At 56.3% G+C, this 134,120-nt stretch overlaps 12 protein-coding genes across 23 annotated transcripts; 8 read left to right on the top strand and 4 right to left on the bottom strand.

The window, feature by feature from the left end:
- Positions 1-3,875: 3,875 nt before the first annotated feature.
- PBXIP1 (PBX homeobox interacting protein 1) lies at positions 3,876-11,468 on the bottom strand. 2 transcript variants are annotated; one of them, XM_065887436.1, is made up of 10 exons: positions 11,418-11,468; positions 9,540-9,666; positions 9,119-9,183; positions 8,880-9,045; positions 7,069-7,302; positions 6,917-6,940; positions 6,542-6,624; positions 6,326-6,457; positions 4,486-5,717; positions 3,876-3,957 (listed from the first exon to the last, which is right to left on the bottom strand). In XM_065887436.1, exons 1-10 carry the CDS (start codon positions 11,466-11,468, stop codon positions 3,876-3,878), a joined length of 2,196 nt encoding a protein of 731 aa, XP_065743508.1. The 2 variants fall into 2 exon arrangements, with proteins under 2 accessions (XP_065743508.1, XP_065743499.1); XM_065887427.1 differs by having other exon boundaries at positions 8,880-9,060.
- Positions 11,469-14,786: 3,318 nt separating this feature from the next.
- PYGO2 (pygopus family PHD finger 2) lies at positions 14,787-19,043 on the bottom strand. Its single transcript, XM_065884762.1, has 3 exons — positions 18,746-19,043; positions 18,250-18,299; positions 14,787-17,603 (listed from the first exon to the last, which is right to left on the bottom strand). Exons 1-3 carry the CDS (start codon positions 18,846-18,848, stop codon positions 16,536-16,538), a joined length of 1,221 nt encoding a protein of 406 aa, XP_065740834.1. The 5' UTR covers positions 18,849-19,043; the 3' UTR covers positions 14,787-16,535.
- A 524-nt stretch (positions 19,044-19,567) lies between these two features.
- SHC1 (SHC adaptor protein 1) lies at positions 19,568-30,132 on the bottom strand. 3 transcript variants are annotated; one of them, XM_065897413.1, is made up of 13 exons: positions 30,006-30,132; positions 26,357-26,524; positions 25,749-25,819; positions 25,159-25,222; positions 24,893-25,012; positions 24,563-24,616; positions 24,323-24,374; positions 24,035-24,161; positions 22,788-22,986; positions 22,631-22,700; positions 22,418-22,552; positions 22,035-22,273; positions 20,612-21,212 (listed from the first exon to the last, which is right to left on the bottom strand). In XM_065897413.1, the coding sequence occupies exons 2-13, from the start codon at positions 26,519-26,521 to the stop codon at positions 21,084-21,086; spliced, it is 1,425 nt and encodes a 474-aa protein (XP_065753485.1). In that variant the 5' UTR covers positions 26,522-26,524; positions 30,006-30,132; the 3' UTR covers positions 20,612-21,083. The 3 variants fall into 3 exon arrangements, with proteins under 3 accessions (XP_065753474.1, XP_065753485.1, XP_065753463.1); XM_065897402.1 differs by lacking the exon at positions 30,006-30,132 and having other exon boundaries at positions 19,568-21,212; positions 22,418-22,549; positions 26,357-27,071; XM_065897391.1 differs by lacking the exon at positions 30,006-30,132 and having other exon boundaries at positions 21,084-21,212; positions 26,357-26,851.
- A 308-nt stretch (positions 30,133-30,440) lies between these two features.
- Positions 30,441-33,844, top strand: CKS1B (CDC28 protein kinase regulatory subunit 1B). Its single transcript, XM_065890481.1, has 3 exons — positions 30,441-30,562; positions 32,586-32,713; positions 33,327-33,844. The coding sequence occupies exons 1-3, from the start codon at positions 30,504-30,506 to the stop codon at positions 33,377-33,379; spliced, it is 240 nt and encodes a 79-aa protein (XP_065746553.1). The 5' UTR covers positions 30,441-30,503; the 3' UTR covers positions 33,380-33,844.
- A 6,836-nt stretch (positions 33,845-40,680) lies between these two features.
- On the top strand, positions 40,681-46,530 carry FLAD1 (flavin adenine dinucleotide synthetase 1). 2 transcript variants are annotated; one of them, XM_065884814.1, is made up of 8 exons: positions 40,681-40,745; positions 41,202-41,426; positions 42,942-43,686; positions 44,388-44,535; positions 44,994-45,092; positions 45,170-45,359; positions 46,126-46,199; positions 46,317-46,530. In XM_065884814.1, the coding sequence occupies exons 2-8, from the start codon at positions 41,346-41,348 to the stop codon at positions 46,450-46,452; spliced, it is 1,473 nt and encodes a 490-aa protein (XP_065740886.1). In that variant the 5' UTR covers positions 40,681-40,745; positions 41,202-41,345; the 3' UTR covers positions 46,453-46,530. The 2 variants fall into 2 exon arrangements, with proteins under 2 accessions (XP_065740886.1, XP_065740878.1); XM_065884806.1 differs by lacking the exon at positions 40,681-40,745 and having other exon boundaries at positions 40,769-41,426.
- Positions 46,531-47,039: 509 nt separating this feature from the next.
- On the top strand, positions 47,040-47,225 carry LENEP (lens epithelial protein). The gene has a single exon (XM_065898183.1). It carries the CDS (start codon positions 47,040-47,042, stop codon positions 47,223-47,225), a length of 186 nt encoding a protein of 61 aa, XP_065754255.1.
- An 8,126-nt stretch (positions 47,226-55,351) lies between these two features.
- ZBTB7B (zinc finger and BTB domain containing 7B) lies at positions 55,352-69,471 on the top strand. Of its 2 annotated transcripts, none has more exons than XM_065891410.1 (3): positions 55,352-55,443; positions 67,165-68,333; positions 68,725-69,471. In XM_065891410.1, the coding sequence occupies exons 2-3, from the start codon at positions 67,171-67,173 to the stop codon at positions 69,188-69,190; spliced, it is 1,629 nt and encodes a 542-aa protein (XP_065747482.1). In that variant the 5' UTR covers positions 55,352-55,443; positions 67,165-67,170; the 3' UTR covers positions 69,191-69,471. The 2 variants fall into 2 exon arrangements, with proteins under 2 accessions (XP_065747482.1, XP_065747489.1); XM_065891417.1 differs by lacking the exon at positions 55,352-55,443 and adding an exon at positions 63,452-63,541 and having other exon boundaries at positions 68,725-69,190.
- Positions 69,472-71,048: 1,577 nt separating this feature from the next.
- DCST2 (DC-STAMP domain containing 2) lies at positions 71,049-82,875 on the bottom strand. Its single transcript, XM_065892217.1, is given in 17 exon segments — positions 71,049-71,125; positions 71,128-71,184; positions 71,187-71,263; positions 74,292-74,432; positions 74,538-74,631; positions 74,992-75,119; positions 76,449-76,579; positions 77,225-77,325; positions 77,456-77,623; positions 79,093-79,257; positions 79,996-80,153; positions 80,331-80,544; positions 81,036-81,101; positions 81,428-81,625; positions 81,866-81,967; positions 82,261-82,431; positions 82,608-82,875. Coding segments are annotated over 17 exon segments (2,316 nt in total).
- A 308-nt stretch (positions 82,876-83,183) lies between these two features.
- On the top strand, positions 83,184-98,199 carry DCST1 (DC-STAMP domain containing 1). The gene is made up of 16 exons (XM_065881868.1): positions 83,184-83,244; positions 83,605-83,730; positions 84,016-84,090; positions 88,286-88,414; positions 88,761-88,900; positions 89,641-89,857; positions 89,959-90,102; positions 90,753-90,874; positions 91,248-91,405; positions 93,478-93,577; positions 93,703-93,798; positions 93,937-94,063; positions 94,451-94,567; positions 95,052-95,194; positions 95,316-95,429; positions 97,945-98,199. The coding sequence occupies exons 1-16, from the start codon at positions 83,184-83,186 to the stop codon at positions 98,197-98,199; spliced, it is 2,124 nt and encodes a 707-aa protein (XP_065737940.1).
- A 420-nt stretch (positions 98,200-98,619) lies between these two features.
- Positions 98,620-108,900, top strand: ADAM15 (ADAM metallopeptidase domain 15). Of its 5 annotated transcripts, none has more exons than XM_065895007.1 (23): positions 98,655-98,800; positions 99,986-100,092; positions 100,730-100,806; positions 101,210-101,288; positions 101,465-101,541; positions 101,632-101,824; positions 102,600-102,665; positions 102,747-102,815; positions 102,893-103,062; positions 103,214-103,298; positions 103,749-103,897; positions 103,982-104,156; positions 104,390-104,482; positions 104,612-104,916; positions 105,004-105,205; positions 105,471-105,548; positions 106,001-106,073; positions 106,279-106,417; positions 106,823-106,892; positions 107,540-107,614; positions 108,025-108,096; positions 108,363-108,487; positions 108,577-108,900. In XM_065895007.1, exons 1-23 carry the CDS (start codon positions 98,722-98,724, stop codon positions 108,617-108,619), a joined length of 2,601 nt encoding a protein of 866 aa, XP_065751079.1. In that variant the 5' UTR covers positions 98,655-98,721; the 3' UTR covers positions 108,620-108,900. The 5 variants fall into 5 exon arrangements, with proteins under 5 accessions (XP_065751118.1, XP_065751079.1, XP_065751089.1 ...); XM_065895017.1 differs by having other exon boundaries at positions 98,722-98,800; positions 107,543-107,614; positions 108,577-108,619; XM_065895026.1 differs by lacking the exon at positions 108,025-108,096 and having other exon boundaries at positions 98,722-98,800; positions 108,577-108,619.
- Positions 108,901-110,005: 1,105 nt separating this feature from the next.
- EFNA4 (ephrin A4) lies at positions 110,006-114,176 on the top strand. Of its 3 annotated transcripts, none has more exons than XM_065876649.1 (4): positions 110,006-110,193; positions 112,300-112,595; positions 112,997-113,065; positions 113,459-114,176. In XM_065876649.1, exons 1-4 carry the CDS (start codon positions 110,081-110,083, stop codon positions 113,593-113,595), a joined length of 615 nt encoding a protein of 204 aa, XP_065732721.1. In that variant the 5' UTR covers positions 110,006-110,080; the 3' UTR covers positions 113,596-114,176. The 3 variants fall into 3 exon arrangements, with proteins under 3 accessions (XP_065732721.1, XP_065732722.1, XP_065732723.1); XM_065876650.1 differs by having other exon boundaries at positions 110,081-110,193; positions 113,602-113,714; XM_065876651.1 differs by having other exon boundaries at positions 110,081-110,193; positions 113,625-113,677.
- Positions 114,177-123,108: 8,932 nt separating this feature from the next.
- On the top strand, positions 123,109-131,779 carry EFNA3 (ephrin A3). The gene is made up of 5 exons (XM_065876645.1): positions 123,109-123,258; positions 129,322-129,635; positions 130,104-130,169; positions 130,359-130,436; positions 130,649-131,779. Exons 1-5 carry the CDS (start codon positions 123,131-123,133, stop codon positions 130,777-130,779), a joined length of 717 nt encoding a protein of 238 aa, XP_065732717.1. The 5' UTR covers positions 123,109-123,130; the 3' UTR covers positions 130,780-131,779.
- Positions 131,780-134,120: the final 2,341 nt, after the last annotated feature.

Consider the following 134,120-nt stretch of genomic DNA (forward strand, 5'->3'; position numbering starts at 1 on the left):
AACTCTGCTCGGTGTTAAACTAATCCAATTAGCCTCAAGAGCAAGGATTGTGGTCCCCCCTGGGCACCTAGCACAGTGTTGGGTCTTGAATGCTAGTTGGCGTCTTTTCCCCACCAGCTCCTACTACGCGGTTTGGGAACCAACACCCTCTGCTCCCATATCAGTAGTTCACAGAGGCCTCGGCTTCCCCTTAGAGGTTAAGTAAAATAAAAATAAAACTTTTTTGACAGTACTCTACAGTTTAAAAGTCTTTTCCTCTGTCTTTGCGTGACTCCCTCCATCATCACAACCCGCGAGGGGGGATCCACAGTCTCACTTCAGTGATGAGAAAGCCTAGCCCTAAAGCGAGGAGGCCCATAGGTGCACAGTGGTGGAGACCGGAGACGGTTTCCTGATTGAAAGCTTGCCTGGGCCACAGGTCTAGCTAGTTAGAAGAGACCTGGCCCAGGATAAAGAACGGGTGAGAGGGGAAGGGGCCTGCTTTGGTTCTATATGGGCAGGGCCTATTCTGAAAGCCAAGGGCTACCAGAGAGACGGGCAGCAACCTTAAAGGAAGGCTCACAGAAGAGGTATAGGGAACTCAGACAACTCACCAAGAATTAGTTATAAGGAGCTTCTGTGGCTCAGACGGCTGAGTGGTGAAAGCGGAGAGGAGGGACCAGATGTTGTCTGGGTTCAGGGCAACAGCCCCATACCCACACCCTGCGGTGTCCCTTCTAGACCCTCTGTGAGCATGTGAAGTGTGAAGGGACCGGGAACGTCTGTGATCCAGAACAAGATGAGAGGAGGAGACGTCCCGACACCAGGGTGGCCCTGGGAGGTTCCCATGGCAAGAGCCCACCAATCCAGCATGTCCTTGGGCCCAGCAGAGGGGGCTGGGAGTGGTTCTCAAAAGGAACACATGCCTCTGACCCTCAAGGAGCTTATGGCGTGGTGCAGGCCTGAAGGTGACCACCACCGCACTCTAGCCACCACGCCCATGCCCCCATTCACCAGATGGGTGGGAGTGAAAGGCAGGAGGGAAAAGCCAGGGCCTGGAGGACCTGGGGAGGCAGGAAGAGACGGAGAAGATCCTGGAGGGGGTAAGGGCTGGAGGGAGCAGTGGTGAGAGAAGGCTGAGCTGAGGGCAACGGGAAAGGGGGTGAGGCTGAAGAATGAAGGGCAGGGATGGGAGGGAGGAACAGCAGGTTGGGGGACAGCAGGGAAATAAGTTTAGGGAACTGGCCAAAGGAAACAGAATTTTTCCATTTGAGAGGGGAAGGCCCAAGAGGACCCACTGGGCCGCAACTCCAGTGATTCCCCGAAGGCACCCCAGAGCTGAGCTCTTAGCTGGGGAAGTTCCCAGAGGTAAGGGCAGAAGAGCCAAGTGCTTAAAATATCAAGTGCTTAAATTGGAAGGGCCCAGACCAGACCCTGGAGGCCAAGCCGGGCCGTGTGGCAGAGTCCAGGGGGTCTACACACAGGCTCTCCCCGCCCCTGCATGGCCAGGAACTGTCCCCCAGCTCCAGCCTCCCTTGGCTCATCTCCACATGCTGGGCCTATCACCAGAAAGCATCCTATGATCTGGGACTTGGGGTCCCCCACTTTACCAGTGCTGCTATGGGTGCATGGGTGTGACAGAGAGGGTGGCCTCATGGCCTGTGATGGGCATGAGGATCACCGAGACAGGGTAACCAGAATGGCCAGTGTCCCTGGTGTCCTGGCCCCTCCCCAACATACCCCTTGGGTTCATGGCTTTTTCTTCCTGATTCAGCAGTGTCAGAAACCTCCAGCTCAGCAATATCTACTTCCTGAGTGGCTAAGAAAGAGGAGGGGCTTGGGGGAACTTCCTAGCGTCCCTGAGAGTTCGTTATGCAAATGAAGGAAATGGGCCCTAGAAATGAAACTGAGAAGCCCCAAGCAGCCCACACCCTCTGGGAACCCAGGGGGCCAGTTTGTGTCCCCCTCCCCGAGCACAGCCCCCTCCCAGGACACGGAATACTAAGGCCTAGCCTGAATCCAGGCAGCATAAATTTTGAGCACCTGCAGAAGGTGAGCAACGTGAACCGAGTAAAATAGACCTCCTCACGTGGACAATGTTCCACAAAGCCAGGATGCCAAATCCAGACCTTGGCCCCGGGCCAACCTGTACTTGCTCCTCCTGACCCTCACTCCAGAAACAGAAGCCTCCTTTCCTAAAGCCCCCTTTCACTGACCCTCTGCCTTGGAGGAAGTTCTTCCTTAGGTCTAACTGCAGTCCCTCATGCTGCAGAAAGCAGGCTCCACTGGACTATAAACTCCTTAACACGCCTCTGTATTCTCAGTGCCTCACTGCCTCTGGTACACAATAGACTGCAAATGTTTGCTGAGTGAGGGGACCTCTTTACATGCCCAGCCGGCCCCGCCCCACCCCACAGCTGAATTAAATGAGCGAATACACTTAAAGCCCTTTAACAGTGAGTGGCCCATCCGTCATAGTGTTACAGAAGCAGTTGCTTTCAATTACAGCCCCCTTCTGGGCAGGCCCCCTCAGCTTTACTAACACACTCCTCTGACCTCCTCACACCATCATTCTGTCCCCTACACTCCCAAGGTGCTTTCCAGGCCAATCAAGAATCCCAGTCAGGAAGGACTTCCTAAAGAGAAGCCCAGAGGAATCTGGGTCTTCCTGGGAGAGCTAGCCAGAGAGACGGCCCAAATCAGTGGGGTGGGGGGGGTCCAAGATTTGGGGTACTAAAGTAGTGAGGAAGGTGATGTCTGGAGCAAACGTGGAGCCGAGGCACCACCTAGTGGTCCCTTCACCTCCCCAATCCTGGGGGAGGTGCGGGGGTGGGTCGGGGGTCCCCTTCTCCTCCCTCCTCCACACCCTGAAGGGAGTGAAATCACTTTTGAGTGCCAAATACAAGACAGGTATTTGGTTTACACTGCTTTATTTAATCTCTTCTCCAGCCCCTCAGTCTCCTTTTTTGAGGATTAGAAACCCAAGGCTCCCAGGGATTAACTTGCCCAAAATCACTCAAACTGGATTTGAGCCCAAGGCTCAGACTCCAAAACCCATTCACATATTTCTACATCTCCCAGGGGTGCGGCCAAGGCAGCTGTGAGCAAAATGGGGAGCTCCAGCCCAGAGGGCCTGGGGTTTGCTGCGAGGGTGAGGTGACTGGGAGAGGAGTATATGGGAGAAGGTGAGCACCAGTGCCTACAAGGCGGTGGGTGTGGATGTCCCTTGTGCTTAGAAACAGCCCCAAGTGACAGAGTCTCCACCCAATGTCACAGCTCCAACAGCATTTTATTGGGATCTGAGTCTACAGTTCACGTGTGGAGGTGAGCAGCAAGGCTTAAAAGGGGGTTTTACCCCCCTGGGGACAGCTCCTTCCAAATCTAACAAAACGCCAGGGGAAACCCTCATGCTGGGCCCCCAGCCAGCCAGGATAGTCAAATCCCAGGGGGCCCGGGTCAGCGCGTGCAGCCAAGGAGCCCACTCTCCCCCTCCCCTCCCCTCCCCGACACGCGCGCGCGCACGCGCACACGCACACGCGCACACACACACACACACACGCACACACGCACGGAGGAAAGCTCTCTGGCTTCAGAATTAGAATTGCCCCATCCCCCCTACCTCCACCCCACCCCCAAAAAAACAGGCTTCTCTCCCCTCCCCCCCCCACTGGCATGACACAATCAGGCGGCAAGGGTCACGGCCCCAGGTCCTGAACATTTGCATACATTTGCATAGATAGCAAGGCAGGTCCAGCTAAGACCTTTTTCTAGCAAAAGTGGTTTCAGTTAGGGGCTGGGTGATTTCCGCTCTCCTCGGTGAAGGATATCCAAGGACACCAAACGAGCCAAGGGAGGTGGCAGTTTAACGGTTCCCAGGGGACAGACAGCACGGGGCCTCAGCCCTGGCGCTGGTGGCTGTGTTCCTCCCTGGGCCCCACAACTCTGGGGTTCCGCCAGTGTTTGTCCTTCTTCCCAGACCTGTGGAGAGGCATGGGGCGGGGCGGGGGGGGGGCAATAAGAGGCCTTTAGACAACAATGCCACATCCACATGATGAGAAGGCACTCCCTGAGGAGAGGGGACCCTGTTCCTCTTAAGACAGGCGACACAGGCAGTCACCATCAATCATACGGCGGGGGGGAGGCGGGGGAGTGTGGCCAGACCTGGTCTCCCAGGATGAAGGCCCCAGCTGGGCAGGCGGGAAGGTGGGAAGCAATCTCTCTTGCAGGTATGGGCAGTACAGGGTAACTCGGGAGGAAAAATCCCCCCAGCGCAAAAGGGGACTCCCCAGGACCACTCTGGGGTGAGCACAGGCAGCTTCCTGACCCCAAGTGAAGACAGGAAAAGTACTGGCTGGGGGGAGGGGAGACCTAAAAGCAGAGATAAAACCTCAAACTGAAGAACACCCCGCCACCCCACCCCAGCTCAGGGCCCAGCTCCTTCACACCCCTTACCATCACCTCCTGCCTCCTGCTCCCACCGACCCAACTCCCCCACAGCTTGCCCACCTCTTCTTCAGTGCTTTGTCTCCAAAGAAGTGGCTGAAGATGAAGTCCTCAAAGTCATCCACCTCATCATCATCACCTGTCTGTCTCACTGCCACCTCCTCCAGGCTGTCCTCCAAGGCATCTACAAAGTCCCGGAAGCGGAGGCGGTCATGGCGGAAGATACCGTCCTCACCAAAGTAAGCAGGAGAAAGGGGTAGCTCCTCGGTCAGTTGCCTGGCCCAGGGCAGCCGCGCCAGGTACGTCCTCAGCAGAGAGGCCAGCTCCTGTTGCCGCACAGGGGCCAGCTCCATGCCAAAGAAGGCCAGGCCCTCCTGACGGGCACACTCGTGCACACCCGAGCAGCCCTGGGGTGCCTGGTACTTGTGCCTCAACAGCTCTGCCCAGAGTGGGAGGGGGTCATGCCTGTCTTTAGCCCCCTCCTTCCACTGAGGGTGTTTCTGCCTTTCTCTGGAGGAGTGGGGGCTCCCACTTTTCCTGGGGGGCTCCTTAGAACCCTGTTGCTTGCCGTCCTTCTTGCTGGCCCACTCCTCCACCCATGGCTTGCCCTCCTTCCACCTCCCTGCCAGCTCCCTGTCCTCCTCACCCCCCCAGCTCTTCTTCTTTTCCCGGCCAGATTCCTCCTTCTTATGTTTCCAGTGGTCAGTCTTCCGGTCCCTCTGCCCATCCCACCACTTTTCCTTTCCGCTCCACTCCCTGGAACTCTGGAAGTGAGGCTCCTGATGCCAGGCCTCTGAGGCATTGGCAGGGACCCCAGGGCGCTGGCCCCAGTTCTCCATGCCCTGCAGCTTCTGGGCCAGCCTGTGACCAACCTCAGCCAGGCCAGCATGGGCTGGGTCCCCTCGGCCCACATCCCTCAAGCTCTGCTCCAGGTCCCGCTGCACAGACCCCAGCAGCCGCCGCTGCCTCTCCAACTCTTGTCTTAATGACTGGGCCTCAGCCTCTAGCTGTTTCTTCTGCTCCAGGAAGCCAGGGCTTGGCACCTGCCCCCTAGGGCCTTGCTCCTTGGTGACCTTGCCAGCCCGCAGGCCTCTGCCCCCATAGCGACACACCCCATCTGTGCCCCGGACACAGTCAGCCTCCAGGCCCTGGAGCTGGGCCCGCAGCTGCTGCAGCTCTAACTCCAGGGCCCGCTGGGAGGCCTCGCCCTGCTGTAGGGCCCCTCGGAGCCGGGCATTCTCCTCTTCCAGCCCTTTGGGCTGATGCATCAGGCTCTGAAGCTCTTCCTTCTGGGCCTGGAATGGGAGTAGGGATGGAGAGGACAAGGAGGAGTCAAGGACGACCCCAGTGCCTTCTACCCTGATTCCATTCCATCATAGACTTTATGGCCTGGGAAACTCTGAGGATCTGGTTCTCATCCCCTGCCCCATCTTCACCCTTCACCAGACCCTGGGATCCCCAAATTCCATCACAGGCCTCAGCTTCTATGTCCTTTTTAAGCACACACTTCTCCGATTCACTGAAAGATAGCCAAGATGTGGCTGTTGTTGCCCAATTTCCACCTCCCATACCCAGAGCAGACATTACTAATTGATCCCAGCACTTCTTTCCCATTGAGCCTTGGCATGTTCTTCAAATCCTTCTCCACACAATGCTCCAGGTGGACCATGCCAATCAAGCAGAGGTGGCATGCCACGTGAAGCAGGTATGCCAGTCCTGGCCTAACCCTTAGCATGCAGGACATGAACAGAGAACTGAGAAGATGACTTCACTATAGTGGGAAAGGGAGGGGATCAAGGTGTGCAGGTGAATACAGGAAACTTCTTTTGGGGGAGGACACTAGGACAGACAGACACCTGGCCTAGGGAGGGTGTGTAGTCCACCCGCTCCTGCTTGTGCCCACCTGCAGCTGGGCCTGCAGCAGCCGGATATCCTGGTTCTCCTTGGCCAGCTTGTCCAGCAGAAGGGCCATGTTCTGCAGGCTGGGAACACTGTCAGGGGGCGCTGAGGTCTGCAGCTGCTGCTTTAGCCCATCCTAAGGGCAAAGGAGCCAGTCACCCCCGCAGCCCTGAATCTCCCCCATCAGGCCCCTCACACCAATGGAGAGTGTCACACATGCCTGCCCATCCCCCTCAGCCTCCAGCATCTCAGTATCCGAGCCGGTATCTGGGAAGACCTGCAGGTCCGCTTCCTCCATGGGCCCTGTGGGAAAGTGAAATCCTGAAACTGGCCCCAAGGCACACAGGGCCCTCTCCTCCGCCCGCCCCCCCCCAACACACACAGTCACCCTCCTGCCCTGGACCCGCCCTATGGCTGAGAGTCCAGCGAGGTAAAGGGTCAAGGGTCACCCTGAATAGCTGACAAGACCTATAACTGAGCAAAAAATATACAGCCCCCAGCATCCCTACTCCTGACCCAGAGAACTGCCCCCATCAGCCTCCCTCAGGGCTGGAAGGGGACAGACACGAACCAGTCAGGGTCCGTCCTCACTCACCACTTTCAGCCTCTGAGAGATCACCTGAAATGGAGACAGAGGAGTCTGGTCAGGCCCTCAGAGGAGGGGCTGGAATGGAGTGAAAGTGCGGCAGGAGGGCAGAAGAGGCCAGAGTGGAGGCTTAAGGCCTCATCAGGAGAGGGACCACTCACCGGAGAAGAGGAGGATCCCCAGACCCAGCAGAACCAGGGCCCCGAGGAGACACATGTTGAGGGAGATGCCCAGCTCCCTGCCCGCACCCTCACCCCCGGCCTGGTCCTCCACACCCAGGGGGGCTGCAGGCTGAGGAGTGCTGGGCTCCCGGCCCCGCCGTCTCCGCAGACCCTCCACATCCATGTCGGTGTCGTCCTCACTGCTGGAGCAGTGGGCCTCCTCCCTGATCCAAGCTGGAGGAAGGGATGGGGACAGGGCAGTAAAGCAACGGAAGCGATGGGACATACAGAGAGACGGGAAACAGAAGTGAACACGAGAGGCCCCCAGCCCTGACCACAGAGGGGGCACGTGGAGACCCTGCCCACATCTGCCAGGGCATTAGTGACCACCCCCGCCCAGTCTGGAGGCGGGAGACCAGTCCTTTAGTGTATATATGTCAATCCCAATCTCCCTATTCATCACACCACCACACCACCCCCCCACTTTGCCCCCTTGGTGTCCATACGTTTGTTCTCTATGTCTGGGGGGAGACCAGTCCTTTCAATCTGCAAACTACAAGAGCAGCTTTCACCCTAAAAGTGCACTCCTTCCTCCCACACGTGCCTCACGTGGAGCACCTTCCTGGCTCTGGGTTCTGCCCGAACCCTGGCCACTCCTTCCCAGTGCCTCCGCTCAGTCCCTGGCTCTTCCCGGTCCTAGAGGCAGAGGTCCCCCTGGCACCATTCCTGCTTTTCTGCTCTTCCCACCGTACACACAGTCACCTGCTATCTCACCCACCCCGCTGGCTTCCCCACAGAGCAGATGAGTCCCTCATCTGTAACTCCCAACCTGGCTTCCCTGGAGCTCCAGGCGCGGACGTCTGTCTGACTGCCTCCTGGCCACTCCCACCTGGGTGTCCCTGGGGACCAAACACTCAACACATTGCCCTCCAAACTGGTTCTTTCTGGTGTTCCCCCACTGCAGGGCAAGACGCCACTGCTCCCACCTAGCCAACCTCAGCCCTCCCTCTTCACCCCACACGCAGACAGTTCGACAATTTGACACCTAAACATCTCAACGTCACTCACCTTTTATCTGCCTTAGTTCAGGTCTTCCTCGGCTTTGTCAGTTGCCCCCTAAATGGCCCCAGCCCCCGGCCTCCCCCTCCACCCTGTCACCCCTCAACAGAGATGGACTCATACACTCCTCTACCACCAGCGCTGGAAACAGCCTCCTCAGCACAGGATAGGCGGCCCCATCCCTTTGTTGATGCTGCAGCCTTGGCCTAGAATGTTCTCTTCCTCCTACCCTACCGACTAAAATCCTACTCTTTGCTCAAGGCTCCACTCAAATGACACCTCCAGTGTGGCCCTTTCCCCAGCTGTCCCCGCCTCTCCCTTCCCCTCGACCTGTCCCGTGACTAACCACCCTCCCCCTCCTTTTTGCGCCCCTCATAGGTCTGACTTGCATCTTGACTTGGTCTAGTCCACCTCTTACATAGGCCATGAAGCCAACCTCTTTCCCCAGAGCTGACACACGGAAGGGACTCAGGGAATAAGAGTTGCATCTAGAGGCAAGAAAAGAGGAGGCCCCACGGCAGAGACAAAAGAGTCGACCAGAACTAGGCCCTGCCACTTACCTGCTGTGTGACTTAACCTGAGCCTCAGTGTCCCCAGGGGTGGTGGTAAGGTTTCACTGATACAATTTAAGGAGGGCACCAAGCTGCTAAGTCCTAGGGCCTGGCCCAGAGCTGTGTTCAGTAGCGATATCTACTCCCACTCCCACACCTTCTAGAAGGATAGTGACAGGGGGAGACAAGGAGAACTCTCACCTGTTTGGGGGGATGAGAGCAGGCTGTTGGGGGGACTCTGATCCTCCAGGTCCTGTGTGTCCAGTCCCAGGCCTACTGCCTCGGGGGTCTCCTCCAAGTCTCCCTGGACCTCTGTGTCTCCTGAGCCAGGGGACTCCATTCCACGATCATCACCTTCCAGGACACCCTGATGCAGACACAGCTGTGAGCAGCTCCCGGCCCTCCCCATTTCCTACCCTTCCCCCAGTGAAGGTCCTCACCTTGGCCTCAGTCTCCTCTGGCAGAATGGGCCTGGACTGGGAGCTCTCACTCTGGAACAGGGTCTCTGTGGCAGGAGAAAAGGCTAAGGAGAAACACCACTACCCCACCAACGGAATGTGCTACACGACCCTCTGGCTCCCACAGGCCCCAACCAAGTTGGAAGGGGAAGGAGAAAGCCAGGGTAGAATGAGGGAAGGTTTTTTTTTTTTAACATCTTTATTGGGGTATAATTGCTTTACAATGGTGTGCTAGTTTCTGCCTTACAACAAAGTGAATCAGCTATACATATGAGGGAAGGTTTTAAATTGAGATTAATGCCAGAAATAAGACCAAGCAGCCTCCCTCTCCCTGAGGAAACTGGGAAACACCAGAACATGGAGGAGAGGTGGTTGCACCCCACCCTCAGTACGGCCCTGTTACCTTCTCCATCCAAGGTCCCAGCTAACTCCTCAGCAGCTGCCTTGGAGGGGCTCCAAGGGGCCTGGGGAGCTCTCTCGGATTCTAGGTCCATCCTGGATTCAGGGCCCAGGGTCTCCACAGGCAGGTTCTGGGGGGAGGGGCATAAGCAGAAAGGCTGCTCCAGAGGAAGGACAGCAGGACGAAACCAAGGGGTGCTCTACTGGGGTGCCTGGGACCAGCCGCACTGCTCAGGGACCTCAACCCACATCTCACAAAAATACAATACACTCTGTAGTGGGCTGCTCCAAAGTGGGGACGGGGCGGGGGTCAGCTGGCACTGCAGCATCTCAGCTCTACGCAGTGTTCGGCCGTTCCCTAACCTCACTTGCTGCTCTGAGAACTTTCAGAGGCCAAGTTTCTGTTAAATGAAGAAGCACCACTGGACCAAGGCGGTGGACCACTCTACAAACCCGGTGCCCCCCACCTCCCCAGAGAAGCCGGCTAGAGCCTGGGTCTCCCTCCCCACAAGTGACCAACTCAGTTATTGGTTGGAAGGTGGGAGGATGGCAAGAGAACAAAGTCCCCTGGATGCCTAAGGATCACGGTCCCAACCGCCGCAGGCTTCCCCCACAGTTGCCCTCAGAACGGGCCACCCACTCTAGTTACATCTTCCAAGCTTTTCTGGCCTTTCCCCCCTCCCCACACACTCCTCTCCCAGGAGCTGACAGAAACGTGACTCACCCCAGCCACAGCCAGACTGTCTCCCAAGGTGCTCTCAGCCCGGCCGTCCAGCCACGGCCTCTCCTTTCTCCGCCTATGCCCCCTTGACAGGCCACCGCCCGCTCATCCCATCCATGGCTCCCGCTATCCTTCCAAGAATAATTCTTGACCTTAGTATGTTTCTTTACAATTTTCAAGTCACTTTTTTCTCATGGCCCCTCCTACCAGGCAAGAATCACAACTCCCCTTTTACAGGGGAGAACAGAGAGGTGAAACGACTGGCCCAAGGTACCCCAGCTGTCAGCAAAGGCACCTCAACAGGGCGCCAGGGCTCTGGCTGGGAGCATGGTGTCCGTCCCCTCTGCCGGCCAGCCCTAGTCCATGCGCCCTGCTCCAATCATCCTGAGAGCAGCTCCCTCACCCCCAACTGGTCTCCTCAAGGCCACTCAAACCCGACGCCTTTAACTCAAGCTCCTCACCTTCTTCCCTCCCTGCGGTACGAACATACCAAGCCCTTGATAAACCTTCTCCAGACACTCAGCCCCCCAATCCCGCTGGCCCCCTTCTCAGTGGCTTCAGGGCACAGCGGTCTACTGGGATCCCGCTCCACCAACTACAACCTGGACTGCAGGACCTTCAAAACGCTCTCCCCCAGTTCCCACCCAGCCCACACAGTGGCTGCACCCTCTGCCCAAGGCAGTAATGGTCCTGACTCCCTCCAACTCAGAGCCCTTCCACGATTTCCCATCAAAGAGGAGGCCCGAATGCCCGAGCCAGGCCCTTCAGGCTTCTTCTGGAGGTTCCCAGGCTCTGGCCCAACCTCACTTCAACACCGTCTGACCCATGTCTCCACCTCCTCCAACGGACCTCCTTGGTCTCCCCCAACACGGCTCTCCCACTGTTGCCTCAGAACCTTTGCTCATGCTGGTCTCCCACCAGAATATCTTCCCTGCTTCTCACAGCTTACCCCAGCAATTTCCTTCTTTCAAGGCATGGTCCAAGTCCCAACACCTGACTCCTAGGGCCTGATGGCCTTCTCCCTGCCACTAGAGTTCCTCTCACAACCAGCAGGAGGTGATGCACATGATCACCAAGACCAAGGAAGGTGACAGACGCAGCAAGCAGCCCAGCCCTGCAGGAACCCCCATTCCATGTGGCTCCCAGGCCTGCTTTTCCTACCTCTGAGCCGGCAAGCACCCAGCTATTGTCCGAGTCTGGGCAGGAGGCCATAGTTGCTGAGGTCCCCAAGGCTACTGAGGCTGCTACCTGCAGAAAAAGTCTTTCTTAAGGACCCCAGCTCCCTTCAGGGGAGGCAGGATGGAGACAGCAGCCTCGACCGGGTTCCAAGGTTTAAGGGCTGGGCAGCCACTACCACAGCCAGCCTGGTTCCAGTCTTCTGACCCCAACACCTCAGCTCTTCTGGGCAGTATTTGCCTTTCAAATCAGAACGTACCAACAGCCACAGTGAAGCCTGCCTCTGCCAGGGACCGAAAGAGCCCTTGGTAAACTGGGAAACAGAACTGACCTTGAAAGGTCAGAGAAGCATAGGGCTGGAAGGGCTTTGGGAAAAATCCAGGCCAACTCTCTCATGTTATAGTCAGGGAAAATGAAGGGAAATGAAGGCCAGAAAATTGGCTGACATGACTTGCCAACGATGAACAGCTAAAAAGAGTGAGGAACAACCCAGCCCTCCCTTCACCTCCCCAGCCTCCTCCATAATCACCACCTTCTTCCCCAGAGCCTAGAAAAGAAGACTCAATGGCCTCCTTCACCCCCAAGTCACCCACCCATCACCCACCATAAGTCCTTTCTGTGGTCTAGTTCAGGGGTCTTGTACACTGGCTGCACAATGGAATCACCTAAGATTCTGATACAACTGTGTTCAAGGGTCAGGCTCAGGGAAGGATTTTTTTTTTAATCTCCCAAATGATTCTCATTTGCAGCCAGGGTTGAGAACAGCTGGCATAGCTTAGATCCACCTCAATGTACCTTTAGTAAATCTCTTTGTCACTCTCACTCTCCATTCTAAGTTGTTTCCCTTCTTAGTAAACTCCAGAATTTCATCTTAGGGAACTTGAAGGTGACTGGCAAAAGGGATTTATGGCAGCTATCATGTATAAAGCACTTTACAGTTTGCAAAGCATGGACAAAAATCAGGGTTGTGGTCCTAACCCCTGCTAATCTGCTCTGACTTGGCCGGGTGGGCGTGGGAAGTTACTCCAGTTTCCAAAGCCTGACACAAGGCAGGATGAGAAGAGGACCTACCCCTCCATCCATGGCCTAGACTACTCCCCCAGGCTGGCAATTGGGACCCGGCATAAAGGTGGAGGGATAGAGGAGCTGACCCCCTCGAATCTGGGATTGTGATCCTTTAGAGGAGACTACATGACTGCTTGTTGATGGACTAGAAAGGTGGCAAGTGGAAAAGGACTCTGAAAGGAAACCCTGGGAAAATGGAAGTGAGGCTGGGGTAGAAGTGTGGCAGCTCTACCTTGGGAAACCACCACAATTCCCCTTTCTGTTTGAGCTAGTGTGAGTCCTACATGGTGCCCTAAAAACCTCCTGTGGCCCTTGCCAATCAAGATCCAAGCCCAGGACAGATGAAGGACCCCTCACAGCATCCCCCAATACCCATGCCTCCCAGACACATGCACCCATCCCACAAGGAGACAGGAGAATGGCTGCAGTGACTTCTCCACACCACGTCCAACAGGACACCCCTGGCCGGTTTCTACAGGCATCCACAGAACCATCACTGTGCTGCCTTCTGGTCTCAGGCCCCAACCCCGCCATTCTGTCATCATCTCCCCATCCCCAGTTGCTGCGTGTGACTCTTAACAGGTGGTGGCAGGAAGGAAGTAGCAGCAGCTTGGTCTGAAGTCCCTGTTTATCCCTGGCTGTGTACAGCCTGCTCAGGTCCTCCAGAACCAGGCACCATGGCAACCAGGGTGATGTCAGACACACTGTTTCCATGGAAACCAGCAACGGTATTTGGGTCAACAAGACAAATATTTCTGAGACCCGAACAGAAGACAGTCTGTTCCAAACCCTGGTTGGTATCTCTATCTTGGTTGGGTTCACCCAGCATTCCAAAAGATCTCCCAGTTCTCCCAAGCCAGCATCTCACTGCCTTATTAGGAAGTTCCTTCTGCTGTTTAATCCCCACCCTTCCCTGCTATTTTCAGATCTCTTTCTTCTCATCAACCTCTTGGAAGAAAACCCACCTCCACCCTCTCCTCACTACTCCCTCTCTTTTCATTCAGGCAGGATTCAACAAAAACGTCCTGTAAGGACTGTCAGGGATTTGTGCTGTTTCTAAAAGACAGCTAAAGGGGGAGCTCTCCCTCTCTGTACAAAGCTGGGAAGTCTCATCCAGCTAATTTCAACCCCTCTAAGAGTTGTTCCCCCAAACCTCTAACGCAAAGGACCTAGGACTTGTCTGGGGGACCCAGAGCAAGTTTCTGTTTTGGAAACGGCCGCCCATGATCCCCCTTCCGCCGGCCCAGAAGTAACAAACAGCTCTGCAGATCCTCGGTGGGGCCCAACCCTTCAGAGTTCTGCCCTTCCTCTCCTCCATTCTTCCTCTCTTACGGAGATCTATGGCCCCTTCCCCGCTAGGGCATTACCTGACCCAGCTCTTGCTTCAGTCTTCAGCTGAACTTGTTGCTGGCTCTCCAGCTTCACAGCCCCGAGAAAGGAAGGTCATGTGACTAAGGACTGGCCAATGGAAAGTCAAGTTCCCTGAGGGGGCGGAAACTTTTGGCCAATAACAGCTAAACTTGAGAGCCAGGGGTGGAGAGCGGGTACCTGCAGAGCCCCTAAACCTGGGTTTACCTCCCGGTGGGACACTGGACTTTCAACAAACTGAATCCTGGGTCACCTTCCCTCCTTTCCCAGTGTCTAAACAATTTCTGGAGGGAAGACCCAAAACTGAAAGGCAAGGCGTGACATCTCCAGGACCAGGAGCCAGGTTGGTTCCCGGACAGACAGAGACAGCTGCAGGATGGGGGAGGGGAGAGGGGCAAATTATGTGTTGGAAATAGCCCTCCTGCCACTCTCCTTACCCTGCTCCGGTGCGGATTAAGGATGCCGCTGTTTTTTTTAAAGGGGGATGGGGGATTGAAAAGCATCCAAAAATGAAATCTGCTAGACCAAGGCAGCCCCATCCCCCACCCCTGGAGCTACGCTCGACCCCTAAACCAAACAACTCGGGAGTGGGAGTGCGGGCGCTAACCCCAGAAGCTCTAAAGGCAGTTGTCTCCCTGAAGCCTTGGAGCCAAAGCTCCTGCTTGGCTCCAAGCCTAGCCCAGGAACATGCTCAGAAAAGAAACTTGTTTCTCGCAGCAGGGACACAGGGGGAGAGGTGGAGCCAAAAAGCCTCCCTGGGCCCTGCGGCTTGTACCAGGGTCAGCACAGGGGCCCGAGTCTTTCTGCCATTCCCACCTCCAAGGACCCTGAGGGATACATATCCTCACCCCGCAACCATCCTGACCAGCAGTGACTGCTTCATTCCAACCCTGTACACCCCAACAGCAAGGAGTCCTGGTCTGGATTTTCCAAGTCATTTTATTAACCCAACCATACAAAACTTTCCCCACCACGTCTCTGCCACCCCCACTTCCTTCCAAAAAGCAGTGGACTGAGAGGGAGAGAGGGACTGAGCTGACACGCCCACCCCCCCACCCCCCCACCCCCCGCAAGAGCCATCTTACCAAATGCAGAGATGGGGGAGACCACAAAAATAGCAACCGATAAAAGAGGGGCAAACAGAACCACAAACACAACACAAAGCTCAGCAGTGGGGGGGGGGGGGGGGCTGCCATCTCTGCTGTTCCACGGCAGGGAACACTGGAGAGAGGCCCAGAGGCCTCTCCCTTCTTTCTCACAGCCTCAGAGGCTGCATGCTGCACCTGGGCAGGCAAGAGTTCTGCAGTATACCTTTGTCTTCTCTTCACACCCTAGGGTCCCGGGAGAAGTGGGGGCAGGGGAACACCAGCTCCTCTCAGGGCCACACCCCAAGCCTGCCTTCCCCACCCCACTGAGGAATGTGTGCAGGAGCTGTAAGGAAGAGACAGCAGCTGTGAGGGGCTCCTGCTAAGGCCGCTCGCCCATCTCTGGCAGGCAGTGCTTACAAAATAAAATAAAAACAAAGCCCAGTGCAGGACCCTGGCTGAGAGGAATGAGAACAGCTAGATCACCAGGCCGGAGAAGATATAAAGAATAGCAGGGAAAGAGAGAAACAAAAAACATCCAGGCTCTGGATTGCATTTTAGTACCATGGCAATAAGGGTCCTGCCACCTCCCCACCCACAGGCAGGGACAGGGATCCTTTCATCAGGAGAAAAAATGAGGTATAAGGGCTCTGCGCCTCTTCAAGCTTTCCTTCAATCAAGCCAGGGAAGCAGGGAAGTAAGGGCGCCAAAAGTTGAAGACCAGCGCTGGGAATAATGTGCAACAGATGGGGGCGTGTACAGCCAGAGTCCAGGCTTCCAGGACAGTCCAAACATCAAATATTCTGCTCTGTCAGACCACATATCCCAATTTTTAGCAAAAATATTGTCATTAGGGAAAAAGCACAAGAGAGTCTGAGAAAGGACCAGTGACTTTGGTATGAGGAAGATATGTCCTGACAGCATCTCTTACCTACTGTCTTGAAGCCCCAAATCACCAACAAACTGCCATAGCCACGTACTCTCCTGCTTCTTCAAGCTATTTGGTTCTCTGAGGGGGGAGGAGTTGGGTAGGTCTTGGAGGAGGCAAGGGGAAGGTAAGAAAAGGGGAAAATCTCCATTTATTCTCTAAAGCTGTTTCCCAGCACCCGTGAAAGGGCTACTGCAGAGATGGGAAGAGACCCCCAACTCCTCTGGCCAGAAACCTTTAATACTGGACTCCAAAACCTAAGGCTAGGGGGCTAGATAGGAGTGTTAGGCACAGGTGTTGGGGGCATCCATCATCTGTAGAGGGGACACCCCTGCCCTTCAGATCTTCCTCCAGCCTCTTTTCTCTTGCAGTCGCACCCCTAGGCCTCCAGAGACAGCCACCAAAAATGGCTCTGCTTGGCAGGGCTTTGGTTTCCTGGACCTCTGTAGATCTCAACACGTAAGTTTCCAGAAAAGTGAGCAAGCCAGGCTCTTCTGCCTGCCCGTCTCAGTTCCTTTTCTGCCCCCAGGAGACATTGTGTTTCTGCCCCATGGGGATGGGAAGCCAGTGGAAACAAGGACCAAGAGCCAGACAGGAAAACCACCACCCTGGAAGAGCAGGGAGGAACGTATGCACTTCCTGGGCACCTCGCCAGCATCACCCATCGTTAGCAGCCACCAGCTGCCCCATGCCCTCGCGGATGTAGACAGACTGGATCTCCTTGGTCTTGAGGCAGAGATCGCAGGCCCAGACAGCAGAGGCCTCAGTGGTCAGCAACCCATAGGCGCTCTCAGTCATGCCCGTGCACTCGCGGTGGAACCACTTCTGGCAGGAAGCCTCACACAGAATGGCATCTTGGTCGTCGTTCACCTCACTCCGACAGGCACCACATGGATACACCAGGCCTGGGGGAGGCTGGGGCCCTGAGCCCGCACTTGTCTTGCCAGGGGGTGCCAGGCTATTGGCATCTGGGGTGCCCCCACCCCGCCCACTGCTGTTTGGGGGAAAACTGGGCTGATTTCCATTAACAGCAGCAGCCGGGGAGCCTGAGTGGGGCTCCTGGGGAAAAGCAGTGGGAGCAGGTGTATTTAAGGGCTTCCCCCCATCCTCACCACCAGGGCCAGGAAAGCCAGGGTCCGGACCAGGGAAGGGACTTGTGTTGGGGGGCAAGCTGGGGAGGCCCTGACCAGGTCTCTGGAGAGGAGAAGGACCAAAAGGTGCCCCTGGCTGGGCAAAGCGTTGAGGGAGAGAAGGGGGGCCCAGCTCCCCTCTGGGAGGCTGTCCCATGGTGGGTGAGATCATGGGGCCAAATCCCCCCACGGGGCCTGGCATCATCTGCCCACCAGGCGGGCTAAAGTTTTGACCCAGAGGCTGGTTGAAGGGTTGGCTGGGAAAGTTCATGTTGCCTGGGGGAGGGTAGCCAGGGCCCTGTGGGGGCATGTTGAAAGCAGGACCCATGGGGTTGGGAGGAAAAGGGGGGGGCTGTCGACGAAGAGGCTGGGGGCCTCCTCCACCCCCAGTGCCATAGCCTGGGGGTACCTGGCCTGCCATGCCCCCCTGTACACGGAAGCCCCCAAAGGGGACAGGACTGCCCAGGAATGGAGGGGCTGCGCCCCCCACCTTAGGAGCTCCGAAGTCATCCTCAAAAGGGTTGGATGCGACCAGGTGATCGACCATGGGAGTCGGGGGTGGCGCAAACTCCGTCAGATGTGAGTATGCAGGGCCCTGGGGGAAAAGAGGAGGGAAAGAGGGTCATGGAGGGAGACGGAGAGCTAAACCAAGAGAGCGTCAGAAACACAATACACATTTTTGGAGGCTGGTACTGGCCAGCTCAGATCTTAAATCAAGATGGACTTTAGAATGCAACAAAGAAACTGAGAGTGGAGAGCAGAACCAGCATAGTGCAGTAACTGTGTTTTGAAAACAGGCAGAACTACGCTGGAATCCTAGCTCTGACACTGAGTAACTTCAAGGCCCTGGTGCAGGCATTTAACTTTTTTAAGCCTCAGATTCCTCATCTGTAAAATAGTGACAATACCCATCTCCCCAAACTGCTAGTTTTAGCACAATCCCTGACACTTAGAAAACGTTCAGTAAGTGGTAGCTGTTAACATCATGTGGGAAACACGACAGCACAAACGGGGGAGAGAATGTTTCTAATCCTGACTGATAAGACCTTTGGTCAAACCATCTCATCCCCACCCCTACCCCTAAAATCTGTTATGAAGTTGAAGGAAAGGACCGGAAACAGAACAAGAAAGACAATTTTCTCTTCTCCCCGCGGCTTATGCAAAGTAGAGACATTGGAGGGGCAGAGCAGAGCACCTAAAGGAGCTACTAGGAATTACCCCCGCCACCAACCACCATTCACCTGAGTATTTGACTTCCTTCGCTTCTTTTCTGGGCTCTTCATTTGCAGACCTGGAAAAGTAGTAAAACGCAGACACAAGTTTCCCTGAAGTTTCCCCAACCTCCTCTCTGGCAGCCATGATATAAGGAACTCTTCTAACTTCATTATACTCTTGTTTATTTACTTCACAGATACTAACAATGGTACACTTTGAAAAATAAATTGGACGCTACACTCTCAGCTGCCTCTTCCTTCAAATGAGACGCCCCATCTCTTGATACCCTCAGACTCCCAAGTGGCTCCTGAACTCTAGGTGCCCCAAACTCTAGGATCCGCAATCTGTGAACCCCTGCCCGCAACCCCTGGAGGGCTTCACCCACCCATCCTTTTCACCTGAGCCTCCCCGCCCTTCAGAGTCCTCAGCCAGAGGACCACCACCTCCCCCGCCCGCCAGCCCTCCCTCCGAGCTCCCCGACTTCTCGGCCTCGCCAGCCCCAGGCCCCCTCAGCGGTCTCACCGGCCTTGCCCTGTTTCCTCCCGGTGCTGGGTGGCGCAGGGGGCGGTGCGGGGCCGCCACCTCCCTCCAGCTTGTCCGGTGGGGGCGGCGCCGAGGCGGCCATGGAGTGGGGGACCGGGGTCAGCGGCGGCGGGGGACGGACGCGCCGTGGGGTTGCACCATGGCCCGGAAGGGGAGGCTGGGGCGGCGCAGGCCCCCGCGCGGCAGCAAGCCGGAGGTGCGGCGAGGCGGGGTCGGCGAGCCCGGGGGCCAACTGCACTCTCGCCCAGCCTTACCGCCCGCCCGCGGCCGCAGCCACAGGAACCGGAACTCGGCGTGGCAGCCACCACTGCGCACGGCAAGGAGGGGGAGCGAGGCCCGGGTCACACCCTCCCCCGAGCGCCGGGCGGGCAGGGCGGTACCAAGGCACGACCCTGGGGCGGGGGGCCGTCCCAAGCCGGGGAGCACCGCGTGCCCGCTTACTAGGGCAGACGGCGGCCGTGGGCTCTGCGGCTGGGCCGTACCATCCCCCGCCGAGGGGCCGCCGCAGAGGTGCGCGATGGCGTGAGCGCGCGCCTGGGAAGCCCGAGCCGCCTGGGGTTCGGCCGGCCGCGATCCCACCCCGCCGCCGCGGCCCCAGTTGCAGACACGAACATCTCCTTGGATGATGGCCCCGCCCTCCGCACCCCGCCGCGCCCTCCCGGCGCCCCTCCTCCGCGAGGAGGCGCGACCCGAGCGAGGCCAGGTGGGCCGGGCCGCACCGCGCCCCGAGGCTGCCTCGGCCTCCCGCCGCGGGGGGCCCACAGCCAACAATAGGCAGCGACAGGGACCAGGAAGCCGAGGTAGAAGAAATATGGACTTTAATGAAGATTCTTTCCCTTTGGTATAAGTGAGACCCGTGAAAACATCCAAACAAAAAGAAAAGAGAAAAAAGGGAGGTGAGGATTTAGATAGTCCACGCTCCCTTATCCACAAGGCCTAATGACAGAGCAGGGCCGGCTCCTCTGTCGTTGCGGCAGGACCCGGCCTGGAGAAGGGATTCAATAACTGCAGGTTTTAAGTGTCCCCAAGCCCCCGCCCCCGCCCGCCCCGTGTGAAACTAACAGCCATTCAGCCAAACTTCTGCCTCCCAGCCTCGCGGTGGGAGGTCCAAGTTTCTCTAGTCCTAGCTCACACTCGGCCTCTGGTCTCTCAGAAAAGATAACGCTACCGGCAAAGGCCAGGGTGAGGAAAATGCCAATAGTTGTAAAAGGGCTTTGAAAAGTCAAAAAGGTGATGTATAAATCGATTATTATCATTTTGTGCTCAGGAATAAGCTATGGAAAACAAATTAGTAAAGTAAATCTACAGCCCTAAAATATATGCATATAAAATAAAAAACGCAGTTCCAAATCTACCGATGGTATCTGAGGATTGTCTACTGCTTTAGAGTCTCAGTGCCCCTGTTCCCACCTCCACAAAATCCACCTAGGATGACACTTCAGTCATCCCCCCACCACCCCAGCAGGGGGAGGCAGGGCAGAGGCTACAGGAGGAAGGGCTGTACTTTGGCTCTAGAGTATAACATGCATGCAACATGGGGGGGGGATGGACTTGCCAAATGTATATATAGACCCCCTGGGGTGAGGGGCCCCACCCAAGAGGCACTGAGCAAGAGGCAGGTCCATCTCCCCACTGGCTGGGAGGGGGCTTTAAGGCAATCTCTAAGGGCTGCATATCCCGGTGGAGAGGGGACAGCTGCCACTCCTGCCTCTGTTCACCCAACCTAAAGGGGAGGGGGTACTGAGCAAGGAGAGGATGGGGTCCCAGAAGCCAAGGTGTCAGCACCCCCATGCTTGACTTCAGGGGCCCAAGAACTCTTTGCATAAAATATCTTCAGACCTAGCAGATGGTCAAAGGCACAAAGTTTAAACGCTGGGAGGGAGGGTTGTTGAGAGGGGTCTGGGGTACCCTGAGCCCAGGGGTAGACTAAGGGTGTGATTCATTCCCCTTCCCTGGAAGGGTGATTGCTCCACTGGGCCTATCACCACAGGACATTTTCCATTACAAGGAGGCATACTGCCCAGGCCTCCAGCACCCACCTTGGGGAAGGGGGTATCAAGTTGGCACAGGAAAGGCCCAGGGAAGGGGGCCACTCTGTACATTAATACTTTGGTGAGGTTTGGGGAAAAGCAGGACTCTACCCCTGGCTCCTGACTCAAACCCTCTCACTCAGCTGGACGCTGAACCCAATGTCCACACTACCCCCATCCCTACACAAGGCCAAGCCCACAGAACACTCCCAAGTGAGGTCCCGAGAATTGGGCAATAGGGTGGAAGGGGTCACAGGGCATCTTCTAGGAGAGAGCACTGGGACAGATCACAGCTTCCGCTCCACAGGTTGCTGGAGACACAGTTCGCTGCCCGCAGAGATGATGGGCAAGTGATTGTCCATGTGGTAGCTGATGAGGTGACTGACACTCTCAAAGCGGTGATCCTTTGTCCGAACCTGCGAAGTGGGAAGGGAGAAGGTCAATTCAGGTGAAGAGTCAAATAAGACCTCAGTCCCCAAAGCTGAGGAAGCTGGAATGTTCAAGAGGGTCGAGGCAGGAGAAAAAGATGGCAGAAGCGGGAGGGCCGTCAGTCCTGATCATTGAGGCTTCTCTAGAAAGAGGAGCTGGAGATAGCCGTGGGAATGGGCAGGTCAGTGAACTGGGAAAAGGCAGAGGGGACATCAGCCCAGAAATCATGAAGCTGAGGGATAGCTACTCCTCCCCTGACCTGGAAGAAGGTGGTATGTCTCAGAAGAGGATACACAGTACAAAAAAGACATGCGAAGGAGGCTGAGGTTGCTATAGAAAAGAGACCAAAGTTATGAGGGGCAGAGGGACAGTGCAGACAGAAGACAGAGCACTGGTCTGAGCCCTGAGTCTGGAGAAGCTGGGGAGGCCCCTGGCTCCTCTTGAGAGAGGAGATTTGGGGTGCCTAGCCTCTAACCATCTGACATTGAGCATCACAACCTCTTAAGGATGGTTTTCTCATTTGTCAAAAGAGGGACTAAGGTGACATGTGCACCTTCCAGCACTTGTGGGCATAAAGTTTGGGGATTGGCCGGGACTGAAGGGAAAACAGCTCAAGTTCAGGGATGTGAGAAGGGAAGGAACCCTAAGCCACTAGAGGGGGAATGCCAGGCACCTTGAGAGCAGGGGAGGCTCAGGTAGAGGTGCCCAGCAGGTAAAGTCTAGGAAGCAGTGAGGCAGGAACAGGGCTGCACAGGAGGGTACTGCATCTTCCTTTCTGCCTCACCCACCCATACCCCTGCGATACTCACCACACCCTCAGGGTCCACCAGTAGCAGGTGCTTGGGCTGCCCACTCTGCAGGCCAGTGAGCACATACTGGCCAGGCGTGGTCGTGCTTTCCCGCACCAGGAAGTCCCCGTTGAGCTGTAGCAGTGCCTCGGCCTCCCGCCGGCTCAGCTTCCCGTGAAACCAGGGCTCCCCTCGGAGCTGCTCAGCCATGGCCACCAACTGGGGAGGTGGAGGCACCCGCAGGGCATCTTCAAAGGGCTCTGGGGGTACAGAGAGAGGGCTAGAAGAGGCAGCTGGCACAACACATGCTCAAGAGCCAGACCCTCAGGGAGGGGAGGCCAGGAAGAAAAGAGGAGGAACCAAGTGGGAAGACGCAGATGCAGGAAGGAGAGGGGCACACTCACTCATGTCAAAGAGGTCTCGGGGCGCGCTGCCATTGATGGCAGGATTGGGGGGCCCGGCCCCACCGCCTGCTTGCCGTGCCTTGTCTAGGTTCTGGACATTGACATAGGAGGGATCATCAAAGAGCTCTCTGCCTGCTGAGGAAAGGGAGGCTTTACAGTGATCCCCGCCCTGCTTCTCACACCCCACTCTGCCCCTCTCAGCTCCCTTCATACCTGGGCAGGGTGGCGGGGGCAGCATCTGTTTGCGGGCTTCTGGGTCTCCTCCAACAGGCTGCCCCACTGGCTGAAGGGACAAAAATAGGGTGAGACCAGAGGCCCTAACCAGACGCTGCCATCCTGGGCCCAGCCCACCTTCCTGCAAGCAACTTACCAGCGTGGCTCCCAGGTGGCTAGGGGTCTGGGCACTGGGTGGAGTGGGTCGAGCAGCCCCCTGGGGGACTCCTTCCCGAAGTCTCATGTCCACCACCCCCCCAAGAGGGGGTTCCTTCCCAGGGAAGTCATTATAGTACTGATGGTCAGGTGGCTCTTCTTCCTCCTCATCCCAAGCTGAGCCATCAAAGCCAGCCATCCTGGGAGGGACAGGAGGAAGAGAAGAGCATGGGTAAGAGGATGGAGAACAGACAGAACAGCGGTCACATACTGGGCATTCCCTGAGGGGTAGGCCTGAGGCTGGGTGTTTCATATATATAATCATTTCATCCTCCTGGCAACCCTATAAGGTAGGTATTATTCCCTTCTTCGATTTTATAGATGAGGAAAATGAGGGTCGGGGTAAAAGGATTTAGGTCTCAACTAAAAGGTGGTGGAGCTGAGATGTGAATTCGGATTTGTCTTTAAAGTCATGCCCTTGATCATTAAGCTGTCTCCCAAGAGGGAGGGGAAGCAGTAAGTACCGGGGAGGGGGGTGCTCCAGAATCATTTAACCTCCTCTAAATATTCAATACTACTGGTCTGGGCTTCCCTGGTGGCGCAGTGGTTGAGTGTCTGCCTGCCGATGCAGGGGACACGGGTTCGTGCCCCAGTCTGGGAAGATCCCACATGCCGCAGAGCGGCTAGGCCCGTGAGCCATGGCCGTTGAGCCTGTGCGTCCGGAGCCTGTGCTCCGCAACGGGAGAGGCCACAACAGTGAGAGGCCCACGTACCGAAAAAAAAAAAAAAAAAAAAAAAAAAAAAATACTACTGGTCTGAGGTGGGAAAGGTAAGGATCTCAGGAAAGAGCCATCCTCCCTCACCCAAATTCTTGACGGCTTCTAGAGGCAAGAAAATGAAGAACTAAACTAAATATAGAGAAATGCACAAAAGGACAGACCAGCAATGAGATGGCTTGGAAAAGAAAAGCCCATCTAGCCAGGGAAGAGCTGCAGCGTGGACGTCCTGGACTACAGCTCCACCACGGGCACACGACAGGAAGAGTTGGCCCTGCAGCAGGCAGGGCCTCGAAAGACCTTCCTGATGGCCACAGGAAACTTAAGAATAGCAGGAAGTGGGAAGCAGGGGCGCACAGGTTATTTCCTTCCCTGCACCTCTCTGAGCTCAAGTGTGGGAAGAGCAGACCTACTTTTCCAATTCCGGTCTGGGGCCCAAGAGCTGGCCGCCCCCCAACCCTGGCCCACTCACCTGTCATGGGGGGTGACCAGCTTGGGCGGGTTCCTGAGGTATTGTTTGAAACGCAACTCGAAGGCCTGGCCAATGGTGCTGATGACGTCCTGAGCAAGCCCTTCGGGACACTCCAGGATGTGGCAGGCTGGGGACACAGCAGAGGCCGTCAGAGAGCTCGGGGGCAGCGTGGCCAGGAGGAGGCGCAGAGGCCCTTGTCGTCTGTCCTCCACAGCCAGGAGCCGCCGGGTCCTGCTCACCTACCTCTCGGACAGCTGGCCCCACCCAGTGCTCCCCACCACGCCTCACCTCTCTGATTCACCGGGTCTTTGGCAACATAGGCGACATACTCGGCTGTGTCCTGGGGTGGACAGAGTCAGAAGAGGCCAGTTAGCTAAACTTCATAGCCCCACCTCACTCCTGACCCCTCAAACCCAGTCCTCTTCAGATATCACCTCAATCCTAGCACGCTCTATTCTCTAGCCAGTGTCTTCCCAACCCCTAGCCCCGTACTCTTCTCCCACCACCCGTGCTCATTCCCCAACTCACCGGGTCCCCGCCAGACGCAAACGAGATGGATTGCATGTGGTGGTTGGCGATGATCTGAGGGTTAGGGCAGGGGATGGAGAAGGAAGGGAATGACGTGTATCAGGCAGCCTCAGGGCCCACTGGGCGCCCCCCACCATTGGCCCAGGACCCTGGGGTCCCAGTCTCATCCTTTTGGCTTCTCAACCCATGTCCTCCTAATCTCCTCCTTCCCTACCGTCCTGATGCTCCCAAGCCTTCCCTCCGAGCTTCTTGCCCTCATAACCCTCATAACCGGGTCCTCACTTAGCCCTCCCATCAATGCTTCTGGTCCTGCCGCCCTAGTCCACCAACCTGTTTGCAGTCTGCGGCCATGAGGTTGAGGCTGCTGGTGGAGACGGTGAGAGTGATTGGCATTCCAGCAAATTTCAGGTTACTCCTCCCCAGGATGGAGCTGAGTGGACGGCTACAGGGCTAGGGAAGGGCCCGAGGATCTCAGAAGCTGGGGGCTCCCCGCACACTCCTGCCTCCTGGCCTCCTCCCCGCATGCCCCGCACCAGCCTTCTCCCTGCTCCTCCACCTCTCCCGGCAGCGCCCCTAGCCCCATCGACCCCAGCTACCTTTCTCCTCCTTGTTGCCCCCTTGGCACCCGGCACAGCGTCACACACCAGACTGATGGCCTCCCTGGGGAAAGAGGGGTACTCAGACCCACAGCCTGCCTCCCACCCGGCTGGAGCTGCCACAGGGCTGGGGGAGGGGAAGGCCAGGCCAGACTCCAGGGGCACTCCAGGCTCTTTGTCGTGGCGGATTGAATTAAGGGCCTTTAATATTTGATGACACTGAGAGGCCGCTTCCTGGCTGATTGGGTTAGAGCCTCAGTGGGTCTGGGCCCACCCCCTTCCAGCTACCAAATGTCCCATCCCCTTCCCAAAGGCAGCAGCAACCTTCCATCTACCCCCATTTTCCACTCAGGCTCCAGCTGCCAGCTGCCTCTGCCACCTCCCCCACAACCCCCCAGGCTGCATAAGCAAGAAGGAGCCAGGTCAGAGTTGCCTCTCTTCATTGAGACTTCGACTCCCTTCCCTAACTTTCTCTCAATCCCCTTCACCACCCAAAGATGAGCCATCACTAGTGCCACTGCCAAGTGACCCACTCCCCCCTCCCCTCACAAATCCCAGGACCCCCACACTCCGCCCCCCGCCCCACCAACCTGGTGACCTGCGTCCGGGTGTTGAAGTCCAGGGCACGCATTGACTGCAGGACCTCCACACAGCCCATGTACTGAGGGGAGGGACGGGAGGAGAACAGTCAGCCGCCTCCCCCCACCTCTTCACAAAGAACCCCAGGACTCTTCCCTGCTTGTTCCGTAAGGTTGCAGAAGTTCTGCCCACTGCCCGTGGATACATCCCACGACATGCAGAACAACAGGGTGAGGAGAGAAGGCAAGTTTGGGGGACCTCATGCATGTGGGAAGAGAATTCAGAGGGGAGTGACAGGCACTGGGTGGGATGGAGTGACATCTCCAGAAAGGGGGAGGAGACTGGAGGGGACAGTCAAGAGTCACTCATTCCAACACTTACTAAGGGCTTGTGCTGGGCTTTGTGCTAAGCATGGCAGGGTGGGGGTGGGGGAGTCACAAGAAGGAAGGGGCCCCAGACAGAGCTGGAAGGGAAGGGGTGAAAGAATCAGAGAAGGGGCAAGAAAGGTTTAAGAAACAGAACACAGAAACCAAGGGAGTTGCTGGGGAAGAGCAGGAAAAAAAAGACTAGTGAGCAGAGGAACTGGATGGAGGGAGTGGGAGGGAGGATGTTCACTCACCCGAACCAAGTAGGAAACCCCGGGTCCCATGACTTTGTCGTTGGGATGCAGCCAGCCCCGCGTGGGCTTATTGACAAAGCTCCCGTGGCGGGTCCACTCCTCGCCCCCCAGCTGGCCCCCTTCCACCCGAGTCCTGCGCCCGCCGCCTCCACTCAGCTTGTTCATGTCCTGGAGGAGGGGCAGGGGGCCTGAGTCCGGCATGGCTGCCCCTACGATCCCCTCCCCATCCTCGGCTGCCCTTCCTGGCTCCCCCTTCGGCCCCAGGCGCCCCCCAGCCGGGTTGGCCAGCTTCAGGTTGCTCATCCGGGGGAAGAAGGAGCACAGGGTAGTGGGACTATCGTCCCCAGGCAGAGGTGGCAGCATGGGCCCCAGAGACGAGGCTGATGGGGAAGGCAGCTCCTCCGGTGGGGTGGACCCTGAAGCTCCCTCCTCCAGCGATGACAGAGACTCATTCCGAAGTGGGTTGTACTTGGGCTTGGGGGGCAGGAGATCCATGGCTGGAGTGAGAGGAAGGCTGCTGCCCAGCCTGGCCCCCCTGCCAGTCAGGGCAAGGGGGCCAGGCAGGGGGCATCCCAGGCCCTTAGCCTGATCGGACCTCTCTGGCCCAGGGATCTCAAGGGTCCTGGGGAGGGAGAGGGACAAGTGGCTCTGGCTCCCCAGGCTCAGACCCAGAGAGTTTCAGGCCCCATCCCCGCCCAGCGTGGAGCCTCTTCTCTAGCTGTGAGGAGAACGGGCTGGACCTAGAGCTGACTGGCTCCTCCCCAGGGGCGGGAAGCTAAGGGGAGAGACCAATCCCGAGGACAGTGCTGACTCACAGGCTCTGAGGGGCTAAGCCTCCAGCACTGCCCCAACCCAGAACTCTTACAGGGCAGAGCGATCCATGCCCGCGCCCCCCCCCCACCCCGCCCCGGTACAAACAGCAAGTAATCTGAAGAGGAATAAAGAGGGAGTGGGAGGGAAGGATGGAGGAGTGAGAAGGAAAGGAGGGTGGCAAGAGGAGGTCTGCATCAATCCAAACCAGACATGGGCAGGCCAAAGGGAGCAGGAAACTAAGGGAGGGCAGCGGGGGGAATGAGGGAGGAAACAGAGGCAGCTGGGGGTGGGAAAGGGAGGGGATTCCTGAGCTCAGCAATTCCCTTCCTGTCCTAGTTGAACACTCAAACTCCCTCCTCCTCCAGGCCCGGCCACCCCCGGCGACCCCCCACCACTATCACACATGGGGTGGCAGCCCCAGGGAGCCTGGGCCATTAGCATCCTCTGCTACCACAGCTGTGGAGGGAGCTAAAGAAATGGGAAAAGGAAGGACGTGGTCCCAGTGGATGCAGGGAGGGGCCAAGAGGAAGGGCAAAGCTGGTGAAGTAAGGGGAATAAAGTCCAACCTGGGTGGTGCATCAGGGAGCCACCAGGCAGGAGCTGGAGCAGAGGACAGGCTGGTGGAGGCTTGTTCTCCATGCATGGCGCCTACCATGCCAAGGAGCAGCGGCCCATGCCAAGCACTCTTCTGTCCCCCTTTCCACAGCGAAGCAAGCTGTCAAGGGTAGAAGGGGTGGGGGCGGCCAGGGCATTGACACTAAGGTCAGCTCCCTGGACCTGCGGGTAAGCTCATACCCCTCCTCTTGCAGTAGTGACTGGGAAGGGAGCAGGTGTCCACCACAGAGCACGATGCCCCTCACGCCAGAGGCAGAGTCTGGCTGGAGGAAATGGGAGAGTGCAACAGTTCTCCAAGAGAAGTGGGGGCTACGGGCCATGAAGGGACAGAGGGGGCAGAAGACAAATCTGCTAAGGAGAAAGGGGTGCCAGGAGAAGGACTGAGGATGGACACAGGGAACAGTCCCAAACCCATTCCTTCCGCCCACAGCTTCCTTCCACAGCTCTGCTCAAGGGGGCCATAAAGGAAGTTGGAAAGTGACCCAAAAAAGTAGTTGTAAAAGATCCATATAACCCCCCAGGCTCACCGCAGAATTACCTATCCTTAAATTTACTTCAGAATATAAAAAGATGCAAATTATCATATGATTATAGCAATGAACAACACTAGCACTTAAAACATGTTAGATACTGTGCATATCACCTCCCACTTAGTCCTCCAGGGAGAGCTTTGCCACTCCATGCACCACTCCCGAGAAGAAATTCTATCACTCTGTTTCCTAAAGACTCAGCGCCCAGGCATAGAGAGAATGAGGAAAGTATTCTGCCAAAGCCTCACACCCCCATCACACACACACACACACACACACACACACACACACACACACACACACACACCAGGATGTCCTCATCTTTAGAGGTGGGCATTCTATGGGTGCCTGCAGGATCCAGAAGCAGGGAATGACCAACAGGTGTGAGCATTGTTAGAAAAGAAAGAGGAAGTAGGGATTTTTTAATTTATGTAGGAAGAAAGGAGATTGCTACTGGGAATCCGGGTGACTGGAAGAAGCTGCGTGTGGCTTCTCAGCCCAGCAGGGAGGAGGAGGCAAGAGCGGCGGAAAGTAGCAGGAAATGGCGAAAGCTCAGGAATGTTTCCAGAAGGGAAGGCTGGGCAAGCGGGACCAGGAGGAATGCCCAGACTAGAACTCCGGTTAGGGGGAGGGGAAGAGCCAGAGAAGTGGTGGGGCCTGAGGAGTCCCTTAAAAAAGAAAATCAAACAGCAAAAAGGACACTATTACCTACACCCACTCCAAGCCACCGTTTTCTGGTGGTGGAAAACTTTCTCTCCTGTCACACCCACATGTCACACACCAACAAATCCATGGCCCTACCCAGCTCCCGACGTACAGGTATGAGACAAACAGCTGTTTCTGGGGTGGAGTCGGTCCTGGGAGTGGGGCTGGGAATCTATGAGCGAGTCTCCCTCCCACTCTCGTACCAAACCCCAAGTCCAGCCCCCTTCAAGTAGGTCCACCCTTGGAAGGGGGTAAGGGAGAGGAAAAGGGCTGCCTCTAATCTCTTACTCCTCAGAGCCAGAGATGTGAACTTCTGACTTCCTACCCAGTGGAGCATGAGAGCTCAGGAAAACTGAGCCAAAGTCCCCAAAGAGAAAAAGAACAAGGAAATGTTAAGCAGGTGAAGTTTCTGGGATTGAAGACAAAGCTTCTGAGGCGATGACCCGGGTCTTACAGGGATAACGCTCCTGAGGGGGCGTGGCCCTCTCAGGACGCGAGCATCAGAGAGACTCCCAGGAAGCAAGGCTTCTGGACACTCAGACGTGGATTAAAGAGGGGGCGGGGCTTCTAGAGGGGAGGAACCCCTAGAGAGGCGTGGCTTCTTGAATTCGAATAGTTCTTTGAGGGGCAGGGCTCTGCCCTTTCGGGAGATAGGCTTTTTGATAGACAGGAGTTGGCGGAGAATCGTCGCTAGGAGGCGGAGTTTCGGGGAATTGGAAGGACTAACGTAGGGTTTCTAGTAGTAGGGCCTGGAAGCATGTCTGGGGGTGGGACTTCCAGGAAAGTCGGGCGACAGAGTGGGGTCGGGGACAATAAATAGAAAACAAGTCGGGGTTCGGGGAGCCCCCTGAAGTTGGGAGGTGGGACTTCCGGGGAGGGGGTCGCAGGGGCGGGGCTTATAAGTGAAGACCGGAAGTAGGGTCCCGGGAGAGGGGTTCCGGGGAGGAGGAGTGGGTCACCTAAGGAGAAAAAAAGTCCCAACTCACCAGGGCTTCATGGAGTCTCCGCACCGCACCGCGGGCCGATTTGGTTCCGGATCACGCCACTGCCTTCTAAGGTCGCCGCTCCAACTTTCTCCCCGGGCCCGGCCTCCCTGGAGAAACTTTATTTCACTCACTTCCGGCCTCACTAACCCCTGACCCTCTACCTCATCGTCCCTCCTTCACCCGGCCCACTTTCCCGTGTCAGCCAATGGCAGCACGAGAACGCGCACAGGAGCCGTGATAGCCAATAAGAGGCCTAGTTTTGACCTGCGTTTGTTCTTGAGCAACGTAAGCAGTGCACTCCAATAAGGACTCAAGGAGAAGCAAATCTAAGCCAATCGGAGGCTTGAAGGTGGGGTTGTCCCGCCTTCCGCCAGAATGACCAATAGAAAGCGCGGGCGGTGTGTTTGAAAGCGAGGCCAAAGAGGGTGGGAGCGCGTGCTGCTGGGAGTTGTTTGGAGGTTGGCGGTGCGGGGCTGACGGTCGTCAGGCAGGGTGATTATGTCGCACAAGCAGATTTACTATTCGGACAAATACGACGACGAGGAGTTCGAGTACCGGTTAGTGCCGGCGCGGGGGCAATAACAAGGTCGTGAGCTTTGAAAAGTGAGGGCACGAGGAGTTAGTAACGCGGACTGAAGCTACAGAATGGCGCATGCGCGGGAGATGAAGGGACTGGGTGCGAGCCATGAGAGCGTAAGGCGCATGCGCGAAGGGTAGGGGGCGATCGTAAAAGAAATGCTCAAGTGGTAGAGAATTTGGAGTAAGCTCTCCTGTTGGGAGGAGGCGTGGGTGGACGTGGTTAGAGTATTAGAGTGCCGACCACCCTCAGCTTTGCGGGTTTCTGGATCATTCTCTCACCTTCACTGAGCAAATTGAATTTGCCTTCTTGAGACTACTTGTATCATGGCAACACCGTAGAGCCTCCTGGGAGAAGGTGGCAAAGGTGGATCCCGAATTTTCCTCGAGGCTTCAAAGTGAAGGGAGAGCCTGAGTGTTGCTTATTAATTCATGGAAAGGGGGCGTGGTTGCCTGGCTTGTTTTAGGAAGTGGGCTTCGAAGAATTGGAGTGGAATAAAACTGGCCAGGAGCATTGAGAAAAGACTTAATATAGACCTAATAGATTCCCGTCAAATATTTGAAGGGCATCTACTTAGGAAACAGTTATGGAGTGCTTATAGGTTTCAGGTGTTCTACTAAAGTGCAAGGATAAGCCATGGTCTCTGCTTTCAACAAACCTAAAAATCTGTGGAAGTAATGACAGATAGCAGAAAGAAGGTGATAATTGGTATGATAGAACTATGTACAGATTGTGGTGGGAGCACGTACGACTTGCCAAGCATGGTGAAGAAAGGACTCCCTATAGTTTGCATTTGATAAACCCTAAATCCATAATTCTAGATTAGAAAATTAGGGAAGACAAAGAATTCTACAAATATTGGCATTCGACCAATCTATATGAAGTGTAATACTTAAAACAACTGGAAGCTTGCTTTCCTTGTGTTTCTTCAGCCTATTGCAGGGCTCTGGGCCTTCTGGAGAACTCAGTGTCTGCTGACAAACACACTATTTGTATTATTTTTATGCCAAATCCTTGGGAAAGGCCCCCCGGCCCTGTTTGGACCCAATTAACTTTCTTTTCCTCAGCTGTTTTCCTCTACATCTGAACTAGGCTAACTAAAATTAAGTGCTTATAATGTCTTTGCAGGGCTAGAAACATCACTAATTTCATCCCCTGGAAGATGTAAGTCTTGGCAGTGATATTTGGTTTAAGAAAAGGGTTTGTTTGTTTTTTTGGTCTAAATAGGTATGGAAGCCAATCTTTATGCCAGGGACTTGTTAAGATGTAAGCTATTTTCAGACATTTAGACTAGAATTGACTCTTTGGTGGAAAAAAATCCCTTTTACTTAGCACAGAGAGAGCATTCAGTACATTTTCATTGAAAATGATGAAGTCTGAATCACCCCAATTCATGTCAGAGTAGTAATTTCTTTGCCATGAAAGGAGACTTACCCTTGGTTAGAAAAGCATGGAGTTTCCCCCAAAGAAGTCTCATGGCACATCCCTTCAGAGTTAGGAAAATGAAGTTAGGATAGATCTTAAAGGATAAGATATATTTCACCCTTTGTTCTGACTCTTCCCTGATAGGGCTTTCCTCTCCATGAAATTACTTCTCTCCCTTCCTCCTTACAATTCTGTTCAAAATTGCCTTTACTTATTAACTGTGTGTGTGTGTGTGTGTGTGTTGTGGGGTTCCCATTATATTATTTTAGGGTCATCAACTAGAAGACTATAAGCTCCGAGAAGGCAGAGTCAATATATCAACAGTGCCTGGAATTTAGGTGCCCATTCACTGGTGTTATTCATTGATGTGTACTTTTTAATATACTTTTGTGAGAATGTACGTATCTTGGCCTTTATTTCTAGCTGCCTCTGCCCCACAATAAGATTATATAAACTCCCTGCCATTAGGAACTAGTTTGTCTTTTCTTGCCTCTCTTGGCTTTATATGCAGGCACTCGTCTGACAGACTGTACCCAGTATTGATACAGATTCCCCACCTTCCCATGTTTCTGTTACAGGCATGTGATGTTGCCCAAGGACATAGCCAAGCTGGTCCCTAAAACCCATTTGATGTCTGAATCTGAATGGAGGAATCTTGGCGTTCAGCAGAGTCAGGGATGGGTCCATTATATGATCCATGAACCAGGTCAGTGCAATGGCAGAAAGCAACCATGTAGGACTGAGGAAATGAAGGAATGATAAGGTTGCATAACCCAAAGAAATAGGGGGAAAGTGGGGATGATTTACTAGTTTCTTAACTCACCAGACATCTAGAAAAACAGGAGTGACCAAAAATAAGAAAGTATCTGGGAAGTTCATAAACAACCTGTCACTGAAAAAACCTCCTTTAATCTCTAATTTGGTCAGAGGATTTTTTTTTTTTTTTTAAGGCTACATATACACTGGTAGAGGTTATTGGCCCCTGCTTCATTCTCCATCAGAAAGTGAATTTTGGGATGTGTTCCAAATAAACCAAGGAAAGTATATTTCTTGATAAGACACCAGACACCAAACTGCCAGACAAAACTAATAAAGGACGCCCCGGGGCTGCACAAACGTAGCAAGAGAACTGATACTGACAATTCTGTACTTGGCACACAGGCCAGGCTTCGGGGTCTGCTTCTAAGGCCATATGCTTAAATCTTAATTTAGTTGTAAAGATCTGAGTGGGTGATACCTGGGAAGTGGGAGTGGGAGATACTATAGGTTGTGCATAGGATGATGTGAGCTTGTCTCTTAGATTTCACTCACTCTTTCAGAACCTCACATCTTGCTGTTCCGGCGGCCACTGCCCAAGAAGCCAAAGAAATGAAGCTGGGGAGCAACTTTTCAGCCTCATGCTTTATACAGCTGTCTTCATTTGCTAACATCTTTCTGATGACATTATTATGTTGCCTTCCTGTTTCTCACTTTGATATTTAAAGGATGTTCAGTACACTGTTTGAACGTGTTGGAGACTGCTTTGCTTCTTGAGCAGAACCAACAGGACCATGGCCCAGCCAGACAACTGCTCTTTGGGTTGCAGCCTCAGCTAAGTGTGACCCCCAAAACCAGTGTGAGCTCTGTATCCCGCAGAACACACTTGGCAGATGGAGGAAGCATCTAAGAATAAGACCGTGGCTGTTACAGGGATTGTGTAAACTTCCTGTTTTTTTTTCTGCCAGGTGTTGTATGTATGGTGATTTATGTTTCAATGTGTTGGAAACTTTCCATTTTATTCAAGAAATCTGTTCCATGTTAAAAAGCCTTGATTAAAGAGGAAGTTTTTATAATCTAATTCTCTCATTGTAAAGGTTTTTCCCCCTCTCAGGGCAAGCATCACATTCGCTATCATGGTTCTAATTATATGCCCTTCAGTGAGATAATGAAGTTCAGCTCTTTGTTAATAATGAGGTTTATTTCAACATTCAGGTAACTGGTTTTTAATCTACTTTAAGCAGACTCTGCTGTCAAACATCTACTGAAATATATTTCACTCTAACTACAGGCCTAAGAAAGAGGTTATATGGGGACAACTTCATCTCATCAAAACAAATGAATTCTTTTCTACAGTCAGGGATGCTGCCATTAACGTAGTCCTGATTTTTGAAGGGTACACAAGGGTAAAGGGAGGAGGCTGTCAGCCAGAGGCTGCCAGTGCACTCCACTTCCTGACCAGCCTAAGGCTCAGGCACACCTCTGGCCTGTTCACTCTGCACAATGGTTTGGGGGTGTTTTCAGTGGTTCTCACTTTGGCTGAACATTGGAATCACCTGGGTAGCTTTAAAAGTGCTGATGACTAAGTCATTCGCAGGGAAGTTGACTTAATTGGTCTGGGGTGTGGCCTGGATGAGGGAATATCAAGCATTCTTACACAGGTAGTTACAGCACTAACCTTTGAGAAAACAGTTGTAAACTGTGGCTATTTGAGAAAACATTTCGCCAAATAATAGCTTACCCTCTACTTTGAACAGAAGTGCTAAGTAAGGGAGATTAATCTTCCCACTTCTCTCTGTCTTCCATTCATTTTTTCCTTAGAGCAGTAGTAGTTCAAGTGTGGTCCCTGGACCAGAAGCATCAACATCACCTGGAAACTCCTTAGAAGTGTCCATTCTTGGGCTCCACCCTAGACCTACTGAATCAAACTCTGAGAGTAGAACCTAGTGACATTTTAACAAGCTCTCTAGGTGATTCTGGTGCATACTTAAGCTTGAGAACCCACTGTAAAGGATCAGACCAGAGCTGATGTTTTGGGGAGGGCGGCGGGGCTTGTCAAATATCACCATTACTAAGAAAGATGATGTAGCATATATGGCTTATGTCATTAGGAAGGCCTGACTTTGTTTTTTTAGAGCTGAGACTCTCTTAATTGGAAAAAACACGGGGCTTATTATTTGAGAAAGAAGGGTCTAGAAGCCTGGCTCTACCATTCACTGTAGTGTTTTGTGGTTGTTGTATGGCATCCCTTCACCTTTTTGAGCCTGTTGCCCATCTGTAAAAGGGGCATCATATCTATCTTAGAGGGGTTTTAGGAGAGTAGAATGAGGCCAGGTGTGGTTCAGCAGTCCTCTAAATGAATGAATTTTAGAGCTTTACTACAGAAAACAGTGGCATCAGCATGACAGGAGTGTGGTGCTCCAAGGACAATTATGCTTAAAGGACAAAGAACGACCCTGCCTGAAAAAGTTGCAGCATTACACCCCCTACCGGACTCTTAATCGCCCTCCCCACCACATTGAGATGGTTACGAAATTCCTGAGCCCACCTGGGCAACACCCACCTGGTCAATGGGACCTGTCCCAAATAAGGAAAGGCATCTGGGCTGTCCCACTCTCACCAGATAGAAGGAAGGTGTATGTGCCTCAGCCAATCAGTAAACGAAATTTTCACCCCGACCATTCTTTTATTTTCTGGCTATAAAAACTGATCAATAGCACATGTTCGGGCTTGACTCTGCCAGACTGCTAGGAAGTTGGCCCACTGTTCTGGCAGCGACCCTTCCCTCTAATAAATTCTATCTTTACATTCTGCCTGTGTCTGGAAATTCTTTTCCAACCCGCGTTCAGACCACAACATTGGTGGCCTATACGGGGATCTCCAGGGGCATCTCTTTCCCCACCTCCTCTCCTCATTCCTTGGGACCCTCTGTGAACAGGCAAGTTGCTGTGGAAGCAACGGAGGAACTCTGGCCAGGGCCACAGCCTGTGTGTTCCGAAGGCTCCACGGTTCACTTTGCCCCTGTAACTGCCTCCCAGAGCAGGTGAGGATCCCTCTGTCTTCCTTCCGACTGAGGACTAGGCCAAAGGGTATCGTGCGGGCATGGGTAAGGCATTTAAAAGCCATTAGGGTGCCTGCTGCTTGAAGACTCCCGTGAAAGGATAAGGGGGTCACGGAACGGACCAGGCTATTAGAGCGTCTGCCCCCAGCAAGACAACTTCCGTGCAACGCGAGTCACATTGTGGACAAAGCAAAACACAGCCCCCAGTCCCTTGGCCACCGCCTCCTCGGTAGGGATAGAAGGTGGAATCCTCAGTCCTCTTTTCTGTCGCTTCTGCTTCTTTCTCCTCAGCTCGGACTGACTCCAAAGGACCTCACTGCCTCTAGGTCGTCCCGGGAGCTCCTTCCCATCCCTGAGAGTCTAATAACGGTGAGTCAATTCCCGGCTGGCTTCCGGGGATTCCCCTCTCTGGTCACTGATGCCCTGGCCGCACGGTTTCTCACTGCTCTGGCCACCTCAGTCAGACGCAACAGCTGAGACAGTCAGCATTTTTGTGCCTAAGTCGCACGGAGACGTCACTGAGACAAAGAGGGCACATATGCCTGTCAGTGATTTTTTTTTTTTTTGCCTGTCAGTGATTCTCAGTACCCCCATTCTATGGCATTGGGGCTAAGAATGGGTTCAGGTACATCTGTCCCCTTAGACTCACCTCTTGTTTATATTCTCAGGAATTGTAAGGAATTTGACCCAGACAGTCTCAAAAAGAAGAGGCTCATTTTCTTTTGTAACACGGCTTGGCCCCGATACAAACTGAGGGACCAAGGACAATGGCCTCTTAATGGGACGCTAAATTACAACATGATCCTCCAACTTGATCTCTATTGTTGGAAACTAGCAAAGGATTCCGAGGTTCCATATGTCCAGGCCTTCATGGCCCTCAGTCAGAATCTGAGCCTGAGGGACTCCTGTCACATGTGTCTCTCCATTGCCGCTTTAATGCCTCGTCCTCCCCACCCTCCTTCAGCTTCACTACCTCGTCCCTCCCCACCTCCCCCTCCACCAGATATCTTGGATGACCCTTCTTGTCCCCGATCTCCCCAGCCTCCTCCTCAACCTTCTGCTCCCCAACCCCCACCCCTGTACCCAGAAGCAGACCTTCCACCCCCGCCCCACACTTGGTCACCAGTAGCCCAATGCTCTGAATCGAGTCCCGATATGCTTCCCCTACGAGAGGTCGCTAACGGAGACCTAGATGCTATCAGAGTTCATGTCCCCTTCCCCATGTCTGATCTCTCTCATATTCAAGGGAAACTGGGCTCCTTTAGCCAGGACCCCTCCATGTTCATAAGGGAATTCCAGGCCCTAACTATAGCCTTTGACTTAACTTGGCCAGATATCCACGTGGTCCTAACTACCTGCTGCATCACGAGGAAAATGCCAGGATCTGGGCTGTGGCTCAGGCCTGGGCAGATGAGGCACACGCCCGAAATCCTAATGAGAACCGAGCAGGGGCAGAGGCAGTCCCACGGGCAGATGCAAGATGGAGATACCAGGAAAATAAAAATGGGCCAGCAGGAGGGCTCACTAGGAGACATTACATGATTACCTGTCTACTAGAAGGTATGAAAAAGGCAATCATCAAACCTGTCAATTATAATAAACTCAGAGAAGTCACACAGGAACGCTCTGAGAATCTGGCCCTTTTTCAGGCCCAATTAGTAGAGGCTATGAGGAAATACACCAGCCTAGACCCTGAGATCCCTGAAGGTCAGGCTGTACTTGCAGTTCACTTTGTAAGCCAGGCATCCCCAAGCATAAGACAGAAATTACAGAAACTAGAGCAAGGGCCACAAACCCCATTTTCTGTCCTACTTGACACGGCCTTGAAGGTTTTTAACAATAGGGAGGAGGCTTCTAGGAACAGACGAGAACTAAGAGAGGAGGAAAAATTAAAACGACATGCTCACTATATGGCTCTTGCCATTACTCAGTCCCTCCCACAACAGGGACCCACGGGAGCCCCTCTCCCATCTCAGAAACCACCACGGACCTGCTACCAATGCAGTCAGCAGGGGCACACTGTCAGGAACTGCCACACCCCACCACCCGATATCCCATGCCCTTATCATCAAAAGGGCCAACTGGAAGAGGAGTTGTCCCTGCCGCCCTCAAGCGGGTAGGCCAATTCCACAACCACCCAACACTCGGGGTTTTTCGGTCCCAGCCCCCGTGGGCCGAGGTCAAAACCAATTACCCCTGTGAGGGGTAATTGACTACCAGGAGCAAGAACCGGATTGCACTGTAGATCTGGGGCTCCTGGATGTGGATGACTGAAGGTGCCCGAGGCTCAACCTACAGGACCCTATGTTCCCCATAAGACTGGAGGAGCCCCGGGTAACCCTGGATGTGGCAGGGGCTAATATAACCTTTCTAATTGACACAGGGGCTTCTTATTCAGCCCTGACTTCCTTCTCTGGTCCCACTCGCCATTGTCCCACTCGTCGTTCCTCGATCCTCCTAACGGGGATGGGAACAGGCTCAGCAGGACTCTTAAACTCTATTTTCACTGCCCAACAGCTCTCTCTTGAACTCACACAACAGATTGCCAACCTAGCAGCTCAAATTAACATGCTACAAGAACAAATAAATTCTCTAACAGGAGTGGTTTTACAAAGTAGAAGAGCTCAGGACCTCCTAACGGCTTATCAGGGAGGGACTTGTGCAGTGTTAAAGGAGGATTGCTGTCTTTTGGTTAATCAATCAGGCAAGGTCCAGACCAATTTTCGGGCCATGTATTTTTAACCTCCTTGTTAAGTTTGTCTCTTCCAGAATACAAATGGTGATGCAACAAAAACACCAGCCAGACAACACTCATACAACCCCTTGAACAAGCCGCCATCACTTTACATGGGGCCCACACTCCTCCCTAGATACACCCTGACAGAGAGCAGGCAACGGGAACCCAGGGCCCCATGATGCCCCTGCTCAGCAGGAAGCAGCCAGAGAGTTTGTCACCCCTTCTCACAAAGGGGTTCCAGAATGCCTGAGAGGGAATTAGGCAGTTAGGTAGATATGAGCAGGGTACCCAATAGGGCCAAAGAATTGGCCCTATAAATAGAAGGGGGAATGTGGTGCTCCAAGGACAATGATGCTTCAAGGACAAAGACTGACCCTGCATGAAAAAGTTGCAGCGTTACACCCCCTACCAGACTCTTAAATCGCCCTCCCCACTATATTGAGATGGTTATGAAATTCCTGAGCCCACCTGGCCAACACCCACCTGGGCAACGGGACCTGTCCCAAATAAGGAAAGGCATCTGGGCTGTCCCACTCTCACCAGATAGAAGGAAGGTGTATGTGCCTCAGCCAATCAGTAAACGAAATTTTCACCCTGGACCATTCTTTTGTTTTCTGGCTATAAAAACTGATCAATAGCACATGTTCAGGCTGACTCTCCCAGACTGCTAGGAAGTCGGCCTGCTGTTCTGGCAGCAACCCTTCCCTCTAATAAATTCTATCTTATTTCATCCTGCCTCGTGTCTGGAAATTCTTTTTCAACCCGCGTTAGGACCACAACAATGAGAGCTTGTTAAATGCAGATCTCAGGCCCCACCCAAACCGCATGAATCCTGTAGATTTAAACAGCATATTAAGAAGGCCCCCATGGGGACTTTCCTGGTTAAGAATCTGCCTGCCAATGCCGGGGACTTGGGTTTGAGCCCTGGTCTGGGAAGATCCCACACGCTGCGGGGCAACTAACCCCTTGTGCCACAACTACTGAGCCCGCGCCTAGAGCCCATGCTCCGCAACAAGAGAAGCCGCTGCAGTAAGCCCTCACACCGCGCAACTAGAGTAAAGCCTGCGCGCACCAACAAAGACCCAACGCAGCCAAATAAATAAATAATTTAAAAATAAAAAATGAAAAGGCCCCCAGATGATTCGTAGGGGCGTTAAAGTTTAAGAAGTACTTTTAGACCAGAAGCAAGTGAAGTAAGAGGAAGCTAGGATAATGTGAGAATCCAAAGTGGACACGTGGCACTCCCTAGTCGCCGCCCTCACTCGTACCTCCAAGACCAATTAACTGGGAGAGGTTGTTTAAAGCACCATCTGGAACAAGGTGGGGCAAGACATTGTTGTCAAAGAGGTTTCAGTAGGGCTTCCCTGGTGGCGCAGTGGTTGAGAGTCTGCCTGCTTAATGCACGGGACAAGGGTTCGTGCCCTGGTCCGGGTAGATCCCACATGCTGCAGAGCGGTTGGGCCCGTGAGCCGTAGCCGCTGAGCCTGCGCGTCCAGAGCCTGTGCTCCGCAACAGGAGAGGCCACGACAGTGAAAGGCCCGCGTACAGGTAATTAGCTTTGCTGTTTATAACAAGGACAAATGAAAGTTCCACACACTAAAAGGTCACCGCCAGGATCTTGCTACCTCCCAGGCAATGCTGACAATTTTTCTTGGCTGTCCCTCCAACGTCCATTTGCCACAATATAAAATCCCCTCTGCACCAGTGCCAGCCCCCAACCCCTTAGAATAAGTCATGGTTAATGAATAACAGCATATGCATACAAGAATTTTAACACAGAACAGAGGTTAGAGTCAAGCCTCTCTTTACTTCCAGCACGAGACTGGAGCACCCCAAAGTCCTTAAAGCACCTCCAACCACCACCACTCATTTCACTCCCGACTCCTCAAGCCCAGCACTGAGCGAAAAGCCCCGCCCCCAACTAAGGCCCGGCCCCCATGTTTCCGGGCGAGGGGGTGACCACGTGGTTGTCGCCAATAACAACCCAGCACTACTCCCGCCCTCTAGCTAAAGCTCGAGAGCGATAGTCAACTACACCAATTGACCCTTAAAGATTGTGTGAGCGACGGCCAAAATGACCAATTAATACGAGGTAGGTAGGAGTCTAAGGCGGGACTCTGAGTACGGAAGCTACCACGGGAGGGAAGGAGAGAGGGAAAGACCCGGTGAAGGGGCAAGAGGCAGGTGAGAACCTGGAAGAGCTCAGCAGTCTGAAGCGTGGCGGGAAGAGACAGGATTCCGGGCTAGAAAGGGTGCGGAAGCCAGCAGAAGAAGGCGGCTGAGTTTTGGTCGTGGGTGGAGGGAGGGAACGCACTTAAAGGGGCCAAGGCCCAGGATAAGGTAGACATTTAAAGGAACAGATGCCCCAAAGAGAAGGGGCATTTAAAGGTGCAGATGCCCAAGATAGAGCAGACCCTAGAGGAACCGAGCTCAACGGACAGAAGACATTTAAAGTGGTAGGTTCGGGAGAGAAGGACATTTTAAGACTAGGACCGAGCATAGAAAACATTAAAAGAGGTATGGACTAGGGTTTGAGAACACGTTTATTAAAGGGACATGGATAAAGGAGTCGATTGTCAAGGGCGTGATGAGGAAGATTGCACTCCTGCTCTCCCCCATTGTCCTTTCTGGCTCCTCCAGGTTCCCTCGACCCCGGAACCCCAGTTCCCAGGCTATGACCCCCAGTGCCCTGTAGACCTGGCGGGCTCCGCGTGCTTGCGCCCCCTATTTGGGGGTCTGGGTGGCTACTGGAGGGCCTTGCAGAGGGGCAGAGAAGGCAGGACCATGGCATCTAGGGCCTCTGAACCTCCCCCAGGGCGCAGCGTGACGGCGGGCATCATCATTGTTGGAGATGAGATCCTCAAGGTGTGTCTGGGACAGAGGAGGGGGGAGGGGCAGCGTTCTCCTGTCCTCCGGAGCTTGCTCCACGTTCTGTTGAGGGAGGGTGAACCAGGGTGGGAGCCCCCTTGCTGCAGTAGGGTCCTGGAGTGAGTCCAATATACTGGAGGAAAAGTGACCTTCATTCTTTCAATTACTGTGTTGAAAAACTTGTAGCAAAGTCCCTACAATTTGCCAAGCACTATGGTAGGGGGAGGGGTGGCTTTACAGAAATGACAATGCATGTATTATTTCAGAGTTATATCCAACCTGTTTGGAAAATGATCCAAGGCATTCCACAGAGTAGATAAGTGAGATAGAAGGAAAGTACTAGAAGGGGGAAATTACTTCTGAATAATCAGGGAAGTCTCACTAGAGGTCATGGTGGGCATCAGGTTTGTAATAGTAATACTGAGTGCTTACTAGCGCCTGGCAGTGTGCTTATTACATCACATATGTGATTTTACTAATCCTCACAACAACTCCATGATGTGAGTACTTTTTTTTTTTTCCCTGCTGAGCCGCCCGACATGTGGGATCTTAGTTCCCTGACCAGGGATCAAACCCACGCACCCTGCATTGGAAGCGCGGAGTCTTAACCACTGGACCGCCAGGGAAGTCCGATGTGGGTACTTTTATTATAAATCTCAATGAATAGATTATGAGACTGAGGCTCAGAGGGGTTGAGAAACTTGCCCACAGTTGAACAGCTAGTAAGTGGTAGGTGGGGTTCCAACCTGATTCTCACTCCAGAGCCCCCCTTAACCACTAAACTCTCTGTAGAGAAGTAGAAGGAGACGGGGCTGGAAAAGAAGAGTGGACACACACCATAGACTCACAGCCTCAAATATTCTGCAAATGAATTTGAACTTTATTCTGTATATGGTTGGAAACAACAAATGGCTTTTGAGCCAAGAGTGATGCAATCACAGTGACACGTTAGGAAAGTTGTTCAGGAGGCACAGGGCAGAGCGCTGTGGCTGGAGGCTGGGGTTCTGGCCAGGGGTCTGCCGCCACTGTCCAGGTGAAAGTTGCCAAGGACCCGTTTGGTGGCAGTAGGAACAGAGGGAAGAGAGCAAATGGAGAGACATTTCAGAAGTAGAATTGACAGCTTGAAGAACCTGACGCTGTGGACAGTGTCTGGAGATGCCATTGACCAAAGGGACAACAGCCAGGGATAGGGTGAAGATGCCCAGTAAGCACCTGGAGCCAGAGGACTAAAACTGTCAGGGTTGGTGAGGAAGTAGATGAGTTGTCCCCATACAATTGATGATTGAATCCATAAGCAGAGATGAAGGCCCAAGGGGGATCACATTACCCCTGACTCCATTCACATGGATTTTCCCACTCTTGCGCCTAGTCTGGGCTTCTGGGCAGCCCGAGGTGGTGTCCCCCAAAGAGCAGAGTGCCCCATCATCAGGCAGATGCAGCCTGATCCTTCCCCCTTTGCCCTTCATCCCTACGGCACTGACACTGTCATCTTCCCCATCTCCAATCTCGCAGGGACACACTCAGGACACCAATACCTACTTTCTGTGCCGGACACTGCGCTCCCTGGGGGTCCAGGTGTGCCGAGTCTCTGTCGTACCCGATGAGGTAGCCACCATCGCGGCTGAGGTCACGTCTTTCTCCAGCCGCTTCACCCACGTCCTTACGGCAGGGGGCATTGGCCCCACCCATGATGATGTGACCTTCGAGGCAGTAGCACAGGCCTTTGGGGACGAACTCAGGCCACACCCTGAGCTGGAAGGGGCCATCAAAGCCCTAGGGGGGGAGGGCTGGGAGAAGCTGTCACGGGTGCCCTCCTCTGCCCGCCTACATTATGGCACAGATCCTCTCACTGGCCGTCCGTTCAGATTCCCACTAGTCTCCGTCCGAAACGTCTACCTCTTCCCGGGAATTCCGGAGCTGCTGCGGCGGGTGCTGGAGGGGCTAAAGGGACTGTTTCAAAACACAGCTGTTCAGTTCCACTTGCGAGAGCTGTATGTGGCAGCTAATGAGGCCTCTATCGCCCCCATCCTGGCTGAGGCCCAGGCCCACTTTGGGCGCAGGCTTGGCCTGGGTTCCTACCCTGACTGGGGCAGCAACTACTATCAGGTGAAGCTGACACTGGACTCGGAGGAAGAAGGGCCCCTGGAGGAATGCCTGGCCTACCTAACTGCCCGTCTGCCCCAGGGATCGCTGGTCCCCTACGTACCCAACGCCGTGGAGCAGGCCAGGGATGCCGTGTACAAACTCACTGAGTCAGGTAGGGGCCTCCTGGGGGAGGGGCAGCATACACCAGACCTTTGGTGCCACCCTCAGTCTCAGGAATGCAGGGGCTGTTGGAGGCTTCCCCCAGATCCAGGAGAAGGTAGAAGATAGCTACAGCTGATTCATTCATTCTTCCAATAAATATCAATTGAGTACCTCCTTTCAGCAGCACTGTGCTGGCTGTTGGGTGTATAACTCAACAAGACAGAGGTATGCCCTATTCTGGACAAGGAGTTTAACAGGAGAGGGAGACGTTAAACAGGTAATCGTGCATGAGGCGTCAGTGATGGGGGGTCTCCATAGCAGGGAGATCAGCCTTGATGTGGGGTCCAAGAAGGCTTCTCTGGGCGAGTGACATAGAAGCTGAGTGCTAAGGAGGATTTGGTCAGACCAGGAGGTGGGCAAGAGTAAACGGTGTGAGAGAGGGTCTGAAAGGAAGCAGCATGAGGTTAGGAGAATGGAAAGAAACCAGGACCTCCAGAGGGAAGACACTGAGGTGAAGAGTGCCATGAGGTGTGGCTGAATGACAGGCTGGGGGCAGACTGCAGGGCCGAGTGGGCAGATGAAGGCATGGGGAACACTGGGAAGATATGGAAGGGTTTTAAGCAAGGGCAACTTGGCCCCCACTGCCCTTTGACCACTGCCCTTTGACAGTCATGTCTCTATCTGATGCCCTCTTCCCTGCCTGGCTGGCAGGGTCTTCTCTGAGAGAAAAGGTGGCAGGCGCCCTACAGACCATTGAGACTGCCCTGGCTCAGTACAGCCTCACCCAGCTCTGCGTGGGATTCAACGGGGGCAAGGACTGCACCGCCCTCCTGCACCTCTTCCATGCCGCTGTGCAGAAGTGAGCCAACCCCCTGGAGGCAAGACCCCAGAGATAGATCGGCCCCATTCTCTAGTTCCCCATCCTAAGAAGCAGGGAGGAAAGGGGGTGTCTGGGTGGGGTTTGGGAGGATGGTAGCCATAGTGACCTCTCAGTTCCATTCCCCCACCATATTTATTGAGCGTCTGACACCTGCCTGGCGCAGGGTATGGACGTGCAAGCCACCATCCCCGACAACAGGGTGGTCACAGTCCTGTCGGGGAGGTAAGGCTTACATACTGGAAACAGGAGTGTATGCTCCAGATTTGAGAGGTAAGAGGTCAGAGTGGGCTTCCCAGACGAAGTGGGTTCTGATGGATGGGAAGGACGAGGAAAGGAGAGAAGGGGAGGGTGTCCATCCCAGGGGCCAAAAGGCAAGCTCTTTGGAGAGCATTTCCCTGCCCATCCTGGCAAGCCAATGGATTCTGCCCCCTCCCCAGGAAATACCCTGATGCTCAAGAGCCCCTCCAGATCCTGTATATCCGCAGCATCTCCCCTTTCCCTGAGCTGGAGCAGTTTCTACAGGACACCATCAAGAGGTACTAGGGACCTGAAGGTTTGGGCTCCAAGAGGGGCTTGGCAGGGCCCACTCTTGACTCCCACTGCTCTTCCTCAGGTACAGTCTGCAGGTGCTGGAGGCTGAGGGTGACATGAAGCAGGCCCTGAGCGAGCTGCGGGCACAGCATCCCCAGCTGGAGGCCGTGCTGATGGGCACCCGCCGCACCGACCCCTACTCCTGCAGCCTCGGCCCCTTCAGTCCCACTGACCCGGGGTGGCCTTCATTCATGCGCATCAGCCCGCTGCTGGTATCAGGGGAGGGGATTTATCGCCTTCAGTCTCATGCCCCCTATCAGTCATTGCTCCCTGGCTACCTGAGCTGGGGGAGGTTAGACCCTGGGGCTTGGATGAAACAGCCCCATCATCCGGGGGAGGCTGTGCTGTTTGTTCGTTCAGCCTTTTGACCAATTTTTATCGAGCACTAATTCAACGGCAGGCATCCTGCTTTCTCCTGTGGACAGAACAATGACTTAGACCTGCTGTCTGATACGGTAGCCATGAGCCATTTATTTACACTCAAATTGTAATTAATTGAAACGAAATACAAATTGCTAAAAAAAAAAAAAACTGAATTGTATACTTTAGAAGGGTGAATTTCATGGCATGTGAATGTCTCAATTTTTAAATTAAATTACAATTCAAAATTCAGTTCTTTAGTTCTACTAACAACGTGTCAAGCGACCACCATGTTAGCACAGATAAAGAACATTTCCATCATTGCAGAAAGTTCTACTGGACAGCACAGGCTTACACAGACATAGATATCCTCTCCCTGTCCTGGAACTTAGATGCCAGTGGAGGGTGGGTTGAGAAATGGAGAGGGACAGGATAAAAGCTTTCTCTTTCTTATTGGTTGGCCTGCGCAGAGCAAGATGTACCAAAGAATTGGGTAGCAGGCCCTCCCTCAGAGGCCAAGGGAGCCGAAGAGCCCTGGATAGTCCCCTTCCCAGGTGGCAGTGGGTAGGTGTGGGAAAAGAAAGTATGTGTGACTCTTCTCTGACTCTGACCTCCCAGGACTGGACCTACAGAGACATCTGGGACTTTCTGCGTCAACTGTTTGTCCCATACTGTATCCTGTATGACCAAGGGTAAGGGATTTGGAGGAAGAGGATGGGTGTGTGGAAGATGTGAGGATGCTGGGACTGGGAGAGCCGAGCCCACCACACTCACCCATGCCCTCCATTCCCATTCCCCCGCCCCACCAGCTATACGTCACTGGGGAGCCGGGAGAACACGGTGCGGAACCCAGCCCTGAAGTGCCCGAACCCAGGAGGACAGCCCACCTACCGTCCAGCCTACCTGCTTGAGAACGAAGACGAGGAGCGGAACTCCCGCACGTGACCTCCCACTCCTGCCCTGTCCAGGAGGAAGGGAAGGGGGCCATCCTGGGGTCTAACCTGTCAATAAACCACCTCTCCTGTGCCTGTTGCTCTGGCTGTGTCTTCCTGCTTCAGGGGACGAAAGAAGCAGAAGTGGGCCAGGCCCTGGCAGCTCGGAGCCCTCAGTGCTCACTCTGGGGCGGCGGGGGAGAGAGGAGGCTGGAAAGGAGCTCTCACTGATGATTTTCAGTGCCAGCCTCAGCTGGAGCCCACCAGAGGGCAGGAGCAGGGAGCAGTGCCAACCCCTGGGGGAAGGGATAACTGGGCAGGGCAGCCAGGGCTTCGAGGCCCAGGCTGGAGGAAGGGAAGCTGAGCTGGCCTGGCTGTGGAGGATGAAAGATGGAGTGGCCAGGCCCTCCTCCTACTAACCCCACCCCACCATCCCTGGGCACAGGGGCTGACTCAGCCCATTCTCAGGCCCAGAACTTTCCCTGTGCTAGACCCTGGGGCCTTTGTCCCCACAGTCATGAGGTCTGAAGGGGGTGGGGACAATGTTGATAAAAGGCACTAGAGGCAGCTCCCACACCCTTCCTCAGAGCTGCTGCCCACATGCAGTCCCGGATACAGCCCCTAGCCCAGGCCCTGCCCTTCTCCCTTGGAGGAGTTCTGCGAGACACTGGACTCCGGGTGCCCGTCATGAAGATGGGCACAGGGTGGGAGGGCCTGCAGCGGACCCTGAAGGAAGTCGCCTACATCCTCCTCTGCTGCTGGTGTATCAAGGAGCTGCTGGATTAATGGCAGCAGGGAGCTGCCTCCTCCCCGCTGGCATCATGGCCAGCATCGCTCAGGTGGGCAGGGTAGGGCAAACAGACAGGAGGCATGGCTGCAGCTTCTGTGGCAAAGCCTGCCTCTCAGCTTCCCATTCTCTTTTTTAGCACCCAGCCCAACCCCCATCAAGACTCCTGGGGCCAGCTGTGCTTGACCAAGGATGGGCCACAAACAATGAGTGAAGTGTGATCCTGCTTTGAGTTTGTGCCATCTGTCAGACCTGCCTTATCTCTGGGCCTCTATTCCCAGGCCCCACCGCCAGTGCACAGGAGCTTGGCCTGCTGGCTAGGACCCCAGTCAGACTGCAGCAGAACCTGGCACTCCTCCAAGCCTGGTACAGTGAGCCCACCGGCCCAGATGGCTGATCTTACCATACCCTCTTAGTACCAGGAATGGGCTGCCCCCAGTATCTCTGTATGAGAATCACTGAACTGTATGTATAATAAATAAGCCTTGAGACCAAACGTTCTAAATGTCTACAGGGAAGTCAGAAAAAGTCAGCACTGGAAGAGTCTGGGAGCCAAGGAGGGAAGGAAGTTTTCCTGGATAGAACAGAATGAAAGCCAGGTTTCCTGACTCACTGGTGCCTGGGTGGGGAGGGCGTTGGGTAGAAAGGCCAGGTTCCTCCCAACTTGTAGACAGGGAGGAGTCCAGCTTGGGTGGGGTCTTCTTCTGTGAGGCCCTGTGTGTAAGGATGGGAACCCAAATAGAAGACCTGGTCTGGCCAGCTCCCTGCCCCTGAAGATCTTGGGGAAAGCACTGAGCTGGTGCTAGTTCCCAGCTTATGGAGGAAGTCCGGCCCTGCTCCTCTAGCTTACACACAAAGCTGCAAGAGAAAGCCACCTGTATGGCCACACAGGTCCCTCAGGTTTATGACAGTGCATAGGACACAAACAGCCAGAATGAGCAGAATTGACTCTTCACTTCCCCTTGGCAGCCACCAACACACGCTCTCCCTGAATCACTCCCAGTGGTAGGCACACACCAGCCATTTACATCGTCTTGCTCCTGCCTAATGACATGCCCACTCGCAGCCCCCCACGACCTCAGAGCCAGCCAAAGTGTCCCTGGGGTCTCTACCCAGCATTCCCTGGGGCCCAATTATGCCCTCCCCCCTCCATTCTGTCCTGGGACACTGGCCTGGAGATGGTGTATGTGGCCCTCCCTCACTGCCAGGGACCAGCTCTTCCTCAGACTTCTTAGTTAACTCCTTTTTCTCTGGGCTTATTTTCTTTTTCTTGCTTTCTCTCTCTCTCTTTCTTTTTTTTTTTTTTTTTTTTTTTTTGTCAAAGTAATATATGCCTAATAAACTCTGATAGTAAAAAGTATCTCCCTCCCACACCTATCCCCCAGCTCTCCTGCCTGGAGGTAACCATGGTGACCAGTATCTTGGCCAGCATTCCAGAGATAGTCTATGCATATACTGCATCGTCATTCATTCTTTTTTTTTTTTTAGTTTTTTATTTTAATTGAAGTATAGTTAATTTACAGTATTATATTAGTTTCTGGTGTACAACACAGTGATTCAAAATTTTTACAGATTATACTCCATTTAAAGTTATTATAAAATATTGGCTATATTCCCTGTGCTATACAATATATTCTTGTAACTTATTTATTTTATACACAGTAGTTTTTACCTCTTAATCCCCTACCTCTGTCTTGCCCCTCCCCCTTCATTCTCCACTAGTAACCACTAGTTTGTTCTCTACATCTGTGAGTCCATTCTGTTTTGTTATATTCATTCATTTGTTTTATTTTTTAGATTCCACATGTAAGTGATAACATACAGTATTTGTATTTCTCTGTCTGACTTATTCATTAAGCATAATACCTTCCAGGTTCATCCATGTTTTTGCAAATAGCAAAACATTTATTCTTTCATTTAACAAATATTATTGAGCATCTGCTATATGCCAATCTGGCTGATTTGAATACAGCAGTGAACAAACTAGATCCCTGTATTCATGGAGTTTACATTCTGGTGGGTAGAGACAGAAAATAAAATATAAACATTAAAAAATAAGTACATTGATGTTACTAGGTGATAGGTTCTATGGAAAAAGAGAAAGTCAAGCTAAGGATGGGAGTGGAGGCAGGCCTAGTAGGCCATGGTAAGAACTTGAGATTTTATGCTAAGTAAAATGAGGAACTGTTGCAGGCAGTTGAGCATAAACTGATTTTTTATTTAAAAGGCTCACACTGGCTGCTGGGTTGAGAATAGACTTTAGGGGACCAAGGGTATGATAGTAGAGACCTTTTAGGAGGTCATGGGCACAATCGGGGCCAGACATGTTGGTGGCTCAGAGCAGGCTTACAGCAATAGCAGTAGGGAGAAGTGGCTGCACTTACATATACTTATACTTCTAGTTAATAACATACTCTATACCCTGTTCTGTACCTTGCTATTCCCTTCACATACCTCGTACAGGATTCCTCATCAGTATATTTAGAGCCTGACCATTCTTTTGTACAGCAGTATTGTACTCTATAGTACTCCAACTCAAGGTTATTTCTTATTCCTGGCAGCCCCTCTTTAGACATCCACAAAATGCAGGTCAGTGTTCTTGCCTGGTGCCTTCAGAGCCCCAGGGCACAGCAGTGAGAAGGTCCTGAATCCAAGGAGAGAGAGGTTAGTTGTAGAGATGGACACAGAATTCAACTTCCCATCTGAATTTGGAGTTCCCTCTCCCCCTCATAGCCTGCACCCTGCTTGGCCAACCCCAACCCTTCCCTGACTCAAGCTCTAGACCTTTGCCTCCTTTTCCTTTCTTAGACCTCACTCCTACCAAGCTGGGGCAGTGCCTGGAGGTGGATCCTGAAGTCTGAGGGTTCTGACTTTGCCAGGGGAGGGGATGTCTGGCAAGTGCCACTGGGGAAGTAGTAGGGGTGGAAGGCAGGGCCTGTGATTGTGGCAGGTGGTGGGAGCTGAAGAGGGGAGAGAAGTCGTGACTGCCAGTAGCCCAAGGAGAGTGTCAGAGCTGGAAAGAGAGTGTCAGAGCCCTGAAAGTGGAAAGACTGAGGAGAGGGATAGGGAGGATAACAAAAACCTCATATACCATTCCAGAGCCCGTTTCAGCTACAGAGTGTGCGAGCGTTACACAAGTCCACTTCAAAAGTAGGCAGGACGGGGCTTCCCTGGTGGCGCAGTGGTTGAGAGTCCGCCTGCCAATGCAGGGGACATGGGTTCATGCCCCAGTCCGGGAGGATCCCACATGCCGCGGAGCGGCTGGGCCCGTGAGCCATGGCCACTGAGCCTGCGCGTTCGGAGCCTGTGCTCTGCAACGGGAGAGGCCACAACAGTGAGAGGCCCGCGTATCGCAAAAAAAAAAAAAAGTAGTTAGGACAAGGGCAATTGTCTCATCTTAACATGAAAGAACAAGCCCAGAGAGGTGTGGTGACCCCTCCAAAGTCATATGAACAGCACACTGCAGTAGGGTAGTCATTTAGTGAACCCAGATTCTCTCATCTCAAATTCAGGGCTTCTCTCCTGCCTTCCTCTTCTGAACTGGTGCTTGGGGTGGTAGCCTAAGTGGCCTGGGAGGCAGGGCCAGGCTAGCAGAAATGTGGAGGGGACTATCCACCCCTATTCTGTACCCACTCCATGCTTTCCCACTTCACCTCAACCCTAATCTCCCCTTGTTCTTGATTTCCCCCGCGCTCATTTGGGAGGCCCAGCTACGCCCTTTTCATGTAAGCCACAAAGCCAGGAGATGGTTCCCTGGACTACACCTCCCTACTGGTCTAGAAGGGAAAGTGAGATGCGGCAGCTTCCCTGCAATGTTCTCTTCCCAACTAGAGTAAGTTCAGGTTTTAAGTGTACAAACTACTGTCTCAAGAACTCACTGGAGGGGGATGAGGGGAGCAATAAAGGAAGATGTGCAGGCACCTAGACAGGGAGGGATGGGTAAGATCTCATCTACCCTTCGGCGCCCCGGGGCCCTCTAGTGGCCACAAGGGGTAGGGGACTGGGCGGGGTAAAACAGGGAAGGAGACCAGGCAGAACTGGAAGTGACCCCCAAGTACGACAGCATGCGGAGGAGCGGCCTGATATCCAGGATTCCCAGCTGACTACGTCGAATATAAGACCGTCAGTGGTGTGCAGAAGCTGGAGGAGAGGGGTCAAGAGAAATGGTCTGAGGAGCCGTGCGCAATAAACTGGATATTATAGTAATAATCTTGGGCGGGTCCCACGTTTTCCCAGCTAAACTGAAAGACGGGCAGAAAGGAGAGTGTGGCAGTTGTTTCACTAGCGCCAGAGCGCAGACCCCCAAGGGAATACGCTCTTATTTGCGTCCCTATTTGCATCTCGTTTGCATATGAGTTATTTCCCCTTCAAAAGGCATTAGTCCTTTCTCAGTTATGCCCAGCTGAGACTGTCTACTCCAGTCTTTGCCAGCCTTGGGGTCATACCCATTCTTCTGGCCATTCTCTGACCCCTCTGACCTCCGCCCCTCAGTACCCTCAGGTCGTTCTTTCTCAACCCTTTACCTACCCCAGCTTCAAAGCAGCGACCCGGCTTCTCGAGCCGGGGGACCTGCGCCGCCTGGTGGCTGTCCGGAGGAGGCTGAGGGCAGAGGGGTTCAGTTTCGCCTTCTCTGGGACGTGGAGTTTTGGAAAATGTTCCCCCGAGCTTCCTGAGGCTAAATTTATCTCCCCCGGCCCTGGGGGGCGCAGAGATCCCGGCGATGATTAGCGCTGCGCGACACCGGGCTCCCGCCCAGAGGCCCGGAATAGGCGCCGAGTTATAAATAGTGCAGCCCGCAGGTGTGGGGGTAGTCGGCGGGAGGGGGGCAACCCTGGCAGCCACGGCTCCTTCAGGTGGGTTGGGCGGTCGCGGTGGGGGCGCCGGGGGGCGGCAGGGCTGCGGTCTGAGCGCCCCCAGCGGTTTCCTGGGCGGCGGGTTTTTCGAGGGAAGCGGAGGCAGCCGGGGGAAGGTGGAGAGCGGGGAAGAGGTGGGCGCCGAAGCTGATGCGCCGCTTCCAGCTCAGCACCCCACATTCCAAAGCAGGCCCCTAGACCCACTCACTCAGGACCCCGCCCAGTCACAGCCGTGCCTTTCTTCCCGCCAGAAGCCCTCTCTCCTCCAGGCTCTGCAAACATCCAGCTCCTCTGCAGCTCAACCTTGGCGCACGTGGCCCGGCCTAGGCACCTGGCCCTCACCCCGAATCGCTGTCCCAGCCCCAGGTGTGCAGTTCTCCCTAAAAGGGGTTAACTCCCGGCCTGGGCGTTCATCCTTCTCTTTGGTCAACCACCTCACTCTCCGGGTATTTACCCACCTCCTGCCACACAAAATTAAGGTCTAGTTGGTCGCCTGAAGACCAACTGAACGTGCGGATCTTGGACGCTCCCCGATCCCCTGGAGGGCCCTTGGAGAGCCCACACCTGCCCTCCAGTTCCCAGTTCCAGTCCAGGCCTAGTGGCGGGGCAGGGGTGGCGGCAGGCCCCAGGGGCCAGGCTGGGGTTTCGTGGGAGAGGGCGGGGCCCCCAGTCAGCGTTTCTTGGCCGACGCGGTCTCAGCGGTTTGGCGAGGTAAGGGCCCGGGAGTTGGGGGTTAGGCGGGAATTTCAAAGTCGGGGTTCCCCACTCCGACTTCTGAGCGAGGGAGCTTTGTGGACCAGAAGAGAACGTGGGAGGGGGCGTCACTGAGAAACTAACAGGAGGTTCCCGGACTCTCGAGACTCAAGTGAGGAATGGCATTCCAGCCACTGAAAAATCCAGGTTGGGTCCAACAAGACGCCTGGGGCGACCCCCAGGGATGGGGGACATGGCGAGCCCGCTGTTCGCTTCTCTATACCTATGGGCTGATGCCAAGGTGCCCTCCCTTCTATTGCCTCTAGAGGCCCTGGCTCTACCCTCCCCGAGCCACTTTCCCGCCCCCCTTTTCCTCGGCCATGCCCTCTCCACCCCGAAGCAGCCCCCTCTCAATTTCACTTGTGCTTCTGGCACTGCCGTCTTGCCCCTGGCACGGCCCTTCTCCAGGCTAGCGCGACCCCGAGCTGGGGAAGGGAGGGAAAATCCCTGGCCTGGACCCCGCCGGCTTCGGGCGCTCGCGAACCAGAATCTGTCCGGCGGGGCCGAGAAGAAAACCCGGAGCAGTGACCAGCCTCGGGACCCAAGAGGGACAGGGACGATAGGAAAACCTGGAGCGGATTACCCGAGCGGGAGAGACCCATGCCTGCTACTGCTACCCCCTCCTTCCTAGAGCCCCCCTAAATCTACAGTGAGATAATGTCTGGGGTGGGGGGCTGTTTGGTTTGGCCTGGGCCCTCAGGGGCGCCTCACACTTTCCGCCCCTGGCTGGGGAGCAGGGCAGCGGCCCCGAGGCTGAGTCACGGCCGGAGGGAGAGAGAGGGAGGGACCGGGACTCCGCCCCTCCCCCTGCTCGGGGATCCCGGGTCAGCCCGGGTGAGGGCCAGGGCCCCCCTGGCGCCGCCTATTGTGGTCCAACAGGTTGAGCTGGTGTCCCGCGGAGCCACCTGCTGGAAAGGGAGGGAGGCCCTCTGCGGAGGGGGCTGGGGTTGGAGAAAGCAAGTTCGACCCGGTTCGGCCCGGCCGGCCTCGGGGAGCGGAACCTGGCCCGCCGGAGCCGGATTTGAATCAGTTTTACACTAGTGGGAGGGGCTCTTTGGGGTACGTAGCGCCGCAGGCCCAGTTGGAAGCGTCCCAAACAGGCTACCTTCCTCAGTTGGGGGGCACTTAAGTACGTATCCTGATCCGCCCCCCCCCCAAATCCACATACACATCGTAAAACACTCAGACCCCTCTCGCCTCCCAGGTCTCTGAGCGAACCCAAGTCCAGAGGTCCCTCCTTCGCGGAGACTCAGTTTCTCCACTTCGGGAACAGCGGGATGGAGGCAGGGAGCAGGAGCGTGAGCGTTCCTCCCCCTCCCCCTTCACGGACCTGGCCCCTCCCCTCCGACAATGCCAAGGCCGCATCGGGCACCGGCTGGAGCGCAGAGGCTGCTTGCCCAGGGCGCCGTTCCCTCCCCGCGAGGCGCCGTCACGCGTGGGGAGGGACGCAGGGTGCCCGCACCCTCAATTCCCCCGCCTCCAAGGGGTGGGGTGGGGCGTAGGAGCTGGAGTTGATGGCCGGGTGGCTCCCCTCCCCCTACCTCCAGGGGCCCTGACCTGATTATAGCCCCTCACGGGACCCCCCTCCCTCAATCCCCTAAGTCCCCGCCTCGCCCCCACCTAGTGTATCTTTAACCTCCTAATACCCTTCCCTCCCGAGGTGCTGACCCTACGGAAGCCCCTCTTGTAGGAGTGCGAGCCCTTGATGGGGGTGCTCGGTTCCCCGGCCGCTGCGGACACTGCCCCCTCCTCTTCCCCTCCTCCAGGTTTCAGGCCAGCCCCTCGGCTCCGCCCCCTCCCTGGCCGAACGCAGGGAGGGACCCACTTGGGATGGGCGGGTGTTCAGGCCAATGGGCGGGCCGGGAGGTGGAGTGCAGGGGGCGGGACGGAGGAGCGGCGGAGGGCTGGATGGGGGTCGGGGGCGGAGCTCGAGTTAAGGTGGACTGGGAGAGATAGGGGCTAGAGAAAGAGAGAGAGAGAGAGACGGAGAGGGAGAGGGAGAGGAGGAGGAGGAAAGGGACCGCGGCAGGTGAAGGGAGAAAAGAGAGAGAGAAGGAAAGAAGGAGGGAAAAGAGGAGGGTGGGAAAAGCTGAGAAAGCAAAGTAAGAGCTTGGACTAAGAGAGCGAAAAAGGAGGGAGGGATCCATCTGCGCCCTGCAGAGACTGGCTGGACCAAGGGGTTGAAGTTTATGTCCTTATTGGGCGGAGGGAGGGGGCCTGGGGGGGCGGGTGAAAAACCAGGAAGTGACAGAGGGTGTTGCTAAGGGTTGGGAGGGGGAGTTTGGGGGGTGGCAGGGGGCGGGGGGAGGGATGGGGGGAAAGCAAGCAGGAGGACAGGTGAGACAGCAGGACAGGTGAGGCGGGCCCTGAGGGGGGGGCGGGTGGGAGCCAGGTGAATGTACGGTTCTCGGCGGCCGGGGGGGGGCGGGCGGCAGGAGGAGGCAGAGGGCTGCGGAGGAGGAGCCCCCCAGCAGAGAGCAGCGAGCCACTGACCGCGGCCTTCTGACCAGGACCGGAGCAGGGCCCCAAGCCCCCGGGCCTGGCGGGGGACGCGCTTCTCCCCACACCCGGAGCTTCAGCAGCTCCAGCCAGCGGACCCAAAGGCAGAGAGGTGAGTGTACCCCACTTTTGTCTCCTGGCTAGAGGTCCCCCATACTCGAGACTGCTGCAGTGTCCTTCGTCCGTCCTGTAAGTGGGACCCCCCCACACACACACACGCACGCAGACCAGATTCCCACCACTCCCCTTCCCTGTGCCTTCCCAACACTCCGGGTCTTTGGAATTGATTTTAACTGGGAGGAAAGGTAGAGAAGGAACTACAGCCGCCCCCAACCCAGGGCGGAGGGTCCCCAGAAACTTTCTCTGCACTTCTGGGATCAGACAGACTGGCGGCTCCGGGATGGAGAGAGGGTGAGGCGGCGCTGAGCGCTCCCCCAGTCTCCTTCGTGACTTTAGGGGGAGACCCCCGACCCGTCCGAGTAGAGGGAATGGAAACGCTGACGGATTCTAACTAGGACAACGCTCCCCCCCCAACTCCGCGCCCCCTGGCGCGGTGGGTTGGACCCGGGCCAATTGCATGGGGGGTGGGGGGAGCACAGGAGGAGCCGCGGCTTGGGGGAAAGTTACCGGCTGGACTATTCGGTTTCTTGCGCTTCCAGAGTCGCGCTCTCTCGCTGGTAGTGGGACTCAGCGACAACCTTCGAGCGAATGCAGAACGACCCCTCTCTCCGCCTCCCCTCAATCCCACTCTCTTCGTTCAGGCTCCAGTACCGCCGCCACCTTTTCAAAGCCAGCTCCGGCCCCCAGAGCCCAAGAGCGAGGGTGGGCGACTGGGAAGAATTCTACCTACTACCCGTCCCCCCACAGGCGCCGGCGCACCTGCCCCTACCCGGAGTGGGGGTCGCTACTGTGTTGTTGTAGAACCTACTCTGAGCGCCGCTGGTAGAGGGCTGCCATTCAAAGGGGTGGGGGGCGCTGCTTTCAATTTCCAGCTTTCTTTCTCTCCTCCCACCCCACCCCAAGTAAGAGAGCGACGTGTCCCGGCCAGAGCGAGGGGGGGCCGGGAGTGGGGGGGCGGCGTGGGCAGCGGGTTGTGCCCGGACACGTGCCTGCCCAGGCGCCCCGGCCCTGCTGGTGTTTGGAGAGAGGGCGGGTCCCCTGCCCCCCGCCCCGCACAACCCCCACGTATCAAAGGGCGGCTGAGACGTGGTGAGACCTCGGGGCGCCCTGGGGGGCGGGGGGCGGGGAGTCTGGGTCCGGAGCAGGGGAGGGGCAGAGGCGCGGGTGCTAGCTGACCCACAGGAAACGAGCGCTGCTGACCTAGTTTGGGACACCGGAAGTGGGTGCTGGGGAGAGGGGGAGACCAGCAGGCTGTCCTGGCTTCCGGGCCAGGTGGAGGGCGTTCTTGAATTGACCCCCACCCGAGTGCCTTGGAGACCCCTAGCTGCAGCTGAGAATGGGAATGAGTCAGCGCAGCTATTCCGCCTTCCCCCAACTTATTCTTGGAGGAGGGAGACAGTTTATCAAGGGGCAGGGGGAGCCAGATTGGGCGGTGAGGGGTTAAACCAGGATGGGAACTGTTTCCTGAGGGTGCATGTGTATAGGGGGGTGAGCCTTGATGATTATGGGGTTGCCTTCTGCTCCCCACACACACACCAACTGGTTTGGTCACCCCTGTACCCTCCTGGCACTGCTGGGAGAGCTGGCATGGAGTGGGCATCAGGTTGGGAGGGGACAGTGGGCATATGGAGTGTTGTGCTGGGCTGGAGAGGGACATATTTGTGACTGAGTTTGGGTAACATTTAGTGTTCCTTCTCAGTGGTGACTGGGGAGAAGGGCAGGGGGCTCCCCCTGGAGCAGCTGATGAAACAAGAAGAAATCTCTGTCAGTGCCTCCTGTCCCTGGCCCTCGGGACCCCGGCTCCCCCAGCGTGCCTCTGTTACGTGGTTGCTGTGGGCACCACACAGCCTGCTGGCACCCCCAGACACTGTCCCCTCCCTTGGGTACCACACCCCCCAACCTTAGCACAGGGGTGAAGAAGGGGTTAATACCACCCGAAGGGGGCTCTGGGGAAGAAAGAAGGCAGTGCCCACTAGGCTCAGGTGTCAAGGAGAGAGGCCTGCTCTAATGGGGTACTCTCATCACTGCTCAGCTCTGGCTGACATGGACCCCAGGGACTGGGAGACAGGTGCTGACCTCTTCCCCCTTCCCCATGGTGCCCCCTGGCACCCAGGGCCCCCAGCTCCTCCTTGGCCTAGTGCCTGCCCAGGGAGGGCGAGGCGGGCAGCGGGGGCTGGGCTAACAATGCACCATCGGGCCCTTTGTGTGCTTGCACTTGGCACCCTGGGGAAGGGTGGGGGAGGGGGCCCAGCGGGCATGGGGGGCGGAGCGCCTCTGGGGTGGGGACAGTGAAGGCTGGGGGAGAAAAGCAGAGAATGAAAGCAGGTGGGGAGGAAAGGGAAGTAGGTCAGATAGGGTGCTGGCCCCTCATTCCAAGTCAAGGCCTAGAGAACCAGCCCCTGATCCTATGGCTGCCCAGATGGCATCATGCTGCCTGAGGCACAGCCTAGTACTGGGCATTTGGGGTCAGAAGTCACTGCCCAGGGGACTGGTCAGATGGAGGAGGCCTGGCCTGGTACTGCCCCCTTCTTGGTGGCTAAGAGACCCAGTTCTGGCCTAAGGCCGAGGTCCCAAGACGGGTAGTGAATGGGCTCCAGGCAGGGCACTGCCCTCTGGTAGAAGCCTCTGGGCCTGCTTCAGGGCTTCCTGCCTCCAGCCTGCTTGGTTCCCTGACCTTCCGAGAGTTAAGACTGCCCTGCCACCAGGCCTTGGGACCTATGCCTGTTTTGGCTTAGGACTGAAGAGGAGGGTGGGGGAGGAAGGTGGGGAAAAGCAGACGGATAGGACCCTGGCATGGGGTGTGCCTGCCCTGGCCTCTTCCCCCTCCTTCTGCTGAGTAAACTCGTGAGTAAACTTGACGTTTTGCCCGGACAGTTTGAAGTTGCCTCGCCGCCCCCCCCTCCACCAGTCCTGCCAACACACAGGCGGCCAGGCGCCAAGGCGGGCCTGGGGGACTGGGGGGAAGGGGTAAGAGCTACTGTTGCCCACCATCAAAGGTCTTGGAGAGGCAAGAATGACCCACCACCCAGCTAGACCCAGGTCTTGGCAAGAGTCTTGGCTGGGGCCTATAAGCATCTGTCCCAGAACCTTGGGGAGCCCAGGGAAAGTGGCCTGGAAGCAGAGCCTCTGCCCACTTCTGACCTCCACCCCCACTAAGAGAGGGCACCCAGCTGCCATCTGGTCCCCTGAGTTGCCACCGTTAATGTTCACAGGCTGCCTGGCACAAGGGGAAGAGCTACCTTTAGCAAATTCCACAGGGACACTGGAAAGGGCTGCCTTCTTCATTCTGTCCCACAGCCTGGGATGGGTGGGAGGCTGGTGGCCTTCCTTGGCATCTTAGCCCTCTCTTCACTGAGGCCTCCCAGTTGCCATGGCCTCAGCCCTAGAGGATGGCATCCTCATTTGCCAGCACAATTCCTTGACCTCACACCTGGGCCTAACCCCATACATGTCTCCTTCCACCATACCCATCAGGCCTGGCCCTAGCCTCCCCCAACCCCTTCCTCTTCCTGCTAGCATCCTAGAACCTAGTCAGCTTTCAGAGCTCTCCAGCCAGCAGATACCTGTGCCAGATCCAGGAGTTGAGGGTGCCCTAGACAAAAGAGGGCTGGTGGCAGGTAAACGGAGCCAGTGACCCCCACAAACACACCAGTCTACTGTTACTTGACATCACTAATTCCTCTTATGCCTCCCCAGACCACCAGAATGGTGCGGAGGCCCAGCAGGGGGAAATGCCTTCCCAGTCCTTGCTGAGCCTCGGAGTGGGGCTCCACCAGGCCCTTGCTTTCGACCTCATGTCTCTGGCTTCAGTTTCCTTCCTGTTTCCACCACTCCCCCCAACTCCTCCCCACCCATATGCCCCTTTCAACAGACATCCTCTCCTCCTTCCTTCCTCCTTTCCTCCCCCTTTGCCTGGGAGGGGGTCCTCTCCCCCCACCATGGACCTCCTGCCTTGTACCTCTTCTAAACACAGTCCCCTTGGAGATTCATAACCAAGTCCTCTGCTCTGCCCTCCCCACCCCATCAGCAAGGCTCTGGGGAAGAGGAGAGCACTGGGCTTCTCAAGGGAACTACAGCTCCCAAGGTACATGCAAAGCAATTGTGGTGCATACTGGGAGTTGTAGTCCTCCTTGATCTCTCAATTTGGTTAAGTCTGGAAATTTTTCTGGATGGGGCTAAAAGTGGACTGGGATGATTTGGAATGTGGGGACCCTCTGCATCCCCCCACCTTGTCCTCACCATCTTGTTCCCACATGACACCATGTACCCATGATTGACATCCATCCCCCCAGCTGAGACATGCTACCCATTCTCACCTGAGGGCCCCACCCAAGAGATGCCCACACCCTGCCCTGCTGCCCCTGGCAGGGGTGAAATGGAGGGGCCCCATGAACTCCCTCCCTGCCCCCTGCCCTCTAGGCTGGTTCCCTCCCTTTATGGGGATCAAAGGGCAGAGAGCAGCCCCGCCCCACTCCCTCACAGGCTGCAGGCACTAGGGCACTCAGGAATATCAGGGACTTTGGTGCCCAAGCAAATGCTTGGGCAGGGGGAATGCCGGGAGGCTGGCGCCTGGTGGCAGGGAGAGACACTGGCCCCCACCTTGGGGAGTAGAGCCTTCAATAACTGCTCATCAAGCTGGCCATAGCCCCCTGGGCTCTCTTTGTGTAGGCCCTAACCCGTGAGCTGCCTCTTGAGGAGATGGCTTGAGAACAGGGTCTTGTGCCTTATCTGTAGGACCTAAGGGCCTGGGCCCGCCTAGCTGGCACCAAGGCACAGGGGTGACCCTCCCCCACCCGAGGCCCACAGTTGGCATGGGGCGCTGGGAGCCAGGGGGGTAGGAGGGAGAGGAGGGCAGGACTGCCAGCATCCTGGTGGGTAGGTGCCAACCGGGCCGGGAGCTGGTGAGGGGCAGCAGGCCAGCGGCATTGAGCCAGCAGCTGTTGGGGGGAAAGGGGAGGGGATATTTTAGGGGGCATTTCTGTGGTGCCCCCTCCCAGCCCAGTAGGACTTGGGATGGCCTAGTGTCTGGGGGACCTAGGGCACACCTCGTTCCAGGAATAAGAGACCCCAGAAGCTGTTTAAGTGGAACTTTGTGGCCCACCCATCTCTGGGCTCAGAGCCCTCCTGAGTTACCCCTCAGGCCCAGGCGGGTCCCACCCAACCAGCCAGGGTGGCAGCAGCTTACGCAAGGGGTGGGGCTAGCTGCTTCCCAGCAGATGCCCCCTCCCGGCTCCTTCCTCTTTCGGTGCCCACAGCTCCCCCCATCTGTCCACCCCCCTCAGGCCAGCTCTGTCCCCCTGATCCTCCTGGCCATTGGGGGCTGGCACAAGTGCTGCCCCCTGGCCTGGTTGGCAGGGGTTGGTGCCCGGGCAAGGAACTGTGGTATGTGAGTGGGTTTGGGGTGAGGCATGGGGAGGGCGGGGTGCTGCCTTGCCCAGCCCCTGAGGGCCCCAGCCCAGTACAGAGTGGGGAGAATTCGGCCAGCTCCCAGGGGTGCTGAGGGACATACTGGGGTCTGGAGGGCCTCCCTGTGTTCCCCTATTATACCATATGCCCTGAGGGGCTAGGACCTAGGCACCTGTCACCCCTGGCACTGCCTGTCCAGGGTTCCCCTCCTCCCGCTTCTGGCCACTGCTGCCTCCTGTCCCCTCCCCTCCCTTCTTCCTTCTCCTGGTCCCACCTCCAGCAGCCTCTCCCATTGCTCCTCCTCACCTCTGTCCTCCTGGACTGTCCCAGCTCCTACCTTTCCTACTGCTCACCTTTTTCCCCTTTTAGGACTGAGAAAGGACAGGCCAGGGTGGATACAGCTGGGGCTTCGGGCACCACAGGCAGAGACTCTAGGCCCTCTCCCACGCTGCCAGGCCTCTGGTAACCCCTCCCTCCATCTGGGGGGAGGGGGACAGCACCCAGAGGGTTAAGGCTGTAGGGGGGAGGGGCTGGGCCAAGTCGTGGGCGGCCCCTTTGAAGGAGGGAGCTGGAGCGGGGAACAGCCACCCTACCTCCCCCCCAGCCCGGCCCTCCCCCACCCCTCCCAACCTGCTCCCCCCAGGGGCCAAGAGGAGTTGCCGGCAAGGCCCCTCAGCGTTCAGGTGAGTAGGCCACACTCTGGCTTGGGAGATCAGGCCCCAGGGGAGGCTTGGAGGCCTAGAATTGGCCAAGGGTCAGAGAAGGACTGAAAAACAGGCTAGGGAGAGGGTGTCTGAACTTCACAGGGGGCAGTTTAGGAACTGAGGGGCTGAGGAGCTGGAGCGTGGGGAAGCTTCTGTGTCTGGGGGACCCAGGAGGACAGGAGAGCAGAAGGGGCCTACGGGAGCCGAGGGGTTGCTGGGCCAGGACAGGAGGTTGGACAGGCTGGCAGGGAGCCGGGCTCCGGGGATCGGGCCGGGGTGTCCTCTGGGGCTGGGGGGCTCAGGTTTCTGCTGGCGGCTTGGCGGGTGTGGGGTTACCAGCCGGCTCAGTTACCCAGCCGGAGACGCTAGACTGGGGGGAGGGGGTGGGCACAGGGCAGACCCTGGCACCCTGTGTGGTCTCCTCAGGCCCTAAGGGTATCTGGCACTGCTCCGGCAGACCCCCGCTGGGAACCCTGATGACCAGGGTCTGTCCAAGTGCACAGTTGCCTGGCCTAGGGTGGGCAGCCTCTGGGGAAAGTCCAGCAGCTCCAGGGCTGGAAATTCTGACGGGCAGAGAGGCCTAGGCTGTCCCCCTCACCCCACCCGACATCCGCTCTCACTGTACCACCCCCTCCCATCTTCCCCAACTGTCCCCCAAAGTTTGGCCCTGTGCTTCATCCAAAATGGGGCCGTGGGTACCTTAAATGTGACCATCTCATGGCAAGACCAGGCCTTGGAGGGCAGGCCTGGCATCTTGATTTAATTCCTCTGCCCCTCTCCACACTGCGCCTGCCTGGGGAGAAGAGAAGGGATGCTCAGAGCAAGATGAAATGGAGGAAGTGAGGAGGCTTGAGCGAGAGAACCAAAAGGGAAAAGAAAGGAGAGGTAGGGATGATTCCTCGGAGGCCTGCGGACATAGACGCGGTAGAGAGGAAGCGGGAGCCTTGCAAGGGCTGAAGGAAGAAAGCAAAGGATGAGTCGCGGAGAGGGGAGACAAGGGTCCGAGAAGGCGGTAAGGGGACAGGAAGAGGCCAAGAAAAGGGGCCAAGAGTGGAGAGGGCCTTGTTCCCAAAGGACAAGAGGGGAAGGCTGGGGAAGACGGAGTTGCCCCCATTCCTTCCTCCGCCATCTTTTATCTCCCTCAGATTTACCCTGATGTGGCCTGAGAGGCTGTGGACTAGGGCAGTTGTCATGGAAAGAAAATGTGGGGGGAAATTGAGGTCTCCCTCCTGTCAGGAGCTGAAGCACCAGGAATTGGGGATTTTGAGGGAGGAGAGGCTTAACCCCCACGGCACCGGGAAGCAGCCAACTCCCCTTGCCTCCTTCCCCCTTCGTGGCTTGCGGTCTCTCTTCCCCGCCTCGGCCCCCAGGAAGTGTGAGTGCTGGGGGTGGTGAGGTTAGGAGGGGGAAGCGGCCTATGGGGGATGGGGAAGGCATGTACTAGCTTGGAGGGGCTGGGGTGGAGAGGGAAGGGCTCCATAAATGCCTAGGGCATCCCTGGGCCAAGGGCCTCTCCTTCAAAGCCATTCCAATCCTCAAGGGGATTCACCTCAACCCCTCACCCTGACTTCCCAACTGGGCAGGCCAGATGGCTTCAGCCCCTGGGCCTCAGAGGCCCTAAGAAGGGGTGAGAGAAGCTGGGGAACTAGGATTCCTGGGTCCCTGAGGACTTTGGACTGGCTGTCCTATTTCCCCACCCCCTTGGTCCAGCCACAGGCCAAAGCCCTGGCTTCGTGCAAACTTAGCTCCAAAAAAACAGGAAGAGAACCTGAGGCTGGAGTTGGGGTGGGGGTTGGAGGGGGGCAGAAAGAGAAAGAAGTAAGGGGGAAGGGTGGCCGGCTAAGGTGGGAAGAGTGTCAGGCCTCTCCATCACCCTGGCAGGAGGTGTCACAGCCTGGTCCTCAACCTCCCTCACCCCACGTTGCTACACCTGGAGAGGACTGGCCAGGTCCCTCTCAGGCTCTCTGGCAGAGCCCAGAGGTGGGGGCCTCCAGGTCTGAGGAGGGGTGGCTCTGTGTGCCTGTGTCTCAGGCCCATATCTATTTTCTCCGCCGCTAATCCTGTTTCCGCCTGCTGCCCCCCACACTAAGCCTTACTCCCCTAATCCCCAGGGTGTAGGGAAGTGGGGCCAGCTTTATTCAGCTGCCCTGTTCAGGGCCTCATATCCCAGCTCTTCAGCTGGCTCGAGCCGGCAGTGTTGGCCCTGGTGCCCCCAGCCCTGCACTGGACAATGCTGGAGGTCAGCACCTGGAAAGAGTTCCAGCCTCCTTTTCCTTCCCATGCCAGGGCCAGTGCCCTCTACCTTTTGGTTTCTTGGTGATGGACACACCTTGGCAGGTGCCCTTGGGCACTGAGGGGTAGGTGATAGGGGCTCCCCCCTTTGCCCCCTCCCACCTTTCTAACCCCAAAGTCTTCCCCCCACCAAAGATGGGGCAAGCTTGACTCAGGGCCCAGTTTCAAGAGAGCTGCCCACCGGCTTGGCCGGTCTAGCAGGCCTGACAGTGAGGGGAGCCTGGGGGGTGGTGGGAAAGTGGGGAGAGATGGGGTGGGGCCCCCAGTTCTTCCCCCTACCAGGCAAACAGACCAAACAGACCTTGCCTGGCTCCCTGGCACAGCTGCCCCCCCAGCCACCACACACGCCCATGCCCACAAGGTCTTAGCAAGAGGGGGCATGCCAGGCTGGGTGGGGACACTTATGGGCGTCGGGGGGCTGGGCCCTCTGGGATACAGAGGTGGGAAGGGTGCCCAAGGTGGGGTGGGCATCCTGGCACCAGTGCCCCACCCTGGCAGAAAGAAGGGGGAAGCCTCCACCCCAGCAACCCCTCCCAGATGATGGGGCTAGGAGTATCCCCTTGGCCTGGTTGGCACCAGCCTAGTTCCAGGTGGCACCTAAGTTAGCATGGGTGCCAGAGCCCTGGGTAAGGGCTAGGGGAGTTTCCCAGAAGCTAGAGAACCATGTGAACACCTCCCCTTTCCACGTGTGTCCTCTGCCTCTCCCTTCCTTTATTGGTACCTCGTGGCCACAGGGTTAGGCCCAACGGGTTAAACACCCACCCCTGCCCGAGCCCTGAGTGAGTTGCATCGTGAACCAGCCAGAGCCTGTGACCTGACAGCGGGGTCAGCCAATCAGCGCACCCGCCACACCAAGTTGCCTCGGAGACGGCCCTGGGGTGGGAGAAGGGAGGCGGGCTTAGCAGCGGGAATGGGTGGGGTGTGGAGGGAAGGAGGGAGAGGGATGGGGTTAGCCACGTGCCTGCGGGTGCCCAGCTCCGGGCCAATGGACATCGAGGACAGCCCCACCCATCCCCCTCAGGAGGGACAGGATTTGCTTGGTCCCAGGAGGGAGCCCACTGCTGCTTGAGTGGCCACTGCTGCTGCCCACCCGATTTTGTTTGTTTCTAAGTCCTGGGGCCATTTGCCTCTTGTACTATTTGTAAAGTACAGGTAGGAGAACCAAAGGAAACTGGGAGTGCTCCCAGACTGCTTGGCCCCTAGGGAGAGAAGTGATTTGGAGACTTAAGGTGGGAAGGGGTGGGCTATCTAAGGGTGTCTGGCTGTGGCTTATGAGCCACATGGGTGCTGCTCACTCATGGCTTCCGCGCAGGCGTTCTGGTGCTGGGACAGGGAGGCAGGCAGAAACAATGCAGTTCTTGTGTCCTCAAGAGGAAACCTGTAGCCCTTGACTCCTCCAACCCCCCCTCCCAAAATCTTCCCTGTCAATGGCCAACACTGAGCAGCTGTTGGGAGTGGCAGAGAAGACACTGACAAAATGTCAGTGGGACTTGCCCTAAGGATCATCTAGGTCAGTCTTTAATTTTACAGATGAGGAAACAGGCCTCCGCAGGAAAGGAAGTGACTGGTCCAAGGTCATATAGCTAGTAGTAACCTGACTTCCTGGGGTGATTTGAGGGAGGGAGACAGACTTGTTTCCCAGCAGAGACCATCTGTGTAGTGGAATCTGCCTCTAGGTGAGTCCTTGTTTCTCCTTGCCAAGGCCAGAACATTTATTGAGCCCCTACTGTGTGTGTTAAGGCGTTGTGCCACCCACGGTCTCATTTAACCTTCACCACAGCCCTAGGAGTCAGGTGGAATGATCCCATATTAGAGATGAGGAAAGAGGTCCAGAGATTAAATCACTTGTTTAAGGTCACAGAGCTAATCAGCTGCAGACTGAGGATTCAAACTCAAGCCTGGATGACTCCAGAGCCCAGCTCTTTCCAGGCCCCAACTCTGTCTCCAGTTGCTCCAGACCCACCAAATGTCAGGGCTGAAGGGCTGAGCCCATGGGGCATCCATTCCCAGCCCCTCCTTGTACAGTGAGGAAATTGAAGCACAGAGAGAAATGACTTGCCCAAGGTCATTCAGCAAGATAGCAGCAGAATACTTATAAAGATGTTAAAAAATAATAATAAATAAATATTAATGGTATGGTTAAAAAAAAGATAGTAGCAGAGCCAGGACTTAAAGCAGATCTCCCCACTTCCAGGCCAGACTCCCTCTACTACCCCACCCCTCCCCTCCCCTCCACCAGCCTCGGGATTGCTGGCAGCTCTGCACCTTCTGTGGCTCTGCCTTGGAGGGGAAAGCATAGAGGATGAAAGATGGTCCTCTGGAGAGGGGGTACTCTCCTGACTGGATGGGAATGGGGAGGGAGAGGTGGTGGTGGTAGCCCAGTGGGGGAGGGGTGGGACTGGAACTTGGCCTATTGGCAGTGGGAGAGGGGGCGGGGACGATGCTTATCGGTGCGGGGCAGGAAGCACCCGCGCCAGCCAGCGACACCCCAGCAAAGGGTGGCTGCTCCTTGGCCCCATGGGGGAGGGGAGGATGTGGGGGGAGGGATGCTGGGAGCTGTGTTTCCCTTTTGGCCTCTAGAAGGGGGGATCTAGAAGGGGAGATGAACTTTTAGTGGATGGGTCAGGAGGAGGAGGAGGGTGCTGGGAAGCCACCTCTCAGGTTTGCATAGTGTTTTACTGTACACCAAATGCTTTAGGGAGATAACATAAGTTAAAGCACCTGACCTTGCCTTGAACAGTCCTTGGCGCAATGTGAATCTGAACTCTCTCATTGGCCTCTCTCTGGGCTGAGAGGAGGTTCCATCACAAAGGCTGTTACCCCACTTTTCAGATGACTGAGGCTGGCTGCCAGAGCCACCCAGAGTCCTTCAGCCAATTCTTCATGAAGCCTGAACCAGAACCCAGGCATCCTTTCTCCCAGTCCAGTGCTTCTTCCAAAGGGATGGGGAATGGGGCAGGTGAAGCAGACGGGTCTCTAGGAAAGGCCAGAAAGGCAGGGCTCCTGCTCTCACAGAGGCAGAATAGTGCACAGTGCTTAGTAACACGGACTCTGGGCCCATCGCCTGGCTTTGAACCTCTTCTGCACTTAACATAGAAAGTCGCTTCACCTGTCTGCACCTCAGGTTCCTGTCTGTGAAATGAATGATAACTGTTACTTTAGAAGGTTGTGGAAGATGAAGTGGGTGTTAAGTACTTAGAAGACCGTCTAAGTAGTCTGTAGTCACCTGGCCAACTTTGGTATATATCCCTTCCCTGGACCACCTTGCAGGGCTGAGCGCTCTTAACCTCCCTCTCTACTTGACTCTGCAGGAGAAGATGGGGAGCCCCGAGGACGACCTGATCGGGATTCCATTCCCAGACCACAGCAGTGAGCTCCTGAGCTGCCTCAATGAGCAGCGCCAGCTGGGCCACCTATGTGACCTCACCATCCGGACACAGGGCCTTGAATACCGTACCCACCGGGCTGTGCTGGCTGCCTGCAGCCACTACTTCAAGAAGCTCTTCACTGAGGGCGGTGGCGGGGCGGTCCTGAGCGCTGGGGGCGGCGGGGCGGCTGCCGGGGGAGCAGGGGCCGGCGTGTGTGAGCTGGACTTTGTGGGGCCGGAGGCACTGGGTGCCCTGCTCGAGTTTGCCTATACAGCCACACTGACCACCAGCAGCGCCAACATGCCGGCAGTGCTCCAGGCTGCGCGGCTGCTGGAGATCCCGTGTGTCATCGCTGCCTGCATGGAGATTCTGCAGGGGAGCGGACTAGAAGCTCCCAGCCCTGACGAGGACGACTGTGAGCGAGCTCGCCAGTACCTGGAGGCCTTCGCCACAGCCACAGCTTCAGCCTCGGGAGTTCCCAACGGTGAAGACAGCCCTCCACAGGTGCCCCTCCCACCGCCGCCGCCGCCGCCCCCTCGGCCTGTCGCCCGCCGCAGCCGCAAGCCACGAAAAGCTTTCCTGCAGACCAAGGGGGCCCGGGCAAACCACCTAGTGCCTGAAGTGCCCACAGCGCCCACCCATCCCTTGACCTACGAGGAGGAGGAGGAGGCGGCAGGCAGAGTGGGCAGCAGCGGGGGCAGTAGGCTGGGGGACAGCTACAGCCCTCCCACAGGGACTGCCTCACCCCGTGAGGGGCCCCTGAGCTATGAGGCCTATGAGGGTGAGGAAGAAGAGGAGGAGCTGGCATATCCCCCGGCCTATGGGCTGGCGCAGGGTGGCGGGCCCCCGCTGTCCCCAGAGGAGCTGGGCTCAGATGAGGATGCCATCGATCCTGACCTGATGGCCTACCTGAGTTCCCTACACCAGGACACCCTGGCACCAGGCCTAGATGGCCAGGACAAGCTAGTGCGCAAACGCCGCTCCCAGATGCCCCAGGAGTGCCCGGTCTGCCACAAGATCATCCACGGGGCTGGCAAACTGCCACGCCACATGAGGACCCATACTGGTGAGAAGCCCTTCGCCTGTGAAGTCTGCGGTGTCCGTTTCACCCGGTGAGCACCAGTGGGGAAGGGGTGCAGCAGGGGCCATGTCGAGGGGGAGGGAGGAAGGGATTATGAGACCCGAGGTATGGAGGCAGGTGATCCTGGAGGGACTGGGGTGGTGATGCCCAGGGTGAGGAGAGAGACCAGATGAGGGAGACCAGGAGAAAGAAAGTCAAGGGAGGTAGGTCTGGGGCATGAAAGATGTGGCTGTGCTGGAGGCAGAGTGGGTGGTGGCCGGGCCCAGTTAAGCTGCAGGCACGTCAGCAAGGGTCTCCTGGGGCAGTAATAGGGAAATGAATGGTGGGGGACGGGAGTGGGACGAGGCCTGGGAACCCGGCCAGGATGACCCAGGGATCGCATCCTGAACCGTTTCCTTGCCCCTCCCCCTTGCCTGTGCCAGGAATGACAAGCTGAAGATCCACATGAGGAAGCACACAGGAGAGCGCCCCTACTCATGCTCGCACTGCCCAGCCCGCTTCCTGCACAGCTATGACCTCAAGAACCACATGCACCTGCACACAGGGGACCGGCCCTATGAGTGCCACCTGTGCCACAAGGCTTTCGCCAAGGAGGACCACTTGCAGCGCCACCTCAAAGGCCAGAACTGCCTGGAGGTGCGCACCCGGCGGCGCCGCAAGGACGATGCGCCCCCTCACTACCCCCTGCCCTCTGCCGCCACCCCGACCCCTGCTGGCCTCGACCTCTCCAATGGCCACTTGGACAACTTCCGACTCTCTCTGGCTCGATTCTGGGAGGAGCCAGCCCCTACTGGGCCCCCAGTCTCCACCCCGGGGCCCCCTGATGACGATGAGGAGGAGGGGGCACCCACCACACCTCAGGCTGAAGGTGCCATGGAGTCCTCTTAAAGAGGGACGAGTGGCCGAGCTGGAGCAGCACGGGGCCGGGACGCCCATGCTGAGCAGCGGGAGTGTGCCGCAGACGGCGCTGGGGTCCGGGCACTGAGCCTCCCTGGCATCGGAAATTGGGCCCTTCCCTCAGAGCTCTCATTCCAGTTCCAAGCTGAGAAGGTTTTGGGGCAGAGGCTCCCCAGATTGGGGTGCTCTCCCAAGGAGTGATACATACGATATTATGTATATATTTACAGCTCCATTGTAAAGGTGGGGTCCCTGTCCCCAGCTGCTCCTGGGGAGTAGAAGCAATAATGTATTTCTGATTTGTGGGGTCCCTCTTCGGCTATGCGGGTTTCTAGGGGGTGGGGGGCTTGGGACCAAAGCCTTGCCCTGCCCCCATGCCCCTTGGGGTTTTGGCTGTGTAAGGGGGTGAAGGACTGCCCCTCCCTTTCGAGACCCCTCCTTCCTGGTTTCTGTTCCCTTTTCCTGGCAGTGAATTATGCAAAGGGGGGCGGCAAAGGAAGGGTAAGTGGGGGAAAGCAAGGTAGAAGCTTGAAAGACTGGGGGACTGGGCCTGTAAGGAAGGAGCCATCCTAGTCCCCCTCCGCCCTGCTCCCAGCGCTGAGTCATGGGGTCCTGGAGAAGGGGGCGGGGTGGCCTGATTGGTTCGCCCGCCCCTGGGGGCAGCGGGAGGGGCCCCGCCCAACTACGGGAGCTGCTGCTGGTTCTCCTCCCCTCCCCTCCCCTCCCCAGTCGCTGGGCAGGGAATGTCTTGTTCCCGCCGCTCCCTCCCCGGGGCCAGAGGGCAGGGCGGGCCGGGCGGTGGCCTACCCTCTTCTCCTCCTCCCCGCCCAGGTGCAAGCCGGAGCCGCCGACACTGCTGCCGCCCCTGACTCACGCCGCCCCCGGGCTGGCGCGGTGCAGGGTGTGGGACAGGGTGAGGGGTTGGGGGCAGCCTTGCGGAGAACGGGCGAGCCGGCGCCATCTGGCGGCTGTGCCCTGCGCGGGCGAGCGCCCCTGGCGGCCACTTCCAGCGAGCCGTCTTCTCTCAGCCTCCACCACCCCAGCTGGTGAGCGGCGCCCCCTTGCCAAGGCCGGGGCAAATAGCTTCTTGCTTGGCCGCAAGGAAGGTGGGCTGCGGACCTGTGGGAAAGGGATCCTTTCCCCAGACCCTTGCCAGCTGGGCTTCCTTTTGGGTCGGGGAGAGTAATCCCCTTACTCTACCCTTAGGATTGAATCCACCCCCGGTCTGTACATAGCCTTTTCTGTTGGTCTTGTTGAAATCTAGTTTCAGATTTTTAACTACCCAATTATGCTGGGGGTGGGGGTATCTCCTCCCCACCTTCCTTGCTGGGTGCTGGACCCCATTCTGCCTGGGCTCTGCCTTGCACTATTTACCCTCCCTGGCCTGGCGGCTCTTCCCCTTCCTTAAACGGGGCAGGTTCAGGGGCCCGGTGCTCTCCCGCCCCCCCCATGCACCCCCATGCCCATTTGCACAGCTGCCCAGGTACCCCCAATAGTGGGGGGGGTCACAGGGAGGGGGTAGCGGGACCAGTCCTTGTATCTATTTAAAAAGTGATGATGTAATATATTGGGGTAGGGGGAGGTCGGGTTGCCCTGGGCCTCGTCTTAGCATTTCAGGTGATGGGAGAGCCCAGGGCTGAGGAGACCTGGGGCCTAGCCCCAGGGAGTGAGGACAATGTGGCCTCCCCCCTCCCCCCTTGCGGCTTCTCCACTCAGTGCCTTACGGGGTGGGGGGGAGGCAATCCCCCCTCTCCTGTTCCCCTCCCCTTGCCCTGCCCCCCACCTCGGGTGTAAGTGACAGGAAGAAATAATAATTTAAGATTCACACTTGTGTCCACCTTTGGTTTCTTTATTTTGGAGATAGGTGGGAGGGATGGGGAGGAGAGGGAAATGAGAGACAGAGGGACTGGGGTTCTGAAGCAGGGAAGGGGCTGCTTTGGGGGCAGAGGATTTCTGAGGTGGTCAGGAGGGCTGAGGGGGCATGGTATGCTGACAGACTGGGCCTCACGTGGGCGCTGCTACCTGTGCCTCCTCTTCCAAGGCCCCTTTTCCTCATCCAGGTCACTAGCTAGGAGAGAAAGGGGGGTGGCCCAGTCACCAACATTCTGTTTTCACAGGTGCATTCCTGCCTCCTGCCCCTGCCCCATCTGTTCAGATTTGGCTTCTGTTATCTACCAGCCACTGCTGCTCTCACAGGCCCCCCCCCCCCCCGCCCCAAGGCAAACCAGCTCATGGCTGTAGATAGCTTCTGAATTTAGGCTGAGAGATGAGTGGGCAGCGATTTGCCCAAGGTCATGTGGGTAGTAAGGGCAGAACCAGCAGTGACCTTGGGAATAATAGCTGCTCAAGGCTCAAGCTATCCTCTCTGGCGACCCAGCTTTTAACTTCACTGAGCCCTCTGGAACCTCTAAAAATAAAACTTTGCTTCCCCTTCAACCCCTCAACTCATTACTACTTCCAGTGCCCCATTCGCCCTGGAATGTGACCACTGGAAAGTTTTCTTTGCAGTCCTCCCGAGTGGAGGTTGCTTGCCTTTCTCAAACTCGGCAGGCCTGTGGCGTATTGCAAAGCCCCTGGCTGCCATGGCAGCTACACCCCTGGGCTGCGGCTCTCCCCAGGCCTCGCAGACACCCTGCCATACCCATCCAGGTGCTGGTACCAGACTTGGGCTGTTGGCGAGGCCCAGCCGCCTCCTCACTAGTGGGCGGACTCTTCCAACACTCTGGCCTTTCAGTCCTCAACCTCCTTGGCCATAAAGACCTTCACCTCTGCTCCCACTCGGACCTCATCCTCAACCTTGGCCACTCTCTTCATTTATCCCCGAATTCTTCCCAGGCGTGGCCCATCCTCAGTGTCCCTCCTGGCCTCTGCTCTAACACCCCCATCGAGACATAGACCTAGGACTGCCCCCTGGGGTCTCAGTACCTTCTCTTCCCCAAAGTCAGTCATCTCAGACACTCTTGACTAAAGACACCCCAATTCTCTCCCCATCTTATCCTCCTGACCTGACCAGAAAAAACCTTCAACCCTGGAATCCTGTTCATGGCTACCACATTTGCTTGAAAAAAACCGCATAACCAAGCGTGCTGGAGTCGGTCATTACACGTTATGGTTTTCAACTTCATCTGAGCCTGTAATGCTACCTGGAAATCTCTTAACCTCCCCCGCTGGCTCCTTTGCACAGTCCCCAAGGCAGATATTTCAGCCTCCACCACCCACTCCTTGAAACTTTTATTCCACTCCCAGACCCCTTCTTTGCTGTCTTAGCAGGTGTGCTTGCCTCCTACCCCCGCCCCCCACCCTCCCTGAGAAGAGCAAGGCCACCAGACTGGAGCAGGCTCGGCTCTGCTCAGAGGAACATACCCTCTCCCCTCCTGCCTCAGGCGAACCCGCTCCTATTTGAGGCCACCCTGTTCACCTGGCCTTAGATCCCATCTCTCTGGCATCCCTCTCTCTTCAGCGCTCTCTTTTTCACCTCTGAAATGCTCAAATCTCCCTATACTTGGATAAAGAAAAATCCTTTAGGTTCCCTTCAAGCTATTCTTTTGTGGTACGCGGGCCTCTCACTGCTGTGGCCTCTCCCGTTACGGAGCACAGGCTCCGGACGCGCAGGCTCAGCGGCCATGGCTCACGGGCCCAGCCGCTCCGCGGGATGTGGGATCTTCCCGGACCGGGGCACGAACCCGTGTCCCCTGCATCGGCAGGCGGACTCTCAACCACTGCACCACCAGGGAAGCCCCAAGCTACTCTTTTGTTCTATGAAGCTAACTCCCTCCTCTTTACCATCAAGCTTCCTTTTTTTTAACTACAGCAGGTATATTAAAAAGAAAAAGAATTCTCAGACTTCTTGCAACAGTGACACAGAGCTGCATACCACATTTCTGTTTCTGAGTCTTCTCTACCAGTCACCGCCCCTCAACCCATTAAGACTGGTGTTGGCCTTCCCCACACCATGAGAAATGTTCCCACAAGCCACACCAAGGATCTCTCAACTGCCAAATTCAATGGCCAATCTTCAGGCTTCATCCTGCTTGATCATCTCACAGCGTTTGATATGCTTGGCTCTCTGTTCCTGAGCCTCTCTCCTCCTTGGCTTGTGATTGAGCCCCTCAGAGTTCTGTCCCTGTCCCCTACTCTCCTGCCCTGCCCTCTGCCAGGGTGATCTAGCTCATCCTCTCTCTTACAGTCTCTAAGTCAACACCCGCCACCACCACCACCAAAAGACACCTCTGGCCCAGAGCCCTGCCCTTTTCTAACTGTCCCCTGGGCATCTCCCGCTGGATTCCCTACAGATACCTCAAAGGTCTCGAACTGGGCCATTCCTCTTTCTGCAGAACCTGTTTCTCCTCCTGCCTGTGTAACACCGCCCAGTCCCAAGCATAAACTCCCTGTCATTCTCAGCACCTCAATCCTGAGGCCATCACCAACTTTTCCTGAGATAAGACAGCCTCCTCTCTGGTCTCCCTGTTCCTGCCCAGCCTCCATTCTGCCTCCTTAGCTTACTGTCCTAAAAGACAAATATGATTATATCACTCTCTGACTGAGGATCTTCAGATGGCAAAGTGAGGCCCTCTCCCACCTCTCCCTGCCTCATCTCCCAGCATGCTCTGCGGTCTCCACCCGGCCACACATACACATCTCCCTTAGCTCCGCCCACCCCAGAGCACCCACACACCTCCTAAATGTCTCACGTTCTCCAAACTCACACACAAAAGCCTCGCCCTGGAATGCTCTCCTCCACTCCTCAGCCTAACAAACCCCCAGGGTGCCCCCAAACCCACCTCTTTTTTCACTTCTTCTATGAAGCCTTCATTAATATCTCCCCATCCCAGATTGGTTGTTCTGTCCTCTGTGCTGCCCAGAGCCTGCTTCACTCCTTGATCGGGGCGCTCTCCACATTTGTCACTGATCTATTTGATGTCACTCTCCCCCACCATTTGGTGGGCACCTCCAGGGCAAGCCTCCCTTCCCTCCCCTCCCATTACCTCCATCTCCAGCTCTAGCAGAGCACCAGGCACCCAAGAAGCCCTTGGTAAATGTGACAGAACATCTTAGGCCTCCCAGGCCCCAACTCCTTCAGCTTTCTGCTCACCTGAGTTCGGAGCTGGAATCCGATAAGAGGGGCCTGCCCAGCGTTTCTTGGAGCCATTGCTGCAGTAACACTTCCTGCTCAGGACCCTTTCTGCGAGCTGCCGCCAGCCATAGGCGGGGGCCGTCCTCATCACTGGAGTCCCTGGAGAAGCCTCCCGTCTCAGTAGCCCACAGAGGTCCTGGGGGAGGGGTGGCTGCTCCCACTGCCCCCACAGACTCCGGCCACCCCATGTCACTGGAGACTCACAGCTCCAGGTCCAGCTCCTCCTGGTAGGAGAGGGGAGACGCACACACGGAGCAGGTGTTGTCCAGGAGGCGAAAGCAGGTGAGACAGAAGAGACCTGGAGAGGCCCGGAGGAAAGGAGGTAAACTTGTATCCCCGCAACCACTGTGCTCCCCAGCTTTCAACCCTTGCCTCCCCGACCCCACCCTTGGGAGGACCATCCTCATCAAGCGGTGCACACTAGGGAGTTGCTGCAACGCCACTTGCATATAAATTCTATTTGCACCGGAGGATTAAGGCTCACAGAGAAAATGAGCTACCTGAGGGTTCTGTGTAAATGAGGACATGCATAGTAATGAAGGGAGGGGTACAAAAGGTAAGGTACAGGAGAAGTCCATAAAAGAAGGACAACAGCTGATTGTCATATGCAAATGTGGTGAGTCCCAGAAGGGAGAGGCATACTCCCCAGAAGTCTCACCTCGGCAGCCTGGGGTACTGCAGGACACCGAATTCTCTGTGTCCCCCTTATCCTGGGGCTGCCCGCAGCCCAGGCAGTAGGCCTGGTGCTGCCTAGAGTGGCTGATAAACGGAGCCAGGCAGGAGCACCTGAGGAGAGGGGTCCCAGACACTAAGCAGGCCAGCCCAATATATCCAGACAAAAATGTAATTCAAAAAGATACATACACCCCTGGGACTTCCCTGGTGGTGCAGTGGTTAAGAATCTGCCTGCCAGTGCAGGGGACATGGGTTCGAGCCCTGGTCTGGGAAGATCCCACATGCCATGGAGCAACTAAGCTGGTGTGTCACAACTACTGAGACTGTGCTCTAGAGCCCGTGAGCCACAACTACTGAGCCTGCAAGCCACAACTACTGAAGCCTGCGCGCCTAGAGCCCCTGCTCCACAACAAGAGAAGCCACAGCAATGAGAAGCTCGCACACTGCAGCAAAGAGTAGCCCCCACTCGCCGCAACTAGAGAAAGCCTGTGTGCAGCAATGAAGACCCAATGTAGCCAAAAATTAATTAATTAATTTAAAAGATACATGCACCTCTATGTTCATAGCAGCACTATTCACAATAGCCAAGACATGGAAACAACCTAAATTTCCAAGGACAGATGAATGGATAAAGAAGATGTGGTACATATATACAATGGAATACTACTCAGCCATAAAAAAGAATGAAATAATGCCATTTGCAGCAATATGGATGGACTTAGACATTATCATACTAAGTGAAGTAAGTCAGAAAGAGAAATACTATGTGATATGGCTTATACATGATATCTAAAATATGACACAAATGAACTTTTATGAAACAGAAACAGACTCACAGACATGTGGTTGCCAAAAGGGAGGGGGGTGAGGGAGGGATGGAGTGGGAGTTTGGGGTTAGCAGATGCAAACTATTATATATAGAATGGATAAACAACCAGGTCCTACTGTATAGCACAGGGAACTATATTCAATGTCCTGTGATAAACCATAAAGGAAAAGAATATATATTAAAAAAGAGTTTATGTGTGTGTGTGGCTGAATCACTTTGCTATACAGCAGAAATTAACACAACATTGTAAATCAACTATATTTCAATTTTAAAATTAATTAATTTTTTAGAAAAAGCAGGCCAGCCCAGCCAGCATAACTAACACTTGTCTTCTCTAGCACCACCCTCCAAACCAAGGGTAGCGCTTCCTGTAGGCAAACCTCCATCCCTCTGACTATAGCAACAACATCTCTGCTTCCTGTCCTCCTCCTTTCACTCCCCACCCTTAAGAATTCTCATCCCCAATCCATTCATGCATGAATGCCATGGAATGAGCACTGTCTTCAAACAAACCTCTGGACACCTAGGAAGGACAGTGATCCATTCTGACCTCTGGCTCTTTTTCTACCCCCTCTCACTCCACTTCATATAAGGAAGGACAGTGGGCTCACCGCCTGGCCAGCACCTGGAGGACACTCATGTGGCCCTGGTCAGCTGCCCGTCTCCTCACCGATCGGTGCAGGGCAGGCAAAAGCTTGGTTCGGCGGCTCAGAAGTACATTGTAGAGGTAGGAGATCCTCTCCTGCTGGAGGGGAGGTCAAGGAAGGGGTCCCCTTGATCTTGTTTCTTCTACCCGGAATGCCCTCTGCTCCCGCCTCACTCCCTACCTTTGCCTTCTGTCCAACTCCTATGAATCCCTCTAGGCTTGGCTCAATGCCCCTTCCTGGGGGAAGACTTTGGGACTTTCCTAGGTGGATTCACCCATTCCCTACTCTGGATTTCCATAGCACTTTATTCATTCCTTAATAAAAACACTTTTTTCATTGTAACATCTGGTTAAAAGACTGTCCGGCCTGCCTCAAGACTGTGTCTGGTTCACCTTGGCATCCTTGAGGCCAGCACGGTAACTGGCATACGGTAGATGCTCAGTGAGTGAGACATAAATGAGTAAACAAATGGTGAGTTTCCATTCACACCTCAACATGTTAACATGGCTCCTGTCCCACCAGGGTTTTAACAAAACTTTGGAGGCAAGCTTTGTCTCATAAAGCCTTGCCCCAAGAGGCACCATTTCTGCCATCTGCAGTCCAGATCATTTGCTTTGGGGTTCAACCAGAGGAGAGAGAGCTGGGCTGCTGAAGGCCTCTTAACTCCCCCAAACCAAGACAGACAGCCATGAGCTTAGCAGCCTGGGGAGGGGGGCAGGAACTGGCCACGGACCCCTCACCTGCTCCCGGGATGGGTAGTAGGAGGCACAGATGACCCGCCGCAGGCGGCTGACATAGCTGCCGAACAAAGTGACGAAGAAGCACAGGCCATACATGACACCTGGGGGCACAGCAGACACAGTAAGCCACTGCTAGAGGGCACGAGGTGCCAGCCACGCTCACCCTCAGCAGTCTGTGCCTCCTTCCCTGAATGGTGTCTATTCCCCCAGTGCCCTCAGGGGTGTGGATACCGATGACTATGTAACCAGTGGTGTTGGGCTCCGAGGGACGCAGGAGGCAGCGCTGGGACAAGATGGTGATGTTGCCTTGCTGCAGGACATCAAATGCCGACACCAGGTCGCGGTAAATCTTCCCAGTAGAGCCAGTGCCTTCCACAGTTATGGATATTAGCACAGGGCCTGGCACCAAGACACTGTGTGAGGGATGCTCTTGGCAGCTGCCCACTCCACCATGCCGGAAAGGCCATACTTTCTGGAGGGTGGAGAGTGGAGAGTGCAGGGCATAGAGATGGCCCCCAGGCCCTCAGCCAGGGGCCTTGGACACCCTAGGCACTCTCATGGTGCCCTGGGGCTTAACATCAGCCCTTGGCACCTAGGACTGGCTCCATGGTCCAGAGCTGGCTGGCACTGGTGCCTGGTCTGCCTTCCCAGGCTACCAGATTTGAAATGACCTTAATGGTGAGTGAGTCCATCCCCTGACTCTGTGACCACCCAGAAGCATTTATTTTAAAGCATTTGCCTGGGGGAGGAAAGGATTGGGAGTTTGGGATTAGCAGATGCAAACTATTATATATAGAATGGATAAACAAGGTCCTACTGTATAGCACTGGGAACTATATTCAATATCCTGGGATAAACCATAATGGAAAAGAATAGGAAAAATAATATATATATTATGCATAACTGAATCACTTTTCTGTACAGCAGAAATTAACACAACATTGTAAGTCAACTATACTTCAATAAAATTAAAAATTAAAATTAAAAAGAAAAGAAGCATTTGCTCAGCATTGACTGTGTAGTGGGTACTGAACTAAGTGTTTTATGCATTGTTTTGGGGTTTTTTGTTTTTTGTTTTTTTTTGGCTGCATTGGGTCTTCGTTGCTGCGTGTGGGCTTTCTCTAGTTGCAGCGAGCGGGGGCCACTCTTCGTTGCAGTGCGCGGGCTTCTCATTGCGGTGGCTTCTCTTTGTTGTGGAGCACGGGCTCTAGGCGCGCGGGCTTCAGTAGTTGTAGCATGTGGGCTCAGTAGTTGTGGCTTGTGGGCTCTAGAGTGCAGGCTCAGTAGTTGCGGCGCACAGGCTTAGTTGCTCTGCGGCACATGGATCTTCCCAGACCAGGGCTCGAACTCATGTCCCCTGCGCTGGCAGGCGGACTCTCAACCACTGTGCCACCAGGGAAGTCCCATGTTCTGGGTATTTTTTTTTTTAACTTTTTCTGTTGGGCCTCTGGTATACAGGATTAGATTAATTCTATTCTGTGGTTTGTGGCACACACTCAGTCAAAGGTCCGCCAGCCACTTAGCACATGTGGTCTCATTTACTCCTTACAGCCACCCAGAGAGGTTGCTACCATGATTGTGTCATAGTTCAGATGAGGAAACTGAAGGTCTGGGAGGTTCAGCAAGGTTGCTCAAGGTCACCACCTGGTAAAGGACACTACTGAGATTTGAACCCAGGCCAGTCTGACTTTAGAGCTTGTGTTTTTAGCTATTCTGTTATGGTATAATCTTGAACTGGACACAGGGGTTACCAGGCAGAGGATAGAGCTGGAGGAGTGGCAATGCCAGGGGCTGGTAAGTATGAGTGACATGGGGACATTCAGGCAATCCCCCAGGACTGAGGAAGCTAAGGAGGTTCAGGCACTCACTGCGGGCCACGATCTCCCCCTGCAGCTGGTACCGGGCCAGGTCCAGGACCCAGAAGATGGCATAGTCCAAGAAGACCAGGAGGAAAATGAGGAGGAGGTGCCGGATTAGGTGGAAGGTTGCTATGATGTAGAAAATCTGCTCCCACTGGGACAAGAAGATGGAGCCTGGGTAGGGGAGAGCTGGTCAGGACGACGCTCCCCAGTTTTCCCACCCACCAGAACCCAGCTCCTACAGAGATATCCCTCCTGGAGGCGGCTCCTGCCCCTGATCAAGCTGGAGCCTGTCTGCTCATCTGGAAGATGTAGAAGCTGTGAGGACCCCTGGGCAAAGGTGGGAAGCACTCTTTGTGGGCAGGGGCACCGTGGCTAGAGGTGCGGGCCTAGCATCTCTACCTGGGCCTGGTGGCCTATTTCCAGTCTCTAGGAATCCTCTCTCCTGAGGCATCCTTGATACCTTTACCTGGCCCCCCACTTCACAGACAGCACTGCCCACCCCGCCCAGCTGCATCACCTCCATATCAGCAGAGGCACACTTCCTGCTCGCCACCCTGCCCCCCACCAAAAGCCTCCCCAACTTCACTTCCCTTGCTCCATATCCACTCCCTACCCATCCTTCCCTCCGTCCTGACATCCAGGGTGCTCCCAGAAGCATCATCTTCCCCTTCTCTCTCTGTCTGCGTGCTCTGAGGGACCCTACTTTCCCCTTTCAGACTGAGGGCTCCCCAAAGACAGGGTTGTGTCTCCCCCCAGCCGGAAATTTCCATCAGCTCTGGCCTGTCTCCCCTACCTCTTGTCCTGCCCTGAGCCTGGCCTGTGCATGGCACTCCTGGGCAGGGCAGTAGGGTTGGGGGAATCCCTGGCCTCCCTTAAGGGTCCCTGTCTCCGGGTCCTCAGGGCCCTCACCCGGCTGGATGTAGTGTCTGGCCTCACGGGCACTGAGTGGCAGCACCGTGGGCAATCCCGCCATGGAGCGGACATTATCCATGTGCAGGAATCGGCTGGTGATGTAGAAGTTGTCGAAACTGTCCCAGTTCAGGTAGCGGTACCGGTAACACAGGGCTCTGGTGGGCCACACGTGAGGCCCCTAAGCACCCCCCGACCACACCCCCCAGGGCAGGGCACCCGCTCCCGCCCCCAACCCTGCCCCCAAACTCCAGCCTCCCAGGATGCCATGGGCATGGGCTGGCCCCCCAGCAGCCCTAGCTCTCCGCCCTCACACCCGTCTTCCATCCCCTCACTGGAGGTAGAGAAACACGAGCAGCAGAGGCGTGGTGTAGCCCATCAGAGCCAGGGCCTCTCGGACGCGGTACAGCTTCATGCCGACAGCTTCGTGGAGGTCCAGAGCCACCTGGGACAGGCTCCGAGAGGCATTGAGATCCACAGAGAAGTGGTGGGTGGCTGTCATGTTGAACTCGAACTCGTGACGCACCTGGTTAATCAACCTCCTCACGGCTGAGGTGCGCGGGTCCAGGGGAGAGGCAAGCAAGGAGAGTTAGGACGGGGTCGGGCTGCGCTCGGGAGGGGCCCGGTCAGCCCAGGGGTCCCACGGCTCACAGGCCGGCCGGGAACCCTCAATGTTGGGACCTACAGTGGACTGAGGAGGGGACAAAGTCTCCACAGTCTATGCCCCTGCCGCTGCCTGCCTAGCACCAGCCTTACGTCTCCACAACGAACATCTCAACGACCTGCTGCGGGGGCAGGGGACCCTGCTTCTCTCCCCAGCTCCCGCTCTCAAGTCAGGCTTTGAGGAAGCACCTCCTCTTCTCTGGGCCCCAATTTCCTAATCTGTACAGCATGGACACTGGCCTGGGTAACCTCTTGAGGTCCTTTCCTGCATTTTCATTCATGGTCTGGGAGCACTCCTGGGCTGGCACATCCTGGGAGGAGGGAGGGAGACCTCTCAGGAGCAGCACATGCAGCAGGGCCACGAGGGGATCACTCACGGGTGACGATGCTCTCACGCAGGAAGGTTTGGATGTACCCGGGGATGATGCAGAAAACCTGGGCCACTGAGAGCCGAGACCGAGTGTCAGCAGGGGCAGAGACACACAGCCTGCCTCTCCCACCTCCAGGGACCTTGCTCTCACAGGGCCCCCTGACTTTTCACTCTTCCTACTAGTCTCCACACTGGCTCAAAACATTTTGGCTTCTCCTTATTACCCCACCCTCTACATTGGTTCCTCCCTATCTGCCCCCACCCGATCCCACAAAGGGCGCATCATCCTTATTGGTCCCGTATTTATTGCCCCCCATTGGGCCCCTGGGCCCACCCTCCCACCTGACCCCTACATTTGCCGGGCCCCCAATCCTGCCGGCGAGCCCCTGGCTCTCTCACCACTGGCAAGTCCACAGAGCATCAGCTTGAAGGGCATGAGCACAAAACACAGGTGGTAGGCTTGTGGTATGACCTGCATGCAGCTGTCCTTGGCGTCATCGAAGACCCGAGCACACTTCAAGTAAGGGTTGCCCAGCTCCGAGTTGCATACATCGCCGATGTGCAGGAGCCAGTACCACACGTTCCGCAGGGCCCTGGCTGGGGATGGCTGCGGGGCTGGTACCCAGGAGTCCTGCAGCACCTTCTCGGGGGGTGGGTGGGGAACACCAGGACAGCACCCAGAGCTGGAGAGGCTCATGGTCAGGGGCCTGGCTGTGCTATATCCAGTGGGAAATAGTCAACACCCAGGCGGGGCCCAAAAAGTCCTGGACGGGGTGTGAGGGTGAGGAGACTGGGTGAATTTTGACCCTCCACAAACAGACATGTTAATGTACTAACCTATGTGCTTCACGCCATCCATGATTGACCGGAAGAACTTTCGGACCTGGTCAGCCACCTCCTTGGCCTTCTGGGCAATGGCTTTAATCTTGTTCAGGGCACCTGAGAGGTGGGGGCAGGGGTACTGTCGGAACTCCTCTGGGGGCTGGTTCTCACCATTGCCATGGAGTAGGGAGTGGAGGGGGCCTGCCACTCGGGAAATGGGCAGCCTGGATGCTTGGGTCTGGGAAATAGTTCATCTGGCGGTGGAGCAGGCCAGAGAGCGAGGGTCAGGGGGTCTAACAGGGTGCTTTGAGGTTAGGACCCAGGACCAATGGAGAGGAATGAAGCCAGAGGACTGTAGAATGTGCAGGACGAGGGGGAACTTGTGGGTCTGTGGAGATGGGCGGCCTTACTGACGAGGGGCTGCCTGGCCCTCTCCAGCACTTCGGCGGTCTGGTTCAGGGCCAGTTCTGCCCCACAGGCCACAGCCTCGCTGGCCCGGGTGAAGTTGCGCAGGGTGTTGGCACAAGGCCCTTGCAATACCAACCCAAAGGTAACCACCAATAGCAGTGTCCGGCCCTGCTCTGGGGAGAGAGCTCCCTCAGAACCAGGCCCCCAGCCTGACACACGGCGGCATATACCATACAAGTGCCTTATAGAAGCCTTGAGAGTACTTCCCTCAACCGCCCTCTCCCTCAAGATCCCTCCTGCCCCAGCCCCTGCCCCAGGGCCCACCCCTTCCACTGGGTGCCAAGCTTACTGGAGAAGGCCTGGGGCAGCAACAGGAGGACGGTGACTCGGACCTGGCGGGAGAATCCCATGCCCAGACTAAGGAAGGTGGCCAAAGTGAGGGTGCCCACCAGGCAGCCCCAGGGGTTGTGCCCTTCCACCAGCAGCTCCAGGAGCCCATAGGCTGTGGCCAAGGACAAGCCCAGGATAAAGGCCCCCGTGCTGCGGACCACGGCCCGCGCCATGCTCGGCTCCTCTGCCCCCAAGGGGTGCACAGCATCCTTCATGACTTTGGGCATGGCTGCGGAGACTAAACGTTTCACTGTCTCCAGGAGACGCCCACCAGGTTCTGTGGCTCTTAAAGGCCCTAGAATTTCTCACCGAATTCTAAGGTTCCGGAGGGCTTTTGCTGTATCTTGGAATTCTTTATCCAGTTGCAAAGGGATAGGTACGTCTCTAATCTCCACATTTCACGGCAGAGGGATTCAAAGACACAGACCCCAGACAGGCTGTGGGTGAGGCGGTGGAGACAGAAGCAGAACCTCTCGTCCAAGGACATCTTCGAGGAGACTTCTGGGATGAGAGAGGGTTCATCCAGAGCACACTTATGGCCATCAGACCTCATCAGAACGGAGCAAAAGGGCAAAAAAGGAAACTACCCCACACCAGTGAGTCAGTCACCAGAGACCCCAACCCTTCCCAGTGACTCCCAGCGGCTCCCAGCCCCCACTCCTCTCACCCAATCTCTCCTCCAGGACCCCAGCACCTTCCCCCACTTTGGGGTCCCCCAGCCTCCACCCCCTCATCCAGTGCCCTCCTCCGGGCTAGCCCTTTCTTCTTCTCTAGCTCATGTCTGCCCCATTTCCCCAGGGTCCCTCATCCTCCTTCAGGATCCCCCAAGTTCCTGCCACCCTCATCCGGGTTCCCCCAGCCTCTACCCCGCTGCAAGCCCCTAAACCTAATGAATCACGCCCCAGCAGGAAGAGTAGTATGTTGGCCTTGTTGGGCTAAACTCTTCGACCCTTCAGCGGTGCAGAGGTTCCTGAGCTGGGGGCTGCCCGTCTCCTGTAGCCGATTCCTGTGGCGCCAGCGGGGCGAGTTTCCGGTCAGTGCTCTCCTGCTGGGGGCAGGCGCCGGGGGGCTCCTGGCCATAGGTGAGTACAGGGCAGACGTCAGGGATGGGGCCCATCTTTTTTTTTTTTTGCGGTACGCGGACCTCTCACTGTCGTGGCCTCTCCCGTTGCGGAGCACAGGCTCCGGACGCGCAGGATCAGCGGCCATGGCTCACAGGCCCAGCCGCTCCGCGGCATATGGGATCTTCCCAGACCGGGGCACGAACCCGTGTCCCCTGCATCGGCAGGTGGACTCTCAACCACTGCACCACCAGGGAAGCCGTAGGGCCCCATCTTTTGACCTTTGGCTTCACCCTGTATCCTTAGGTCTCTTTCAGCTCCTGGTGAACCCTATGAACATCTATGAAGATCAGAAGATGGTGACGTTGTACAGCTTGGTGGGTTAGTGCCGGGCTAGGGACAGGGACACAGCCCAGCTCTGGGTGCACTTGTTTCTTCTGTTCCCAAGTGCCCCTTGTAGCCCCAGCCTTGTTTTGGCCTTTGAGAGGAGGGAAGAGGCCCCCAGTCTACAGAAGAAGACACAGTCCTTGCCCACTAGAGTCTCCCCAATGTGAGGGACTCCCTATTACCCCCATGATATGGTCCAAACCCCACGACCATTCATAATCCCCATCTCTCCTGACCTCTCTGGTCTTGTTTCCTGCTGCTCCTGATACATTCGATTCATTCACTCATTCATTCATTTAGCACTAACTGAGCACTTGCTAAGGATTCAGCAGTGGACAAAGTTGACAAACACCCAGCACTTTTTTAAAAAATGTCACACTCCTAGAGCTTATAATATATATAACACATATTACACACACATACATACATTGTAATATATAGTGCATACTTGTATATATACATGTGCAGTGACAGCTACAATATAAATCTAATGATTTCTTTTTTTATAATGATTTCTTTTTTTTTCTAATTGACATATAGTTGCTGTACAACATTATGTTAGTTTCAGGTGTACTACACAGTGATTTGACATTTTCAGACATTATGAAATGATCACCATGATAAGTCTAGGAACCATCTGTCCTTGTATAAAGTTACTACAATATTATTGGCCATGTTCTTTTTTTAATTGAAGTACAGTTAATTTACAATGTTATATTAGTTTCAGCTGTACAGCATATTGATTCAATATCTTTATAGGTTATACTCCATTTAAAGTTATTATAAAATATTGGCCATATTTTGGTCAATAAGGATATTGACCAAATTCTTTATGCTATATATTATACCCCTGTGACTTATTTATTACATAGCTGGAATTTTGTACCTCTTAATTCCCTTCAACTACTTCCCCCCTCCCCAACCCCACACCCGCACACCCAGCTCTTTGAGAGTTTACGTTCTCTTTCAAGTTTACATTCTAGTGGAGAGAGTTAGACAACACATGAACAAGAAATAAACAAGAGCATTTCTGATGGTGACAAGTGTTATGAAAAAAGTAAACCAGGGGGATGTGATAGAAAGAGATTGGGAGCTAGCTTGAGTAGTCAGGGAAGGCTTCTCAGAGAAGGTGACATTTGATTGGAGACCTCGTATCAGGAGGTGTTGAGCCACAAGAACAGAAAACCCACCTAAAAGTGGTTTAACCATAGAGGGAGTTTATCATCTCATATAACAAGTTTCAAGGTAGAGTGGTTTTGGAGTTTGGATAATTCAGCAGCTCAGTAAACCCACCAAGACCCAGCTTGCTTTTGACTTTTTTCTCTGCAGTCTTTGATCTGTACATCATTCCTCTTTGGGTCATGAAATGGCTGCAGCAAATCCAGGCATCACATCCTCATACAGGAGTGTCAAAAGAGCAGAACATTCCTTCCTCATGTCTCTTATAAGAACAAAGAAAACTTCCCATAACCCCCCAGCCAACTTCCCCCACACCTCTTTGGTCAGAGCGACAGCACGTGTCCCTTCCTAACACTGTCCCAGGCAAGGGGCTCCGACATGGCATCATCCCCGGTTCACTGAATGATCTACCTCTATGGGATACCAACAGGAAACTACTTTTTCCCTGACCACTGTATTCCAACCTTTCTCCCACTGATGACCTCTCACACAGACCCTTAGCTTTCTGGTGATTTTAATCTAGAAGACCTAGTCCTGCTTCAGTAATTATGACTGTTTTTAGGGTTTAAGAGGTCCAATCCAGTCTACGTCAAGATTTCAATCTCACGTCCATTCTCAAACATCTTCCCTCCTTACCGCCCCCTTGCCCCGCAGCTCAGGCCTGATCCCTGGCGTGAGGTCCTGCGGTGGAGAAGGGGGCACGGCCTGCTCACTCACTGTTTTTCTCCACTTCCTTCCCCTTCTGGTTCTTCTGATGTCAGAAAGGGGATTAGAAGAATTAGAGGAAAAGGGACAAAAGTCTGAAGTCATCGATACTGTTTGAATTCCACCGCCTCTGTGTGGCGAGTGCTCACATCCTGGCTGTCTCGGGGGCCCATTCATGGTCCCGCTGGAGGCTCTGTGTGGACCGCACAGTGCCCAGTTCCCTGCTGAGGGCAGTTCTCTTTGACAGACTTCGAATGAAGCTCCCTGTAGCTCCTACAGGCCACCTGCAGCCTCTTACCTTTAGATGCCTCCACCCAAGCAGGCAGAGGGTCCCCATCCCAGAGGCTTGAGGCCTGCTGCCCTCCACACGTCGGCTTGTCCCAGAGGAAATGCACACATCCTTGCCCTGCCAAACTGGGAAAGCAGGGCCCCTTGCAGCTGCCCCCTCCCCTGTCATGATGAGAAGCGAGTACCACTCTCCATCTTCATGTTTCCCTGACACTCCCGGGAGGCCCTGCTGAGCACGTCTGTGAACTCTCCTCCCTCTCTGTGCTCCCGTGACAGCCCTGGGGTGGCCCTGCCAGGCTCTGCAGCTCAGCGGGCGTCCAGCTGGGAGGGATAGGCCGGGTTCCCCTTCTTGCAGCACCAGCTTCAGAAGGGTTCTCTTGGAGTCTGTCACTGGGCATGAGGAAGTGAACACCCATCCTCTCCTCAGACTCTCCTCCCATGTCTGCCTACTCTAACCACTTCTCTCTACATTCAGAGAACTCAAATTTCTGGTGTTGCCTTTGTATAGACTGGTTGGGGTAGAGGGGTGAAGAACCAGTTTTGCTCTTTCGGTAAAGCCCAGACTGGGATCAGCAAGCTCCATGGGGCTCTCTTTAGAATGTAGAGCAACGCTTGGTCAACAATCGTCCTCAGAATGTAGGACAACTATTTATCCACTATCGTCCTCAGCTTGAGTCTTGGCCAAAAGGCTGGTGGAGCCGGCCAGGTGAAGACTCTAGGAGGACGAGTGCTCCTGGCAGGGGGAACAGCGAGGGCAAAGACCTGAGAGGAGGAATGAGCTTGGCAAGTTCTAGGAACAGCAGCAGGCCAGCGTGGGCGGACATGGTGGGCAAAGGGCTGAGTAGCATGAGATCACTTCAGAAGGTAGTCAGGGGCCAGATCACGAGAGTCGGTCGGCCGTGTTAGGAGAGTCTGGATTTGTTCCCAAGTGAGATGGAAAGTCACTGCATGGTTTCAAGCGGAAAAGGGACATGATCGGATTTCATTTTTACAAGATCCCTCTGGCTGCCTTGTGAAAATTGAAGTTTAGGTTAGCAAGAGAGGAGCTAGGGGACTAGTTAGTCCCAGTGAGAGACGCTGGGGACTCTATGAGGGCAGTGCAGATGGAGGGAAGAGTCAGGACTTGGGATTTGCTTTGGCGATCCTTGGGAGAACGCTCTATCCGCACAGGAACCTTCTAGGTTCCCTGACCAGTTTATGCTGTTCCTTTGGCCTGGAATGCCTAACAACACTTACTCATCTTCCAGGCCCAGCTGACACATCACCTCCTTTGTCCAGCCTTCCCAGCCCCACCCACCCCCGCAGAAATACCCGCTCCCTCCTTGGCTCCCACAGCTCTGTATAAGCACCTCCCTGTGCACTTAGCACTTGTTGTTGCAGTCATTTGTTTACCCGTCTGTCTCTCTCCCTGGATTACGAGCTTCAAGGAGCTCACTGTCTCCCTGCAGAGACCACAGGGAGACACATGTGAAACTGCTAAAACATACCAGGAGGTACACGATTAAGGGCTAAAATTAGGGACCGAGATGGTGAGTGCTGTAGGTGTCAGAGCACGGGGAATATTGAGGTGGCTGTGGCCTCTCTTCTCACTGCTCTGAGCACCAGTGCCTGTTTCCAGAATTTTTCTCTTGCTCTCTCTTCTCCCTCAGTACCTAGGGTTAGTGTGAATCCAGCCTGGAAAAGGGAAGTGTTGGCCCCCTTCCCTAACACAAACCCACACACTCATACACACAGCAAGTCAATCACCAACCATGGCTTTTCAATCTCTAGCCATCTCTCCAAGCCCTTCCACAGGCTGCCACACAGTCGAACTCCGTAAATGGTTCTTCAACAAATGAATGAATGAGTGGTCTAGAAGGCCTATCAGAGTCAGTGTAAATGGGACAAGGGCAGTACAGTGATGGTTCTAGAAGGGAGTTGTGCGGGGCGGGGGGGGCGGGGGGCGGTGTGTGCTCTGCTAAACCTGGTGGTTTAGCGTCCTGACTCTGCTTCGCCACCTCCTGGGCTCTCCTGACAGGCTTGGGGGCCATAGGCTGGGGTACCTCCCCTCACATCCGCTGCGCCAGCCTCCTGCTAGTACCCAAGATGCTGGGCAAGGAGGGCCGGCTCTTTGTGCTGGGATACGCCTTGGCCGCCATCTATGAGGGTGAGTGTGTGCCCCTGGGTACCAGTTAGTGACACTGAAGCAGTGACCCTGGGTGGGCCATCCATTGAGAGCCAGGCCTGGTGAAGGAGAAAGAGTGGGGGTCTAATCTCAGCTGTTCCAACTTGCTGTGTGTCCCTGAGAGAGTTCCTCCACATCTCTGGGCCACCTTAGTTTACACAGAGAAAAAAATCAGGGGTTGAATGAGATGACCTCTCACCAGCTTCTGAGCCCCATCAGTGTACAGTTCTAGAAGGTGGTCACTGCCCGCAGAGCAGGAGCTAGGGATGGGCTGAAGAAAGTTAATTGGCTCTAGAGGGAGATAATCTACCAGGGCATCTTCCCCCAGGACCAGTGGCCAACCTGCGGCACAACCTCAATGAGGTGATAGCATCGCTCGGCTGCACTGTGGAACTGCAGATCAACAACACCCGCTCGGCTTGGCGTGTCTCCACAGCCCCCCTGCGGGCAGTGTTCAAGGACCTGCTGGTCAGGACCCTACACAGGCAGGGCCTAGGGGTCCCTCTCCCCGCAGGGCCTAGATGACCTGAGCTGGGACCCTGGACTTACAGTTTCCCAATGGGGGCGGTACTGGCATTTTTTGGCAGAACTGTTCCCAAACATTGCAGGATGTGCCCTGGTCCCTGGACACTCAATGCCAGGAGAGCCCCCGCCCGCAGCCACTGGGACACACCACACACACACTTCCAAACACCTGAGTAGGTGGTACTCTGCGCAGATGAGCTAGAATGTCAGGAAACTGGGGGCCCTGGCCTTGAGGAGTTTGGAAACTTTGAGGATCAGGGGATGAGGGAATTGGGTACTGGAGATTAGAAGAATTGGAAAGTTGAGGACTGGGGGAGAGAAGGGCTGAGGGGCTTGGGAGTCGGGGACATTGAGATGGCACAGTGGCCTGAGAGGTTAGTGATGAGGGGTGAAGTCCAAGGACCTAGGGAGCCCTTCCTTGACTAACCAGGACCTGGGATGGGAGGCCTCAGGAAGAGCTGGGAGCCTGGGGTGTAAGTGGAGCAGAGGCACCTGGGGAGGAGAGAGGGCTCCCAAGCACTACGAACAGTGGACTGTTTGAGGCGAGAGTCCATCTCTGGGCCTAGGCTCCCTATAGGCTTGAGGTAAGAGCCCAAAGCTTGGCTAACAGGGGAATAACAGGCTGTCTGGCAGCAGAAGCTCTAAGCTCGCATGCCTGACCCCTTTCCTCCCTCCGACCCCAGAGCAGCAAAGAGTCATTGAAAGCCAAGACTCAGAACATCACCAACTCCTTTGAGGAACTGGATGCCCAGGTGAACAGTGAGAGTGGATATGCGCCCGAGGATGCCGAGGGCTCGGAGGAGACAGCCCCAGGCAGAGAGACCCTCCGCGCCTCAGCCTTCAGACACCACCTCTCTACACAGAAGATGTATGAGCTGAAGACCAAGCTGCGTTGCTCCCGTGAGGGGGATCCCTGGGCAGGGTAGGGAGGGGAGGGCCGCCGGGCCAGGGCTCCGGGTCAGGGTGTGGGGACCTCAGACCCACATTGCCCCTTCCCGCAGATGTGGTGAACAAGGCCATGCTAAACTGCCGCCGCTGGTTTGACCAAAAGCACAGAGAGTGCATTCAACGCATCTGGGTCCCACTGCTCAGCCACCTGCTCTGCCTGCCCATGAAGTTCAAGTTCTTCTGTGGCGTTGCCAAGGGTCAGCATAGTGGCAGGAGGGAGGGGAGCAGCAGGGCTAGGGATCTGAGTCCTTGGGGACCACTGGGTAGGTGTAGGGCAGGAAGGCATACAGGAGGGGAGGCTTTCGGCTCTGAGGACACAGCATCCTCAGGGTCCAGCCCTTCCAACTGACCAGCTTTGTGACTCAGGTGAGTTTACAGCAAGGCTCTCAGCTTCGTCTCTTCATCTGAAAGATGGACATAATGATAGTACTCATGCCATTAGGGGTTTTGAGGATTTAAGGGGATAATACATGTAAAGCAGGTAACAGAGCTGGCCCACAGAGGAATTGCTCTATTAAGTATCGGCTATCATAATTAGTTAGTGTTTGGTATGGTTATAGACAGGTGAAAAAAATGGAGGAAAGAATTCAAGGAGAGTGAAGAGGGGAAAGACTCAGGCGGGGACTTTCAGTGGTTAGGACTCCGCACTCCCACTGCCAAGGACCCAGGTTCAATCCCTGGTGGGAGAACTAAGATTCCACAAGCCACATAGTGCGGAAAAAAGAAAGAAAGAAAGAAAGAAAGTCATGGGCAGAGAGACAAAAAAGCAGCATGAAGAGGATCACGGGAAGAGAGGACTGGAGGCCGGGCCCAGGGAGGCCCCTAACATGGCCCCCCTGTCCACCAGTGATGGAAGTTTGGTGCCGTAGTCGCATCCCAGTGGAAGGCAACTTTGGGCAGACCTATGACTCCCTCAACCAGTCTATTCGCGGCCTGGAGGGGGAGTTTTCAGCCACTATTCACCTCAAGGTAGGAGAGGGGCAGTGTGAGGGTGGGGGGCACAGGGAACAGGGCGTGAGGAAAAGAGCAAGGGAGCCGGCACAGGAGGGAGGTGGCTGGCTGTGAGGGAGGGGGAAGAGACGAGGAGTGGTGCTGGGATTGTGTGACAGGAGAGGGAGGGTGCCGACCTGCCTTTGGATGGGTGGTCGGCCAGGTGTGAGGAGGTGTCAGCTCATACAGGTGCAAGACTGTGTCGAGGAGGGCGGCGAACAGAAGGCAGCGGCAACTCCTAAAGGTCCTGGGAAGAGCTGGGGACAGGAGTGGGGCATCAGGGGAGAGAAGCCACAGAGAGGCTGGGAGGCTGGGTCTGGGCCTCTGAGTCGGCACCCGGGCCGTCCACCAGGAAGAGAAGCGGGCTGGGGTGCTGGGCCTCAACACGAGCTGGGAACACGTGAGCACCGAGGTGCGGGACTACGTGAGACGCCAGGAGGCCCGGCTTGAGTGGATCCTGGGGCTGCTGCACGTGCTGCTCTCCTGCACTTTCCTGTTCGTCCTCCACGCGTGAGTCCTGACCTCCACCCAGATGCCCCTTCCTCCGCTCTGGATTGGAGCCCTGCCCTGAGGGAGGCCCTAAGAACAGAGCTGCAGGGCCCTCCTCCGACTCTGAATGTGAATGTTCTTGCGCCTTTAACTTTGCCTTTTTATAGAGCTGGGATCGCTGTTTACCCAAAGGTAAGGGAAATATGGACATTTTGTCAGAAGAAACAGTTACCCATGTTCCCACCACCTTAAAAGGGCGACCGTCTTCATTCATCTACCTCCTTCCGGCCTTTATCCCAACGCTGACTTTTTTTTTTTTTCCACTTTTAGCTTTGACTTTTGATTTTTTTTCTTGCCCTTCATATTCCCCTTGGCTCTGACTTTGTGCCATTTTTATCGTCCAACTCTGCTTTCATTTTCTCCCGCCCGCTGCGTTGGCTGCTACTTTCCCTCCATTTGGACCAAAGTCCTCAACCCCACCCAGCCTGGCGTCCAGCTGGGCTGCCCGGAGCCTCACTCGGCTTCCCTGCTGACCTCTGGACCCTTTATTTCCTGTCTCCACCCCCAAATGCCTGAGATGGGCAGTGGCTGGGCAAGGGCGGCCAAAGGGGCGCCTGCTCTCTCTGCCCCTGTTTGTGGGGCTTAGAGTGACAGCAGGTGAGTGGTTATGTGTGTGCCCAGGGCCCTGTGGGACGACGAAGATCAATGAGCCATATTCCTGCCTTCAAGAAACTCAGAGTCTGGGGGAGGCAGGCGAGGCACCCACAAAACAGAGATGGTTCAAGGGCTGTACTATGGACTGGCTCTCGGGACTGGTATGGGAGCTGAAGAGGGGCCCCTGCAAGGGCCATAACTGGGCTTCAAAAGGCTGCAGATGGGGAGCTACGGTCAAGAAGAGGAAAGGTGTTCTCTTGCACCAGGAATCTGGCATTTGTGGGATGTGGAAGGCAGAGGCTGGGGTTGAGGACTGGGCTGAAGTGGGCATGGCCAGAACAGTCTGGAAATCCCTGCAGGAGGGCCCTGAACTGCCCCACAGTTGCAAGGTTGCAGGGTGGACTGGGACAGCCTGGAGGCAGGGAGGCCAAAGTGGGTCAGAGATTAGGGAGCCTGAGTGGAGTGGGGCGTGGCAGGAAGTTGGCCTAAGATGGAGGGAGGTAGGGGGAAGGTGCAGCAGGTCTCAGAGCCAGCTTGGGGAGGGAAGGAAGGAGGCACAGAGTCAAAAGCCACTTCCAGGTTTTCAACCTGGGTGAGGTCACTCACTGAAGGGGCTGAGCTGGCTGAGGGGCGGAGACCAGACTCAAGAGGCCCAGGCCCAACAGTGCTAGGTCTCTCCACAAGGGGGCGCCCACAGTCTTTCTTTGCATTTATAGTTACTTCTGAAGGCAAAGATGTGGATTTTTACAGGGTCCCAGAACCAACAGCATTGGGACTTATGTTTCACAGTTTACAGAGCTTATTTAATGTACTTATACAGTTTTAAACACATTTCCAACAATTAACATTTTTTCCTCAGGAAACTGAGTCATTATGTGGGACTTTGGGAGATACACAGAGGAGAGTTACATTTGCATGGGCACACACACGCACACACGGAAAACATCGCCTTATGCGAGGGTGTGTCAGAGGAGAAGGGAAATGATGCCTGAGACAAGTTTTGCTTGAAGTGACCTCCGGGAGATGTTTTGAGGGCTCGGCCAAGAGGCAGGGCCTTGAGAGGTGAACGTGGGAGTCAATGGATCAGGTGATTTCTGCAACCTCGAGGGGTTTCCTTGTCTCCGTTCCTTTGCTCCTGCTGTTTCTTCTGCTTGATATTCATCCTGAAAGTTCCATGCCTGGGAAACCTTCTCCTACCTCCCAGGCACACGCATGCACTTACACGACGCTCCCTCCCCTCCTCACCTCTGTTATGTCTCATCAGTGTGTATGTGCATGTCTTTCACTGGACCGTGGACTGCTGGAGGGCAGGGCAGAGCCTTCTTCTAGGACGCAGATGGTGCTCGGTGCATGCTGGGTGGCCAGCTGACTGTGCGTCAGGGAAGCCCATGGTTGGGGGTGGGTGAACCTGGAGGCGATGGAGACACCCTCATCCACAGGTGCTTCTCCTATGTGGACAGCTATAACGGGGACATCCGCTTCGACAACATCTACATCAGCACCTACTTCTGTCAGATCGATGAACGCAGGAAGAAGCTGGTGAGTGGGCACAGCCCTGCCCAAGGGTGCTCTGCTCTGTGCCCTCTGTGGCTTCACGCTCCAGGAGGGCAGAGGGGAAAGGGAGAGGGCGCTCAGTGCTCTCACCGTGTGGGCGTTTTTCCCAGGGCAAGCAGACTCTGCTGCCGCTCCGCAGCGCTGAGAAGAAAACCGTCATCTTCCCCTGGGACCCCACTCTCCAGGCCACAGAAATGAGAAATGTGGTGAGGATGGCACGGAGGGGAGGCCCCTGGATCCTACTAGAGGCAGGATCTGCAGGAGGGAGGGCAAAGGCGTCAGAGGGGACTCCATGCCAGGGCCAAAGGCACTGCCCAGCTCTGACCCTCCTGCTCCCTGGGCAGATGAGGGAGCTCATGGAGACACTGCCCGTGCTGCTGCTGCTACTACTGCTGTGTGGCCTGGACTGGGCTCTCTACTCCATCTTCGACACCATCCGCCACCACTCCTTCGTGCAGTACTCCTTCCGCAGTGAGCCCGGTCCCCACTCCAGGCTCCAGGCCCAAGAGACACCCCCCTGGAGAACTCCCATCCTCGTGCAGTCACCCCTCCCCAATTCTTCCAATTTCGTCACCTCCTTCTGCATCTCGCCCCCCCTCCCTGTCCTCCTTAGGGTCAAATATCAGCCCTGCAACCTGACAGCTATCACTGGGGCCCTCTGTTTCCACCCCCCTTTATATCTACCCAAAGGAGGAATTAGTACTCAGTGAAGGGAGGGAAAGTCTTGTGCACTTGAGAAGTATTTGTATGCCTTGACCTCTCCCCTACATCCAGTCCCCAACCTGCCCCATCCTCTTAACTCCAACTCTTTCCTGACTCCCCGCCCCACACACACCACGTCCCCTATCCTGGCTTCAGGCAGTCATAAACTGGAGGTGAAAGTCGGGGGGGACTCCATGCTTGCCCGGCTTCTTCGGAATACCATCGGAGCCCTGAACACCTCCTCGGAGACGGTGGTAGAATCCAACAACATGCGTGAGTGATGCTGAAAGTTTGGATCAGAGGAATTGAGGGCTGGGAGGGCCAGGGTCTTTCCAAGACAAAGAGTTGGGGGACTGGGCCTTGGCTGTGGCAGGATGGGGGTTGGCGTGCTTGCATTGGAGAAATTAAACTAGGGAACATCAGGTCAGGCTTGAAGAGTTGGAGGATGACAGACTTGGGTCAGAGGAGCCTGAGGTCTGGGGCTTTGGGGCCAGATGGTCCCAGCCCTCTGGAGCAGTGCTGTTTAACAGAACTTTCTGCCGTGATGGAAAATTTCTACATCTGTGCCAAGTTGAGCAAATAGCCTCATGGGCCTAGTGGCTGTAGTACCGACAGCACAGCTCTGCAGGGTGAGGGGCAGGCAGGAGGAGAACAGGGTAATCAGAGATTTAACCCACACCCCACTGGCATGGGGAATTCAACCCAGAGCCGCGGCCAGTCCTGGCCAGACCCCTGATAGGCCTGCCTCCTCTGCCAGCCTGCCTGCCCCAGCCCGTGCCCCTGAGTACCAGGGCCTATTTGAGGGCTGCACTACCAAGCGGCCTGCTAGTGTGTCTCTGCCTGCTCCAAGCTTTCAGCTACCGGCTCCGGAGGGTCATCGTAGCCTTCTACTTCCCCAAGGTGCGCCTCACCCCGCCCTCTCCACCCTTGCATGCACAAACACACCAGCCTGAGCCCAGTTCCCCACAAGCCCCATCTTTGGGGAATGTCTTCCTCCTCTGTACTGTCTCCCCGGCCCCAGCGTGAGAAGAAGCGGATCCTTTTCCTCTACAACGATCTCCTGAGGAAGAGAGCAGCCTTCACCCAACTGAGGAGGGCCACCATCGTGAGGCGGGCGCGACAGCAGAGGGCTCCTGTAAGTCCAGGCCTGTGCCCCTGGCTGGGTCTGAGAACTGAGGGGGAGAGGCATCTCCCCTCAGTCCACCCAGCCCCCCCACCAAGGCCCCAGGCCTACTGATGCTCAGTGAGTTCTGATGGGATGCATGCCAAGGGCCCTGGTCATCCAGCTCCTGGAGGTCAAGGCTGTGTCCATCTCTGTGCCTCAGGATTCAGCCCAGCCTGAGATCCTAAGTGGACCATTGGGGAGCAGGCAGAAAAGGGGAATCAGATTTGATACCATCAGGTCAAAGGAGAGCAAGAGCGGTTCCTCAGAAACAAGGGACCCAAGACAAAGCCACAGGTTCTTCTGAGAGGGCTTCAGACCAGAACCTCAGTGCAGTCCCATCGGTGGGTGGGGTGGGAGATTGGTGGATGAGGGGAAGCAGGTGGGCTGGGGATCAGGGAGGCTTCATGAAGGGGCACGCAGTGTACAGAAAGGGCACACCGTGGGAAGAAGCAGGCTCCAGCCCACACTCCCTCATTAAGCTGTGTGACCTTGGCCACGGTCTTCATTGGACCTCAGTTTTCCCTCTGAAGAATGGGGAGTTTGGACAGATCTGTAAGGCCTGCTCACTAAAGATCAGTAATAGAGTGGTGGTCAGGTGTGGGGCTCTGGTGCCAGAGAGCCTGGGTTTGAATCCTGGCTCCTACCCTTATTACCATGACAATTGTGTGATCTTGAACACACATAAATGCTGAGCCTTGGTTTTTCCCTTCTGTAAAATGGAGTTAACTACTCCGTCTAGTTGTAGTAAGGATTAAATGAGTTTCACTGTCACGGTGCAGGCACATAGCAAATTCTGTACGCGTGTTAGTTGTCACTGTGTGATCCTAGGCAAGTGATCACCTCTCCAAGCATCAGTTTTCTTGCCTGAAAAAGAGATGATAACAACAATATCTGCCTTACATGGTTATTGTTTGAATTGAGTTAATTTACTTACAGTTTCTTGGTACAGTGCCCAATACAATTTAAAAAGCAAGTGGCAGTCACTCTTATTTAATCAGCACTAACAAAGCTCATAAAAGTGAGAGACTGTGTTTGCTTAACTTTTTCCTCCCGTGCCTAGATCCCCCAACTCCCATGACACACAGCAGGGGCTGAATGAATGTCTGATGAAAAAATAAACATATTACAGGATGAGGTGAGCTCCATGTCCTTCTATTCCACCATCTTGATCCAGCCTCCTAAGAAACTCACTGAAAATGAACATACTATGATTCCATGACCAGATCATGGAGTTAACTGGATTTTGATGGGTAGGTGGAAATGTGAAGGGCATTCATTCCAAGCTAAGGGAACAGAATGTGCAAAGACTCAGAGTCCAAAGGGAATGCCAAGTGCCAGAGCTAGTCTAAGGAGAAACTGGCACAGAGGATGCAAAGTTCAGGGAGGGGTAAGTTGGAGCAGAGGCTAGAGAGAGACCAGACTGTGGAAGGCTCAGAAGGCCAAGCCCAGGAGTTCTGCCTTTGTTTGGCAGGTAGTGGAGCCCCTGGAGTTTCTTTCTTTCTTTTTTATTTTTTAATATTCATTTATTTATTTGGCTGCGCCAAATAAATAAATGGCTCTTAGTTGAGGCACACAGGATCTTCGTTGCAGCATGCAGGATCTTTAGTTGCGGCATGTGGGATCTAATTCCCTGACCAGGGATTGAACCTGGGCCCCCTGCATTGGGAGCATGGAGTCTTAGCCACTGGACCACCAGGGAAGTCCCAACCCCTGGAGTTCCTTTTTTTTTTTTTTTAATATGTATTTATTTATTTGGCTGCTCTGGGTCTTAGTTGCAGCACACGGAATCCCTATTGCTGCCTGCGGGATTTTCTTCGCGGCATGCGGGATCTTTTAGTTGCAGCACGCAGGCTCTTAGTTGTGGCATGTGGGATCTAGTTCCCTGACCAGAGATCAAACCTGGGCCCCCTGCGTCAGAAGCACGGAGTCTTAACCACTGGACCACCAGGGAAGTGCCCCCTGGAGTTTCTTGAGCAAAGAGCATCTGGTAAGGTGGCCTGAGAATTCCTGGCAATTGTGTGGAGAGAGGGTGGGAGAGCGAGAGAGCATAATGAGCCAGGCTTGTGATTTGGAATCAGGGTACCTGCGTCCAGGCAGGTTTGATTGTTCAGTCTGTGCCTTTGGGGAAGTCACTTAACATTTATGAGATTCATCTTTCTCATCTGTAAAGTGGGGGGGAACACAATAGTTATAGTCTTATCTGTCCTACTCACTTCTCAGCCCCACGGTGAGAATCAAATAAGGCGTTTATGGTAACGTGATGCTGGTAGTTGCTGTTACTGGCTGGGACAGAATCGAGGCTTCATCCTCCCACTCTCCATCACGGAGGGAGGGAGGCTCTCTAGGACCCACTTGCATAGCACCCTCGCCCTCCAGGGGTCTTCTTTGCCCAATCTAGCTTCCTCCAACATGTGGGCATAGTCAGGCCTTGAGACTTCAGACAAGAAGCGCTAACAGGCTCTAAACCCCCCTTGCCTCCCAACAGCGCCGCCACTTGGCGGACATCCTGCACCGCCGCTGCCTGTCCCTCTTGCGCCCCTGGCTGCGCAGGCGATGCGTGGTGTGCCAGGCACCCGAGACGCCCGAGTCCTACGTGTGCCCTACGCCGGATTGCGAGGCAGTGTACTGCCGGTCGTGCTGGAACGACATGCGGCAGCGGTGCCCGGTCTGCACACCCCGCGAGGAGCTCTCCTCCTCAGCCTACAGCGACAGCAACGACGATGCTACCTACGCGGAGTGAAGAGGCGTCCTGCTGGCTCTCCCACCCGCTCCTTCCTGTTTAATAAAATGCTTTGTACACGCCTGCTGCCCGCGCTTCGCAGGGGTCCGGTACGGGAGGGTGAGCCGGGCAATCGGGAGAACTGGCCCGCCTGATCCGACAGAGCGGGGCGGCTGACTTGAGGGCAGTGAAGCTGCTAGGAAGGCGTCGGGACCCAGGGCCGGGTGGAGGCGCGGCTCCCAAGGCGGTCGGACCGGGCCTCGGCTCCTATTTTGCACAGTAGCCGGGAAGCCGCTGTGCAGATCAGCGCTGGCCGTGCGGGAGTCGGAGTCATGGGCTAGGTCCACGCCTCTTTGGGACCCGGCGCGCGGTGGGGGCGGGGCCTTCCGAGGGCGGAGCCTGGCTCTGGGGGGTGGGAGGGGGCGGGGCGGGGCCTGGTGGCTGCGCCGAGCCGCTAGGTGAGCGAAGCAGACCCGGCAGCCGCGGCTCCTCGGCACTCCGCCCAGCACCTGCTGCCCTCGCCCGACCCCGGGCGCCGCTGCCATGCGGCTGGCGCTGCTCTGGGCCCTGGGGCTCCTGGGGGCGGGCAGCCCTCTGCCCTCCCGGCCGCTCCCAGATATAGGTGAGTACCCTGCCAGCAGTGGGCCGGGGGGCGGACTGGGAGGACGCGCAGGGAAGTCGGGAAGCACTGGGGTCCTGGGGTCGGCCGGAGACCCCAACCAGAGTGCAGCCCGCCCTGGTCGGCTGTCCTGGGCCGAGAGCCCAGAGACTGGGCGATGGAGTGGGAAGGGAAGGAGGAGGGATGCCGGCGCCCCCTACTCTGTCATCCTCTGCGCAGTCCCCGCGGACACTTTCAGGCTCCGGGACCAGGCACCGCAGGGCCTGGCCCAGCGCCCCCTCAGGATCGCGGTAGAGGGTCTCTGCTCCCCAGGACTGATGTCTTCGCTCCTCTGGGGCCTAGCTGACCGTTCCACCCGGTGCCAGGGCGCCGAGTAGGCACGTCTCCTAGGGTTTGGCGAAGAGGATACTTCCTGGCCCCCATCCCAGACCTGAGCGGCCAGGCACCCCTCACCCTGGTGCTGATGCCACCAGAAAGCTGGCTGAACGGGAGGGGGCCCGGGAGGAGCCAGGAGTGGGGAGAATTGGCCAGGAAAGAGGCTGGGACACCAACTCCTCCTTGGAACTTTCACTTCCCGCTGCTGTCTTGGGCTGGGGGCCGAGAGGGCAGGCGGGGGTGGAGTGTCCGGAGGAGAGAGGGCCATTGTGGGGATGGGGGGCGGACTCCGGGAGGAAGCGGAGGCTGTGGGGAGCGGGTGTGCCTAACTGGGCATGAGGGGTATTTAGGGAGGGGGGTGTTTGCAATGTTCACCCAGAAATGGGCGTTCCCGGCATCTCTGATGTGAGGAAAGGGAGGGTGAGTGGGCACCGGGCCACAAGTCTTCGCCCAGTCCTGAGAGGGGGCGTTCCTGGGCGGAGGTGGTTGGGAGCGGGTAGGAACAGGCGGAGGGTCCCTGTGAGAACCTGGGATGGGCCTGAGGGGGACAGGGGGGGCCACAGACTGGGCAAACTGAACTTCTTTCTTTGGGGACTTGTGGATGGGTTGGTGGGATGAAAGGGAAAAATTGGAGAGAAGCCCCCGCCCCCTCCCTCTAGTATTCTTTAAGTCCCAGCATGCAATGCAGGGGTCCTTCAAGCAGAGAAGGGCCTTGATGTGCTGGGAGCCAGGTGGGTCAGAGGGCACCAGCCACCCCCAGCCGTGGTGCTGATTCTCTCAGCACTCTCTTGGGGTGTCCTGGGAACCTTGCAGGTGGCACTGAGGAGAAGCAGGCAAGGCCAGAGAGGGCCCTGAATGGGTCTTCGGAGCCCCAGATCCTTCAGGACAACCTCACGCTCAGCCTAGCAGAGGCACTTCAGGTGAGCCTCTCTCTCCCCTCGAATAAAGAAATACACCCGCACCACCCACCACCCTGAATAATCAGGTGTCTCCAGGCAAAGACTGGCTGAGGAGTGGGTGAATGGACCTCACGGTAGCATGGCCATCCCAGGTCTGGCTGCCTCTCCCTCCGCACCCCAGCACCTGGCTTCACTTATCTCGCTCTCCCCACTGCACACACTTCTGTCTGCCTCAGCCCCACCCAACCCTTCCATCTCCACTGGGAAATTCTGAGGCCAAACTTGCTTTCTTGGTCTCATGTTGTCAGCTTTTTCAGTGGGGAGACTTGGAGAGGGTCAGGGCCTCACCAAACACCCTCCCCTCCCAATTCTAAAGCTGAGTCAGAGGAAGGGCTGGGGCCTGCACTGGGTCCTCCATGATGCTTCCTCTCTGGGCAGGAAGCCGAGAAGGGGCGGCTCGGATACCTTCCTTGACCTCCCCACACAACCCCCCAGAACAATACCCCAGGCCAGGCAGGGCTTCCTGGCCCCTCCCTCAGGATCCCCCCACCAATGATCTAATCATTGGTACTCTCCTAAGGGCCTGAGGTTTTCTGGTTAGAGAAGATAGGAGTTTCAGACAGGGCCAGGGAGGTGACATGCCCTCTGGTGCCCACAGACCAGTCTGCCTGAGGCTTTGCGGATCAAATTGGAGTTGGATGGTGAGAGTCACATCCTGGAGCTGCTACAGAATAGGTAATAATGATAGTGGTAACATTAACAATAACATGGCTAACAACTTATATAGCATCCACGATGTACCAGGTACTAAGAGCTTGAACTCATTCAATCCTCATAACAACTCTATAAGGTAGATACTATGATGTATTATTATCGGCCTCATATATGAAGAAGTCAAGGCACAGAGAGGTTAAATAACTCTCCCAAGGTCACATAGCTAGTGGGTGGTGAAAATTAGATTGGAACCCAGATAGCCTGACAGAGTTTGTGGCCCAACCACCATACTCTGCCGTCTCCAGGGGAAGCAGGAAGCTTGCAGGGGTTGCCCAGCCCCCAGCCACCCCTCTACCGCCTCCAGGTCTCAGGCTGTGACTGCACCACCCTGGGAGCACTGCCCTCCTTCTTCTTCATTCCACAGGGAGCTAGTCTCAGGCCGTCCAACCCTGGTGTGGTACCAGCCTGATGGCACCCGGGTGGTCAGTGAGGGACACACTCTGGTGAGTCAGGTCATCCTGTGCCCTGTTTCTGGCCCGAGGGAAGAAGGAGAGGGGCGACTGGAAGGTGCCATCCCTGGAGAATGGGAGGACACTGCCTATCCTCACCCACAGGCTAGTCTGCTGGGCTCAAACCTTGGCCTGGCCTTCCAGTTGGCACTCATGTTTCTCTGCTGTAGGAGAACTGCTGCTACCATGGAAAAGTGCAGGGCCACGCCGACTCCTGGGTCTCTGTCTGCACCTGCTCCGGGCTCAGGTACAAGGGGTCAATTCCACGAAGGTGGAGAGAGTGAGCGTAAACGAGGCATGGAGCTGAAAAGTTTTGACTTCCTGCATCTTTGCATAGGGGCTTGGTGATCCTGTCCCCAGAGAGAAGCTACTCCCTGGAGCTGGGGCCTGGGGACCTCCAGGGTCCCCCTGTTATCTCCCGGCTCCAAGACCTCCTCCTGCCAGGCCACACTTGTGCCCTGAGCTGGCCTGCATCTGTGCCCACTCAGGCTCCACCAGAGCAGCCCCTGGGACAGCGTCACCTTCTCCGGGTGAGGATGAATGGCAGGAGGGCTGGGCTTCTGTTGTCCCCAGGGCTGGCCCCCGGGCCCTCAGAGCTATTTGTTCACAGTGACAACTGCTCCTGCTAATGGAGCAACTTCCCAGTACCAGGCACTTTGTGAACATTATCTCCTTTACTGATCCCAGCAACCCTGGGAGGTAGGTGCCATCTGTAGCTCTATTTTAGTGAGAAAAGTGGCTCAGAGAGGTTAAGTGACTTGGCCAAGGCCATTCAACTAATAAATGGTATATCCAGGGTTTGGATGCAGGTACTTGACTCAAACTCCTCATCTGTCTTATGATCCAAATGCAGAGAGCTCTCACTGGGATATAGCAAATACATAGTTACTGATCATAAAGCAATAAGAAGCCAATTTCCTAATTTATTCAATGGGGATAATAAAACTACTTACCTTATAAGATTACTGTGAAGATTAAATAAATCTATATACATACATATATATATGTAAATGCTTAGAACTCTGCCTGGCATACGTTAAGTATTTGACGGTGTTGGCTGTTATTCTTTTTTAATTTGGAAAAAGCACTGAATTTGAAGCCGGAAAAGCAGGGCCCTACTCCCAGCTTCTAAACCTCTTCTTTGTCTATCTTGGGCAAGTCCCTGGCCTCTCAGGTTCTCTGTAAAATGGGCTCTTCACTCTCTTGTCTGACCACACAGTGGTTGTGGACACAGCCTGGTCAGCCCTACGCGGCTGCTGGTGGGGTGTGGTGGGTGTGTCTGATGCGCCTTCCTCTTGTCCACAGTGGAGGCGGGACGTGGTGACAGAGACCAAGATTGTTGAGCTGGTGATTGTGGCTGACCGTTCCGAGGTGAGCCTGCTGACCCCTGCAAGTCCTCCCCGACCTCTGCCTGCCCTGCTGCCTTTCACGGTCACCTCTCTTGACCCACAGGTCCAGAGGTACCGGGACTTCCAGAGCCTGCTGAACCGCACCTTGGAAGTGGCCCTCCTCCTGGACACAGTGAGTATGGGATCCAGCAGCGTCCTTATGGCCCCCGACCATGGGAACCCCTCTCCTGAGCCCCACTTCTCTTTCAGTTCTTCAGGCCTCTGAATGTCCGGGTGGCGCTCGTGGGCCTGGAGGCCTGGACCCAGCGTGACCTGATAGAGATAAGCCAGCACCCAGGTGTCACACTAGACAGCTTCCTCCGCTGGCGCCGGACAGACCTGCTGCCTCGGTTGCCCCACGACAGTGCCCAGCTGGTGACGTAAGACCCACCAGGCTCAGCCAGCGGGGCCCAGCTCTGCTCCAGCCCTGCCCCGGCCTGGCAAATTTCACATCCCAGCTCCCTACCTGAGGCCCTGAAGCTCCGGCCACCTTGGCTTTGGGGCCTAACCTTCGCCCTCTCAATCCCGCAGTGCCACTTCATTCTCCGGGCCCATGGTGGGCATGGCCATTCAGAACTCCATCTGTTCTCCTGAATTCTCAGGAGGTGTGAACATGGTGAGCTATTTCCACGTCTCCTCCCCATTCCCGTTCAGCTCCTCCCAAATGCGGTACCATGTATCTGCTGAAACCCCCAGCAAAGTTACCAACCCCAAAGCTGAGGGTATAGAGGGCCAGGGTGCATGACGTGGCCTCTGCTGTCAGGATACCCTCCGCCTGTGGCCCGCCCATTCGTGTCTTCACCTATGAGCTCTTCCCATTTCTTGGGGGCGGAGGAGGTAGCTGAGGCCCAAAGAACAAAGGTGCTCTCCCAGGGCCATATAGTTACAGAGGGGTAACAGAGGTGAGCTAGAACCCGGGTTTCCTGCCACCCAGGCCTGGGCTCTTCTACTTTAGAAGCACTTAGGAGGGAGGCGGTGCTTGCTCAGTGCCCAAGAGGTCAGATGAGGAGAGAAGAGGAGCAGTCAGGCTGGTGCTGGACCTGGGGTATCCCCTCCCCAATGACAGGACCACTCCACAAGCATCCTGGGAGTCGCCTCCTCAATAGCCCACGAGTTGGGCCACAGCCTAGGCCTGGGCCATGACTCACCTGGGAATAGCTGCCCCTGTCCAGGTCCAGCCCCAGCCAAGAGCTGCATCATGGAGGCCTCAACAGAGTGAGTAACTGCAGGATGGAGAGGGCGGGGGGCAGGGGGCAGGGAGCCGTCCGCAGCCCCAACCTTCCTTGCCGCCATCGCCAGCTTCCTGCCAGGCCTGAACTTCAGCAACTGCAGCCGACAGGCCCTGGAAAAAGCCCTCCTGGGTGGGATGGGCAGCTGCCTCTTTGAACGGCTCTCCGGTCTGCCCTCTACGGCCAGTGTCTGCGGAAATATGTTGGTGGAGCCCGGCGAGCAGTGTGACTGTGGATTCCCAGATGTGAGCCCCTCACCCAGAGCCTTGCCCCACTCACTTCTGTGCCCTCACCCTGGCTCATCAGCCGTCTCTAAGCCTCAGGAACCCCTCTCCCCACCTCCCCGTCTGCGGGGACTGCACACAGATTGTTGGGCTCTGGTCTTCATTCACTGGGTTCAGGCTCTGGGAGGGGGTTAGGGCATGCTCTCAGGCCCAGCCTGCTCTGACACTCGGCCCCTCTGTGCCCTTGCCCATAGGACTGCACTGATCCTTGCTGTGATTACTTCACCTGCCAGCTGAGGCCAGGGGCACAGTGCGCGTCCGATGGACTCTGTTGTCAAAATTGCCAGGTGGGCACAGACTGGACTGGCCACCCAGAGCCCACCTGCCAAGGGCCAGTGTGGAAAAGGTCATTCTGACTCCCAGGGCCTGGCTGGATTGGCCCAGCACCCACATTGATGCTTACCCACCCTCCACAGCTGCGCCCGGCCGGCTGGCAGTGCCGCTCTACCAGAGGTGACTGCGACTTGCCCGAGTTCTGCCCAGGAGACAGCTCCCAGTGCCCCCCTGATGTCAGCCTGGGGGACGGTGAGCCGTGTGCTGGTGGACAGGCTGTGTGCATGCAAGGACGCTGTACCTCCTATGCCCAGCAGTGCCAGGCTCTCTGGGGGCCTGGGGCCCAGCCCGCCGCGCCACTTTGCCTCCTTACTGCCAACACTCGGGGGGACGCCTTTGGGAGCTGTGGGCGCAGCCCCGATGGCAGCTATGTGTCCTGTGCCCCTAGGTAAGTGAGGGAACCTGGCTCCTCCTCTGGGTTTGTGGGAGTCTTGGCTCTGCCCCCACTTACCCTACACCTCCTCCCTAACCCCAGAGATGCCGTTTGTGGGCAGCTCCAGTGCCAGGGAGGGAGGGCCCAGCCTCTGCTGGGCTCAGCCCGGGATCTTCACTGGGAGATGCTGGAAGCCAACGGGACCCAGCTGGAACTGAACTGTAGCTGGGTACACCTGGACCTGGGCAACGACGTGGCCCAGCCCCTGATGACTCTGCCTGGCACAGCCTGTGGCCCCGGCCTGGTGAGCAGCCTAGGCGGGCAGCACCAGGTGGGGAGGGATATCTGGATGCTGCAGGCAGCGCCCAGGCCTCACTAGCCACCGGTGAAGAAGGTGCAGGCTCCGGGGGGAGTTCAGATTCTCACTTCAGATGGAGCAGAGTCCCGTCATCCTCTGAGCCTTGGTTTCCCCATCTGTAAAAGCGGGGTGGGCTTCGTTTGTGTTGGCCTCCCAGTGCCAGTAAAGCTCCTGAGAAGGTGATCTTTGCTCTTCTCTCGCCATCGGGCAGGTGTGCGTCGACCATCAATGCCAACCGGTGGAGATCCTGGGGACACAGGAATGTCGAAGCAAATGCCATGGGCATGGGGTGAGTTGGCATGGGGGGAGATGAAAGGGGAGCAGGGAGCCTCTGGGAAGGAAGAGAATGGTGGGCTTTGGAAACAGACACACCTGGGTTCTAATCCATGCTCTACCACATCTTAACTGTTGGATCCGGGGCAGGTTATTAACCTCTCTGAGCTCAGCTTCCTCCTCTAACTAACGGGCATAATAATAGTACCCACTTCCTGGGGGCACATGAGATGAGTATGGAAGCTTCTAGCACAGTGCCTGGCAGATAGAAGGCACTCACAATGTGAGTTCAATCTAATTTTCTCTGGCCCAGATAAAGAGTCTCTCTCTCCAGAACGCTGGCGCCCTCCACACTATCATTCTCAGCACGCCTTCCAGTTGCGGACATCTGAGATCTTGTAAAGCTGGGGACAGGGAAACACGGCCCCAGAGGGCACAGCTCCTCACTGTTCAACCTGTACCTCCTAGGTCTGCGACAGCAACAGACGCTGCCACTGTGAGGAGGGTTGGGCGCCCCCAGACTGCACCACCCACATCAGAGGTAGCATGAGGTGGGGGACAGGGGCAGCTGAGACGGCATCCTTCGCCGCCCCTCTTTTTCTGACCCCTACGCTGCCGATTCCCTGCCTCTGTGTGACCCCTGACCCCTTCACCTTCTCTGATCACCTGACCTCCCTGCCCCCCCACCTCTTCCTGGGTGTAGAGTTCTTAGCCCTGCCCACCTTCAAACCTGCCTTCACCCACAGCAACCAGCTCCCTGACCACAGGGCTGCCCCTCAGCCTCCTGTTGTTGCTGGTCCTGGTGCTGCTTGGTGCCAGCTACTGGCACCGTGCCCGCCTGCGCCAGAGACTCTGCCAGCTTAAGGGACCCAGCTGCCAATACAGGTACCAGCCTCCCCACTACTAGCTTTCTCCACATCTCTGTTAAGGACAACAGCTCTGGAGCCCCACCCCCGCCCTTGGGCAGCCCCTGACACCTGATTCTGAACCCAAGCCCCCCAGACCACACCCCACACACATCTCCCTTCCCTACATGTGCCCCGTAACCCTTCACCTCACATGTAGACCCAAGTGGGGAAGCTGGGGTGCTAGGATCATTTCTCTCCAGGAGCCCCAGTGCTGAAGTGGGGCCCTCCCTCAGGCTGATCAGCTTCCCCTTCCCACTTCTGATTTGGCCTACACCGTGCTCCAAGGGGCCACAAAGGGTTAACCCCACTCAAAGGCTGCAAATGGGTGGAGAACAGGGTCTGAGGCTGGGCCCTCTCTCTCCTTGCCTTTCTCCATGTTCAGGGCAGCCCAGTCTGGTCCCCCCGAACGCCCAGGACCCCCGCAGAGGGCTCTGCTGATGCCAGGTGCCAAGGTAAGTCTGCATGCCAGAGGAGAGAGGGACCAGTCCTGGCCAGGCATCCAGCTTGGGCCCTGGTGGGGGGGCGGGTATTGAAGGCTCTAGACTCAGAGAAAGACTTGCATTGCCCAGGAGTCAGTCAGAGGAGTCAGGGCCAGCCCTCCCCTCCCGTCCCCTGGCTGCAGGCTGAGAAGCAGGGTCCAGCCTGGACTGGGGAGGGGCAGTCACCTAGAGGAGGGAGTGCTGTGCTCTTTGCGCTGGCCTAGCCAGTGGCTTTGAAAGGTGGGTCTACCTGTGCTCCCAGCAGTGATGTCCCCTGGAGGGCATGAGGGGGTGGTGCTCAGAGTGGCCTTCAGTGTGCCAGGACCTGATGAGGCCCTGGTCGCCATGTGTAGAAGGGCTGGTGAGTGCCCCTGCCCTGAGCCCTCTGGATCTGATGACAGAAGTGTGTGTGTGGAGGTGGTCTGCACACCCACTCCACCACTTGTCACCCCCTCTGCATGAAACTGAATAACCGCATGCACAGCCCCACTGCCCCCGGGACCCTGGCTGCCCATCCCTGAGCACTAACACCTCTCTGCCCACATCTGTCTCTCTGCTCCCTCTCCCCCCACCCCACCCCCCGCCCCCACTCTGCCTGTCCGCTCCTCCTGCTCTTTCAGCAGGCTAGTGCTCTTGGCTTCCCGGCCCCTCCCTCCAGGCCGCTGCCTCCTGACCCTGTGCCCAAGAGACTCCAGGTAAATCTGGGCCAGCCCCTACCCTGGCCCAGGGCAGGTGGGAGGCTTGGTGCCCAACTGCAGTTCTCCTCCCTGTTCCCTGCCAGTGGCGCTTTTCACTAGGGGACCAGGGTGCCCCTCAGCCTTCAGACACTCCCCAGAAGTAGCAAAGGGTGAGCCTCCTGCCTTGGTTTCTACCACCATCTGGTGGTCAGTGGTGGGACTGCAGCCTGCCGGGGACACCACAGGTGACCCACACCTTTCTCCCCTAAGGCATCTACTGGCATGCACTCAAGCCCCATTGCGCATGCCCCCGTTCTCTCCTGCCCCCTGGCTGACTTTGCATGTTGACCTGAACCCCTCGGGAGACCCACTGCATGCCCACTGCTCCTGGCTGTTCTCTCACAGTCACTGCCCCTCTCTCTGTTCAGGCTGAGCTGGCTGACCGACCCAATCCCCCCACCCGCCCTCTGCCCGCTGACCCGGTGGTGAGGTACCCGAAGGTAACAGTTGGGGGAGAGAAGGGCACAGCCTCTCCCCCCACCCAGGGCTGTGGTGCTGGTAGCCTTGGCAGTGGTGCTGGTAGTAAGATGCCCCCTGTGACTAAGGGCACATACCCCAGTGGCATCTTTAATGGTGACAGGTTTGTTTGCAGACAAAGGTGTCCTCTGGTGCCGCCCCTCAAGCTGGTATTCCCCAGCACCAGTGTGTGGGAGGTGGGCAACATGATACCCCCTCCCAAGCTGGCCTCCTGCCTTCTCTCTCTCAGTCTCAGGGGCCCACCAAGCCTCCACCCCCGAGAAAACCACTGCCTACTGACCCTCAGGGCCAGCACCCTTCGGCTGACCTGCCTGGCCCTGGAGCTGGAATCCTGCCCTCAGTGGTACCCTCCAGGTAGGGGAGGAGGGGCGCTGAGGATGGGCTCGTGGGGCGAGTAGTCTGGGGGGACCTCTGACCTTTTTTCTCGGCCTCCCACACCCCAGGCCTGCGCCGCCGCCCCCAGCAGTGTCCTCGCTCTACCTCTGACCTCTCCTGAGGTTCCGCTGCCTCCAACCTGGACTTAGGACTTCAACAGGCAGACCCCTGGAGTCCCTTGCGGTGACCGAAGGAGCTGGGGCCTGGACACTACGGAACAGGAGTCTTAAAACACTGACACCAGGCACTTCCACTTGCTGTCGAGCAGCACCCTGGGGAGCCGCCCACGCAGTGGCATCTTGGGGTTGGGGAGTGTCTGGGAGCTGGACGGAGCTGAGGGAGGTGCGCACAGCCTGTCTCTGCAGAACTGCAATAAAAGTGAGGTCTTGGGAGCGCGCCTCAAAGTTTGTCTGCTTAGGGAAGGAGGGTCTCCCCTGTCGCGATTCCAGATCTGGCCGCCAGGAGACGCTGCTCCTCAGATGAAGACAGGATAGGGAGGGCGAGAGCCCCAGGCTGGGTCAGCGAGTGTCCCTGGGATGCTCGCGGCTTGTTTCTGCCCAGTCTGGGATGACCTTCTGCACAATCCAGTACCACAAAGGGCGCTGTACGCCCTCTGCCACCCCCAGTAGCCAAGTTCTCGCCCCCAACGCTGCGCGGCCCCTTGGCGGCGACCATCGACAAACCGGCCAAGCTGTTGGACTCGTTGTCCCCACCCTCCGACCAGCAGCTGGGAAAAATGGAACTGGCTGGCGTTCTCAGAGCCCCGGAGCCGGGGCGGGGCGCGGCGGTGGCTCCCACGATTCCAAGGCCGCGCACCTGCCTCTCCCCTCCCCCACCCCACCTAAGGGTTCGGGAACAGAAGTGCTTTGTATGGGCCGCAACCACCTCATTACTTCGTCTTTGAGACTATGGCCTTCGTTCGCCGAGAACGAAGGTGTGGGGCGGAAAGGGACAGGGCCCAACCCCAAGGTGGACATCGAGCTCGCCATCTGAGGTTCTGTAAAGGGGGGGTGGGGGTGAGGGGGTGGTCCCAGGAGGTGAATTGTCCCTTCCCCTCGCTATATCCCTAGATGTGCAAAGAAAAAGGAGCAATGGTGCCTAAGATGGCTGGACAAATTCGTGGATCCTCTCCCGTGCCTCACTTGCCTCTTTCTGGGCAAAAGGCGTGGGCCCATATTTAAATCTTCCAAAGATTTAATAAGGCTTTCTACCCTGTACCAATACAGACACGAAAGACACGACCTCCCTAAAACAACTCCTAGACAGTGGAATACGTCCCTCCTCGCCGCCCCCTTGAAACGCAGTCTAGCCTCAGCAAGACCTTGCCTAAACTGGCGCGCGCGCTACAGCGCACAGAAGGTTAACAAGAGTTGGCTTTGAATGAAGAGGCGGAGACGCGCCCACATTGGTGGAAAGTTATCCAGGGGCGTGGCCTGTGAGTCTCAGCACCCCACCCCCCTTCCCGCAAGTCCCCCCCACCCCCCCCCCCGCACTTTGTACCTTTCTCGGCGCGACTGTGAAGCGGGACGGGCCGGGCCCGCCCGGGCCAGAGCAGACCAGACCCCGGGGGCGATGCGGCTGCAGCCCCTGCTGCGGACTGTCCTCTGGGCCGCGCTCCTCAGCTCCCCTCTGCGAGGGGGCTGTGGCCTCCGCCACGAGGTCTACTGGAACTCCAGTAACCCCAGGTAGCAGGGCTGAAACCTGCGGGCTCCGAGCCGGGCCTGCGCGCTCCCGGGCCGGGCGCGCGCCCGACACTCGCACTGTGCGCGGCGCCGCCTAGACCCGGACGCGCGCCGGGGCTCCTTTGTTTGAGGCGGCGGGGGAGGAGGGAGGGGCGAGGCGTGCTCGGGGTCCCCCACCCCTGCCCGCACGCGTTGGGGGCCGAGAGGGGGACCCCAGCCCCGAAGGCAGTCGGTGGGGTCTCGGAGCCGGCAGCCCGCACCCGAGAGACCTCGGCCTGCACTCCGAGCCCCGCCCCTCTCGCTTCTCTCTTGGTGATCGCCAGCCTCGCAACGGCCCGAGCTGGAGCCGGCGGACTTGCGGCGGGGGGGGGGGGGGCTTTACTCTTGTGAAAGAAGGTTACTCTTCTGCTCGCTTGGCCTTCCCTTTGGTGCTACTCTTTCTCCTGATCTCATTCTGTAACTCTGCTTTCATCTCGTCATTATTAGTCCTATTTCTGTGCAGTCTCGGCCCTGCCCTTCTAGCTGAATCACCTTTAGGCAAGATAACCTCAGTTATCTCATCTGTAAAATGGGCTAATAACGCCTAGTACCCTGGGAAGTCAGGCGGACTAACCGAGGTCATGTGTGTGAAAGAGGTGCAGGCTGCACAGATATAAACTATTATTTATTTCTCTCTCCTGAGCTGCCTGCCTTTGAATGTCGATATTTTTTCCTGTTTCCATCCTCCTCCCCAATTCTCCCTGCCTCCCTCTGCTTTCTCCATCTGTTTTTCTTTCTGATTTTCACTTAAGGCAATCTGTGACACCGTTTGCTCACTCACATTTATTAAGCGTGTACTCTGTGCCGGGATCTGTGCTAGGGTGTTGGGGGTTAGAGATAAGACCTAGGCTCTGCCCTCTGGGAGCCCAAAGAACCCCTGGGCCAGCAAGCTTCGGGACAGGTCGTTACAATACCAATGCTGTGTGATAAGAGCTATTGTTGTCCTCCAACTCTGAATTCCTCACTCTCTGTTCTAGACCTGTGCTTCTGCATCACTTGGAGGTTTTGTTAAAAATTCAGGTTGCTAGCCCCTAAGCCTGAGGTTTCTGGCTCCTTCATTCAATCCACAAATATTTGTGGAGCTCTGTCCTTGTGCAAGACACTTTTCCAGGCACTGGGGATGCCGTGGAACAAAATGTACAAAGGCCCAGCTTGTGTTCCAGTAGGTCTGAGCTGAGCCCAGGAATCTGCATTTCTAATCAGAACTCCAGATGCAGGTGATCTTAAGACCACCCATAGAGAGACAGTTGGGGGCCTTTCATAAGTCAAGCTGGACTCTCTGTATGGTGGGGATGCGGGGGGTGGGGGAGTGATTCATACTCTATTTGATGCTGGAGGGGGACAGCATGTCCCAGGTTTTCCCACCTGTACTGGCTCCCCCAGGCAGGTGGAAGGGAGTCCTGAGGAGGCCAAAGATTGGGGGATATGTGGAGGGGGCCCCCCTCTTCGTATGGCACTTGATTGTCCTGGCCAAAAAAAAGGGAGGTTCCCACTATCCACTCCCTCATTTTTTTTTTTTTTTTTTTTACTATGGCATTCTTTTCAGCATTGAATTGAGGTCTTAAAAGGCAAGCCTTCCTCTTTATGCACCTGTTAATGAGGATACTGTTCCCAGGCTCCATCTCTAGTCTGTGACTGCTCTGTGGGCCCAGATCTGTGCCCCTTGCCTCTGTGCCCCAGCTTCTTCACAGCAGCCCTCCACCTAACATTTATCAAGCACAGGTGCTATACCAGGCTCTGTCTTGAGCACTAGGGCTAGATAGGTGGGTGGCAGCTCCCACCCAAAAGCTAGGCTGTGGTGAGTGGCCTTGTCACATTTGGGCTATGTGGTTATAGGCACTGCAGTCCCTTAACCTCTCTGAACCTGGGAATCGGTTACCTCATCCTTTTCTTGTACTCTGTCTCTCAAGAGGTGTCAGTCTGGAGAACTCAGGCCTTCCTAAGCTGCTCCCTCCCCAGCAGGTGGGGGATTGGCTGGAGGGGACCATTGGGAAGGGGTATCTCTGACCCTCGTGCCGCAGGTGTGCCATGCCGTGAGCCCCTCCGCCCTCACCTACCTTATGCCTGCAGGCTGCTTCGAGGAGACGCCGTGGTGGAGCTGGGCCTCAAGGATTACCTAGACATCTTCTGCCCACACTATGAGGGTCCAGGGCCCCCTGAGGGCCCTGAGACATTTGCGTTATACATGGTGGACTGGCCAGGCTATGAGGCCTGCCGGGCCGAGGGGCCGGGTGCATTCAAGCGCTGGGAGTGCTCCCTGCCTTTCGCTCCCTTTGGCCCTGTTCGATTCTCAGAGAAGATTCAGCGCTTCACGCCCTTCTCCCTTGGCTTCGAATTCTTGCCTGGAGAGACCTACTACTACATCTGTGAGTGAAGATGGGCACACTGGCTGCCTCCTGGGGAAGGTGGGGAGGGGAATGGGGCTACCTGCCATTGCTAGCAGTCAAGGCAGAGATCCTGAGGGGTGGGGGAATGAGAGGACTGGGAAGGAAGGCTAGGCCTAGGAGGGGGGAGTGGACAGGGGGCCTGAGTCCAGGACCAAGTAGGGGGACATCTAGAGTGAACCAATAGAGAGGAGGGGAAAGGAAGAGGAGCCAGGAAAGAGGACATGAGTAGGGTCACAGATGGGCCCCTAGATGTGGCCCCAAAATAAGGAAAAGCTTTCCAGGGAACTGGAGAGAAAAGAAGCTGGGAGGGTTTGAAACGCAGTCTGAGGCATGCAAACTAGCCTGTGCTAACTTCTTCCTCCCAATTTCCCACCACCCAGCAGTGCCAACTCCGGAGAGTCCTGGCCAGTGCTTGAGGCTCCAGGTGTCTGTCTGCTGCAAGGAGGACAGTGAGTGGGTTGGGGCAGGGGAGCAACCCTTCTGGCTAGTGTGGGGCCCTCAGGAATGAGGGGAGGAGTGGGAAGAATCTGGGAGCATCAAACTCTGAGGAACCTCTCCCCCCCCCCCCATTTAGCCTGTGGGAGCCTCCCCTACACAAAGGGAATGGCATCTCCAGGGGCAAGGCTGTCCAAGGCCTTAGCTGAACTGGTGGTCTCTAATGGCAACTGGGAGGAGACTTGGAAGTTGGGGCTTAGAGATGATGAGGTGGTAGATTATGGGAAGGGATTGGCCAGTTCGGGAGACCCCTTAGAAAGGGGTGGGAGTGAACAGGTAATGGGGAGAGCAGGAAGGAGGCTGCTGAAGCAGGAGGACCCATCAGTGCTACCCCCTCCCCCTCACAGAGCCTGAGTCAGCCCATCCTGTTGGGAGCCCTGGAGAGAGTGGCACGTCAGGGTGGCAAGGGGGGGCCACTCCCAGCCCCCTCTGTCTCTTGCTGCTGCTGCTGCTCCCAATTCTGCGTCTCCTGAGAGTTCTCTGAGCCAAGCGGACCCTTCCTGCCACCCCCAGGAACCAGAGCCCTCCCAAGACTCCCCGGAGGAGGGCCCCTGCCCCCTACCTGAGCTGGGAGGGCCAAGCCAGACAGACAAGATGGAATAGTGATGGGGGAGGTCAGAGGGTCTGGGGTGACCCTTCCAGGTGCCGGCCTCCTCATCACAGGCTGAAGACGAGCTGCAGGGGAGCTGCAGACAGCCCTGGGCACCCTGGAACAGAGGCAAGACAAACATAGGGTCTCTGTCAGCTGCTTTGATATTCTCATCCCATCCCCCAGGAAGACTGGGATTTGATGGGATCGGATCCTTGAGCCTGCTGGGGGCCAAGGCCGAAGACCTGGGGACAGGTGATTGCTGGACCAGGTCAAGCAGGAAGCCCAGGCTTGCCATCTGTGCCCAGTGCCCTGTGGGCCTCTTCCCTGGGGCAGCACCTTTCCTCCCCAGGGGGTCACCCACTTGTCTTCTGTGAAGACGGACTTGCCATGAGGTCGAATTTCATGCCAATTTGTATTTTTATAAGTGTCTGGACCAAGCCTTCAATAAACCACGCATCTTTTTGTTGCTTTCCCCAACCTACTGCCCTCTGCCTCCTTCCCTGACACGGCGGGGGGGGGGGGGGGGGGGGGGTGCGGGACGGGGACTCCCTGCAGCCTCTGCTCTCAGCTTGGCTTGGCCTGACCTCCCTGCCAGCTGTGCCCAGACCATCCATGCCAGGCCTCAGTAGGCACCCTCTGGGCAGTGTGGGGTGGGTGCCAGCAGCAGCTGTGGAGCTTGGCACCCTCTACCACCTCCCTAGCTGGCTTCCTGTGCTGGGGAGGGGACAGGTGCTCCTGATAGCCCACCCACTTGGGGCACTGCGGAAGCTGTGGTAGCACCAAGCAGGGCCTTGGGGCAAAAGCAAGGAGTAGTAGAAAGACAGCACCTGGGTTTCAGAATGCCTGGGTCCCTGAGAGCTGGGCATCCCTCCCCCTCCCCAAGGGCAGTCTGGGCGGTGCCTGGCCTAGAACTGGGAAGGTGGGGTCAGATCAAAGCCTCCTTCCCCAGCGGCCTCTTTGTTCTTCGCTTTTATAAGGAGGAGGAGGTGGGGCCGAGGAGGGAGGGCCCCCTTTGCTCTCAGCCTCACTCTGTCTCTTCCACCTCAGGCAGGCAGAGGTGGCAAGGCTATGATCCACCCCAAGACTAACCGGGGTCCTCTTTCTGAACGGTGTCCTGGGTGCAGCCAGGGAAGGGGTGCCCCTTCCCCCGAAGCTATGCTCTACCCGCCCCGGTGCCCCACAGTCTGCACTGGCACCATGCCGGCCCGCCTGGCACCCAGCCAACGATCGATAGGTGGATGTTGTGCTGATTAGCTCGGCGGGGCTGCGGCGGCTAGAGGCGGCGTGTGAACATGCGCGGGGAGGGGAGGGGCGCCGCGGAGGGTGCTGGGGGTCCAGAGACTGACAGACCAGACCGAAGTGCTGGAGACTGCGAACCGCTGCCCCACCCCCTTGCACACCTGGGTCGGACCCCGGTCCCTCTGGGTTGGTTCCATTGCTCTGGCTGAGGCCTGGGATGAAGGACAGCGCCGCGGACGGAGCATGCATGAGTGGACCCTCCCGCCCCCCATTCAAGGCCACTTTCATAAAATGCCATGTCTGTAGGTACGTGTGCCTGCGTGTCAGGGCCCTCACCCCAAAACAAGATCCTTAGCGGGGGCGAGGGGCTGGAGTGGAGAGGGTGAAGTCTGAGCTGAAGCATGAACTATGGGCTCGGTCTTCTGGTCCTGAGTTCGAGTTCAGCCTCTACTGTCATCCAGGAGGGTGTCTATATGTCGCCTTGGAAACCGACTGTACTGCTACCTCCGCCCCTCTCCAGTGAAAGCAGAGGCGGCGCAGGCCGGGGATGACTGGTTAGCCTGGCGCTGAGGACCGTGCGGGTCACATCCTGCCCCCAGCGGCCCCAGACATGCTCTCTTCGCGGACCAAGCCGGGCCCGCTCGCTCCCGAGTCTGTGGCCGGCGCGCGGATCCGCCGCTCATAACGCATGTCCGAAAGAGACGCGGGGCCCAGTCGGCTTTCCCCGGCACTCAGACACACGCCCTCACTCTCAGGCAGACGCGCGCACTTGACACAGACACACACCCTCGCCGGCCGCCTAAGCTCCCTGCAGGTGTTAAGGGTGGACACCTGGGCAGCCACGCGCTTGGCCTCGGGGCCGGGGTATGGGGGGCGGTGAAAACTCAGGCCCGCCGGCCGCAGGCCTCAAGCCAGCCCCTCCCTACACTCACTTTCCTTACAGCCTGGGCCCTGTGCGGACAACTGTTTCAGTCCTGGGGCGCGTTTCCAGCGAGGGCGAAGTCCGCTCATGGGACCTAGACGGGCTGAAGGCTCTGGGCCCTACCCATCAGAAGTCCTCGAGGCGTGTTCCGGGGCCCGGTTCCAGGAGGCTGGGAGACCTGCAGGTTTGGGGGAGTCACCGATCTCCCCAAAGCTCAGCGGCGCTAGATGGCCAAGGGTGGGGCCCTCAATTTGCTGGGCCTGCCCTGGTCTTTTCGGAACGATGCAAAAACTCCCCTCATCTTTGCATCACGCTATCTTGCTGTCCCGAGAACCTGAGAGCCCGAGTCTCCGACCTGGATCCTGCTCCGCACTTTCTGGGGTTGCAAGTCTTTCCCTAGAGGCTAAATCCTGGAGTTTTGGTCTTTTTATGTGACCCCACCCTCTTTTCTTCTTCCCTTTCATTAATCCCTTCCTTCCTTTCCTTATTCATTCATACAGCAAACTGTGAGCTCCCAGCGCGTCCTTCTTTCAGTCGGCCACACCAGCTGGGGTCGTCGGGGGATCCCCAGCGGTGACGCAGTTGGAGAAGGGCACTCTGGCTTCCAAATAACCAATAGAATCCCGGGGCCTGGGGCATGAGGTCACCAGTGGTGATGCCCATTGGTTCAGGCCTGGACGTGGAGGGGGTCCCCATAGCAACCGACGGTGCGTCCGAGCGTAACCTGGAGAGTGGTCTTTGCTTGTGCTTCAACGGCAGCTTGGGTGGTGCTTGGGATGGGGGCGGGGAGGCGAGGATGGAGCCCTGTTTCCCAGGTCCTGCAGTCCTAGCCCAGCCAAGCTCTTATTTTTCTTGAGATCATCTTTCTCATTCAAAGTAATGGGCAGTGCCACTTAACCCAGGAAGGTTAGGAGGGGAGTATTGGCAACAGCGTTGGGGTCCCGGGTATGGAGCTGATGCCACCCGGAATGTTAATTATGAGCTCCTCGCTTTCATCTGCATATCGTCTGCATCTCATTTGCATTCTCTTCATTTAAGGTCAAATTGGGCAGACATCTCCACATCCCCAGCTCTGCTGCCTGTCTGTATCCCAAATCTATCCCTTAGTGGCTCTCTAATCTACCTCTCAGTTGTCCAGTTCCTTACCCCACCTCTCCTCCCAGCCTCCGGTCTCTCCATGGGTGGGAAGGGGCACAGCCTAGCGAAAGGAGAAAGGATAAGAAGGCCGCCTCTCCCTCTGGATGTTTGGTGACAGATGGGGAGGGCTGGTCTGTACTGCCTAGAGACTAAATTGGCAAAGCAAGTGGTTGGGGGAGGTGCCCCGGGCTGAGATGAGGGTCTCCAGGGCCAAATCACCCACATGCCCGAAAGGGTACTGGAACTAGGGATGCCTGCTTCCAGCAAGGGGTAGGCCTGCCCACCTGTCTGGCGCCAGGGCAGCTTCCTTCCTCCAATTAAGCACTAATGAGGTGTCATTAACCCTTACCTTTCCTGCCAGCCCTCAGGTGGTACTCAGATTCATGGGCTCGCACTGAGCAAAGAAGGAGAAAGGAGGGACTTTGAGGAAGCTAAGAGGCAGTAGGGTCAGACAAGAAGGTGGGACCAGAGGCCTGAGTAGCATGCAGTGGTTATGCTCTGTGTGCTTCTGAGGGATTCTAGGCATGGGTGTCTCACTATCTGAATGCATTTATTCTTCTGTTCATCAATTCAACAATTACTTATTAAGCACCTCACCTATTCCTATTAACTAAATACCAGGCTGCATGCTAGATGCTGAGGATATACACTTGCATAAGACAGGATCTCTTCCCTTAAGGAATCTTCAGATTACTCTAGAAGACAAACTGGCCAACAAATAATTACAATACCAAGTGCAAATGCAGTTATGGAACAGTGCAGAAAGTGCTATGGGAGCACAGGGAAGATGGACTGTCAGAGAAGACTTGGGTTTTGAAGGACAAAGTTTATGGCATGGAGGAGTGGTGTAGGACTAACCATGCTTGTGTGTTTGACTCAGTGTATGGGCCCATGTTTAGCTGTGTTTTCAGTACTGCCGGTGTCTGCCCTCCCAGAGCTGTATGTTTTGCATCTGTGTGTACGTGTGTGAGTGTGTATGTGTGTCTGGATTTTCTGTGTCTGGAATCCCTTCTCCCGAACACACATTGTGGTTTTATTACAGATCAGTGTTTGCTGTGCAGCTCTGGTGGAGATTAGCCTGAACCTGCCCAGCCCAGGGGAGGGGAAGTGGAGAACTGATGTTGGCTCTTTGGGAAGAGGTGGACAGGCATCATTTTCACACCTCGGGGCCCAGACCCTTGACACCCCAAGTAGCAGCAGGCTAGCCAAGGGAGGCAAGGGCTGGGCTACGGCCTAGGGTGTGCCCAGGCCATGGTCCCCCCTGCCCCTGGCTCCTCACAGGAGATGTGGGGGTTACAGCCACCACTCCCCACCAAGATCTCAGGCCCCCTCCCCCAGCCTGTTCCTCTTCTGTCTGTGGAGGAGCAGGCCGGCTCAGGCCTGCCTGCTGGCTCTCTCCCACTGGGACCGGATCCTTTCCAGGGGACACGAGAGGGCTGGGGAATGCTCAGGCCTAGTGGGAGGCCCCAGGTACTCCACCCTGGCCCTGTGCAGCTCTCTCCAGCCTGGATTCTCCCCACCCACTCTGGGGTGCCACTTCTCTGAGTTTTGCCCAGACATAGCCATCTTTGTCAGGGAAGCGCTCAACCAATAGGCAGAGGGTAGGGGCTAGGGCTCTGGCAGTGAAGACTGGCCTGGGGACAGGTGGGGTGAGGAGATTGTGATGCTACTCAGAGACTCTACCCCAATTCCTTCTGTCCCTTTGCAGCCACTTGCTAGAAAGCTAAATTTCGGTGGCAGGAAAGAGAAGAGACTGTGGATCTAAGGAGAGTTTTAGGGGTTAAGGAGAAGCTCTGGGTCTGAGAAGAAGGTCAAGGACCCCTCCTTTCACACTGCCAAGGATGTGAGCTTCTTTTTGGCTGTAACTTCTCCTCCCCCTCATTGTATCTAATCTTTTCCTATCCCATCCCTACTCCCCAAGCCCAAGGTCACCTCTCCCAACCATGATAGCTATTAAGAGAAGTTTGGAGATGGGGAGGAACAAATGAAAAAGAGAGTCTGAAGCTAGTTTAGGTGGGCAGACCCCAGGATAATAATGATGGTGAGACCTCCATCAATCAAGCACCTTGTGGGTCCTAAATTCTGTGCTAAGTGCTTCCCAGACATGGATCTTAATCCTCATAACAGCCAACTCATTATCCCCATTTTACAGATGAGGAAACAGTCTCAGAGAAGTGAGGTGACTAGCACAGCCAGTGAACGGTGGAAATGGAATTCGAACCGAAGCCCATCCTGTTAACTGCCAAGCCCAACTGCCTCCCTCTCAGCTTTTCTAGAAGCACATTCAGAGGATCCACACGCACCTCCATTGTAACACCCCAGAGAAGCCTCTCCATTTCAGGCTTCTGAGCTTGCTGGCCTCATTCGAGGGATCAGGGCATGACTAGAATCAGAGGTTATGACACCTTAACCCCACCCACCAAGCCCTGCATTCTAATTTCCTGTGTCCTGGACCACACATCAATGCATCACGTTCCCTGCTGTCAGTGATGTGTGTGGTTCCATGTCAACTCATGGACATCAGAGCACCATGTAGCCATGCTGACACACACATCACACTTGGAAGTCAGAAGATACGTACATTGCCCTCCTTGTTGGCACCCAGGGTCCCGTGTTAGGACCACGCCAACAGGCTGCCTGCACTGAGGCACATACATGGGCCCTGGGCAAGGTGCGGAACCTGTGAATATTTCATGTCTGGAACTGGCAGCTGCCTCTCCCGCTCACATGCATGCCTGATCCTCCCTCTCACAGGCTCCTTGTTTATTTGTTTAATGAATTATTTATCCATGGCCCCCCCTCTTCCGTCCTGGCCTCCCCCTCCCCCAGGCCCTAGTCTCCATGATTTATTGAACACAGCTCGGCTCTGTGGTTGCCACCCGATGTCCCGGGAGCTGCCTTGGGCCACACAGCCTGAGTACTCCCTCTGCCCTTGACCTGTTCAGCTCCCTGCCTCCTTGGCCCCAGGGGGAGGGGTGGGTGGGGTAAGGCACCACATTCAGAGAACTCTCAAGGGCCTGACTCAGTGCCCCTGGAAAGAACATGGCAGCCAGCAGCATACTGGCAAGCCTGAGGGTCAGAGGGAAATGTAGGCAGAGCCTGCAGGAGAGGAGAAAGAGGCCTGAGGCCCTAGAGAAAGAGGATCAGCCCCATGGAGAGAACCCCAGCTTCCACAGAGGCCCTCACTCTGCAGAGAGGTGTCAAGCAGGGCCCAGGCCTTAGAGTGTTTCAAACTATAGATTGTAACTGCTTAAGGGTGATACAATCAAGGAATCAATTTTCTGGGTCTTAACGAGCTTTATACTTTATTTAATAAATTTTTAAGAGTAGAACAGAAGAAAAATATGAGTGCATCTTCTGTAATACGGGTAAGTATTGCTTCATGAAACATTATTTCAGTTATATGTGAATGTGTGTGCGTCTGTGTGTGTGTGTATGTGTGTACTGTATTGCAAATGCAAAATATACATCTTATTGTGAGTCACAGTCAGGAAAGATTTGAGTCACTATTATAAACTGAGGCCCTAGGCCCCATTGATGGAGGCCTGGGTCCTTCCATGACCCAGATGCCACAGAAAGAAGCTTAGGCCTCAGATCCGGTTCCAGGCCTGTAGACAGTGGCCCGGATCTTTCTTACACACAGAGACCCAAACCCTAGAGAAGTCCAGACCCCATGAATAGAAGCCTATTGACAGGCCTAAGCATTACAGCTGGAAGCACATATCCTATAGTCAGAACTGCCACATACGGGTGTGCGGTTTGTGCCTGGCACAAAGGAGCCACCCAAGAAGTAGTAGAGGCCATCAGCCCAAGCTCCCTCACTAAGATAGAGAGACACCTCCCACAGAAGGAAGCAGCACCTTTGTTTTTGCACAAAGGCACTGCTTGCCAAGAGATGAACCCTAAGGACTGGGTCTGCATAGAGGGGTGGTTTTTCTAATTCACCCAAAAGCCCAAATCAGCCAGCACCTAATTTAGATAGGGGCCCAGATAGACAGAGCACCATATCCCAGAGACAGAGGCCTAGGCTCTATAGAGAGTGTCTCAGAACTTAAAAACCAGAGGCTTAGACCCCATAGAGAGACCTGCTTAAATCCTGGAGAGAGAGCTCCAAACTGCAGAGAAAAGAACTCAGTTATTATTGAGCAGGGGTTGAGGGGGAGCATGCTAGATTCTAAAGAGGAGTATCTGAGCCCTACAGAAAAGGGCCTAAATTGTTAAGTGGGACCCAGATTCTATAAACAGGGCTTCTAAAATGGAATTTAAAGTCCTAGGCCAAACCAGCAAGCTCCCACTCCCCATGAATACGGGCAGCCTCTCTGCCAACTGTGGGCCCAACAGAGAGAAGCCTCCCTTTGCAGAGCAGGGATGTGGGTAGGCAGGGAGGAGGCTGGGATTTGTGGCACCTGGAGTAGGCAGGTCAGCATCATTTGGGTGAAACAAATCTCCCTGGGGATGAGGAGTCTGGGGGGAGGAAGAGCTGTTTGCAATGTCCCCCATTCCCACCCCAAGGGGCCTAATTTATTTTCTGGCTTCTGAGAAGAGAGAGGAGATCTCCTGGGGTGAAGAGGAGCCCAGAGAGGACAGAGCCTGCTCTTGCCTGGCAGCAGCTAGGCACAGGGCTTTTTCTCGTTGGCACTGCCCCTCCCCCAAACCCAGCATCTGAGGCCAAATTGTGGTCAGGATCCCTTTCCCGCCAACAATAGCAGATAAAGAGTGCCTGTATGTCCTCTCTCCTGCAGTAAGAAGAAAAGGGCATCATGCCTGTCACCCTGGGCACAGGTGGTTAGATTGGTTTCTGAGAGTCTGGTCTGAGACCTGGTCCTCCTGATCACGCTTAATCTGAGCCTCTCCAAAAAAGGGGATGAGGGGTGGATACCCCCTAGGTCCGGATTCTAGACCCTTTCCCTCAACTTCTACTTCATAGGAAAAGAGAGAAGAGGAGAGGGCAGAGCTGAGTGTGTGTCAGAGTGTGTGCATGGTCTTGTGTGTGAGTCACTGTGTGTGTGTCTGGTGTGTGCTCCTAAATCTATGTGTACCTAATCCCTGTGTTTCTGCAGATCTCTAGTTGTCTGATAGTACCTTTACCTGTGTGTGTCTCCGAAGGGTTATCTGTGTGTGTGTGTGTATGTCTGTATCAAACACCTGTGTTTCTATGTTCTCTGCCTCTGGGCGTCTGTGCCTTTTCTCCTGAATGTGTGAGTGCCACTGTGAGGACGGTGACTATGGTGAGAGCTGGAATACAAGGTGCTCTGCCTGCTGCCCTCTTGTTAGCATCTGTAAGAGTAGGAGTGAGAATGCCTGGGGGCACCACTGGCTGCGCTGGGAGGGGGCTCTGGTTGAGTGTGAGTCAAGAATCCTTTGTAGGTGTCCTAGGGAAGCCTGTTTTGCTCTAGCTGACTCCTTGGTCCCTCCTCTGCCTTGGGCCCTGGACTGCCGAAGGCCCTTCCAGCACCCAGTATCGACATTCTTGGGGGCTGAGCTACTCTACACTACCTCCAAGAAAAATAAGCCGCCTGCTCAGCTGGGGGCTTCAGGTCAACAGCTGTCAGGTCCTAGGTGGCAGCTGAGGGCTTCTCAGCCACCCTCTAGAACCCACTTGACTCCTCATGCACATGGGAAGAGGGGCATAAAGGGAGCAAAGGACCAGACTGTTCAGAAGGGAGGGGGGCCTAGTTCTACTTATTAAGGGGTCCTGGACCCCCAGCTTCTTTTCAAGTCTCCTTCGCCCCATCCCAGAAATGAATGTTCACAGGAGATCAAGATCCCTGTCTTGGCCTCCCTAATTCTTCTCCTGGGAACTCCAGATTGGGGAGCTGAAGGCCCAGGGCCGGCGGTAGCAAATTAAACCTAAGAGTGAGGGGTGAGTAGCGCTCCGGTTGTTCCCGAGGGGGCAGCACGGTCCTCACCTCCCACGCGCCGCGCGCGCTCCGGGCCCGAGCGGGGCGGGGCCTGGCGGGAGCGCGCCAGGGGCGGGGCTTCAGGGGCGCGCCCGGGAGGGCGGAGGGAAGGGCTGGGGGCGTGGCCTAAGGCTCTGGGGCCGGCGGCGGCGGCAGCAGGGAGCTGGGAAAGCAAGAAGCCGGGAGCGCGGGGCTCAGTCGGGGGGCGGCGGCGGCGGCGGCTCCGGGGATGGCGGCGGCTCCGCTGCTGCTGCTGCTGCTGCTTGTGCCCGTGCCGCTGCTGCCGCTGCTGGCCCAAGGGCCCGGGGGGGCGCTGGGAAACCGGCATGCGGTGTACTGGAACAGCTCCAACCAGCAGTGAGTCGGGGGCCCAGGGAGCCCATGCGTCCCGCGTCAGTGAGAGGGGGAGGCCTGGGAAGTCCTGGGGGAACCTGGGGTGGGAGTCCTGGGAGACCATAGCTGGGGACTAGGAGGCGAGGAAGAGGGGGAAACACTCTGTAGGCATCTATGACACTCGGGGGGTGTCTGAAAGAGGCTGTTAAGGTATAGTAACCAGGGCTTGGGCCGTGCTGAGGAGGCTGCTCGGGGACACCCCACCCTACCTTGACTTCTCTCCACACCCGCCTCTGGAATAGCTTACCCCCACTCGACAGTCCCCCCATCTTCCTCTCCTTCGGCCGGGCTGGGGTTTGGGAGTACCAGTGTGCTGGGAATAGGCCGCCGCACTTGGGGGACCCAGGGATGACCTGTTTTCAGCCGTGAGGGTTTCAAGGGGTTCTATGACTCCTGCTTTTAAAAGTGGAGTCCAGAGCTGAGGCAAGGAGTCCGACCAAGCACCTCCTCAGAACGAAGGCGAATGGGTTGCCCTGGTTGTATGGATAAGCCCGGTTGGGGTGAGCTGGGGCTGGGCCGCCAAGTTGGGGGGCTCTGGAGGTGCTGCTTGGATAGGATGGGAACGTGGGGTACCGGCAAAAGGGAGGGAGGCAAGGAGATGGCGTGTCACACACGCACACACACGCCCGGGCTGGGGACGGCGTGTGGCTCCAAGAGTGAGCGGGCGTGCGCGGCTGTCAGTGTGCGTGTGTGTCTGAGTGTGTGATTTGTGTGTCTGCGTCGGCGATTGTCTGGGGGTGGGAGCGGGCGACGGGTCGGGGAGGGGGCTGCGGTCGCTGTCCGCGTGGCCGGCCGCTTCTGAGCTAGGGTGGCTGGCCGCGGTCTGGGCGGGTGTCAGGGCGGCCGTGTGGTTTCCCGGGGTGTGTGAAGAGGCGGCTGGGTGCCGGCTGCGGGGCCAGGTCCTCATTCTCCGCAGTCCTTGCTGCCCTTGTCTTCTCCTCCCCGCCGAGCCGCCGTGTGTATCACCCCGGCCGCCTCCGTGTGTGTCTGTGTGTGTGTGTGTGGAGGGGGGGAATCCCTGGGGACACGGGGGTCACTGTCACACCTACCCAGGCGGCGGCGGTGGCACTGTTTCTGGCTCCCCACTCCAGGGGGCGACTCGGGAGCAAATGGCGAGGCCCACGGGAGGGGACTGAGAAGGCCGGGCGGCCGCGACCCCCAACCTCCCTGGGGAGGGAGTGCCGCTCGCCGCTCCGCTCTTTGTTGTTTGGGGCTCTGCGCCTCCCCCTCTCTCCCTCCTCGCGCCCGGAGTGTCAGACTGGGGGTGGGGATGAGCCAGCGACGCCCCCCTCTCGCTTCCCATGGAAACCTCGGGGGTGGGGATACGGCCCGTCCCCCCCGGACCGGGACTCGGAGAAATCCGAGGGGCACTGGGGGCTGACTCCCCTGCTCAGTCTAGCTCGTCTCCCTCCCCCAGACTCACACGTCCGCCCCCCGCCCCGCTAGAGTCTGGCGGGGGGCGGGAAGCAGAGAGCGCGCAGGTGAGGGGCCCCTGGTTCCCCATCACCGTCAGGGCACCCTCATATTCTTAGGAGAAGCCGGAGCCAGGGGGATGCGGGAATGGCGGGGGGGGGGGAGAGGGATGTTGTCAATCATGTTCCCCTCCCCTCATACACCTGGGCGCAGGTGAAAGCCTTGGGAGGGGGTGGGGAGCCCAGGTTCCGAGAGCCTCCTTTCTGTCTTCCCCGCTCCCCCACAGGTCTGGACCGGCAGAGATGGGAGGGGGCGCGCACCGGGCCGGGAGGCCGCCGCCGCCCCCGCCTCGCTTCCTCCGCCTTTGTTGCCGCTGTGCCCGGGCTCCCCAGCTCCCTCACTGCGGCAGCCGCGGCCCCATAAATCGTGAGAGCGACGTGCTCCGGGGCCGGGAGTGGAGAGGGCCAGGGAGCTGGGGGCGGGGCCGGGCCGAGCCACAGGCTCCCGCGCCCCCTCCCCCAGGTCACGTGAGCTGGGCTCCTGGCTCCCACCCCTCGCCACTTGCCGAGGGTCTCTGCCCCTTGGGATCATGTGGAGAGGGTCTGCGACCCCGCCTTCTGGGGGTCACGTGGGAGTGTACTGGTGGAAATTGTGCGCTGGTCTCTTTGACAGACCTGGGGGCAGTGCCCTGCACAGCGACCGTGATCTCGCTTCCTATCTCCCACTCGGCCCCTCCGTTTGGTCCTCTGGAATAGGCGAGATCTGTTCCCAGCCTGCCCAGAAACTAGGGATTGGGCGAACTGTACTGGAGGAAAGCGTGAGAGTGTGAGGTCGAGGGGTCCCCTGAGCCCGGAATCGAATGGGGTGTCGGGATTGGCCAATGGCCAAATATATGCGCCCAGGCCCGTGTTCCATTTCTTTGCAGAAGTGTGCAAAGGTGCTGGTCTTCACCCCTATCTCAAGAAGTGTACGGAACATCTTTCTCTAGCTGTCTCCCTACCTGTCTCTTTATCTCTGAAATGTTTCTGTTGCTTATCTCTCTTTCATTCATATATTTATTGAACAAATATTTATTGAGGCTATACTACCTCCCTGTTGGTCTTTCTCTCTCTCTCTTTTCTCTCTGTCACCGAGTCTCTGCCCTGAACCTCTTCCCCGTCCCTGATATTCTGCTTTGCGTCTCTCCGTCTCCGTCTTTGCTGTCTGTGGGCCTCTCTGGAGCGGCCTCTACGTCTCTCCCTTTCTCCAAGCCTCTCTCCTGTCTCATTCTCTTCCCTCTCTCTCTCGGTTTCTGGATCCCTCTCTTTCGCTGTGTCTCACTCCCTTTCCCCTCTCAGTGAATCCGGTTTCTGTTCATCCCCCTCTCGGTGTGCGTCTCCCCCTCTCTCCATTTCTATGTGTCTCGCTTTCGGCGGGTTTCTCGCGCTTCTCCGCCGCTGCAGATCAATAAACCTTCGCCGCCGCCGCCGCCGCCGCTGCCGCTGTCGCAGGGAGGAGGGGCGGGGATATGGGGCGCGCTGATTTTCTCCCATCCGACGCCGTCCGGAGAAGCCCAGGGCCCAGTCCCGGGCTGGCAAGACCCAGTGCGGTGGGGCGCAGAGGCCCGAGGCGCCGGAGGGGTGAGGGGGTGTCAGCGTGCACGCGCCGCCCCGCGAGCGTTCTCTCCAGTCACCCACCCAAGCCCGGGTGCGCGGACCCCACGCCGCACACACGTGGTCAGGCCTAGTCGGCTAGGGTGAGTGGCGCGCAGCCTCGGGGGCGCGCGCTAGAGAGAAGGAGAACCGGGGTCCGCTGTCTTTATCCCTCCTCCACTTCCTTAGCTCTGCATCCTGGCGTCTGGGGTGGGGGCAGGGATTTAACAAGTTCAGCTCTCTGGGGATCCTTTGCCTACTCCCTGGTCCGTTAGACACCCTGTTTACCTGCCCCTAATTGCCCCAGGGGGAGAGGTTTGCTCCTTCCCCACTCCCCCGCCGCCCACCCCACCAGGCTCGAGCAGGTAGGGCACTGAAGGAGTGAAAGTGAGGGGTGGGAATGGGCACCGGGGGCGGTGAGAGCCGGGAGAAATGAAACAGGGTGAGGGGGCACCCCCTCCAGGTGGGGTGTGTTGACACGCCTTTCTGGAGGAGAAATGGGAGGCTAGGAGGGGATGAAGTGAGGAAGAATAGAGAACTGTTTGAAGGGGCAGACATGACCCAGCCCCCAGATCCCAGCCTATCCTCTTCTCCCGTGGGGCGGGGGGTGGGGTGTGGCTCTAGGTTAGAGAGGTGCGGCCCTGGAGGGGGGGTGAGCTGTGGCGCTAAGCCGGGGCCTAGAGGCACCTCCCTCTTCAGTGCCAAGGCTGGGAGGATGACAGATTCAATTAAAGCGCCCAAGCCAAGCAGACACCTCAAGTCTCCCAGGGGGTGTGGCTGGGGATTCCTGGCACCCAGCCCTTTGCCCCCTGTCCACCAGCTACCAACTGGGCACAGTCATTCCACAAGCAGTTCTTTCTCCCACATGCCCAGCTTGGGGAGGGAGGTGCATTTCAGGGGCTGTTCCACTCAGCCCAGGGATGGGAAAGAGGTGGCTCCTCTTCAGTTGTGGTCGCCCAGCAACCTTTGTATAAGGCTACTCCCCTCTGCGTTAAGGAAACTGAGGTACCTGTAGGGATAGCTCTGGCTTTGGCTTCCTCTCTGCTAGAGCAGGGTGTGTTGTGGAGGAACTGGGCAGTGCCCTAGGGAGGCGCTGCTTCAGAGGAGGGCTGGAAACCCGGGCGAAGCTAATGGACAGAGGCCCCAGTGTGCCTGTGCAGCTGCTCCAGGCCTGGCACTGGTGGCCCCCTCCTCAAAGCCTGTGGAGAAAACAGTAGACTTTGGGCTTGGGGATAGAGAGGCAAACCTGGGGTGGTGGCTGGGAGCTAGGCCTGGTCTAACCCGTTTTCCTGCTCCCAGTGCCCCAGGCAGAGACTCCTGCCCACCTGAGTGCCAGGGCCAAGGAGGGGCCAGAGTGACCCATCACTCCCATGGGAACCGAGTGGGGCTGGTGGCATTCCTGATGATTCAGGGAGGCTGTGCCCATTCTTACTGGGGTGCTCAAGCACCAGCTCTTACCTGTCTGCCCTACTGCTAGGCTTGGAAGGGAGTATCTGCGGAGCGGGTGGCACAGGCAAGGCCAAGGAAGTAAGGTGAGGTGAAGAGGGACTCTCAAGGCCCCATGCCATCCAAAGGCCTCCAAGCTCGTTTCCCTAATGGATCTAATTACTGTTTGTGGAACTGGAAGGTGCCTGGCGACATGGGGAGTGAGTCTCTCCCCTCAGGGAGTTCCAGGGACCAGGGACCCCAGTGGTTTGATATTTTGCCAAGTACCCCATGCCTTCCTGTGTCCACCACACTCCCCTCTCACTGCCAAGATGTGTGCATTCTTATGCTAAGGAAATTAGGGGAAACTCCTGCCTACTTCTCTGAGTTTCTTTCTCCATTCAGATGTTTCTCCCATCCCCACACCACTCAGTACCACCATGGAGAACAGTAACACCAACATTTTGATGGTAACTAGCAAGGCAGGTGGGGATTACAAGGGACCCAGCATCTGCTTCTCTGCTCATAGAAGGATCAGGGAAGTAAGAGGCACAGCCATCTTGTCTGGGCACTATGCCCACTACTCTTCCCAGCATCACCATCACCTGGGGCGTTGGCGTCCAGGTTGAGGAGGGAGGTGTATAGAGACAGAAGTTTTGGCTGGTTGGCGTGACACCACACGGAGCCTTGGTGTTGAGTCCCTTAGCTCCCTGATCTATTGTGTCACGTTATTGGGGACCTAATTGTCTGTGGCCTCAGGGTGGAGGTCAGTGGGACTCAAGGTACAGAGGCCAGTCATACCGTAGAGAGAGCAAGTGCCAGTGTGTGTGTGTATGGAAAGAGCAGGAAGAGAGCTTGCGATTGCTGGGGTCAACCAATACTGGCATGCCAGTCCAGCACACATATCACCTACTTTTTCTATGTGTATGCCGCCTATGAGTGGGCGGTGAACATATTTGTGTGTGTGCCATAGAAATTGTGCATGTATATGCATGAAGCCTCCATACATGCGTCTGTGAGGGCAGGTCCTGTCCGACTCGCCTTTGGGGCCGACTGGCAGCAGCAGGAAAGCATGCTGGGAGAGGCGATGGAGAGCGCGCATCCCTCGAAGGGATCCCTCCCACTTTCACACTTCCATTCCTTCTATCCTTCCTCCCTACTAGTGAATTATGGGGGATGGACAGAGGAAATCCGGGCCTGGGTCTGGGAGTCGCTGGGGCCTGCGCCGTTTCTGTGGTAACCAAAGCATACGTTCCCTTCTTCCCTCCACCCTTCTCCCCCGCCTCTTTTCCTTCTGAGGCCGGCAGGGCTTCCCTGTGCCTTTGCTACCCTCTGGTGGCCACCATGAGAAGGGCAGAACAAGGAGTGGGCCTGGAAGGATAGTTGGGGCACTGGCGGCACTAGGGCCCTGGGGACAGAGACAGGGACTGAGAAGGGAGGAAGCTCAGAAGAAAAACCGGGAGGCTCCGAGGACCCTGGGGAAGGTCTGCGGAGCGGTGAGGTGGAAACTGGGTTGGCTTTGGGTTTGTTCTCTCTGACCCGCTTCCTCTCCCCACAGCCTGCGGCGAGAGGGCTACACAGTGCAGGTGAATGTGAACGATTATCTGGATATTTACTGCCCGCACTACAACAGCTCAGGGGTGGGCCCGGGGGCGGGGCCAGGGCCCGGAGGCGGGGCGGAGCAGTACGTGCTGTATATGGTGAGCCGGGCAGGCTACCGCACCTGCAACGCCAGCCAAGGCTTCAAGCGCTGGGAGTGCAACCGACCGCACGCTCCCCACAGCCCCATCAAGTTCTCGGAGAAGTTCCAGCGCTACAGCGCCTTCTCTCTGGGCTACGAGTTCCACGCGGGCCACGAGTACTACTACATCTGTAAGTGACGGCCAGGCGGCGGACCAGGGCGGTACCTAAGAGTGCCAGGGGGTGGAGTCCCGAGGGGCCGGCGGCGGGCCAACGCTGCAAGGCACTAGGTCTCCGTCGCTTGGAGTGATACCTCGGGATGAGGCGTGGGGGCTGGGGCCTCAGGGTTCCAGCTCAGAGTCTTGAGGCTAAGAAAGAGGTTAGTGGCATTCCGAACTTTGGGTCGCAGAGTCACTGTTTCTGTGAGGGCCATTTCTGGGCCGGGACCTCAGGGGTCATTGTTTCTTGAGGGATGGGACCCAAAGGGCTTCTAGGGCTGACGGCGGAGCCACCACGACCAATGCGCAAAGGGTGGAGGAGGTACTGAAGGACACTGCCCAAGAGGGGCAGTTTGGAGGGGGTGAAAAGGAGAGTTTCTGAGCGAGGAGGGCACGGGGTGTAAATCTGGAGAAAGCCACTCAGGCCCAATCTCTTCCCCAGCCACGCCCACCCACAATCTGCACTGGAAGTGTCTGAGGATGAAGGTGTTCGTCTGCTGCGCCTCCAGTGAGTATAATAGGCTCCCAGCCGCGACCCCATTGTCGGCTCCCCTGCTTTGGGGCTCCCCTGGCTTCCTGGGGGTGGGGGCGGAGGGCACAGGCGAGGGGGACTCGCTCCTCAGCTGTAACAGGGGGAGGGGATCCTGGCCCTGACTATCCCCTCCTCTCTCCCCCACCCCGCACCCCCCCCCCGCAGCATCGCACTCCGGGGAGAAGCCGGTCCCCACTCTCCCCCAGTTCACCATGGGCCCCAATGTGAAGATCAACGTGCTGGGTGAGTCTGCGCAGCGCCCTCTGGTGGCCACTGCTGGATCCGCAGCCCCCTCCCCGGTGCCTGCTCATCTTGCATGTCTTTCCTGGGGTCACCGATCTTTACCACCCCCGTGGGTGGTCACGTCCCCCGCTCCACTGCTGCTGCCGCTGCCGCGTGCCCCGCCCCAGCACTCAGCACAGCTCTCACCAGTCTGTCTATTCATCTATCCACAGAAGACTTTGAGGGAGAGAACCCCCAGGTGCCCAAGCTTGAGAAGAGCATCAGCGGGACCAGCCCCAAGCGGGAACACCTGCCCCTGGCGGTGGGCATCGCCTTCTTCCTTATGACACTCTTGACCTCCTAGCTCTGCCCCCTCCCTTGGCAGGGAGAGATGGAGTGGGACTGGGACAGAGCAGGGAGGCTTTGGCCTCTCCAAGGGAAGCCTAGCCTTGGGGCCTAGACCCCTCCTCTGATGGCTGGAAGTGGGGTCTGCACCATACATCTGTGCCCACCCCTTCTGCCCCCTCCCCACCAAGTAGGGCACTGTAGTGGACCAGGCACAGGGACAACCAAGGGTTCCAAGTGGCCTTGTGGCTCTGGTAATGTTTGGTACCAAACCCGGGGGGCCATAAGGGGCAGTGTTCAGGACTCCCTGCCCCCTGGTACCTTTCTCTGACCCCTGGTGCCCTCCCCCCTTGTCCCCCCCGAGAGAGAGACAAATGTGCCCCAGAGAGAGCAAATCGAAGTGTGGGAGACACCCCCAATCACTCTCTTCCAGGGGCAGAACATGGGGAGGGGACTGGATGGGCGAAGGGGTGGCACCGCCTGCTGCCCCCTTCCCCTGTTTACAGCAATAAGCACGTCCTTCTCCCCCTACTCCCACTCCCAGGACTGTGGTTTGGATTGACTCCAAGTTTACAAGTAGACACCCCTGGGGGGGCCGTCAGTGGACAAGGGTGACAAGGGGTGGGCATTGGGGTGCCAGGCAGGCATGTACAGACTCTATATCTCTATATATAATGTACAGATGGACAGAATCCCTCCCCCTCCTTAACCCCCTGACCTTCCTTGACATCCCCTTCCAGCTTCAGACCCCTTCCCCACCAGGCTAGGCCCCCCACTGGGGGACCACCTGGCCCCTCTTTTGTCTTCTGTGAAGACAGGACCTATGCAACGCACAGACACTTTTGGAGACCGTGAGACAACAACGCCCCTCTCCCCTCCAGCCCTGAGCGGGGACCCAGCTCCCAGGACCTTGCCCTGCCCATCCTCTGTGGTCCCCACCCATTCTCCTGGGCCTTTTTCAAGTGCTTTGGCTGTGACTTTCATACTCTGCTCTTAGTCTAAAAAAATAAACTGGAGATGAAAATAACTGAGTGTGTGTAATTTCCAGGGGCCGTCACTCTTCTGTACACTGGTTAAATAAACCCCACAGATCACAGGGCCTGGGGAGGGGACAGGACTCTAGGGCCAAAGGGTCAACTGAACACCTTATTCTGTGGCTCATCTCCCCTAAGGAGGCAGCTCTGAGTGGAGGGAGCAACAAGGGCTTCTGAGCATGGCATGGCAACCTCTCTGAGCCTCAGTCAGAAAATTTAGGTTATAATACACCTCTCACAGGGTTGGTGTAAAGATTAAATGGCAGAGGGAGTATAAGGCTCAATCAGTGATGGTTTTCTCCTTTTCTTCCCATTCCATTCTGTAACCAGAAGTTCTTGACAGGGGTCTATGGATTTCAGGGGGGTGTGAACCTAGATAGGAAAAAATTATATCTTTATTTTCACTCGCCTGTAACTGAAATTTAACATTCTCCTATGTACTTGGGCAATAAGCCACAGTGGTGGGCTTCCCTGGTGGCTCAGTGGTTAAGAATTCACCTGCCAATGCAGGGGACACAGGTTTGAGCCCTGGTCAGGGAAGATCCCACATGCCACGGAGCAACTAAGCCCGTGTGCCACAACTACTGAGCCTGTGCTCTAGAGCCCCTGAGCCACAACTACTGAGCCCACGTGCCACAACTACTGAAGCGTACGCTCCTAGAGCCCCAGCTCTTCAACAAGAGAAACTACCGCAATGAGAAGCCTGCGCACCGCAACAAAGAGTAGCCCCCGCTCACCGCAACTAGAGAAAGCCCGCGCGCAGCAATGAAGACCCAACACAGACAAAATTAATAAATAAATTAATTAATTAAAAAACAATGTGAAGGTAAAACAAAAGTTTAAAAAAAAAATAGCCACAGTAGTTTTAAGGGCGCCTGTGACTTTGTAACAGACACAGATGTGTTCAGACTGCGTTATAGTTTTTTTTTTTTTTTTTTTTTTTTTGCCGTACGCAGGCCTCTCACTGTTGTGGCCTCTCCCGTTGTGGAGCACAGGCTCCGGACGCGCAGGCTCAGCGGCCGCGGCTCACAGGCCCAGCCGCTCCGCGGCATGTGGGATCCTCCCGGACCGGGGCACGAACCCGTGTCCCCTGCATCGGCAGGCAGACTCTCAACCACTGCGCCACCAGGGAAGCCCTGGACTGCGTTATAGTTTTTGAAGATATCTCAAAATATCATTTACTCTCATCACTACTTTGAAATAACCGTGGTTGTTAGATCTTGTTTTTAATGTGTTAATAAAGAAACATATATATTACTATACCAAAAAATGTAAATGTTTTGATAACTGTGTTTCAATATAATTGGTTTCCTTTATAATCCTTTGTAATTTTATTTCTTTCATTTAAAACATTATGGCCAAAAGGCTGAGAGTTTGCGGGTGCTGTAGCCGCACATAACAACAGCACCCGACATCCATCAGGAGAGTGAGGGGACAGAAGGAAGAAGACGTGACAGTGGCTGAAGCCGTCAAAGGTCACAGCCCCACCTAAGCCCATTGAGGTCAGGGTTGTACAGGTGGGCACTTCAGGAGGGTGGTGAGGGGTTGCTGATAAGGGCCAAGATCTATCCAGGCTTCCCTTGCCCAGCCAAGCTCCCTGGCCCACGGAGGGGGTGCCTTTTTCCTCATTGCCAAGCAGTGACTCCAGCCCAACCAGGGCACTGTGTGGGCAGGCTGGGTCCTGTGTGAGTGCCCCTCCTGTGTGCCCTGTGGCTCTTGCCAGCTGCACTGTGAGTCTCTGAGCAGCAGGGACTGTGTCTTCTTCCGCTCTGTACTCATAAAACATGGGAAACGGAATTTCGACCAGACCGTGGAGGGTGGGTAGGTTTCCCACTGGCAGAGCTGGGAGGAGTGGGGGTGGGAGGGCAGGTGTGGAAAGGATCAGGGGCAGCCAGTGCACTAGTCCGAGGCTCCCTACGTGGAGACAGGACTTGAAAAGGTAGGCTCATCGATCTAGTCATTCATGGATTCAATCGACATTTATTTATTTATTTATTTTTTTCAATCGACATTTATTGAGCGCCTGCTGAGTGCCAGGCCCTAACCTGGGTACTGGGGATACAAAGAAGACAGTCTCTAGCCTCAGATAAGCTCATAATTTCGCATGTGTTGATATGTGATGAGGAATCAGTGACACACACACATATGGCAATGTAACCAGGTGTAACACGGGTAAATGCCAGGAAGCTATAGGAACATGGGGGAAAAAAATCACACTCTAGCCTGGGGACGTAGGAGGAGGAGGTACACATAGCTGGGGCCCTACTAGGCAGTCTTGAGGGCCTTGAAGGCTGAGGAGTGTGGGCTTGTCCCAGAAAGGAGCCCA

Source organism: Phocoena phocoena, chromosome 1, assembly GCF_963924675.1.
Source record: "Phocoena phocoena chromosome 1, mPhoPho1.1, whole genome shotgun sequence".
In the NCBI taxonomy this organism is placed as follows: domain Eukaryota; kingdom Metazoa; phylum Chordata; class Mammalia; order Artiodactyla; family Phocoenidae; genus Phocoena; species Phocoena phocoena.

Coding starts and splice junctions, on each gene's coding strand:
- CKS1B (XM_065890481.1), top strand. CDS start 30,504: ATGTCGCACAAGCAGATTTACTATTCGGACAAATACGACGACGAGGAG. Junction 30,563..32,585: donor GACGAGGAGTTCGAGTACCG/GTTAGTGCCGGC, acceptor TTTCTGTTACAG/GCATGTGATGTTGCCCAAGG. Junction 32,714..33,326: donor TTATATGATCCATGAACCAG/GTCAGTGCAATG, acceptor TCACTCTTTCAG/AACCTCACATCTTGCTGTTC.
- ZBTB7B (XM_065891410.1), top strand. CDS start 67,171: ATGGGGAGCCCCGAGGACGACCTGATCGGGATTCCATTCCCAGACCAC. Junction 68,334..68,724: donor TGCGGTGTCCGTTTCACCCG/GTGAGCACCAGT, acceptor TGCCTGTGCCAG/GAATGACAAGCTGAAGATCC.
- EFNA4 (XM_065876649.1), top strand. CDS start 110,081: ATGCGGCTGCAGCCCCTGCTGCGGACTGTCCTCTGGGCCGCGCTCCTC. Junction 110,194..112,299: donor TGGAACTCCAGTAACCCCAG/GTAGCAGGGCTG, acceptor TTATGCCTGCAG/GCTGCTTCGAGGAGACGCCG. Junction 113,066..113,458: donor TGTCTGCTGCAAGGAGGACA/GTGAGTGGGTTG, acceptor TCCCCCTCACAG/AGCCTGAGTCAGCCCATCCT.
- LENEP (XM_065898183.1), top strand. CDS start 47,040: ATGCAGTCCCGGATACAGCCCCTAGCCCAGGCCCTGCCCTTCTCCCTT.
- SHC1 (XM_065897391.1), bottom strand. CDS start 26,851: ATGGATCTCCTGCCCCCCAAGCCCAAGTACAACCCACTTCGGAATGAG. Junction 25,013..25,158: donor GGGCAACAAGGAGGAGAAAG/GTAGCTGGGGTC, acceptor GCCCTTCCCTAG/CCCTGTAGCCGTCCACTCAG. Junction 22,701..22,787: donor GCCACCTGGGAGCCACGCTG/GTAAGTTGCTTG, acceptor TTGTCCCTTCAG/CCAGTGGGGCAGCCTGTTGG.
- EFNA3 (XM_065876645.1), top strand. CDS start 123,131: ATGGCGGCGGCTCCGCTGCTGCTGCTGCTGCTGCTTGTGCCCGTGCCG. Junction 123,259..129,321: donor TGGAACAGCTCCAACCAGCA/GTGAGTCGGGGG, acceptor CTCTCCCCACAG/CCTGCGGCGAGAGGGCTACA. Junction 129,636..130,103: donor CCACGAGTACTACTACATCT/GTAAGTGACGGC, acceptor TCTCTTCCCCAG/CCACGCCCACCCACAATCTG.
- DCST1 (XM_065881868.1), top strand. CDS start 83,184: ATGGCCATCAGACCTCATCAGAACGGAGCAAAAGGGCAAAAAAGGAAA. Junction 94,064..94,450: donor CGTGCAGTACTCCTTCCGCA/GTGAGCCCGGTC, acceptor TCCTGGCTTCAG/GCAGTCATAAACTGGAGGTG. Junction 95,430..97,944: donor CGCGACAGCAGAGGGCTCCT/GTAAGTCCAGGC, acceptor GCCTCCCAACAG/CGCCGCCACTTGGCGGACAT.
- PBXIP1 (XM_065887427.1), bottom strand. CDS start 11,468: ATGGCCTCCTGCCCAGACTCGGACAATAGCTGGGTGCTTGCCGGCTCA. Junction 9,667..11,417: donor GGGTGCTTGCCGGCTCAGAG/GTAGGAAAAGCA, acceptor CCCTCCCCCCAG/AACCTGCCTGTGGAGACCCT. Junction 3,958..4,485: donor GACAAAGCACTGAAGAAGAG/GTGGGCAAGCTG, acceptor GCCTCTCCACAG/GTCTGGGAAGAAGGACAAAC.
- ADAM15 (XM_065895007.1), top strand. CDS start 98,722: ATGCGGCTGGCGCTGCTCTGGGCCCTGGGGCTCCTGGGGGCGGGCAGC. Junction 101,542..101,631: donor TGCACCTGCTCCGGGCTCAG/GTACAAGGGGTC, acceptor ATCTTTGCATAG/GGGCTTGGTGATCCTGTCCC. Junction 102,816..102,892: donor TGGCCCTCCTCCTGGACACA/GTGAGTATGGGA, acceptor CTTCTCTTTCAG/TTCTTCAGGCCTCTGAATGT.
- PYGO2 (XM_065884762.1), bottom strand. CDS start 18,848: ATGGCCGCCTCGGCGCCGCCCCCACCGGACAAGCTGGAGGGAGGTGGC. Junction 18,300..18,745: donor GAGGAAACAGGGCAAGGCCG/GTGAGACCGCTG, acceptor CTACTTTTCCAG/GTCTGCAAATGAAGAGCCCA. Junction 17,604..18,249: donor GAAGGAAGTCAAATACTCAG/GTGAATGGTGGT, acceptor CTTTTCCCCCAG/GGCCCTGCATACTCACATCT.
- FLAD1 (XM_065884806.1), top strand. CDS start 41,118: ATGGATAAAGGAGTCGATTGTCAAGGGCGTGATGAGGAAGATTGCACT. Junction 44,536..44,993: donor TTCCATGCCGCTGTGCAGAA/GTGAGCCAACCC, acceptor CCCCCTCCCCAG/GAAATACCCTGATGCTCAAG. Junction 45,360..46,125: donor TGCGCATCAGCCCGCTGCTG/GTATCAGGGGAG, acceptor CTGACCTCCCAG/GACTGGACCTACAGAGACAT.